At 41.4% G+C, this 144,179-nt stretch overlaps 3 protein-coding genes and 2 long non-coding RNA genes across 10 annotated transcripts in view; 4 read left to right on the top strand and 1 right to left on the bottom strand.

Annotated features, from left to right (window-relative positions):
* Window positions 1-39,858, top strand: part of LOC126401752 (fibroblast growth factor 14-like) — a 70,199-nt gene extending 30,341 nt beyond the window's left edge. The window contains exons 1-5 of one of the 2 annotated variants that reach the window (XM_050063229.1): window positions 1,075-1,740; window positions 10,646-10,756; window positions 15,795-15,898; window positions 31,629-31,827; window positions 33,174-39,858. In XM_050063229.1, the coding sequence (XP_049919186.1) occupies window positions 1,548-1,740; window positions 10,646-10,756; window positions 15,795-15,898; window positions 31,629-31,827; window positions 33,174-33,322 (756 nt within the window). In that variant the 5' untranslated portion in view covers window positions 1,075-1,547 and the 3' untranslated portion in view covers window positions 33,323-39,858. Of the gene's footprint in view, window positions 1-1,074; window positions 1,741-10,645; window positions 10,757-15,794; window positions 15,899-31,628; window positions 31,828-33,173 lie in introns of those variants that run through there. The other variant, XM_050063228.1, reaches the window with a different exon arrangement.
* Window positions 39,859-61,216: 21,358 nt separating this feature from the next.
* Window positions 61,217-73,089, bottom strand: tubgcp3 (tubulin, gamma complex associated protein 3). Its single transcript, XM_050063227.1, has 22 exons — window positions 72,905-73,089; window positions 71,681-71,788; window positions 70,975-71,042; window positions 70,724-70,801; window positions 70,412-70,620; window positions 69,611-69,777; window positions 69,325-69,437; window positions 68,180-68,305; window positions 67,991-68,059; window positions 67,592-67,891; window positions 66,607-66,717; window positions 66,388-66,496; window positions 65,615-65,804; window positions 65,371-65,506; window positions 65,220-65,288; window positions 64,997-65,132; window positions 64,776-64,864; window positions 64,221-64,352; window positions 63,980-64,120; window positions 63,768-63,884; window positions 63,569-63,663; window positions 61,217-63,463 (listed from the first exon to the last, which is right to left on the bottom strand). Exons 1-22 carry the CDS (start codon window positions 72,978-72,980, stop codon window positions 63,397-63,399), a joined length of 2,706 nt encoding a protein of 901 aa, XP_049919184.1. The 5' UTR covers window positions 72,981-73,089; the 3' UTR covers window positions 61,217-63,396.
* LOC126401754 (uncharacterized) lies at window positions 64,267-66,373 on the top strand. The gene is made up of 3 exons (XR_007571120.1): window positions 64,267-64,369; window positions 64,742-64,890; window positions 65,922-66,373. It is a non-coding gene; the product is annotated as an uncharacterized LOC126401754 (long non-coding RNA).
* Window positions 68,167-69,738, top strand: LOC126401753 (uncharacterized). Its single transcript, XR_007571119.1, has 3 exons — window positions 68,167-68,308; window positions 69,344-69,519; window positions 69,600-69,738. It is a non-coding gene; the product is annotated as an uncharacterized LOC126401753 (long non-coding RNA).
* Window positions 73,090-75,091: 2,002 nt separating the features above from the next.
* On the top strand, window positions 75,092-129,653 carry atp11a (ATPase phospholipid transporting 11A). 5 transcript variants are annotated; one of them, XM_050063513.1, is made up of 32 exons: window positions 75,092-75,465; window positions 104,742-104,864; window positions 105,357-105,446; window positions 105,874-105,954; window positions 106,098-106,205; window positions 106,686-106,814; window positions 106,903-107,006; window positions 107,105-107,152; window positions 111,860-111,924; window positions 112,441-112,522; window positions 113,001-113,151; window positions 113,240-113,437; window positions 113,522-113,635; window positions 113,735-113,794; window positions 113,873-114,039; window positions 114,168-114,239; window positions 114,652-114,725; window positions 114,850-114,953; window positions 115,945-116,126; window positions 116,505-116,756; window positions 116,850-117,027; window positions 117,121-117,223; window positions 117,308-117,453; window positions 117,745-117,804; window positions 117,905-118,032; window positions 118,936-119,071; window positions 119,931-119,954; window positions 121,753-121,818; window positions 121,972-122,075; window positions 122,197-122,362; window positions 123,777-123,880; window positions 124,917-125,055. In XM_050063513.1, the coding sequence occupies exons 1-31, from the start codon at window positions 75,421-75,423 to the stop codon at window positions 123,864-123,866; spliced, it is 3,450 nt and encodes a 1,149-aa protein (XP_049919470.1). In that variant the 5' UTR covers window positions 75,092-75,420; the 3' UTR covers window positions 123,867-123,880; window positions 124,917-125,055. The 5 variants fall into 5 exon arrangements, with proteins under 5 accessions (XP_049919470.1, XP_049919471.1, XP_049919468.1 ...); XM_050063514.1 differs by lacking the exon at window positions 123,777-123,880 and adding an exon at window positions 123,352-123,445 and having other exon boundaries at window positions 124,917-124,975; XM_050063511.1 differs by lacking the exon at window positions 123,777-123,880 and having other exon boundaries at window positions 124,917-129,653.
* The last annotated feature ends 14,526 nt before the right edge of the window (window positions 129,654-144,179 follow it).

Genomic DNA, 144,179 nt, shown 5'->3' with positions numbered 1-144,179 from the left:
GGGATGTATGGGAGGAGGAGGAGGAGGAGGAGGAGGAGGTGATGAGTGGAGCACATCTCATTGTCTGCTTGCAGTTTGAAATAAAATCAGTATGATAGGGATGAAAATGCTTCAACATTTCACTGTAGCCACATTGCATATGCTTTGCACTCATGTTAAAGGACAGAGCTGTTGCCGTGTCTCATTCCTGAACCCCACCCGGGCACCTGCTACCGGTTCCAGCCGACCGTCCGCCGGTGACGTCGCCCCCACACCCCGCACACACCCCTCCACTGGCCCGTAATGAGCATGACAGGTTGTTTTTGGGAGCGCGTGTGTGACTGCTCGCTCGGCGCGTGGCTCCAGCAACGGTGTGGTTCCAGTGAGCGCTCGCGCCTTCCAACGTCAAGCCACCTAGAATGGGCACCACGGGGACATCCGGTCATTATTTTCAAAATAATAAATAGCCTATATATAATTGATAATGTAAGATGTGCTACATAAGTTTTAATATTCCCTGTTGGCTTGGGGAAAAAATTCTATAGTGACGCTAAATAAAAGCAGACATTTTATAAAGGAGAATTAAGATAATGACACTAAATCTCCACTAAAAAAACACAAGATGACATTGTGTTAATGCAGGAGAACTATAGCCAATATTAATGATATTTAAAAGAAAATAATATTCGTATTCGTGTGGCTGATATACATTTTTTTAAATGTATGCCTGTAATAAACGGGTGTAATTGTTCTTTTCTAGAGTTTAAACTGTTAGTTGCGTTTCTAGTAAGATTAAAATAATATTTTTCCTAAATAATGTAGATTGACTGAATATTGACCACTTGATGGCAGCAACAAGTAGTGAAATGGCAGCAGATAAAAGGGGACTAATAGACTATGAATACAGTAAATTTTCATTCTGCTGAAGGTTTAAAATTCTCTTCTGTAAAGTGAGCCATTAATGTAATGGGTTTGAAAAACACAAACACCATGAAGCTTTCACTTTGAAAGCCAACCCGCCCTGTTTCCGGTGATGCTCCGGGTAACTGTCGCTAGTTTCACGCAGCTGGAGCGGCTCGCGGCAGCACGCGCGCCTCGCGCTTCTGTCAGTGGAATACAAACGGACGTTTTTCAGAGCAGAGGACAGAATTGCTTTCTGAGGCACTATTCTCCTTTTCTCCCGGTTGTGTGTGTCTCGCCTGTTGACCATGGGAACACAAAGTGACAAACGGGCTCCGGTGGTATCGGCTGGAGGAGCCGTTCAGTGACAGCTGTTGTTATCTGACTGACAGACAGACCGGTGAAACGTGACGGACAGGTAAACCGCTGTGCGTTTCAAATCAATGGCCTGGGGAATAACGGCAACAGAGGATATGCTGTAAGGCGAAGTGGTGTGTTTATCTCGGACTTTACCGCGTTGTGGCTCAAGTATGGGGTCGGTATAGCCGGTAGAGCGGAGACTGGAGGTTTGCGTCTGGTTTTGTCTGCGCTCCGTCCCCTCCGGTGGACACAGCTGAAGAGACTGGAGACACGGACGGAGACGGGGCTGGTTTTGTTTCGGCGGAGACATGGCAGCGGCCATCGCCAGCGGTTTAATCCGGCAGAAGCGACAGGCGAGAGAGCAACACGCCCACCGACCGACTACACACCGGCGGCGGAAGAGCCCCGGTAAGAAGCAGGGGCTGTGCAACGGGAACCTGGTCGACATCTTCTCCAAAGTCCGGATATTTGGCTTGAAGAAGAGGAGGCTACGGAGACAAGGTGTGGGGGGAAATGGGGGGCGTACAAACGCGCACATGCATGACCACAGACAATCACACACACGCACATAGCCTATATATTGATATGCAGATGCGCGCGCGCTTCCATACATACACACACACACACATACGCAGGAATGCACGCACGCCTATATACACTTTTTTACGCGCGGACACAATCACACACAACCACCTTCACACATGCACGCCCTGGCTGGTGCACACTCGCGCGCGCTCATACACGCACACACACCCGAATCATGCACAAACACAGAATGACAGACTCGCCCCTCTTTCTCTTTTTCCCCTCTCTCTCCTCTGTGGTCACACACACACACACACACACACACACACACACACACACACACACACACACACACACTGTCATGTCTTGTAGTGCCCTATGGTTCAGTAGTTTCCAGGTACATCCATTATTGAAGCCTCAGATTAGTCTGTCTAGCCTCTCTCTCTATCTGTCTCTCTGTGCATCTCTACCCCGCTCTCTCATTTTGGGCTCATAATTCAGAGAGCCCTGTCACCACCATGAGACTTTGCCTCAACATTAGCAGAACGTCGGACTAAAACACAAGGACAGGAACAAAACTAACACCTCTCTCTTGTTTAGAAATCACACTTTGCTTCATCTGTTCTCTCTCTCTTGGAACGAAAAACACAGACAGGTTTTTGTTGGCGTGGAGGTCAAAAAGTAAAAAAAATTCACATTTCAAGTCCCACTCAAACACCATTGTTCAATCACGGGACAGATCTCGCCGTCAACCCGCCGAAAATTGATTGGTTATGGCCATGAATGCAGATTAATGAGAATGCTGTGATTGTGTGCTATGGTGAGCGTTCAATATAGCAAAGGCGATAAGTGCTGTTGTAATCAATTGATTGTGTGAGAAACCAGCAGGTGCCGGTGTGCGGAGGGATGGATGAAGGGAGGAGAGAAGGAGGCAGGAAATGAGAGGAGGGGCAGAGGAGGAGATAGAGGAGAGGGGAACGTGAGGAGTCATGTTGACAGGAATTGTTTTTCACCAGTTTGGTCTGGTGGCTGACGGGAATATACTGGGGCGTGAGAGCTCCATCCCAGGTCCTCACTCTCCTTTCTTTCTTTCTGTCACCTCCTCTCGCTTCAGTTCCTCTGGATTTTTTTCTTCCTTTCTCCTCCTGCCACCTTTCGCCCCTGTGTTCTTTCATTTTACTTACTGTGTGTCCCTTTTTGTGCTTCCACCCTTCAACAACAGCCTCTCCTCTCCATTTTGTCCTCCCCCTTCTCACCTTTCTCCCTATCTTAGATCTTTCCATCCCTTCTTCCAGCCTCATTCTACTTTTCCACCCATGTTCCCTTCAGGAGGAAGGAGAGGAGAGGAAGGAAATGAAGGCCTCCTCTCCTCTCTCCCTCTTACGGTCCTCTTTTTGTCATATCCGTAGTTCCTCTGTTTGTTTTTTTTCATTCCTACCATCTTGTCCTTTTCCTCTGTTTGTCATCCCTTGTTTCTCCTCCTCCTGCCTCCAACTCACCTCCTTTTGACCCTTCTTCCGACTGCCCTTCTTATATCATCCAATCCTCCCTTCCTACCTTAGATCTCTTTGTCCCACCTTTTGCCTCATTCCCTTTTTACAATTTTGGGAAGAATACAACAGCATCCTCTCCTTTCCTTTCCTTTCCTTTCCTTTCCTGTCCTGTCCTTTCCTCTCCTTCATTTCTCTTTTCACCTTCCTCTTTCTCTCCTGTCTCACCGTCAGTTGCTTTGCATTTTTCTCCCCTCTCCTCCCCTTTTGGTCACCCCTCTTCCCTACTTACTTTCTTCCTCTCTTCCCTTCCTCATCTCCCTTCCTTCTCTCCATCCTAATCTTCCCTCCCTACCTTGGACCTCCCTTCTTCCAGCATCATTTTGTGTTTTATCTCTCCTCTTTCTTTTCTCCTCCTCTTCTCTTGTCTTTGCCTCAGTTCATCTGCATATTTGTTCCCCCTTCCTTGTCTCATTTCCCCTTTTTGTCACCTTTCTCCCTTACCTTCATTCCTCTCCTCACCTTCATCTCATCACCTTTCTCCTCTCCGTCCACTCCTCCCCATATAGATTTTTCCATTTTACTTTTTTCTCCCTCTTTTTCCTTCCTCCCTCCCTTCTTCCCTACCTCCTCCTTTCCCTCCTTCACCCTCTGTGTTCCCAGCTGTGAGAGCTGCTGGTGAAAGCTTGGCAACGTCCGTGTGTATGTGTGTTTGTGTGTGTGAGAGAGATTTGCCAACATCCCCTACTGTCTTCCAGAGGTTTTGTGAAGGAGAGGCAGACTAAAAATGATCCGCAGCCTTCATTACTCGATCAAAGACGTGGTTCAATACAGCTCAAATTTGCATGCTTTTATCAGCCAGAGTTAGACTGACATGGAACCAAAATTAGCTTTTTATTAAAAATGTGATATCAGTCCATTTTTGATATGACAGAGTCTCCTTCTTGTCCACAGTTCGTCTCAGCGTGTTGTTATTATTAGTAATTAGCCGTCTGAGCGGAGAGTTCACGGCACTGGTGTGGGAGGATTTTTACTCAACAGCATTCAAATCCTGCAGTGAAATCAGCCTACCCCACCTACAACCACGTCACCAGTCTGACTTTGAGTGGAGAGTTTCATTGTAACATGATGGACGGGAGATCCCCGCCGAATTAAAAGACAATCACTGCCACAAAATATTTGCTTTTCGTGGCTTCAGTCAAGAAATAAATCACGCTGCCTCAAAAAATTCCCATCAGCTGAGTCACAGCACCAGCCAGGAAAGGTGTTCTGATATGACATGCCGCTGTTGAAAAGTACCTGTAATATATCCATATCAGACAGGGTTATAAGCCAATAGAAAGACAGATGTATAAACGCAAAGCCGGGCTGGAAGGCACGCTCTCCCCTGTGCATCCAGGTCTAGATCAGTAACATTTTACATTATTTTTTTTTATAAATCACCACGTCGTAGATGAAATATAAAGGACATGACACGTTCTAGGAAAAGATAACAGACAATAAATTACATTTGCAGCAGCTTCTTCTGGTCGTGCGTCACACAAACAAGCTCAGGGAGATGGAAATGTGACTGATTTCAGTCGCTCTGCATGGGCAGCGTGTGCTGATTTCTGTTCTGCTCTGACAGACGGGTGCTGGGCAGGTAAACTTTGAATCATAAAGCAGCGAGAAAATATCAGCTGTCAGTTGCAATGATGTTTACTTAATGGATGAAAAGTGTAGACTTTGTCATCTTTATAGGAAAGAGGAAGAATGCAGTAAAATAGAGGAGTGTGTGTCTATATGGATGCATCAATGATTGTTTTCTTTATTAATTAATGTCAATAATTCTTTTGACTAATTTAGTCTATGAAACCCCTTTTCCCCACTGCCCGAGACAATATATTCAGGCATCTTGTTAGTTAGTTAAATAGTCATGTAATTTATTGTCACACTCGTAGATATTGGTTTGCTCCTTTCCTGCTCCCTGAGTGGGGACGTCTGAGCAGAGCAGAGCATGATATTTCTTGGCTTCAAATGTTCTGGCCTCTTACCTGACACCAGTTTGCCGCAGACGTCCCTAAAAGGAGCACAAGTTCTCAGAAAACATTTCTCAAAGCTCACCGAGGCTCACAAACCCCTAAACCCCAATTATGTGTCACTTCCAGGAAGCTTGTGGTGGTGGGAGGGGTGTTGGGGAGGTTAAGTGTCTCTGCGTCGTATCTTTATGTGACGCTAACAAGGAGCATGAGATTGAGTGCCGGCTGGGCGCTGCGGCCGAAGAGGGAGCCGAACCACAAAGCTCTTGATTTTCCGATTTATTGATGTTGTATCCCGCCCTCACCGTGGTCATGAACTCTGCGTAGTGACCGAGAGGATGAGATTAAGGATATGCCAAAATAGGGATTCACTGCAGAGATGAGGAGTTTAGTGATGCAGGGGGACATAAAAGTCGAGTTGCTGCTCCTCATGTTGATAGAAGCCAGTTGTGCTTTTTCAGGCACCTGGTACAGATACCCTGGTGGAACTCTGACTTAATAAAATACTTAGCTCAATACGTAGCTCTGTGGTTAACACTGTCACCTTGGTTTTTTATGTGTTATCCTTGTGATGGACTGGCTGTCTGTACAGGTTGTTTCCTTGCTTTCAATCAATTCATAATAATAAGCATGTATGGATAATCGATACCAGTATTTCCCTCAGAAATGTATTCTTGTCACGGGTGGAAAAGCCGCAACGATTATAAGTGGTGCAGACCTGTGTAAAACCTGAATATAATGTCTCATTGGCACAAATTTAGGTTAAGGATCTTTATTATTTATCAGTATAGATTTGCACAAGCTGCGTCATTGCTGCCATGTTAGAGCTGAAGTACATTTACTGGAGCTGAACCAGATCTGAATGGTCTGTGTTTTAACAAGAAATCCACGCTTTTCAGCACCCTAAGTGTTTCTCTAATCACTAATCACTCTGATGGAAATGAGGATGAAATGGCTGCATTCAGTTGCTGCCTGTGAATTTTTCACTTGGGTGCTGTTGTTTGGTGAGATGTGTGAAAAAGAGAGAGAAGGAGAGAGAAGGTCTTTAATGCATCGTTTGTATGAGACACCCATGTTGGTATTTTATACCGTGTTAAACACTGTATTCAGACTCAGACTGGGGTGAATTAACAGACAATATGACATGTCAAATCAGCGTGGCCGCCTGACGGGCTGACTGATTGAATCAGATCACATTATGATGAAAATACAGCTCTGTGTGTGTGTGTGTGTGTGTGTGTGTGTACTGTATGTGTGTGTGTGTGTCTGTGTGGATGGGGGAATACCCTTCCACTGGAACAGTCTGGAATCACGAGACTGTTGCCGTGGCAACGCGAGAATGGGAATTTCCCTAGTAACAGACAGGACGTGGAGAAAGTGGGAAGAGTGGGAATATCACCTTGACGACTGTGGGAATGTCACCGTGGCAACGGCTGGCCACGTCAGGTTGGAATATGAGTAAATGGATAACTGGATGTTAGATGGATGAATAGACACATAAATAGATGATGAGCTGATGCAGAGTGGATGCAGCAGGACAGTCCCCTGTAGAGAAGTATCGATTTTTCATCCAGTGCAGCAGGGGGTTATGCAAACACCAACAATAACGCCATTTGAGTCTGTAATTGTACTCGTAATAGGGCTGGAGGACGTAATTAAAAATCTATAGCACCATAAATGATATCACATAAGATAAATACTTCAGTGCGTTAAATTAACTTTCATGTGCTGGCTCAGTCCTAACCAATTACAGTATGGCCAGTTGAAGATACTGGAATAGACTGTGAATTGATTGGTTAAACCTCTGGTTAGTAGGGCTGCACCAAACAGTTCGAAGCTCGGAAGCTTAATGTTGACATTAGAATTATAAACCAAGCTCATTTGCTTTTCTTTTTCTGTGTATTCATCATGCTCACATCCAGTATTTCTGCACAGTTGCAGAAAAGATTACACTAATATTATTGGTATTATAACTATTAGCTTCCAGTCAGGCTGTTCCCATGCACTGTTCATATGTATACCCACAAAAAGTAAAGCACCAGTATTTGTATAACTTAAGTAATCATAGACCAGAAATCTATTTTTAATGTATTCGAGAAGGCTGCGATCATGTGGCCTGCACTCTGATGGGAGTAAATAAGGAAATAGTATAAAGAGAGAAAGTCTGTGTAAGGAGGCAGGTTGACGTGGTGGATGGGTCAAACAAATGCAGGACTTTCCCCCAGACTGGTGTTTGTGTCCTGTGTGAAAGCAAATGAACTTTGAATTATTTTAAGGTACGTCATCATCATTTTTCTTTTCCTAAACCTAACCTCAGTAACTTTACTTTCTGAAACCTAACCTATGTAACTTTATGTTAAGTACGTAAAGTGACTGCACCATCCGTGGGGCAGTGGTTTGATAGGTATCATACGAACCATTGTAACAATAGTAATAATAACTCCAGAGGACTGAGTCCAGAAGTCAAAATTTTTTGAAAAAAGATAAATGTAATAATTTCTAAAATTCACAACCTGCTTTTTTTCTAGTTCATTGCACAGTTGTTGGTTTTAAGCATTTCATAAACAATATTTTCACTGCAGTCAAAAAACAATTTGCTCCTCTGCTTGCTGCACACAAAGGGAGGCCTGCACCTGCATTAGCAAGATGGTCTCGCAGCAATCTTGACAGCACCATTTATTTATTGAGGAAAGTTGATTTAAGGAAGACACATTCATTTCATCTGATGAAGCACTTTATTCAAACTGAGGATTTAAAAAAAGAGAGAGATTAGAAACTTCATCTGAAAACATCAGTTGAAGCTTCAATTGTAAAGAATGAAATCAGAATAATAATCCAGTTTAATGCCAAGCAGGTTTCAAGGATTTGCTTTAGTGTATCAGTGCGTTACATAAACATAGTAAAAAAAAAATGAAATTAAAAAATAAATACAAGTATTGCAAAAAATTGAGGGACACAAATGTAGGGTAGAATAAAGTTGTAATAAAAGTATGAGCAAATCATAATTAAAAATAGGTACAGTATATTTGAATTGAAATACAATTTGTACAGCCCCACTTGTTTAGTCATTCTCAGTTTAATTTTATGGGTTTCAGACAAACTGTTGATTTAAATTTGAGTAAATATTGGTTGATACAAGAAGATCCTTAATATTGGTAAGTACATACATTTGGTTTATTGTCTACTCTTAAGTCAAAGTAACCAAAAAAATGTCTCTCCATGTCTAACTTTCAGAAATATAAATGTTTTTCTTCAAGCTGTTTTTGAAAAATGAATTGCCTGGGCTTGAAAATTCCCATCAGCTGAGTCATAACACCAGCCAGGAGAGGCGTTCTGATGTAACATGTCACCACTGAAATACACCTGCTGTAATATATATCCATATCAGACAGATAGAAACCAGCAGAAAGACAGATGTATAAACACAAAGCCAGGCTGTGTCTCCATGTCTAATTCAGTAACATTTAAAGATAAAGAAAACATGTTTTACATTATGGTTTTTTTTTACATTTAACATGTCACACGTTGTAGAAAAAAGATAAGAGACAATAAATTAAATTTCCAGAAGCTTCCACTGGTCGTGCGTCACAGAAACAAGCACAGAGAGATTGAAATGTGACTGATTTCAGTCGCTCTGCAGTGGGCAGCGTGTGCTGATTTCTGTTCCGCTCTGACAGATGGGTGCTGGGCAGGTAAACTTTGAATCATAAAGCAGCAAGAAAATATCACAGCTGTCAGTCGCAATGATGTTTACTTAATGCAAGAGAATACAGACTGTGCTGCACTGTATTTATAGGAAAGAGGAAAAGAAAAAGGCAGCAGGGGGAGGAGTGTGTCTGTGCAGGGCTGCAACTATCAAGTATTTTAATTATCAATTAGTGTGTGGATATATATGTGTCATAAAGAATGACAAACTGTCCAGTCCTCTTTATGGTGGTGTGAGATCCTTGCCATCAAATTTAATAGCTTTCTTTTAATATAAGTGAGATTTATCACAGGCTGCACCACACAACATGCCACAGTAAGTAGTGTGCTGGGAGTTTAGTCAGTTGGAGTGCCGGTTGCAAGCTTCACAGCTCCTCTTCCCTGCTTCTCCCCTGCTGCACAAGATGGATCCTTCACAAAGATGGAAAACACCCCTGCCTCTCTCTCTCTCACACACACACTCCTCATAAACTGGGTCAGTGTTGGCTTTTTTCTCTCTGTGCATTAGAGTATACCTTTACTCATTCCCACTCACACACACACACATGTTCAAAGGGGATTCCCACCCTGCTATAGCTGCGCCGACGAAGGCGAAGTCACTGATGTTTTGGAGAGGGAAAATGGGTGTGGTCACATGTAAGTGTGTGAGAGGAGCCATATTAAATAATCAGTGTCACCAACCAGCGAGTGTGTGTTTATGTGGAAAAACCGTGCTCTCGATCTAATGATGACAGAACGGAACAAATGCCTGTCTGTACCTGTACGACGCAGATCCAGGCAGACTTGTATTTTTCTATCCTTCTATCAGTCTCTCACGCTCCGTCTTTATCTTGTGACTCAGTCAGTCTTTGTCCCTCGGCTCCTTCACATCCCCTTTGTCACACGTAGTTGTAATCATTTTCTTTTATTATCAGTCATTTTGTATTTGTTGCTGAGATGCAAACAGTGGGAGGCAAATGTGACTGCTGTTTAATTGGAGCAATATGGATTAGCCAAGAGCACTGCATCCAGTGACTAAGAATTAGAAAATTAGCATTAGAGCAACAGTGATTTGCTTGTGTTTGCGATATTAGATCTGTAAGGATTTAAACATCTTAATTTGAAGCATCAATCAATAGTTATCTGTCTGTAACATTCTAGACAAACAGCTCAAGGTGGGGAGAAGCCATCAGAGGTATACACACTTGTATCTGAGTTTTGATAAGAGGAGTAATACATACAAACGCATATGTTGGTCTGTGGATAAACAGTAAACAGAATATGGAAGATACAAAGCCGTTATGAAGCTGCTCCACACCATCAAAGGTTCAGAAATAATTTATCAGCGTTATTCAAGTGGAACAATGACCACGAAGGAAGGATTAGTCCAAGAATCCTGTAATGGATTGGATGTGCCTGACTAGTCTCCCCACAGGAAATCCCTCAGGATGCATCGGGTCGCATGTGGTCACATTGTTCTTTAATGCCAAACTGTGGTGTATCTCAAATGTGCCCTGCAGGATTTGTGCAGAAATTGATTTGTGGGGATGAATTTGTGGATACATCATTCTGTTGAAGCAATTTTTGCCTCATTTTATTTTCATTTGCGTGTTCATGTTTAAAGGCTGTCCTGATAATAAGATCTCTCTTCTCCTCCCTGTGTCTGTGTCTGTGTCTGTGTCTGCGTAGAACCACAGCTGAAGGGCATAGTGACCAGGTTGTTCTGCAGGCAGGGCTTCTATCTCCAGATGGGCCAGGATGGAAGTCTGGACGGGACCAAAGACGACAGCACCAACTCCTGTAAGTGGACTCACTGATGGATACCATACACACAATCAGGTGTAGGGCTGCACAGTTAATCAAATATTAATCACCGTATTGGCTTCCCACAGTTAAATGAACATGATTGACTGCGATGTTGATGTATTAATCATAAAAAAAACTCCACTGCATATCAAATCAAGCGCTTCCTTAACTAACAGCAGCCACGTCATCAATTAATAATTGTGATAAATAATCTTGATTGTCATTGTGGCCATAATCATCCAGCTGTAATCAGGTGCACCAATATGTTACAGTAAATTTGGGAAAAACTGAGCGCCCTGTTGCTGCTGATTTCCTGTAATACATTTACTACAATAACTAGTCAGTTTAATTCACCAGGGCCTAAATTTCATCATCAGAAAAGCCTCGACTCTCTCTCTCTCTCTCTCTCTCTCTCTCTCTCTCTCTCTCTCTCTCTCTTTCTCTTTCTCAAGGGCAAATAGTTATTTAGAGATTACATGTCTGTCTCTTGTCCTCATCTGATTTGGTGAAGGTCGAGAGACACTTTTTTCCTCGCTGTGAAAAGGAGAGAACAGCAGGAAGGATCTAATGAATCATAGTTATTATACAAATAGTTAAAAGGTTAAAGTAGGGTCAAGTTTCCCCATTTACAAGGACATTATAAACATATTGTGCTGCGACACCATCTATCATTGGAGCATATTGATCTAAATGACTGACAGTTGTTGGCATCGATTGAAATTCACAGTATATGCAGTCAGAAAGACAGCAATGAGACAGCGATGGTGTTTTCATAGAGGGGACATTTCACGCTGTGCAGGGCAGGCTGTGTGTTTTCAGAGAGCACACCAACTGTTGGGCTGAAAGCGACAAGTGGCTGCTCAGAGGATTTAGTTTTTTAAGGCCTGGTTTATTAGACCTCTGCACCCGAATGCTTCCCTCAGGGAGGAGCTGCAGATGGATGGCTTATTGATTAATGTGGCCATTGCTATATTCTGATGTGCTGGGCTGAGAGAAAATCAAATGCTAATCAGTAATCACTACAGCAGGCAGCTCGCTGGTCCTCTCCACGTTGGCTGAGCTGGTTGCTCTCTGCCATCCGCGTGTTGCAGCAATGTCCCACTTGTTTACTATGATCCCTTTTTTCTGGCTAATGTCTTCACATCAATTTTTGGCGAACGTCTTCCCATCATCATTTTTGAAATTTCTGCCACAGCTCGGCGTGTAGATCAAACAGAATTTACTGCAGCTCTCACTTGTAGCCAAGCTTGTTTTTTTTTCATTTGTTTGTCAGTTTTCTCTGGCTGAGCCGTGTTCAGCAGAGGGGAGACATCAGTGACATTTCCTGCAGCATTTAAAAGGAGGGTCGTCACCATGGCTAATCAGCTGGGTGCATATCTTTATGTTAATGAAGGCTGTGCATGAGCGCGATGGCGGTTTGGAAAGAGTGATATTTATGGAGGATGATTACTTGCAGGTGTAGTTGCGCACATTTAAATTTCTGCTGCTCATATCTAAACACTGTAGACGTTGGTTGTTCGAGACCATTTCTATGTAACCTTGATTAATGAGGGCTCTGATATCCCAGGTGTAATCAGCCCTTGATTAGAAAGAAAACCAGCACGGCTGTTGGTCCCAAATAGCACGTCCGTTTTTACGGCCTTCATTACAGGTCATTGTTCTGTTGTGTTGTGATTTCACATCAATTACACAATAATAACTACCTGTGTATTTCCTTTTGCATCAACTGTCTCTGGAGAATCCTCTGCTGCTGTGAAATGTTGATCAGCTCGTCATACTGTACCCAGCATCCATGACAGTGTCAATAAAGTCAATTCAAAATAAATGAAAGGATGACTCTCACTATGGGTGTGGATCTCGAGTTTCATCATGAAGCTGCCACCTCTGTCTTCTTGCTTTTGGCTATCAAAGATAAAAAACAACACATAAATAATTTTAACCAGTTAAGTTGGTCAACGTCTACAGTGCCAGAAAGCCTTTTTCTGGAAGAAATCTGGAGGCCTGGAGGCAAACTTCTCCCAACAGCTATAAAACAGACTAACAACAAGCCCCAAAAATAACTGTTAAGGTTTGTAGACACAACAGTTGTGTTTTGCTAGTCACTCATTATTAGCTTAAGCACTTTTAGGTTTTAGGAGTTTTACTCTACTTATAGCTTAACAAATAACATGTATTATTTATACTTTTTCTCACTCATTTTTGGCATCAGTCACTGTGTCTCCTGACAGAACAGCACAGATTTCAGCCTGTATGCACGTTTTTTTTAGCCGAACGTTATTAAAACAGAGCAGCTCATTTTGCCATTGTGAGAAGTTAGCGGAGTGAGATGCCCAGTAAGGTAGCTATGTTGTTTCCTGAGTATTTTATCTCATAGCGGCATTGCTTACTAGGGCTGCAACTAACGATTACTTTCATTGTCGACTAATCTGTCGATTATTTCTTCGATTAGTCGACTAATCATTTTATCGAAAAATGTGTTAAAATGTTGAAAAATGTCGGTCTGTTTCTCCCAAACCACAAAATTATGTCATCTAATGTCTTGTTTCGTACTCACGCCAAAGGGTTTTAGTTCACCATCATGGGAGAGTGTGTAAAGTTGCCAATATTTGAACAAAAGAAGCTGCAATAAGAGTATTTTGGGGTACATTTATAGTACTTTTCTATGAAAAATGACTCACACCGATTAGTCGACTACTAAAATAGTCACTGATTATTTTAATAGTCGATTAGTCATCGATTAGTCGACTATTCGTTGCAGCCCTATTGCTTACATGTGGCATGTACTTTGTCTGTCATCCTATATTCGAAATCCAAAATATTCCCACACTGCTGATGAAATAATGTCATCTTCATCATCTTTCTCTTGGCTGCTTGCCCTTATCTGCCTAGAGCTGTTTGACTGTGACACAGAATTTCAAGATAAAGGCGCATCCTAAAGATGATGATATGGATCGTTGATCATTGAATTGATATATCGATCCAATATGACTGGATTTTTATTCATTAAAATCAACAGCTTCAGTCAATACTTCGCTGTCAGCTTGTGCATTTTAAAGTTTTGCAGCGGCTGCCTTCAGTTCAACATATCACAACAAACATCTTTGTTTTAATTTAGTCATGCTCTCAGAGAGGGCAACAGCCTTCAAAAAGTTTCATAGTTTAGCTTTAGAGGATTAATTGAGAGTCAAGTGTGTCAAGACTAACCCATCTTCAACACATGAATGAGTTAGCTGTGTAAGCTAATCAGACGTTATCGGACAAAATGATCTCACTGTAAAATATTCCAAATAAAACCTGTTCACTGTGAGGTCTGTGGGTTATTGAGTTTAACTTGGACTGTTTTCAAAAAGACAAACTGCAGATGAGCTCTGCAAATGTTTTGTGTTTTTTTATGTTTTGAGCAGCACAAACAAATTTCTGTTCATTTCCATTGTACGGAGGCAGTTATTTCAAAAGCCAGGCAAATGAAAGCAATGAATTCCCACACACTGTCAGCACCAAGTTTACTGACAATGCAGCAGTTCAGCTTTTTCCAGGCATCACACTCACAACATGAAACAATTAACGTCTTTATACTCGAGCCACGGGCTGCAACCACCTACCGAAAAAAGGAGTCAAACACCTGAGACAATTACACCATCAATAATTGATGAAAACATCCCTAAAATGCTTAACTAGCGTTGGCTATAAATGCTGTGGAGTGTTTTGCATTGCTTCCAAAAGAAAAACATGTTTTTATGAACTCAGAATCTACTGCACCCCATCCTCACTTCACTCCACAGGTTGATCCTGAGATTTATTTTGACCTTGTTGTATGCTGCAGCTTCAACAAAGCTGCAACTGGTAATATAAACATCTAACACATTTACCTTGGCAAATATGCTCGTTCATTGGAACATTTTTCATTAAAACATTGTGCTGGATTTTTCTAAAATTTGCACAAACATCCTGAATGTACAGACAGAGGCAGGATTCACCTTGAATTTAGTTTGACTTTGTCTCTGTCATAACAACTTGACTGTATGTTCTGTCAGCAGGCTAATCAATAAGTCTGTAATGATAAGAGGCATTCAGGTTAAAGAGGCAACATTTCAATTGACCTCAGAGGGAGACGTCTGGGAGATTGTCAACAACCTTGAAAGGTCACAGCTAATGATGGCCAATAATCAGCGTAATATTTGTCCCATTTTCACATTAGAGAGGAGACAGATACAGGCTTACATCACCGTGGCAATATTAAAATAATTTTCAAGCCTCATTAATATCTTTTTACACTTTAAAACAAAAAGGTAATTGCTATCTTGTAGCAGCTCCTCCATCATTGTGTAATGTGAATTTTGAAAGTAGTGAGGTTTTCATTGTTTGATTGGAATATTTGCTTATTTGTTAAGTTAATTTAATGTTAATTCTGACTTTTTCACATATAGGCTATTATGATAGATGTTTGTAAAGCACTCCAGCTAGGCTTCTTCACACACCTCCATTTTCAAAGTTAACACAAAACATCCATTTGGTTTCTTCTTCCAAAAATGTAATCTATTACTGTCACTAAAAATCTGACAGTCACGACCTTCAAATATTAGTAATAAAAGAAGAATAGCTAATATGTCATATAAGTGAAACAAGTCTAAAAGACACAAAACAGTAGGGGACTGCAAGAAGTGAACAAAAACAGCAGTGACACGAGCATTGTCCTTTAAAATACCTGCCCGAGGCTATAAGGGTGTGATCAGCTGTCTGTTCGGGTGCCATCACTGAATGCTGTTCTTCAAATAACACTGACCCGATGGAGCTGAGAGCATGACTGTGCCTTTGAAAACATAAACAAGAACAGGCTGATATTAAAATGTTGTGGAAAAATTACTCAGCTCAAATATAATACACAGGCCGAGCTCTTTCTTCACCTTAAGAGATATCCAAACTAAGTGAGCAACAAACCAACTGACACGTCAGTTCATAGAGCAGCGTATATCAAGATTAAAAAAGCACACACATATGCACGTAAACTCAGTTTGTCTGTTTTTTTCCTCAGCTCTGTTTAACTTAATTCCTGTGGGTCTGAGAGTCGTGGCCATCCAATCAGTCAAGACTGGCCTCTACATCGCCATGAATGGGGAGGGTCACCTCTACTCATCGGTAAGCATGCACACACACACACACACACACACACAGTAGTCAAGAACACACACAAGGATGAGAAATTCCTGATGGACAGTGTCCATAAGACGTTTTGTTCCGGTAATTTTCACGTGTCTGTTTTTGTTGGTCTTTGTTTGTGCGGTGGGCAGTCCTGCTGAGAGCTTAATGTTTGTTTCTGGAAAATTATGGGGCTTAATTACAAATCATGTGTTGCTCATCCAAGTCCCGGGTGTTTGGTTTTAAGCTGTGGTAATTCTTTGTCGGACACAAATGGAAGTATCAGCCCATTTTGGCAAATCTCTGGTCATTTATAAGACCCTACTTTATCCACAGGAGGAAGGACAAATGGCTTACAGTGATTCAGGGAGGCACATCTGTTGACTTTAGTTGTCAGAAACAAAATTAAACAGCAAAGGAGGGCTGCAACTAATAATTTTTGTCACTATGCCCATTATGTTCATGATTAATCAGTGGTCCAATAGATATATAAACTGTAAAAAGTAAATAAAATCCATCACAAGTTCCCAGAGCCCAAGGTGACCCCTTCACATAGCTTGTTTCATCCAATATGCAGTCCAAAACCAAACAATATTTGGTTTATTGTCATACAAGATGAAGAAAATGTTCCTATTAAAGAGGCTTGAAACAGTGATTTATTTTCTGTAACCCATTTCTGTTTAAATTAAAAGGCGATTACCAAAATTGATGCAGAATGATCTTCCTGTTTCAGCCCTTGTGCAAAGCGTAGCTGTCCGCACACTGAAGACAGGTTCTTAGCCGAGATAAATGGATCATTAGCCAGTTAACATGACAAACTCATCATCCCATCTCATTATGCTGCACAGAAGAACCACTGGGTGATTTTAGTACAACTCCCTTCAGTTAGCCGGTGTGCAGACCATTACATTCACTGTGTCCGGGGACCCGTCTGTCTGCAGAGCCTCTCCTGCTCCGTCTGCAGCACAATGAGGCAAAATGAATCACCTCAAAGTGCAGTTACAGACAAATTTTGCTCTAAATTATACAATAACTAACTTGCATTTAGGTTTAAACTCAAAGAATTGAAGCATGCTTGATATAATAAAAGCTTTTTTCATGTCAGGAGACAGGTGCATCAGACAGAGTGAGGGAGAGAGCTGAGAAGACAGAGATAATTGCTTTAAATGGATGATAATGAAACATATTTGTCGGATTATGTATAGGTATGTATAAAGTAAGCATGTCTAAGTGTCCGTAAATGCCATTCCAGAGGCTTTTCCTCCTTGAGTGTATGATCCAGATAATGAAAACAAAATAAGGTTGCAAATGAAAAAGGCTAAATGAATTTAAAAACTAGAGCTAAATTAGTCAAACCTTTGTCAAATCACTGACATGAGAGAAGGATGAAGGAGGTGCAAGTGGAGGGGAAGTGAGGTAGAGGAGCAGCGGCCGGCTGCTAGGAGATCTGCTTGAGCAGAATATGAATTATTTCCATGCTGACTCTTCAGAGAGTTCACACTCTTTCACTGGCGTCGCTTCTCCTTGACATCATCCCTCCTTCCTCCCCTTCATTTCTTTTTTGGGGTGGAGATGACAGGAGCCAGAGAGGAGGGGAAAGGAGGTGAAGGGAGGAGAAGACAGAAAAGGGGAGATGACGGAGCGAGGGGACAGGGGGAATAGAAATGGTTGGGAGGGGAGGAGATGAAAGGGGGGGGAATGAAAGGTAGAGGTGAATAAAGGTGAGGCCAGGGCCAATCATGAAAGAAAGAAGGAGAGGGGAGAAGAAAGGACAGACTTCATTGGGAGGCAAAGAAAGGAGGTGAGGAAGAAATAGGACACAGACAATGAGAGGAAAAACGACATAGGGGAGGAGGAAAAGACTGTAGACAGAGGGAGTTAAAAGCTAGAGAGGAAAGAGGAAAAGGTAGACAGAGGAGGACAAAGATGGAGAGAAAGGAAGGAAAGGCTGTAGACAGAGGAGGAAAAGGTGGAGAGGATGTAGGAAAAAGTTGAGGACAGAGGAGGAAAAACCGATAAAGGAAAAGGTTGTGGACAGAGGAAGAAGAAGATGGAGAAGACAGAAAAAAAGACTGTAGACAGGAGGAAAGAGATAGAGAGGAAGGATGACAAGGTTGTAGACAGGAGGAGAAAAGGTGGAGAGGATGGAGGAAAAGGTTGCAGGCAGGAGAAGAAGAGATGGAGAGGAAGGAGGAAAAGGTTGGAGACAGAGGAGGAAAAGATGTAGAGGATGGAGGGAAGTGTTGTAGACAGAGGAGAAAAAGATGGAGAGGAAGGAGGGAAGTGTTGTAGACAGAGGGGGAAAGGATGGAAAAGGTAGGAGGGATGTGTTGTAGACAGAGGAGGAAAGGATGGAGAGGAAGGAGGGATGTGTTGTAGACAGAGGAGGAAAAGATGGAGAGGAAGGAGGGAAGTGTTGTAGACAGAGGAGGAGAGGATGCAGACGGCGGAGGAAAGAGGTTACAGACGGAGCAGAATAAAAGATGGAGAAGTAGACGGAGAAATGTTGTAGACAATAGGATGGAGAGAGGAGGTGTAGAAGAGAGAGGAGTAATCGGGAGGAGAAAGACAAGAGATCTGTGCTGCTCTGCTGGGCTTTCTCAGCCTGTCGCTGAAAGTCACAGATGCATGAGGGCTTCCTGTAAATAATTGAAGAGGGGGAGTCCCCCCCTACACACACACACACACACACACACACACACACACAGTAGAAATCCCCTCTAAAGCTGCGTAGAGGGGAAAGTGAGGCTGTGTGATCATGTTCCAGCTCTGTGAGTGATGTGCAGGCAGCTACATGATAACGAATATATAAATTACATACAGCAGGTCTAATTTATCATGATGTCAGCGGCGCTTGATGTTTAATTGGCTGCTACAAAGGTCCCGGCAGGTGTAGTGTGTGTTGTAGTGTGTGGGTAAGAATGGTAGCACTGCGCCTGAAGAGATACTCATTAAACATTACGAGGGTGCTATCGCAGCTACACTTTGTTTTATCCTGGTCTGAACCACAGCGGTGACGTTTCCCTTTGTGTTTGCGTGTAATTGGTTCGGGTTCAGACTGAGAGCATCTTGTTTATCGGACACAGTCTGGATTATCTTTCATCCTGCCGGGTTAGTTATTGTGGAGGTGTCAGGAAGTCGATACAAATCAGATTATAGTTCCTGTACCTTCGACTAAACATGGTGCACTTATCAGCAGTCTTTGCTGTAACATGTTAGATCAGGCTGCATTTTGCCCTCGGAAGAATTTTTATTAACAAAAATAACTCAATACTCCTGGAACAAACACTCATCATGGAGTGAGACATCTCAGGCACACTGTGACTGCACTGCAATCATTATGATCAGAACATGATGTACTGAGTACAGCATGACAAGGTGTTTGTGGGGCAAATATGCTATTAATGCTGTTATTTTTAATTGCATTTAATATCTTTTTTATGTGTCTAAATGATGAAAGGACATGATTGTATGTAGCACAGTGCAGACAGACAGTCACGTATGTTCTGCATCCAAAACCCAGGGTAAATTTGGCTCATTGGCACCATGTGGTTACGTTTTTATTTTGAGATATTATGGCTCACATTTCTCATTACCAAAGGCAAATTAACAAGATGAACCTTACCAAAATGTGTCACAGTATATATAGAACTGCAATTATTTTTCATCATCAATTGATAATTTAGTCTGGAGGTTCCTAACTTTTTCTTTAACGCATCAGATGAGCTCATGTACCCCTTCATCAATACTATTGGTCAGGTTCCAAATGTGTTCATTACAATATATCATTAAGTGGATATTATACGGCATTATTCACAATATTTTACAATATTGTTACAGTATTTTTTTCATAAATATAAACTGTCGATGTCAAGGTTAGTTTGGTCAAGTCTACATTTGTACTACGGCTGGCAGAGGTTGGCATTTAGATATTTTAACCATTTAGCCAATACTTTTTCAACTGCATATCCATTACTTTTAGTTAACTCTTTTAGCTATTTATCCATTACTTTAAGTTAGCTATCTATTTCAACAGTACACACATTATATTTAGCTTGTATTTAAGCATTTACACATCACATTTACCTTACTGATTAGACTTCCCTGCTCGTTTGCCATCTTCTTTTCATGCACTTACAATTACAACACATTCAAGTTACAGCTGACGCCATATATGGATATATACTGCTTATTTTTTATTTTCTAATCAAACTAGATTTTTTTCCCCCCCGAATTAGTGTAGCTGCACTGCAATATCGCATGTATGCCTTGGTAACGGCAGAAGTACCCCCAAGGGTATCTCTTTCCCACACACCCCAGTATCTCTGGTTGGGTAACACTTATTCGGTCCATAAAATGTCAGAAATGACTAAAAAAGTACATCACAGTTTCCCCTAACTCATAGGAACACTGTCAAATTTATTAAAAACCCAAAGATGTTCCGTTATATAACGTAGAGCTAGAGAAGCTGGACCAGCAACTGTTTGATAAATAAATGATTAATGAGTTCTCAAAATTGTTGACAGTTCTACTTATTCCCTAATCAAATGATTTTGATTTTTGCTTTTTTCATACTTTTGTCAATATAGCAACTTATCAAGATAATTCTGAAATAATTATTGTAATACCATTTTTAGCTATATTGCCTGCCCCGTCTCAAAAATTTAAATATCCTTTTATAGTGCATTCTCCATGCGACAGAGCGAGTTGAGTCTTGTTCTTAAATTTATGCTGCTCAGCTCCCAGTGAGATTCTTTATCCTCTTATTGCAAATTGTTAATGATATGCTGAAAACTTAGTGATACATGGTAGGACTACCTTATTAGTACCAGATCCCAAGCATCTGGCAGTGTGTGGCTGTGCACATATGTGTGGTGCGCGCGTGCGTGTGTGTGTGTGTGTTTTGGGCGTGCGTGCGTGCGACTAACAGATGGCACAGTGTGCAATGAGCTGCTATGTGATAATTATGGAGCATGCTGGGGAAAGTGAGGGAAAGAAAAAGTGCTGATGAGTTTGGGACTGTGTGTGTTTGTGTGTGAATGAGACTCGGAGTGATGGGAGTGTATGCCAAAGTGTGTGTAACACATGCCTTGGTATGTATGTGTATGTGTGTGGGTGTATCAGGGTGGTTGGTGGAGGTGGAGGTGTCAGGATGTCAGCTGAAAGGTGAAAGAGAAAAGCGACACGTTTCCTGCAACTGCCACTCCTACTATCATTATTATTATCTTCTTCTACTACTTCTACATGAACACTGTGAGTGAGATGACAGACAATTAATGTGGGAGGGATAAGAGAGGATAATGTACCTAGATCATGACTGAGGCTTGTGTACACCAGTGCCCCCCGAAAATCTGCTTGTTTTTGAAATCTGAATTTTGCTGACTGTCCACCAGCCAAGATTAGAAATGGAAATGTATTCCTCCATGCCAGCTCCTGTGAGTCAGACTGTTAGAGCCCCAGTCTTTCTGCTGGAGAGGTCCTGAGAGCCTGAACACCATCAATTCAACTCCATCCTCCATCTATCTTTTTCACTCGCTTGTGTCTGTGCTAAAACTCCTCTCTCTTCCCCCTTCTCTTTCAGCCCAGGTATCCTCAGGTCATAGAAACATCTTAAAGTAAGGGACGGCAAATAGCCTGTGGTCAAATCTGGTCCTTCTCAAAAACTCTTCATCCCCCTGAAGGAAATCTGAAGGTCGGGCGCGTTTCTCGCAGTAGAAGTCCAAAGCCTGTTTAAATCCCAATAAAAATAACATGAATTTATCCTCCAATAATTAACACCCCCATGTGGAGACTTTGTCTTTGTCTGGGTCATACTGTGGACAGCTCCCGGTGCTGGAAAGACGGCTAGTACACCAGATAAATAACATAAAAAATAGAAGTACATACAACTAAACAATATGGTCACAGAATGAATAAAAGACTAAATATTTTACTTTCATGTCTGGTCATTTTTAGGACCCATCCCTCAGGGAACTAATCAGACACATGAGCCAATAACAAACTTAACATTCCAGTATATTAACTCTCTGTACTCAGACATCCCAAACATCAACCAGGCAAAATAAATGAATAAATAAACCTCCTAAAAACAGCGCTTCAGGAGATATCCCACAATGGAAAAATAAATAAATAAACTAAAATATAAAACACACAAACACAGCCCCCTGAGGACAAGACTGAATACATAGATCCAAGACAAAATCTACATTTACATGAATCAGTGCCAAACACTTTTACCATTACTAACTACACTATAAAAATAATGGTAAAATAAACTCTTACCAATACTTACACACATGGCCATTCTTCTCCACCTGTCTTAATTTCCTGCAGCCTGACATCACATCCTTAAATGTCTCATTTTATCCCACAAACAGTCTAAAACCCAAAGATTACTACGATATAACCAAAAATTCTGAGCATGAAACCAGATAACGAGGAATTTGCTTGATAAATGACTGAAACAATCAACCAGTTATTAAAATAGCTGCTGATTAGTCATCATTAATGATTAATCATTAATTATCAACTAATCAACTAACCACTTAAGCTCTGTTTTATTCATTACAACATAAAAAAACAAGATGGAGAGACCTTGCGTGCCCTTTTCTTTATCGAGGATTCATCCTTCCATTTTCATTTCACCTCATATTTTTTTCTCTCTTTTCCTGAGCTACAGCATGTTTTCTTACAACAGGATGTTTTCAACAAATGTTGGTGTGTGTGTGTGTGTTTGTGCGCTCTACGTATGTGCTTGTGTGTGTGTGTCTGCCGCACGTCTGTGTACGTGGGCGTGTACATCCATTCACAACACAGTCGGTACAGCACTCAGACAGAGTGAGTCCTGTGATGTCTACATTCAGAGAGATGAGAAGGAAGACGAGTGGCAGAGAGAATAAATGTTAGCCATGTGAGTCATCATGGCACACATACACACAGACACACACATTTTCTGGTGACTAGAGAATGAATTAGTCGCTGGCATGTCTCTTCAAAGATGTCGCTCTGTGCATCGTGGTATTGAAGCACAACAGGGCAGACATCACACTCAAATTGCAGGTTTGAACAAATCTATCGTTTGACAGTCGTTGCCGGCGTATATGTAGCCTTCCCAGCCCTTTTCTAATGAATCACAGTCTGCACCTTTTGTTTAGCTGTTCAAGGTGGTTTACTGAAACGCACACACTCAAAGACATAGTCACCTTTAATAAAAACTTAAAGGCTGGCTTATTGTTTGAAGTTTAATTCAATTCTGCAGAATTGATGAAATCTGCAGACTGAATCGCTGCCAACAAAATCCTGACGTTTCTCTGATGCTGCCATTTTATCCTGGTGCCTGTGAAAAATCTTCCCAAACCCAATGTGCACAAATAAATTTACAAAAAAAGACAGACTTGATCTGATGCAGACCCAGTCAGACCAGACCTGAACAGACCCTCACAGAGAATGAACACCAACACTAGAACCAGCAGTTAACAAGCCGCTGTGGTTAAAAGTGCAGCAATATGATAATAATCTTCTTAGAACAAATAAAAACTAATCCAAAAATAATTTGTTTATATGCTTCAAAGACTAATTTATAGAAATAATTAAAAGTTCTATTTTCACAGGTGGCAAAAAACCTTATCCGACCTGATTAGACCGAGTGTAATTTGGACCTTTCCAGAAATGTAAAATCCTTCCTCAGTGTATTTATAAGCCCCTGTGCAGCATTCTGCTGCTGATAGGCCTGTACTGATAATTATCAACGTATTGAAGTCAGCAAAAATTGTCAAGGTCATGTCAATATATCATACTGTACGGTACTGCTCTGTGTTTATGTGTGTATTTGTTTCCATAAGAATCTAACCAACATTACAGCCAACGGGATGCCAGAATAAACAGCAGGGTTTTCCCGATCATTATAAGACTTGGGCGCAGCGCCTAAGCTTTTTTTTTCACAGCACCTAATCAGAATGAACAGGAAAAAACACCTATGCTGAGTCATGTTTTGCTGTCATCTCTGGTCGCGCTCTTTCTGTCCTCTCGTCTGCTCTGTGTCGGAGTTTCACAGACAGGTGTACATGCATTATGACAGGCCTGTAAGTAAGTACTCAAACTTGTATTTTATTGTCTCACTGGTAACTGACTCAACAGGCCTCCATGTAGCCTTTGTGTGCATTTGTGAAAATCATGATATGAGATGGTGGTATTAATGTAAAACAGAGGACTCTGTAGTGGCTGTCACCTTCAAATATATTATCAGGTATGTGATGTTGAGAGCAGAACCCCGACTTGGTCACTCACTTGGTGTCATCAATATGTTAAGATTTAGAAAACAACAGATGATTTTCCAGGTGTCTAGATAAAGATTTATTTATATCCTCCTGATACTATCCACCAGCTCTGTTTCCCAACCAGTCCTTCAGGAGTGCCTGTGCTCTGAGTTGTTGCTCCAGCTTTAACACACCTGATCCAATTAGGAGCCACACATTTTCATAACAGGGTAATTGGATCAGGTGTTGCAGGTCTGGAGTGGCTGCAGAGCACGTGGCGTTCCTGACACGCCGAGATCGAGGCCGTGATTGGAGTCAGATGTGCGCTTTGATTCGGTCTGTCTGGGCTGGAGGACATCCTTTTAAGTCCCCTCTCAAAGCGCCCTCTCCACTTTTGTTTTCATACGCTGACACTTTTCTTTCCACTCCTCCTCTTCCTTCTTCTCTGTGGGCTTTCTTTTCTTTAGAATGATTTGTTTACCCACAATTCCCCTGGGTAATTAGCGCTGTGATAATAACTGGTGTTGGAAACAAACACACCCACTCACTGAGCACTGCACACAAACACACACACGCAGACACACACACATATATACATACACATTAGGATGAAAAACAACTTCCTTAAGCTTAGTCGCATTAAGTTATTTTACAAGTAGAGCAACTGCAAATCTCAACGATGCTTCCTCCAGTTTATAAAGCAGGAAAGTGCAAAGTTGTCATTTTTCATAAGTAAACACATTTTCATCAAGGTTTAAAATAAGAAACAAAGGCTGGATGATAATTCATTATTACCAATAAGTAAGCAGCTGCTGTTAAAAGGTCCCAACAAATTCACACTGACAGTGAAGCGGCTCAACTCTGTTGTCAAACCCTTTAATGACTGCTAGGTAATGTTAGCCATGTGGTGCTAACAGTTAGCCCTGTCACTGTATGTGTGCAGTTGTCCCCAACACGGTGCTCACAGCTCACACTGCACCACAGTAGGCTCCTAGTGGCACTTGATAAACAGAGAGAGAGAGATAGAGGCACAGAGGGGCTGTCAATATGCTTCATGCAGCCCTACAATTAGATAAGATTTTACTCGTTTAAATGGTGAAGGCTGTAAGTGTACAAATAGAACTACAAAGCTTGTTTAAAACAGCACATTTGGTCTTTGCAAACGGAAATGATTCGCATGTTTATTTGCATACAGAGCGGGGAACTGAGATCCGGTCACAAGTGGTCACTAGGGACACGTGGAGACGTGTTCTTCTGCCAGGTATGAATAGACAGACATAGAGCTGTCCACTTGTGATCGGATCACCCAAAACACATGATAATAACAGGTATAAACCTTTATAGACTAAACGATGAATTGTGAAAATAATTAGCAGATTAGTCGATACTAAACATAATCATTAGTTGCAGCCCTATTTAATATTCTTATGTTGATTTCAAGCAGCCTTAAAAGTTCAGTCCCAGTTCATGATTTCTTGGTTATAATGAACAGGAAATAATGACAGCCAGGCGTCTTCAAAAAACACAGGGTGCATTTAAAAAACAGCTAAACCAGAAAGCTCAGCCATAACTAGAATCATGACTCTTTGTTGCATTGCCAGCACTGAAGAAAATAAACTGCGGGGAGGTTGCTTGGTGTGACTTTCAGTCCATTTTTCATTTTTCAGCTGCAGCAGAAATTGGCAGTATTTTAGGGGGTTTTCAGCAAGAAGAAGGGAGAGACTAGACAAGCATCAGAAACAAACAAGGGACATTTGGAGTTCTCCAGACAAAAGAAACAACAACGTGTTCATGTTTACCTGACAAGGCCCTCTAGTCTGTCAGGAAAAAGGTCTGACATTATCACGGCACTGCAAAACCTCCAAGGGAGGAGATCTGGGTGGATTGATGGGTCAACAAGACTCGGACATGGCAGTCATCAGCATTGTTTTAACCATTGCTCCCTGAACTCAAACATATCATTCTTGAGCTTAAATTGAATTAACTGTAGCAACAGCAGATGAGAAAACAGAATCATTTTGATAAAGGTCTATATATGTTTGGAGGCTGTGACAAATGTATTTGTTATTTAGTTCGGAGGATTTGTGGAATGTTTGGGACCTTGTGAGGCTCACCTCTGAAAGAACACACTGTACAGGTTACGCGAGGTGGAATTACACGTGTGTATGACAGTGTACTGTAGTCCCTCCATAGTGATTGATTCACAGTTCAGCATCACATTTCACTCCTGGGCACCATCACTGTAACATTAGCTGTGTTGTGCACTGTCACTCTTTAATTATCTGTCCCTAAGTAATTGTTTACATCCTTTCATTTACTTAAAGTGGAAACAGACCAACACTTTCCACAGGTTGTTCCACTGTCCACCATTTCTGCTGCTGGGAATAGTGACTGTAAAGAACTTACATTAATGCTCATTGGTAACTGGGGATAGCCACTGAGGCGCTTTCCTCTTCCTGTTTTGGTTGTGCAGTGGTTGGTGCACTTCCTTTTGTACCATAAATTGAGCCTTAATTTTCCTGAGACTCTGGAGACAGAAACCCTGGTGGATTGGACACGAAAAGTGTCCAGATATGGACAGCTTGCATGCTCCATTAGCTTGGAGGTGTGCAAAGCTTTAAAAAATTAGAGCTGGGGTGAGCAGTTTTAAAAGTAGGCCCAGGGGTCTTCAACATTTTTCAGGCTAAGGACCCTGAGCTGAAAGCGAGACAGAGCATGGACTCCAAGTTGTCGTGTTTTCTCTGTTGCACTTGCCTGTAGCTGCTCAGTCACCTGCAGTTGAGCCAAAGGTGCATTAGCCTCACCTTCTGCACTTTTGTCGATGGTTTCTTTCTGGAGCGTCTTTTGCACGCTCAAACCCATTACTTTCAACCCAAAGTGACGCCGTAGCGGTGCGCATTCGGTGCGACGCGCTTGTTTTTTCGTCTGGCGCACAGCTCCATGACCTGCTTCTCCCTCCGGTGTTGTGTCAGATCCCGGTTCCCCCCCTGGCGGTGTCTCTCCCACTGTTTCCCATGGAGCTCTGCCCCGTTTGAAAGGCGAAGGAAGCCTGTATGTGGAAAGACGTGCCTCCGAGATGTAGAATGTGTGTTATAGAAGAGAAACACACATTTCAGGACCGCTGACTTGTATCATTAGAAGCGACATGTCCAGTGATTTTCAGCCTCCTTTCATATTAAATAGAGGGGGGACAATACCTGACAGTAATATTCTCAGCTGTCAGGATGTGCCTGCTGTAAAGGGTAAATATAATCATAGAAAGCTGAAAATCACAGGACATGTCTGTTCTGATTATGCAAGTAAGCAGTGTAAAGCTCAAGCATGTGGGGGCCTCCTTTCATATTTAATAGAGGGGGGGGAACCGTATCTAAAAGTACAGCTGTCAAGATGCCCCCCGCCACAGGCCTTTGCCACCTTGGTCTCGAAAAAACCCAGGGAAAACCCTGGTTGTGTACTGTAAATTAAATGGGTTTTATGGATAAGCCAATTTATCTTCATTGACGATATGTTAGATTCATGTTTATGTGTATTTGCAGACGCATTTTAACTTAAATTAAATTTAAATTATCAAGCAGTAATTTGGTGGCCTCCCTGCGGTAACTCTGAGGACCCCTCTCTTAGGGGTCCCGGACCCCCTGTTGAAGACACAGGAATTAGCCTGTTCCCTGACGCATGGAGCAGGTTAGGACATCTTCATTGGGAAAAACTAAACCAATCTAATGGTTGCTCATTAGTATCATGCCCCCGTTAAGAGGTGTTAAAGGGACCCCATCTTAACGCTGATGGTGTCATTACATTGTGCAATCAACCTTTACCTCATAATGATAAGTTAAAGCTAAACTTGTCTATTTCCACTTTAATGTAGAGCAATAATATAAAGGTTTGGCTTGTTTTCCTCCCGCAAAGCATCCTTTAATGGTGTTTGTTTTTCCATTCACTGGGATCAAGAAACTCAATTGCAAGATGCAAAAGGTGCAGTAGAAATGATAGATGTGTGTTACTGAATAGGCAAACACTGAGGCTTTCTGCAACCTGCTCCTGCTGGATTCATTATCAGCAATCTCTAGCTGTATCAGAAAGTTGTGGAAGAAAACACAAGCGGCCTGAGCTGACCCTGTGGACTCCACATGGTGTATTTGTAGTCATCATAAGCCTTATGGCTTCCTTAACTTGCATTTTTGAGGAGATGCAAGTTAGCTATGGTGTAGCTACATGTGTGGGCTTTGTTGTTAACTAATGATGCACAAGAATGAATCAAGCTTCAGGCTGTCAGTCAGTCTCTCTTCAGCCCAGCGAGTCAGATCTTGAAGGGAGAACTTGCCCTGGTCAGTGAGGTCACAGGCCTGATCTGTCAGTGTATTATTATGATGATGATACTCATCCTTCAATAAGACATGTTGCTGATTGTCTGTGGATTAAAGGCTTTAGTAAATTACAACAGACAGGAAATGCACTGGAACACTAATTATTAAAACGGTTTATTGTTGTATTGTGAATCTGCTTCTACTGGGGAGCTCCCAGTGGCCAGCAGTCACGCTGTGGTAGCACTGGGTAGTTCTAGTTGCCAAGTGTTGTCATTAGTGCAGCTTTGTGCCGTGCCAAGAGTGGAGATTGCTTTTCCCACTCTGGTTTTAAGTTTCTTATTTTTAGGTCGTAAATGGACAGAGAACAAAGTGCTGCCTGTATCAATTTGGTATGTTTTGGAGCACAATGTTTCACATGTTAATTGCCTCGTCTCTATCTGATCGCGGCTGCTGTTCAGGCTGCATGCACGTATGTGTGTGTAATTCAAAAGATAACAATGTGCATGCATGTGTGCAGCACGCTCTCCTCCACTAAATCTCTGCAGAGCATGGAGAAATGACAGAGGGAGGGGGAAAAAAAGAAAAGCGACGAGAGAAACACAAAGATAAGAGAAGGGAGAGAGAGAGAGAATCCCCCTGCTGTTTTTCCAATCAGGAGGCGTCGTCCTCTTCACTGGGTGATTTATTCTCCCTCCTCTCCTTCATGTCCCAATTTCCAGCCCCACCACCACCACCACCCCACCCTCCGTTTCTTTCATTCATTCTTTTCTCCCTGTCTTCTTTCTGTGGGCAGCTGGTGAACATAGCTATTTAGAAATGACGACAGAAACACATTCAGGCAGGCAGTGTTGTTAAAATGACTCACCTGTAAGGCTGTGAGGTTTTCATCTGAAGTAATTCGAACAGTTCACTTTTTCTCTCTGAATTCAGCCGGGGATAAATGTTTCTTCTTCAGACGAGACCGAGAGACGCCTCGACATCAAACACCTTTAATTTTAAAAGCAGCATTAAATGATGTATGACCTCACTGGCCAACATTAATAAGTGTCTGGCACCGCTCTGTGCACGCCAGCAAAGATCAACCTCCTTAACAACTGAATAATGAATCCGGTGTGCAGGTCAAGACTAAATATATATTATGAATTTGTTAATTTAATCCAGCAATGAAAAATGTTAAGCTCTTCAAAGAACAAAACCATGGTTACCATTTGATTTATGTGTGTCACTGACATTGCCAATAAATAGAGCATTCATTCATTATAACCTTGTCTTGTTTTGTTGCCAGCCAATCATTTAGTCACGTTTCATATCCCAACAAGCCCCCCTGCACCTCCCTCCATTCATCCCCTAGAGCCACAAATGTGTGTGTGTCTGATCCCTCGCAGCTGCGTGTCGGTGCCACCCAGCCCAGCCTTAAATAAGTGTCTTCCTATGTTAGCATGAGTGGATGTATTAGAGCATGAGTTACAGCACATTATACGTTAAATTACCAATGCAAGTGTTTGTGTGTATTTCACTCTCTCACTCTTGCAGCCCCCCCCCCCTTTCACAAGTCACCCACCCACCCACTGACCCCTCCCTCTCAGCGCTGGTTGGTTGCCACGGCTACAGTGTCGCCTCTCTTCCTCATGTTGCTATGAGACTCGGACCGACAGACCTGAGCTGAATGACAATGTGTCTGTGGCTCTGGCAAGAGGCCCACAACAACCAATAAGAGACGGTCTAGACAAACACTTCCCAATCTGGGGTCTGGGGACCTCCGGGGTGATTGTTTGGGTTGGCAGGAGCCTCCTCAGCCATATGAGACGTAGTTTATTAACACTATTTATATCCTCAGCAATTGTCTCAAAGAGGGAATATGTCAGTCATTGTTAATGATTATGAAAGTTCCTTTATGAAATGTTGCCCTAAGAGAGGAGATACCTGATTTACATGGGAGATAACTGTTATGCAATAGCACAAAGATACATTATTTTACATATTTTATATTAACAGTGGATCACTGGCTGCTGTGTGTAATGTGAAAAGTGCTTCTCGTAATAACAAACCCACAGAAAAAGGTCTGATAACCCACCTGCCTGCCAAGTAGCAAATGTCAGACAGACAAAGTAAGCTGGTGAAGGAAGTGGAAAAAGTAGCAGCTAAAAAGTGTCTTAAATTTTCACCATTTGTCATCGTGACAGAGCCAAATCCTCCAAGCCAGAGTCAGCTTGATGTGCAAATTGGCAATTCCCTGCTAACATGTGTGCCACATCAACTTAATAAGGTGATAATATGTCAGATGTTTGCAGTATGTCATGCACCTCCCAAGTCCTCTAAGAACCAGAAGATGCAGCTTTAAATGATTGTGTAGGTAATAATATCTGGTGTTGTTGAGAAGCTCTTAAACCCTGCTCAAAGACAGATCAGTTGATAATCATTAGCTGCAGCCCTAATATGGAAGTTTGCTATCCCAGCCTGATGTCATGCTGTGTTGATGTCATATAAGAAAACAGTCGAAAATCCCTACTAAAAATGACATTTCATTGACAAAGCTCCATCTTTTAGTTGTAAATACTGCTCGAGTATTTGCAATTCTTTTGATTTCTGGAGCCTGACTTCTCCGATTGCCTCGATTCTGACCTCCGCAAAAGGAGAATGTTTCATCTCAGGCTGCCTTTTGTACTTGCTGTGACTCAGTAGTGCAAGAGGACACTAGGGAGACAGGATTTTTTCTCCCAGTAAGAATAACACCTTGATTCAGAGCTGAAATATGCTCCGCTGGAGGCGCCTGCGACCATGGAAAAGAGTTCTGACACATAACAGCAGAGCTGATGTGGGCGGGAGGGTGAGATCTTTTGGGCTTTGTGTCACCAGAATCAATCCGCTTTTTTATCTGTTTAGTTTGTTGTTCATGTGTGTACAGAGAGAGAGTGTCTGGGGAGAGTAACATGGGTTAAAGCAGCACATCATTCAGTCAGTGCTGTGCTGCTCCTCCCTGTCTGTGGCTGGGCAGTGTGGTTTCATTGTTTTCTTATGTCAGATTTATTGGCACACTGACATATATATATTTTTTTTAAATCCTTGTTTGTGTAGTATTCATTTTTCCCACATACAATAATTGTTAAAATACTCCTTTTCCCAACATAATATGACCCATATCGCTTCCTGTCTGTCTGTCTGTCTCCTCAGGAACTGTTTACAGCTGAGTGTAAGTTTAAGGAGTCGGTGTTCGAGAACTACTATGTGATCTACAGCTCTATGCTCTACAGACAGAAGGAGTCGGGCCGGGCCTGGTTTCTGGGCCTCAATAAAGAGGGACAGGCCATGAAGGGCAACAGGGTCAAAAAGACCAAACCAGCTGCACACTTCCTGCCTAAACCTATAGAAGGTAACACACATTCACACACACATGATCCAGGGTTAATTCATTTAGTTTTATTTCATTTTTGGTTTTTGACCGGATTCCTTTGTTTGCTAAAATGCTTGTGGATGTTAAAGAAACATTATGCAACCTTTTCACTTAAATAACAGCTTCAACGTTGGCTGTTCTTGTACTTTGTAACTTTAATGAGCGGATAGGATCTCCCAAAGAAGAGTGGAACACTTTACAGCACGATGGCATACACCACTAGCTAGCTATAAGAAGCTAGCTCAGTTTTATCTTTCTTATTACAACCTTTAGATTCAAGTTGTCCTCACAAAGTGTTGTAAACTTTGTACTGACATCATGGCAGAGGCGAAGAGGCCTAAAAGGACATTAATAAAAGAACCATTGTTGTAAAAATCCAAACCTCATACACTGTTACGAATGCATTAATTATACTTTGTTATTGAACCAACTAATAAAAGGTTGCAAACTGTGTATACTTTCCTGACGGGAACTGGCGGGAAAACAACAATCCAGCAACAGAGTGTGCATCCCTGTCACTGTTATTTAGGAGTTTGAGTTGCAGGGTGAATGATTGATCAGTTTATGCGACCAGAGCTGATCAGATCAGTGGATGAGAGGAGCAGCTGCTGCGGAGGCAAGTGAAAGCAAACTATTCGACCTAGCATAACATACGGTTGAGTTTCACTTGCATCTGGCGCTCTGCTGCTCCGTCTGTGCTCAGAGTACAATCTGCGCTCCACGAGTGTGATGCAATTAATAACTCTGAATGAACACTACAGCTCCAGAAATATAAAATCAATATGTGGCGGCAGATGTTGGTATCGTGGCGGGCTGCCACCGATAAATAAATACGTGGGAAACCCTGCTGTCAGTTGGCATGTTCCCTTGGCTTCTGACGTCGTATTTACTGGTTCTAAATCCTTCAGCTTGTCAACACAAGGCACAAGGCTTCATGAGTAAGGGATGACATTGATGAAGTTACAGTCTTAGTTAGCAATCTTTCATGAATAATATTGGCAGGGATGTACACTCTGCTGATTGTCTTGGTTCTCCCAGTAGCTGTGAGACAGATCACTCAGGCAAATATCAATTCTTGCATAATGCTGCTTTAAGTTTTATTTTATTTTTTAGTTTTATGAGATTATAAAGACAAATCTTGTCCTCCTGCTCTTTGTTTCCTTCATTCATTCATGCTTTACTTATCTTGTCTTTTACCCCTTTTAATCCTTGTTACTCTCCTCTCTTCCCACTCCTTCTCCTGTATACTTTCTTTAATCTCTGTCCTTCCTTCCTTTCCTCACCCTCCTCCTACTTCCCCGTCCACCTTTTTCTCCCACCACTAGTTGCGATGTACCGAGAGCCTTCATTGCACGACGTAGGGGAGGCGGTGCCTAAACTCGCCGGGGGCCCGCCTTCCAAAAGCACAACCAGCGAACCGGTGGTCATGAATGGCGGCAAACCAGTCAACAAACCCGACAAAGAGGAGACATAACCCAGCCCCCCGTTTAACTCTCCCCTGGCCAACCGGAGGCCAGGAAAAGCCAGAGACTCGCCCCGCTGCTGTGCTCTCACAAAACTAAACTGCAACAAAAGGTAACCAAACAAACAACAGCTCAAGTTCTGACTGGTCAGCAGTGGGGCCGCACGTCCCGCCTCAGCTCTTCCCCTGTTGGACAGATCCGATGTTGTGGGGAAGAGCACTGCGGCTGGTGGCGGGGGGGAAGAGGAGGATGAAGACCGTAAAGTCAGGCCAATGCCAGACGGATATTTTGGAACTGGGACAGCCCTCATGTGGGACACGAAATGACTTCTTAAAGTATAAACAAAACAAAGAAAAAACGGAAAAAAATGTCGTCTTCACCGGTATTTTTCTGTGACAATCTGTAAGAATGAGGCCCCTTTTTTTCCTCTCCTGATAGTACTGTTTTCTGTTGCCAGGTATGCTTGCTTGCTGGTGGCTACACACACACACACACACACACATACACACACACACACACACACACACACACACATGCACACAACTCCTACCCAAAATCGACCACTTGGATTCGATCTTTGAGTAAATAAAGAACAGATTAAAGCAAACATCAGGCAAAGAGAATGCTTTAAATACCAAACACTGATGATTCAGAGGATGCTTAGTCATCGATCAATTAAGATTTGGCACAAGACCTTCTCTACTAAGCTTATAATGAAATGTACTTGAAAATGGCCCTCTGCATTATATACAAGGCAACCCATCGTATGACATGTCCCTGATTTTAATCACATACGATATAGCTGTTAAAAAGAGAGAGTTCTTATTTGACACCACATAGCTTAAAGCATGTTTGTCTTTTCAGTATGCCTTTGTTATCTTTTTGTTGGATGGTTTATTACTGTATTCTGCATACACAGAGCACTAGTGAATATCGAGCTACGTTGTTGTACAGACACAAAAGAGATTTTAGTGTCTACCTCTCTGTCTTTTTTTTTTTCTGTCCCCTTTTGAATTCCATAACGTCACTGACACAAGCGTAGCTCAGGAGAGGAGGAGAACAGCTGACGTGTCAAGTAAGGAGTTTTGGTATCAAGTTGCTCAAATTAGTGCGTAGCTGAAGCCAGAACGATTTCCACAAATTCCCTGTTTGTAGCAACACGGAGTGCACAGGAGGCATGCTGGCGTCCAAACAGCATGGTAGCAGTCAGTGTTTACATGGAGTAGCAGAAATTGCAGAGGGTCAAACCTCAAGAACGGTCAGTAGTATTTTTCTTTTCTGTTGCCTTCCCAAGTACTTGAAGTTAAAGGTAGGAATGAGGGTAAAAATGAACAGGGTAAATGATGTTAAAGCCACTTTGTGTTGAACTTAACTGCCCAGTGGTTCTTTCAAAAAAGACACTTAGGTAGACAGCAATACACGCCACTACCCTCCCATAATGCAACCTGCACCTGAAGATCAGAGGTCTTCACATGTCCTAATCTTCAAAGTTATTACAGCTCTCAAATAAATATTAATTTTAGAGGAGTGCAATTTTAAAGTAGCATATATACACAGTATGTGGATACTTTGCACGAGTGGATGCAGATCTGTGTGTTACTGGCTGCATTCAGACTGCAGGCAAATCAAATTTTTAAGACAGATTGTCCGCACTGTTATTTGCAAGTGATCAGATTCGAGTTGTGTGTACAGACAGCACCAACCTATCTGCATGGGTTGCTGTGTTAACAACATCTGTAACGACGTGGCTATGCTGATGACGCGGCTTTCCAACGCAGAAGCATAAGAAATGGAGGTTAGGGGTGTCCCCAACTAAGAATTTACAAAGTCGAATCTGATTCATCAAGTGTTGCCGATCATTGACTCATTGTCAAATCATGTTTTGTTTTCTTTTGCTAAATGATTCATGTTCTTAATTTTGAAATAGAACTTGTTTTATAATTGTACGTCTTCCATTCAGCCCTGTATATTGTGTGTACGGGGTGAGTGTGTACATGTGGCGCTCACCACAGTAAAAAGAGCGAACATAAGAGATCGATAGACAGACAGAACACGTCACTTAGTTTGGGTTCTGCTTGCTGTCTGTGGCTGTAAACAGAACTTTGAGACAGAAAGATGCAAGCCACTGATTCTATTGTGACAGAACCATTGAGAAGTCTAAAAAATATTTAGCGCTACCAAAACAAGCTATGATTTAACCCAAACAATTCTATGTAAAAATCAGACAGTCAGCACCACCGTGAGCTGAATGGCATGATCCTTTGTTTCATAACCACATTTTCCCGCAACTATGACGATTCCACTGTGAGATTAGCAGTCGAATCAGGCTCCTTAGATCAAATCATCAAGTCGTTGACTATCCAGCGTCGCCCCTGATGGAGGTATACCATTTTGACCACCAAACAATCACACTGTGAAGTCGTGGTGCAGAACTCCTCTGTCGTACCACACAGGCTCGTCCATAGTGCTCATCTAGAACCAGCATGGATTCTGCTCAGCACTTCTGTCCCTCTGGATTTGACGTCATCATTGTGTGACGCATTGCCAGTGATGCAAAAGATACTTTGAAATCCGATATGAGCGTCCAGGCTGAGAAATCGCATTTCAAATCACCTCCGAATGTGTTTTTTTGCTGTCCACACACTCTAAAATCAATCTGATTACAATCTGGATATAATGAAAAATGGATTTGGGATTGCAGTCTGAACAAGGCCAGTATGTCTGCGTGGATCAGAGCTGATCTGATCATATGCATTTTAATTTCAGGAGGAAATATAGTTTTTTGACAAGACAGAGGGTGTGAACTTCACATTGTGGCTCTAAATTGGCCTGCACAGCGTCCTATACCAGCAGGTTACATTACTAAAACAGTATTAGAAATGTGGTTTGTGTAACCACCAAAAACAAACAGCACACACTGATTGCAGTTTCAAATCCCACCACCGAAATGCAGCTCTGAGTGAAATGTTTCGAACTACAGGGCAGAAAATCAAATGCCTTGAAATGAAATTAAACCAAATAGATTCCCATGCTTTGCCCTCTCACTGTGACAGTCAACATGGCACCAATCTGTTCTGGACTTGAATCCTGTTCGACACCCAGGCTCTCTGTTTACTCGTCTTTCTAAGACAGCAAGACTAGACGCCAATTAACTCTTCAGAAAGTTACACCAGTAGTCCGTCATATCCCTGAGGAGACGTTAATACTGTGATCCCACACTTCATATTAGTGTCAGCGACAATGAGGCACTGATAAATGAATATATTCAGTAAGAAACACAAACTGTGCGTCTCTCTCTTTTTGAATCCTGATTTTTAAGCAAAGTAACCACTTTGCATTTTAATCAGATCCTTGAAACACTGTCATATTTACTGAAGATGAATGACCTCCACTGACGTTCCCAAAACTACAAAGAGACAAGACAAAGCGGCCGCCCTAGACACAAATCCACAAGGCTGTATGATTAATCCTCACAGTTGTTCCGACATTAAACGAGCTACCCCCAGCCTCAGCAACAGGTGTGTGTCTGTGCAGCAGGTCAAACACTGCGGCTGCTGCACACAAGCCAAGCCTCTCCGACATGTTTCATGTTGTCACGCTGTGTTGTACTGTACAGAGGATACACTCGGCTGCTGAAGAGACTGTGAAAATACAAGACAGCTCACAGTGTTTCTAATTGGCATTTCTCAGATTTGTTCCTCACATTCACCACATTTTTCTCTCCTCTGATTCTCATTAGCTGTTACTTGCCTTCAAATATGTGTGGCTGAGCAGCTCACATTGCGTAAACATATCTAGTCTCACATCCATAGCTACTGTTTGATATTAAGGTATTTTATAAAAGCCAGATGTAAGTGAAATATGTGTAAAATAAAAGAAAGATCAGAGTTTCTGTGTACCCTGGAAATCTGCAAGTGCACGTGACATGTATCATGAGAATGTTTGCTGGTTGTAGATTCTTGCTATGTGAGTGCCTCTCATCCCCAGCCAAGCTCGAGATGTGAGATCCAGGGTGGCTGCAGATTTATGCTAAACACTCGGCCGTCCTGGGCTCCAGCAGGGTTTATCCAAGATTTCCAAATTCTCAAAGTCGCTCGACTCCAGCTCTGTCGAAGTGGGATGACGGTAATGTGGAAGAAGTCTTTTAACCGGTGTTGTGCTTGTGTCACGTCAAAGAAATGTGGATGTAATGTTGTGTCACAGTAGGGGTTACTACGTAAAAAAAACAAACCCTGACAATCAGGTCTGTAAACTTTTATTTTTGAATGTGTCCTGTGTTGTCTCCGCTGCTTGTGTCTAAGAAGCCACTTTAATTACAGCATAGAGTATGATGTTTTTGTACTTGCCTGAGCAAACGTTAAGAGATACAATCCAGGACAGCAACTGCTTTCCACTGAACGATTATCAAGCAGCTAATTTGTCTGCACTGCTGGCAGAGGAAAAAGATCGACTTAGCAAAAGAACCAAATCTTCCTCCGTTCAAAGAGGCCCAGCTTGTTAGGTTAGAAGTAGGGTCCACGTCGTGTGAAAGCAGCTATTGAAGATCTGTGGCACATGCTCAAGAATTAATGATAGCTGAGGCCAGAGAAAAAGGGGCCTGGTTTCCTGGCTGCTGACCAAAGACACTGCTACAATAGTGTTTCCAGGCTGGTAATCACAGTTCCTGGTTCAAACAACGACGGCGCAATTACTGTCAGTGTCTCCTGAGAGATTTCTCTCCACTGGTGGTTCGCCAGGTACCAAGGCTACAATTATGAGATATCTAACAGCGAGCTCTGCACAGGAAAGAGAGCAGCTGATTTAATTAGAAGTGAGCAATCATGACAACCCGGGTCACTTTTAATTTCCACATACAAGTACCACTCGTGTTCTCATGGCAGGTACACATGTAGCCATCTTACTTTGTCCTGCATGAACTGTAGCTCTGAAATCAGAAAATGGACACGAGACATAATGGGACAAAAAGGCTTGTGTGACCCGACCACTGCAGTACAGGTGCACTTTAGAGACACAGGGACATGTAATGGTTCGCACTGTACTCATGATGTAGCTGGTCTCCCTCAGGTTTTCTTTTCTTTTTCCTTTTTTCTCCATTCCACTTTATTCCTCTGACAAAAGACTGCCTTATTACATCTGAATCTGAAACGAGACAGTAAACGCACTCTCCTGTTGTTGTTTTTTCTCAACACTCATCCCACACAAACACACAAAGCAGACACACACTCTTCATCTTATTTTACGTTTCAATTATCCTTTGATCCCCAATCTTCTGTTCACTGTAACTATGCTAGCTTTTGCTCTCTGCTCGTTTTGTAATCACGCAGCCAGAGAACTTCTTCCCACCTCCTCTTTTCTCCTCCTCCTCTCTCTGTTCGGACTGTTTCCCACTTGTTGCATGTTTTTTAAAAGAGGAAAGATGACTGGGGCTAATGCATGTGGTAATTTAGGAAATGTGTTATCATAAACAAAACAAACATTTACAGTGTAGCATCAGTGAAACTTTGCATCTGGCTCATTGGTTTGCTGCAGCCACTTTTGATGTTTGTGTAATTTTTACATTTTCCTGTGGCATCGGAAACAACTCACAGAGACACATTGTTTCCAAGCACAATCCATCACTGCATTAATGGAGCAAAGGAAGAATGAATCAAAATTACTTCATATCGCTAACATTGTTACACTAATGCATGTCTTGCGTGGAATATTTTCAGCAGAGCATCAATATTTAATTCTGGAGGCTGAGAGCAGGAAAATTATAAAAAACAGTAAGTAATTGTTTGATTTCCTTTGCTGCTTCATTTAACAATGATGGATTGTGCTCAGGGAGTTATTTTAGATGCTGGTAGATGTAGAAATAGATGCCCTGATTAAGGACCATCACACAACATATAGTATTACGTACTGTGACTTTTAAGGTGGGAAAAAATGGTGTTACACAGCTGTAATCTAACGAGAGATGGTTTAGGTTTTCCTCCTCAGTCAGTGCTGCCACTGGTGGTCACATGCTGTATTACAGCAACACAGAATTGATTTAACATGGTTTGTATTGACGTCAATGAAAAAAAAACATAACCCGATGCTGTTTTTTCCCACCTTCTAATCATAAAGGAGATTGTGTACCGTCGAGTGAGTCTGGGTTTTCAACATTCTCCCTGTACCCAATGTCAAGAGGAACTGTGTGACCTAAACGTCCAGGTTATATCACTGATATGTAGTGTCATAGTCCTGGATCAGGGGTTAATGGAAACTAGTGCACACATATAATTACGTGTTCAGTTTCAAAGTGAGACTGTGATTAACTGCAGGATGGAGAACACATTGAATAAAGCCGTAGATTCACAACCTTCTGTGTCTGGCTAATGCAAACCATGCTATGAGCCAGATGCAATGTGTCCCAGGTGTTTACCTTAAAGGAGATTACTCTGTCTGTCAGTAAATGTACAGTTACCTTTACATACATATTATGCAAACAGTTTGTCTGCACTGTACAGTTTGTGTCCAATCCATTGTATACACACAGAAAACAATATTGAATAAAGGATTTATAGAAAGGAAGTGTGGCTGGACTGTTTTACTGCACAGTGTGTCTCTCTCTCGTCCGTTTATTTCTGTATAAGATAAACTTTCATAGATGTCATCACTGACTTTATTCATCCATTCAACTTAAGCACTCTTCACTTATAGGTTTACTCTTCATACCATTCATGCTTTGTGTTGACTTAAGGGCAGGCTGTTTGTCGTCACCCATTTCAGCACAGAGTTTAATAGTTTTGTAATCATTAGTTCTTGTTTTTCATTCTGTTTTTAGTTTTTGTTTTCAATTCAGTTTAGTGTCAGTCAGTTTCAGTAGTAGTTTTACTGTTTTTATTATAATATGTGGGGCATTTGTTTATTCAGGGGACATATCTAAGAAGTTCAAAATAGTTATTACAATACAAACAACAACACTTTGTGAAGGCAGTTGTTGCCTCCTCATGCTTGTTGTGACCAAACTTACGAAAACACGACCTAAAGACAAGGGCTGGCACAAGAGAAGGTTTTCACCACACCACAATTGGAACCAAAAGAGTTCACAATTACAATATCATTTCGAAATTTATAGAAGAAGAGAAAGTCTGTAATGACAAAAGGAGCAATTACATTTAATGGATAGTGAAAGGGCCATCAGTTGGCGTTAGTGGAGGGAGACAAAGCAGACAGAAAGAAATGGAAATTACTTTAGAGGCGCTGGATTATTTACACAGTGTAAATATTTTATATTTAGATTACATTATGTACACAATGTAAATATATGTAAATATATGTGCAATATTAACATGACATCAATATTTCATTTTTAATTATCACAGTTATTGTCAATACCTCTATATTATGAAACCCTGAAAATATATGTTTCATATTTGTTTTGTTTTATTTTAGTTTTGAAATGCACAGTATTGATTTAGTTAGTCACAGTTTAGTAAGTTTTTAGTTTAGTTTAAGTTGACCATAATAACCTTGTTCAACGGCAATAAAGGTTCAGTAACTGGCTACATTTAAGTGCCATTGTTGGTAAGGGTGTAGCTTTGTGTTGCTGGTATACATATGTATATCATCCTACAATTAGTTTGTGGCAATTTGATGAATTTATTTTGCAATTTACACCTGTAAACAAAATCAACTGAAGTAATTAAGGTATTGACACTACATTTTGACAGCAGGCCCCTCAAAACTATAACAATGCAGCTTTTTTAAACAAGGTGTCACTATTAGCAATTCAGTTAAGATATACAAAGTACTAACAGACAAACAGAACCAATAAGAATGAAAATCCAAGACCATTTGAGGGAATCCCAAAAAGAGTAAGAAGAGAAAAAATAAATAATTAATAATGATGACAAATTAATTAGCCTGTGTTTCATTACAAGTTTTCAGCTTCTATATTTGCCACAAAAGTTGAAAATGCCAGGTGGCAAAAAAGCGTGTGGTTGATCCTTTGATAAAACAACGGATTTTCTCCGCTTGTAAATAATACATTACATCCTTAATCCAGTGTCCATATGTTGGACATGAAGAGTCCTTCCAGAAGTGAGCAAAAAGAGACAATGTCCACTTGGGCTCTACTTAAGTTAACATCTAGAGGAGTTACTGCAAATATTGCCATGGACATAGATGGGGCAACCAGCTGTCCAAACAATGTTGAAAAAGTTTTGAATAATAAATCCCAGAAATGAAATAGTTTCGGACAGGAGCTTCAATTTTGATGCAAAGTGTAAAAGATTAGTGTACCTAAATTTCACACAGGAAAAAAAGAATCCAACTAAGTAACAAATGTAATTAACTGTCGTAAACCACATTAACCAAAGACACAGAGAGAAGCAGCATCAGTCAGTTTCCACAGAGCAGAGTTTGATGGAAGCACCATTAAACAGCTCCACTATCAGGCAGACATGTATGGAGAGAGCTGTGGAGACAGCTCGGCAGACACATTCAGACAGGTTGACAGGCAGGAAGACACACACACAGACACACACACACAATCACACCGCACTGCCTGGCCTCCTTTAAATGACAGATGAACCAGCAAATACTGTAATTAGGTGGATGTCATTAAGATTTGCATATGTAAATGTAATGTAAATTAGGTGTACTTTAAAGGGCAACATGGTGTTTAATTAGCAAGATGGGGGTTATAAAGAACTGTAACTTTAATTATATCCAATGAAACACTGCATGCTTCATCTCTCGTTCAAACTGATGATCGTTGTAATGTTTTTCATCACTTGTTAAAGTATTAGGATTGTGGACTTGGTCGTAATTTCATTTCCTGCAGTAATTCTTCCTTAAAATGTTTTCCTCCTGTCACTCTCTGTCATTTTAAGTATTTAGTTTCACCATCTGTTCTGCCATCATGTGCACTGTCACATCTTTTGTAGCCTGCTGCATAAATTTAGGTTTTTACTTCCATACTTTGTCATCCTTCTGCGCTTGTGTGATTCATCTCTCTGCAAACAAATGCAATCGCTTTAATGTGAGCAATGTGATGTTAAGAATAGCTTCAGCTGCTAATTTGTAGTTCCTCCATGGTCATGTATATATCTGATACAATTTATATGCTGCAAAGGCCTTATCATGGATCTGTTATTAGTCGTTATCTTTCTCTGTGTAAACATCCATCACATACACATGCATCCTCTGCAGACCATGTAATTGATCATTGAAGGAGTCGATGACAGGATCTAGATCTGTGGAGTCCTTCTGTCAGCACAGTCTAATGTCTTTTAACCCTTTAGAGGGATACTCTGCTGATTTTCAACCAGCTTTGTATCAAAACACTGTGGGTCGTGTGTGTAAATGAACTGTGGTAAACTTCCCTCCATCTTGCCAGTGCCCAGATCTCCCTGCGAAATGCGTCATCTGGTGGATTTTTGCTGGCTCTGAGGCTTTTGCTCAAACTACAGACTGTACTTCAGCATTTTTGTACAACTGCCAAAATGGACACGCAGAGTATAGAAGCAGATCGAGAGAAAGAGAGCAGCTGATCAAATATGAACCAAGATTCTGTCACTGCATCGTGTATTTCTCACCTAAACTGTTTTCTGAAACATGTTTAAGCTCAACCTTTTTTTGTAATTTGAGATCATTTGTTACCAACTGGCCACCATATTGTTTCCTGTGTCAGAATAGACAAACTTGCATTATGTTACCTATCCGTTGGAGTGTTTATTGGTGGCACAGTGCATTCTGGTAGTTGTAGGTTTTCTACCTCTTGAGCAAAAGCGAATGCTCAGTCCTTTTTCTCATACTTCTTCTGAATTGAAGCAAAAGATGAATTATACCATCATTAGTTCTTTTAGGGCCCCATACTATAATATCAGTATTAAGATGTGTCCTACTTTTCACGAAGTCATTCTTTCTCTACGGTTATATTATATGACAAATTTCTTGACCCGACAGTGTTTCCAGTCGCCATTTCTTTGGCTTCAGCACCATAGCTACTATTGAGGACACCTAAGTTAAAGTCTTGATATAGTGTCCCGTTTGCCTCTTTACTGTGGACTGTCCAACAAGATGAAAATGGCACCATGGATGAGGTTCAGCTGGTGAAATCATCTTTGTTTAGAAAGGTTGCTAACTGAGTAAAACAAGCCAGAATTATCTACATGGCAGCCATGACAAGAGCTGGTAGAATTCTCTCTATGCTATGGAAACATGCTACAATTCATATAAATGCACTGTTGCTCATTAATTATTTTCCATCTTATGCTGTAACCTGCGAACATGCTTTTGTGTTTTGAACTTTCAACAATGTGTGAAACCAATTGGTGAATTTGGACATTGCGCTACTGTTGTAGAATAATCAAGGTGATGTGCTTTTCCATCTTCGGAACATTATAGTTTAACATACAGCTTTTGTCTTTAATAGGAAATGTTACTATTGCATTCCAGGGAGAAATAACTTTGCAGAAGTCAAAAGTTTCTCTGAACTCCATGCTGCTTTCTGGTAACTAACCTGTTTTCCAGGGTGTTCATGACGTTGAATATTCTTCTGCTGCAGAGCCCTGTACCCAGCTCTCGTCTAGTGGCAATGAGAAAGGAATCTATCGCTTATTTTTAGTGTGTTTTCCCATTTTTGCAAAACCTGCATCTGTGCGATAATTATGGTGGCCAATTCACCTTCACACCTTTCCCTGACCTCATGACGTTACCATGGAGATCAAGGTTAAGTGTTTAGGAAAAGACATAGGACATTATTTTTCTGACTATGTGACAGTCTGGGACTTTAAAATCCTGGCTACGGCCCTGTTTGGCTCCACTATGTGTGCTTTGACTCAATCAATGAGATCACTTTGGCCACCAGCAAAACTAAAACTCCATTATGCACAAAGCAAAATGGCTGAACAGTAATCTCTTATTAAAAAGCAGCCAATTATAGCCGGAAAGCAAAATGACATTTTGTTATCACATAGCACAAAATGTTTCGATTTCCCGTCTTTTTGATTAATTTCATTAAAACAGCATCGAGTTGGGATTTTTGGTCTCTTATCTGCCACAAACGTGCACTCGCATGCGAATGCACACACACATACACACACAGACAGTACCCGTGCTGAAGCAATGTGTTTGAGGTGGCATTGAGAGCTCACTTGAGAGCCTGTTTCTGTCTGCCTCATTATCATCAAAGACAACAGGCGCTCCAGTACATGCACACACAAATTTACATGCTCACACACACATGCACACGCCCTTGCATGCACATGCACACACAAGGCATGCGTCATAGATGGTTTTCATAGTAATCATGGCCACTTCAAGCCCCAGCGTCCCTCACCACTGCTGTCTCATGAAAACCTTGTATCTCCAAACAACTGTGAAACTAAAAAAGCAGTGCAGCTTGAGCCCCTTGGTTTTTTTTCTTCCCAGTTATCCAGTGGTGTTTTTAAATTATCTCATGAACCAACGTGTGATTGGAATTTTCTCGTCCCTCAAAGGAGCGTGAGATCCTTTAACTGAGGCTGAAACATGAAAATTAGCAACAATATGAGGTTTTCACACAACACTAGCATTATGTAAGGCAGTCTGCAGTTTCATGATGTCCCCATGGCAACCAGACTGCTGTCAATCACTCTGAAAAGGTTAAGATCAAACCCCCCACTCTTTTGTAATTACTGCTTCCATGTCTCATTAGCGTTATTTGATGTATGTAAAAAAAAACAAAAAAAAACTTTTTTTGCTGTTAATTTTCTTCGTTTCATGTTCTCATATAAAATCTAGATATCACGGGAAATTAAAAGTCTGCACTGAAACCAAGACTGATGATCATTAGAATGAATAACATAATGCCCTGATGCCTATTTGGATTAAATTTGACCCAAACGATTCATTAGAATTCAAAATCAGGCTCCGTTTGTCAACCTAAGCCTCCTCAGATGAAACGGTACAGGTGAAGGTCAGAGGTCAGAGTCATCATACTGTCGCTGTCACTCATTCGTCTTCATCTCTGTTCCCTGCTCGCTCCTCCCCTTTGACCCCCTCTCTTCCATTTGCACCTCTTTTCCTCCTCACATCTCCTCTCATCATCACCCTCCCCTCATTCATCACTCCTCCTCCTCTCTTCTTCTTCACAACAGCAGGAAAGGGAAGAAAAAGGTTGATGAAGAAAGAGAGGGCGGGAGGAGAGAAAGGAATAATTTATCTCTCAGGTGATAAGTGACATTTGATGGACACACACACACACACACACGCACTGGCACATACACACACACTCAGAGTAGGGCAGAGCAGCATCTAGCCAAGCAAACACGCAGTCTGAATACTGATTAACCAATCAGAGCCCATTTCTGCCTGGCACCAGAGACACTCGTTGGCTGCCATGGCAACCAAGAAAGCATCATAGCTGAAAGGAGAGGGAGGAAGTGCCTCGGTGTGTGAGTGTGCGTGTGTTAAATTGAGAAAAAGAAAAATCTATCTCCTCCATCTTGAGGAATATTCACAATATGTTTTATTGTTGAACTGATCATTTTGATGACTGGTTGCTATGGTGATTATTTTATGTTTTGCAGCCATCTTTCATGCTTTAAATCATTCAAAGTTCAGACCAATGATTCGCAATGAAACAAAACCATTTTAGAGAAAAGTTGCATTGGTGGGAACTGACCGGTCTGAGCTCGACTCAAGCCGGCTGATGATGTCGCCTGCAACTCAGCTGGTTAAATCGCCGGCAGCTGGTTTTAGAACATAACGCTTGTCACCTGTTTCGACAGCCAATTGGTTGTAGTGAAGTTGATTACTGTAACTTTAATTGTAAGTATGATATTATCACTTGTCATTTTGTTGAGGAAATGTCATCAAGCCTGTTGCTGGTTTTATTCTGGACTGTACTTTGGCAACAGCATGTCTGACACACTTTGATGACTGTGAAACATTTAATTATCTCAGAGGCCCTGAAAGAGAGGAAAGAGAGCAAAATTAAAGACAGGGAGAGCCTTTGTCTCGCTGCTTTGGCAATATTGTTCTCAACTGTTATGCAAATGAGGAGCAGTGGACTGAGAAATGCGGGGAGAGATGAGTAGCACAGACAGAGATAGTCAGTGGAAGTCGTGCTTTATTATCCCATATGGAGCCAGATGCAAGGAGTGTGCTTTAAATCCAGTGTGTCAGTGTGTGCATTAAATCTAAACTTTCTGAATTAGGTGTCATCCACACTCAGTACATCAGGAAACAATAACTTACTGTATAGCACTGCAGAGAATGTGATTATAGAGTGTATTAAAGTACAGAACTGCTGCATGTCACTACACAAACAGTCCTATTTACTCATCCAATCCCCAAGATTTAGGTTTTACCACGCACCCCTTAGCCATGCTGTTGCTGGCACACACACACACACACACACACACTCACGAAGCCATGAGTCATGGGGTGGTTTTCACAGTAATCACGTCCACTTCAAACCGCTGCGTCACTTATCGTCTCTGTGGAGCTGCGTCGTGTTTAGCTTGACCACCGCACACATTCAGTCTGTTTTGAAGTGATCGAAATGGCAGAATTCAGTCAAGTGTTGACGGTAAATCACAATTTCTAGTACCAGCTCGTAAGGATTATTACTGACAACGAGCACAGGTCAAGTGTGTTGCCGGAATAAAATAAACCTTTGGTATAAATTAACATTGGCATGAGCACTGTGTTGCACTCAGCCCCTCTGAGGCTCACTTCAGTCGTCTGTATTCACTTTCAAAGCATCAGCAGTAAGCCGGGAGGAAATTTGGGGGATTATTGAGTGCTAAAACAAAACCAGGCAGTGTTATCCCAGGTTTAACCCTTGACTGTCATATCGCTGGGTTAACATTTAACAAGTGTGGCCTTAAAAATCTGGATTAGTGATAAACCCTGGGTATTCAGAGACTGTCCTCCCCAGAAAATAGGACCCCCTTTGCCTTCAGAACTGTCTTTATTTTTCATGTCATGGATTCAACAAGATGCTGGAAACATTCTTCAGAGATTTTGGTCCATAATGACATGATAGCATCACACAGTTGTTGCAGATTTGTCGGCTGCACATCCATGATGCGAATCACCCGCTCCACTGCAAGCTCCCAAAGGTGCTCTATTGGATTGAGATCTGGTGACTGTGGAGGCCATTGGAGTACAGTGAACTCATTGTCATGTTCAAGAAACATTTGGGATGATCTGATCTCTGTGACATGGTGTAACTTTATTGCACGTATATATTAACAATAGGAAAAGTGAGGAAATGTTCCTTTAAACCACTAAACTGAGTGCGCATCTCCTTGGTGTTTGGATATCTGTGTGTAAGTAAGATATTATTAGATCGACGGATGGGGAGAACAGAGAAAAGGATGAGTGGATTATTACAAGATTTTGAAGGGCACCTCAGCAGGTTTAATATTGAAGTCAGAAAGAAGCCTTCAATATCTGAATTCATAAATATTGCATTTCATATGAATATGATTTCCCTGGCTGGCTCTCATCTGACAAACACACACCAACATCCTATTATAATTTGGGATATTCTAGTCTCCTGTTATGAAGCTGCCTCATCAGCTGTTAACCCACTAATAAGACGCTGAAACATATTCTAGTGAGAGGGCTGGGGTTTGTAAAGTCTGCTGTGTACAGTATGTGCCTCAATCTGCATTTATAGTGTGTGGAACATGTATATTTGTATCTATGCAGATAGGCTTTTACAGTTTCTGAAGGCTGAGAAAGCCAGAGCACCACTGTAAGTTAAAATGACTGCTGAAACTTGTGGAAACAGTTCATATTTTATTGGAAATAGAGGACCATGGATGTGAATGGAACAGAAGAAGAATGAGCCAGAGCTGGGTCAAAAGAGGTAGCGTTTTTTGGGCCTTACAGGTAACTCAGCATGTTGGTTCATTCACAAAACAACCCCACGACGCCGGGCAGGAGCCATATCGAGCGTTTTTTTATCCCCCCATTTTTAGAGAGTGGCTTTGAAGTCACAGCTCCATGGTTTGAGAGAGAGCAGGGGAGAGAAAGAGCACTTCCTTTTGGAGGTTTCTGAGAATAGGCCGCTTTATTTCTGTCTACCTCTTTGCGGGTACGGAAAGAGAAAAATGGACTGGAGCAGAGAGAGAAGAGAGTCAGCCAGACAGAGAGATCAATGCCTAACTGCAGCACAAAGCAAAAGAAAAAAATAAAGTGTTTTTCTTTGCTTTTAAGCAGCAGTAGGTGTGCAGGTTTGGTGACCTTGGCAACTGGCAATGGAGCAGAACATTTGATTGGAGTGTGTGCATGGGAGTGTGTGTGTCACATGCAGGGCAGGTCAAGATGTTCAAATGGAAAATCGATACCTTACTTACAAATGCACATCTAGAAAAGGCAGATTTTCTTCAGAATAAAAGCTGTTGGAGCAGTTAGTTTATTCACACAATAAACCTTTATTTGGGAAAAGCTTTTTAGCCTGATGAGTCAGACGGTTTTGTCAGTTGATCATAGTGTGAGGCACGTCTGCAATTTCACCCGTGGGTGCTGCCGCCACTCAGCCAATTCAGCCATTTCAGCATTCACAGAAGGTAATTGTCCAGGTGTGTGCCGGCAGCTGTTACGGCAATTACTCTAAATTATAGGGGGAAAAAAGAAATAAACTTAACCTGCTCTGGTTGACATTTGTCTAACCTCTCAGTTGAGTCGTCGAGATCATGAGATGAAATCGGGCTTCGGTGTGTTTCAGTCCACTAACCAGCTGGGAGGCTTTGAATTAGCAGCTACATTCATCACATTTTGTCTTTGAAATTAAAATTCTCCATTATTACAGAGTCCAAAGCTGTCACAGTGGAGCTACATGTAGTGTTTTAACACCAATAAATCACTTCCTTGTTCATTTTAAGACATTAGTGTAATTACTGTTAACAAATGAGGCCATCGGGGAGACATCCAGTGGCCTGTCTTTGTACATTTTGTGCAGTCAGATTCAACCTGAGGGCACAAAATGTTCCATCCAGTACAATTTAACTTTACACATTAACACAGTAGTGTTACCTCTGATTGAAAGGCAGCTGCTGCATATTCATGTCATTTCATAGTGTTTTACAACCTGGGTGCCTGCTGCAGTAACTCTTGGTGTTTTTGAGGTGGTTGTATCATGTCATAATTGTTCCTTTTTTGCTTTATGGTTAATAATTTGCTAACTTGCAACACTAAAGTTACAGATTTCTGGTGATCCATTTTCTCAGTCTGATGTAAATCATTTTCTCTCCAGTTTATGACTTTAAAAAAAAAAACTTTTGAAAACAGGTTAGATAGAAAGCTTCATTTAGAGCAATGATCCTGACAACAAAAAAAAAAGATTAAAATAAAGATTTTCACCTGCCCAAACTTTTTTTCCCACCTGTTTTCACAGGGTTTTTTTTTTAAAAAAGCTACTGGCAATTATACTTGCAAAACTTTTTTTAAAAATCTGTTTTAAGTAAAAAACTCAAGAGAATTTAGACAATTTAGATCAGGCCTAGAAAACAGAATTTTTTCTCTCATTTGCCTCTCAGAGCTTCTGTATAAATTAGTTGTATGTTGTGTTTCTGTAGCCCAAGTCCTATTTTTGTGGTAATTAGTTTGTCAAACATGAAAATGTAGTAAAAAAGGTAAAAACAAAAAAGCTGGAATAGTTTTTCTAAATTACCTTTTCATCTGTGAAAACAGGTGAAAAGAAATGTTCATTTAGTAAAATAATCCTCCTTAATCATTTCCCCAAACTTTTTTTGTCCCATCTGTTTTCACAGCTGAGACAAAAGAAAATAATATCCTGTTTAAACTTTTTATTTTAAACCTGGAGACTAAGAAAAAACAATTAAGATTATACTTGGATCACAAGAATTTTTTTTTCTCGCTTACCTCTCAGGGCTTCTGTACACATGACTTTGATGTTTCTTTCTTTAGGTGACGTCCTGTGTTTAGCAGTGATGTTTCCTTTCAGAAATGAGCATGTAAAAAGATACGAGACATCAAAATAGTACATATATATTCAAAACAATGCTCCATCGTGTTAAGTGTCATGCTGATGTTTTGATGATACAATAACATAATGCTCACCATCTTAATGTAGTATGCTAATATTTACTGAATAGCACTTAAGCACAGCTGGTGCTTTGATTGCTTTTTATAGTAGCCCTGCAAACTAGTGTAAAAATGACCTTATGTTGCATTACTTGTACATATATTTCACTCATACTGTAATCTGTATATAGACTACATTGGACTTGGACATTGTACCAGATAGTAGAAGAATAAAGATGACAAACACTGTCTAGTTTTCATTGCCTAAAATACGAAATCACTGCAGTATTTTCATCAAACATTAACAACACAAACACACCCACTCTGGCTCCCTCCCACGTCCCTCTGTCCGTCGATCTGGCTCTCTCTCTGTTTTTGCTGTCTGTCAATATCGGAGACGGTGGCATTTCCAGCCTGCAGACAGCTTCTCCCATCAGGCCTCATGACTGACGGCGGAACTCTTGTGCATGCGTATGAATACAAGTGGGCTAATAAACTATTCTTTGCCCGTCCCCTTAATGTGTCCATCAATCCATTTGACCATCTAAGCTGAATAAATATCTGTAAAGCGGCCACAGCTTGTAAGGCTGAAATGTCACACTCAATAACTGAAATCACACTGGCTTAATGTCCGTCAGTTGTTTGTTCATCCAGCACTTTGGTCCACTGTAAGATATCTCAACAACTACTTTACCTGATTGTCTAATGCTGACCCCTGTCAGTCAGCTCTATGTACTGATATTCATGCTCCCCAGAGGATCAACCCATTTTGGACACTTGTTTGGTGTGCTGCTGTGATTAACCAACTGCGTACAAATTCTACACACGTGACCCTGCACATGGAGACATTCAGAGGCTGAATGTGCATAAAAAGAGAGAGAATCTACATTTTCAAGTCAGCACCAGCATGACCTTTTTGAAGGTATTACACCTGGAGAGTTCAGAAGATGATTTGTCTCATGCACTTTACCCTGGAATATTTAAACAGTGAAACTGCATCGTTCCCATATGAGCACATGCACAAGGTTGATAAACCACGGGCAGGAAAAGGGCAGCTATGGGGGCAATGGCAGTGAAAATGTCACACAGTGCTGCAGCTAAAGGCAGCTCGTACGACTGTTGAGGAGGGAGAGGATCTGAAAGGAATAACAAACATGTTGCTCCAGAATGAGCTGCTGATGATGTACAGCATCTGTTTCAGACTGATCTGTCTCTTAATGTTGTTATACATGACATGTATGGAGTGTGGAGTGTGCCACTGGCGTAGGATATTTTAAATATAAATGTATGAATAATTGCTTGTTGCAAACAAGTCATTATATTTCCTGATAAAGCTTCCATGGCATCATCACTGTAAAAGATTAAATCCAACCCACAGCAACAGGAGCTCTAATTGCTCCCCCACCCCCATCCCCCTTTCTGCTGCACATAAGAACAGGTGGCAGGAGCTGGGTGTGCAATTTATGATTGGTTTTAAAATCTTTTAATTGATTACAATTAAACACTGCAAAGGCCTACAGTTAATCCAGTGGCAACCTCATGACTCCATAACTCAGACTATATGACATTTATATGTCTCTGGATGGTCACTACAGTATGTTTGACTGAGCATCATAGCAGTAACCATGCTTCCCTTTAAGAAGTGTTTTAATGATCTAAGAATCTCAGAATGATTGTAATGGAGAATAGCAGCAATTTGTAACGTAAAAAAGCGCATATAAAAACTTGTAAACACAACCTGACATGTTACAGTAGGAATATGATCCGAAATCAGGAAGCAAATAACAACACTAGCAACCAAGTTTACATGTTTCCCTGACGTTAGCATGTAGCTCGTAGTAGCGTGCCTGAGCAGATGACTATATAAGGAAGTCTGGCACAACATGACGTCATACTGTAGCCAGAGTAGAAAAAACGGTTCACAGTGGTCTACTACTTTTACTTCTGTATGTTTGCCTCATTATCTGAAAGTCTGAACACTACACGTATAAGGTTTCACACCTGCCCTGTTTGGTCGGTTCTGTTGAACTCAAGTTCGTTTGCTCCCTAAAGCCTAGTTCACATTATACGATTTTCACAGAAATTTTGACATCGCAGAGGATCTTGAGAGCCACCTTGGGTCGGAGGTGAGTCGGCAGATAATCTGCCACGACGAGTCCTCATGTGTGAACAAGCCTACGAGCAAGTCGCCCCCTCGTCTGGGACTGGGACTGGATATCTGGCATGCTAGAAAACTGGAGAAGCGTGACACGATTGAGAAAGAGCATCAGCCAATGAGAGGCGGGATACGTCCCATGTCAGCATGCAGAAGGACGGAAGAAATGTGAGGAGGACAAGCCGCCGCGTTGCCAGGTCCACTTATTAGCTGTGACTTAGGGCTTGTTTCTAAAGTGGAGCTGCTTATTTGGGCTTGCTCTCTAAACGTCACCTTCCTCTATATATATATCCGTCTAATAAGTTATTTAAATGCATGATAGTCGCTTCGTTTGGGTTTGTTTCCATAGCCCTGGTTGCTTGTTTCTCTCCCAAGATCTGGCAACACTGACAACCCGGCAAGCAACAACAACAATGGCGGTGTCCACAGGATCACAAGTTAAAAAATGTAGTTCGGTGACATCACCGCGTTATCTGGGGCTCTGTCGGCGAGGGTTCGGTGGAGAAATCTTGTGGTGTGCACACACAGGTCGTAACACAGTTGGCGAGACTCCCGCTGACAGAAACATACGTCACCAGGAATGAACACTCAAAAGATTACGATAGTCTCCGCGACACAAAATCAGGGTGAAAATCATGTAATGTGAACTAGCCTTAAGTGCGGTTGGTTTGGGCAGGTGTGAACACAATCGCACTCGGTGTGCACCAAAACAACCAGACTGAGACCTTCTTGAAGAGGTGGTCTGTGTCCGGTTATAAACGAACCCGGTTCGTTTGTGGTAAGAACGTGTTCCAACCTCGATCTGAACCAACTGCAGTCACATTACGCAAATAGAAATTCTGACCAATCAAGAGCAGCTTTCTCATGCAAGCGTTTTATCTGGTCTGCTTGTAAATGCTGCCGTGAAAACACGAACCAACTCTAGGCAAATATGCAAATTTGTAACAAATTAGTCCCCGATTCAGACCAAAGCAAGACAACGCTAGGTCTGAGAGCACCCAAAGACAAAGTACAAAAAAGCACAATAGGTCCCCTTAAATAAAACGTAACATACTGTATTAACCTGCTTACAGTAACACATCATATTGCAAAATATTAAATCCTAACTCCTGTATTGTATTGCCAGATGCTTGCCAGCACACAGCCCTGGTAGACACAGCGCACTGTAGCCAGGACCATAACAAGAGTCAAGTTCCAGCCAAAACTGCACTGTCATGTCTCTCTGCAGCATGTTGATGGGCAGCTCTGCTGTCCTCTGGACACTGAGGAGCTACAGCACCATCAACAACCAAAAATCATTTGACCAGAGTGATGGCAGCTCAGCTGGAACTGTCGACATGTCGTCTGTCCCTTGTGTTGAATACTCCCTCCTGTCTGCATGCTTGGCCGCCTGCAGAGATGGCCTGATCCCTGAGTGCTGACTTTTCCACAAAAAGCAGCAGTTGAGGAGGCAAATGAAAACTTGAAAGTGTTTGTTCTTTCTGTGTGAAAGAGGATGTTGTGCTTTGAATTGGTGTCCAGGTTTTTCCACCCAAACGTACTGACCTTTCTAGTATAATATTAACACAACATTTTTTTATATAAATACTTCAGGAACCAGGCAAAGTTTCACTGCTTCATCCAAGTGACAGAGAAGTGGCTGAGACAGCTGAGACACGAGTGTCTCAAAGAAGCCGGGACTGCCAGTGGATGGTACGGGTGTGAGGCTTGCTTAAAATTCAAAATAGAGAACTACAGAGCAAAGCTGTCAAGATGTGGATGTGCGGAGGAGTCAGGTAATGCAGAGGAGAGGAGCAGAGACGAGCCTGAACAGAGAGAAGTAACCCTGCTGCAACATCAAGAAATCCAGCCGAGCTGAAGTGAGCTCACCTGCCCGAGTTTTTGAACTCAGAAGGCAGCTGAGACGAGATGGCGTGTTAGAAGAAGAGAAGATGGAGACGAGATGTGCTGGTGAACGACTTCTTTCAGACCTGACCCTCTTTGTGAGTCGTCTCATTTTTGTTTCCCTGTTTTCTCTCGAGTCGGCCTTTCATATGTCGTCTCGCAGCGCTCTCTGATATACTTCATTCCTAATAATTTCAGCTGTCAACAAGCACACGACTTGTGTTTACCGAGAGGAAATTACTTCAGTCCTGGCTCTTCTTCGTGTATCAGGTTTTATTCTGAAGAAGTCGGTGGAGGGTTACATGTTATAGTGCAATAATTTCAAGCTTTCTTTAACCACACAGTCAATCTTTTTAATCTAAGTTCTAAAGATCAATGTTTCCAATCCAATTCCAGTATCTGAATATCTTTAGCATTAAGTTAATTGCTCTTTGAAAGGGGTTAATGTCTTTATTATGCAGTTATATTATCATTAAATCAGTGGCATAAAATGGCCTCAAAATGAAAATGATACAGTTTATCACTATTATTTCGTGGACAATATATTGTCAAACAAAAGTAGTTATTGTAAGAGGCCTAACTGTACTCCAGCCTAGTCAGCGCTTTAAACTTGAAAGCCAAAAGAGGGCCTGATATATATCAGCGACATGTTCATTGTTTCATCTCGTCTAATTTTGGAAAACCAAACTTCGCATCATAATCAAAGGAAAAACAGCAACAAAAGGTTCCCGCAGAGCGTTGTTTTGTTTCACAATTAATTAGAAGGTCACAATTAGTGAAAATCTGACCTGGGAAAGCACTTCAAAAGGTAAAAGTTTGGATGAGGGGACAATTATCCACCAGTGAGAGCACTTTTCACACCTTGTTCAGTATCTGGGCAAAACTATAAGACTTAACTACAATCTTCTGGCCTAATTAGCCTCATTAAAATCCCATAAATGCAAATGTCCAATTAATGCCGCAAATCTATCCTCAAGACTCTTGTTAAAGCAAACTGTGAACAAAGGAGGTGCAGGTCTCGGACACAATGCAAGGTTTTTCAAACTGTGGCCTTCAAGAAGCAGAAATGTAAAAGCTGTAGCTCGGTTCTGTTGTGTTACATGCACATTACAGTGTGTCTACATCAGCTTGTGCATCCTGCATTGTGTTAAACTGTGTATAAAGCAAACTGTGGATACAGCTAAACAGAGAGACAAGAGGGATGAAAAGAAGTAACAAGAATTCAGCCTTTTGATAAGATTCTCTCAAATACACCTGCTGCCAGAAATGCCATTAAAATGTCAGCTGTCTGTTCCTGGCTTGACAACACACACACACGCGTTCTTTTTCTCTGCGTCTCACCTCAGAACAGTGTTAGAAGGTCGTACAAAAGAGGATCAGGGCTCGAGTCAGTCGCAGGGAAATGAACCAGCCTTTTCTTTAATGACATTCACACAGAATATAATGGGGAACAGTGAGGGGACAGAATGGCTGGCGGACTATTCTTCGGCTCGCATTCATGCATTTTCGGCATGGCTAATGCATGATGGGATATGACAGTTGGTCATGTTGCTTTGTATCAGTGGGTCAAACAGAGATGAATAGAGCTGACTGCTGTGGAAATGTGGCATGTGTCATCCACATGGCTCTGCTGTGCAAGAACCCCAAATTTAACCAGCTGTCCTGTTTTTATTCAACAACTTTTATGATCCTTTCAGGGGATTATTAACGTCTCTAATGTAAAAAAAAAATCAGTTAATGTCTTAAATTCTGAAAGGATCGTTTAAACATGTTAATTACTGAGCTGTAGAGGAAGAGTTTGTCATCTTCAGACAAAACAAAGGTCACTGTTTCCCCTTGGTTCCAGTCTTTATGCTAAGCTAACCGTATGTTAGCTGTAACTAACACTGTGTCTCAAATCTCGTACTTCTGTACTTACACTTAACATTTCGAGTGCATAAGTGCGTTCACACTGAGAAGTATGGAAAAATGCAGTGCACTATGAGTACCCGGATGGTGCCCTCAAAGCAGTCAAGAAGTTGAGTGTGGAACTATGGACACTTCTCGCTCTCAATGGTCGCCATCTTGGCTATGTAGGGGAAGGGGAGGGACCACTTTTCAAACTGGAAATAGCGGCCGAAGAATGTGCAACCTTGAACGTCGCTGCATTATTCAAATACATGTGTTTTTGTCACTAAGCACCAGTATACTATTGTCGGGTATAAGCCACCAGTATGTTTATTGGGTTAATTTAGCAGTCTGTAATGATTTGGTACCGCGAATGCTAATGCTAGTTTGCTAACTAGCTAATTTGCGGTCGTCATTTCCGGTGAGTGCACAACGGCCGTGTTTGGTTTGAGACAAAACTACTCTGTCGAAATTCGCGCACTATGCCAATGAGTACATAGTGCACATAGTATACTACATAGAAGTGTACTAACAGAAGTATGTGATTTGAGACACACTATAAGAGTGGTATCTGTCTTCTAATTTAACTCTTATTAAGGAAGCGAATAAGCATATTTACTCAAAAAAAAAAAAAACTATTCCTTTAATGGTACCAAGAATTAGCAGTTAAAAGTGCATTATTTATTCATTTAGTTTATTTGTATAAGGACAAGTATGTAGCATAAACTAATACCACACATTACAGCATTTATAGCCAAAGCTAATTTGCAATGCCCCTCCCTATGGGCCTTTAAAATACATAAAATGCAACAAGAAAATACACAGAAGACGATACAAAACACAAAACTAAAAAAGAAATATGTACAATAAGAGAATAAAAAAGTCTGAAATCAACAAGAACAATACAAGACACAGACTATAATACAATAAAGCCCCATAAAACACAACTTACCACAACTTTGTGTCCATTTTAGTTGGAATTAATACAAGAAAATGCAATTCTTTCCAGGAAACTTTCTTGAAATGTATCAGGCGGTAACAGACCTGTAAATTAAAGTATGACTATTTTATATCACATCATAAAAATGTAAATGCTCCTTCAAAACAGTCTGCTGCGAGAAATAAAAGTCCAACAAAAAAGCACTGAATCCTTTAGTTATTTAATTAAGATTACTAAAAGATGTCAAATTCAATAAAGTAAAAGTTTATTACTGGAAAATGCAAACTCCACCAAGGTTGCTAAAATCCCTGAATTTTCAGCACTAAATACCAAACATATGCCCTCAGTGGTAGCTATGGCTGAGGCAGGAAGTCCTCGCTGTCACCTCTGTGTGACCTTGAGCCCCGAGGCTGTTCAAAGTGCAGATGTGGCAGTGAGGGGCAGCTGGATCCGTTTCTCAGGTATTAGTGAGGGTTCACTGCACAAGGGCAAAGAGGATGGAGTGCACACAGACACACATTTGAAATATATTATGAGTATCATCAGGCCAGATAAAAAGTATGTTCACAAAGAATACCAAACATTTAAGTTTGAATACTTATTTAAAGGGACAGTTCACTCCAAAATATAAAATACAGCTTACAGCGAGTGAACATGTCCAAGGCTGTCAAACGCTCCCCAAACCACTGACACATGCAGAATGAACTGATACCAGGTCAGTTTGTCGGGGAGGTATTGCTCAATATAAAGGTCAGCAGAGCAAAGCTATTTCTGTTGAGAGAAAATGACATGAGGGGCGTTGGGAATACTGGGAAAAAATGTCTTAAGTGATCAGAAACCATTTCGCTGTCACAGACAAACACCTCTACACACTTAGACACCTCACACACAGACAGAGTGCAGAGATGAAGGGAAGAAAAGGAGAGAAAAGAAAAGAAAAATGGAGATCCCCGTAGTCTGTCTGTTCCGGCTGAGCAGTCAGGACTCTCAGCCTCTCCAGCTTTCCAAATTGACAATTTTCTCCAAGTGTTATCCACAAAGACGAGAGGTTGTTATATATCGGCCTGAAGAGATGGCTCTCTGGACAAATAAACAGGTATCTACACGCACACACACACACACACACACAGAATGCACATTTGCACAATCAAACGACTGAGTGAATCGCTGAAAGAATTGCTTTTTGAGACAGAAATGAAGGCAGACAGAATAAATTTCTCCAGGAAAAAGAGGCCCTGGTGATACTGTATGTGTGTGACAGGACTTTCACACCTTCCTCTCCCTCCTGCCTCTGCATTGTGCGAACATCTTCCTCCAACGTCCAACAACAAGTGAGCGAGAGCAACGTTTTTTATCCATGACAGCGTCTGAATTACAGAGGCCCCACAGAATAACTTAATGTGAGTACAAAAGACAGTGAAATGGTCTGGTTCTGTATACTAAACAGCTTTTTGATTGCAGGGACTTCACACCAAAGAATGAAAAGCCAGGATGATTAAATGTGTGAGTGCGAGAGTGTGTGTCTTTGTGAGAAAGAGAGAGACACACACAGAGGCTGAGGGTGGAGAGAACAGAAGCTAGAAAAAGAGGAGCTGTTACTCCCTCTAGTGGTTCTTCTCTTGTGTAGTTAAGTCTAAAGTACAAACAGTACAAAAATGTCTGTCGATTATTGACTGAACTTACTTGAACCCACACCAAGAGATGCGTTTTACAGCTCCAAAACACCAGGAAGTGGACCACATACTGTCCCTCAAAGTCTATGGTGGCATTCAGGTAGCGCAAAAATGTGAAAGGCCTTCTCTAGAGCCAGTAGGTGTTTCTCAGAGTCAAGGATCCTTCCTTGGTAGGACAGGATCTTCTAAGGAAGGATCTCACAGAGGCAAGAGCCCTCCTTAGCATTCAGTGAACACACATTGGAACAGGCTAACAAGTGTCTCATCTCAAGTCATAAACCCTCAGCAGACTGAGAGGGTTCAGGATACTGTGACCATTTTGGCACTCTCTAATGCTGATGTACAGTTTGAACAAATGTAAGCAGTATTTTCAGTCACATGACACTTAGGGAGAATATATTTCTAGATTATACTTAAAAAAAAACAAAGAATGTGCAAAGAATTGTGGGTATTTTATACCTGCTGAGGTGCATCCTTGAAAATTCAATGAAGGAAGGACTCAGTCCTTAGTAGAATTTGAAGGATCCTTTACATTGGAACAGTCCTTAGGTGGGATTTAATGACGTAGCAGCCTTGAAATTCGGCCATTAAAGGATCCTTCCTTGACTTTGAGAAACACCTAGTGTTTGGTATGTCTGTTCTGGGCTTCTGTAGAAACATGGTGGACTTCGTGGAAGAGGAGCTGCTCCCTTTGTAGGTATGAAAGCCTCATTCTAAGCTAAAGAAAACATAATGATTCTCATGCTGTGTCTGAATTCAGATTCTTCAGTGTTCAAACATGGCTAGTGTGAACTTACAGAAATGACAGCTGCAACATTTGATTTGTCTACTTTTTATTGCAAATTGCAACCAGGCAGTCCAATATCACAAACATTTGACCACAATTGTCGCCTGGCAAAATATCTGCCGGCTTGTTTACTAGTTCACCAGAGTGACCGCATCTGCGACAGCTTCCTTATGAATATTATATTCCATTTATGCCAATATATCCCCTTAAATCCTACACACTGCTCCTTAAACCACTTAAATGCCAGGCATGATTGGCCATGTTGGAACCACAAGCTCACAAGTTCCATTTGAAGGCAGCATAAGCTGAGTTGCATTATGGGAAATGTAGGAACTGTTTCTAGGAACTGAAGGTCTGGATATCTCTCTGATACTTAAATTTTGACCGTTCTAGTTTAAGTCCGTCACTCACAAGTCACCCAACTTTATAAAGGTGTGATACTAAATTTCTGGTGTACCTCTTTAAGTAATGACTTTTAAAACAATTAATTTAGTGAAGGGAAGTCTTAGTAGAACTTGACGGCTCAGATGATGGGAGGAAGACCAGTTGTAGAACTAATATTTAACCTGTTGCTGATAATATTGAATTACGTTAATCATGATATTGTTTAACAAAAGAATTGAGTGTTCAGGAGAGATTTCTCTGCACTTCCCCTGGAACATGGTCATTTGTGCTAATCTCAATCCAACTCTTAAATGATGCTGCCCAAGGTAGTAAGATTGTGAAATAGCTCCATGGTGTTTCCTACATTTCTATGGGACATGTGCAATATGTTTGGGAGTGGGGGTATGTGTTATCTGATGTTATTTATAGCCTACTGTATTGCACTGGGGAGGGGGTATGTGTTATTTGTTGTTATGTTTACTGTACTGCTTCTCTGTGTTTTTATTGTATGCAGCGTTTATGAGTCCAAGACAAATTTCCCTATGGGACAATAAAGTATATTGTATCCTATCATATTGAAAGGTATTTCCCTTCTTTTTTAAAAAAAAAATAATGTGCCCCTTTGAAATATGTTATTCAGCAGAGTACCCCCTGACCAGTGCACATCATTTTTGGTGGTATCACATAGGAACGTAGAAGTGAACATGATTGTATTTGTTGTGGCAGCTGACATTTCTGGGGTTGAAAATAGGATACTTGAATACAAAATGTGGTTTATCAAACTTACATTTCCATTATTATTACATTTATTATAATATAATTATTTTAGGAATTATGCATGATTACTCCTACGCCTCCTACACCTCCTCATAACTCCACTAACACTGCCCGAGAATATGTTTGCATATTCCTGCTTAGCTCTTTTATTTTAAACAGTTACATTGCACATATTTCATTTGGATTTTTCTATTCTATATTTCTGTTGCCTGTCTATGCACCAAAGCAGTTTCCTTATGTATGATTCTGATTCTGATCTGGAAAGTGCATCTTGAAATGATGAAATATTATCTCTGATGTCTCGCCTGTAGGTGGCAGTATGCTCAAGCAAATTCACATCCACCCTGAGGCAGAGCAGCACCCCATCACCAGCACTCATGGCAGTAAGAAGTCAAACACACATTAATAAAAAACATTTTATTAAAGAAGAAGTGGGATGGTTTGTTTCCCTATATTCTATACATTATGTGCTATACAATGTCGAGGACAAACAGAGACAGACGATGCAGGAGTGCTGACCCAGGTTCAGTTAAGTGTTTCACTTCAGGAACTCATTGTCAAGGAGCAGTTAACTGGTCCAGTGACCATAAGCAGCACCAGTTTGTTTCATCGACAGTAAAAATAAAAGACAAAAATCAGAGCGGGAACATCACTGCAAACATGTGGATCGTTATGAGTCAGTCTGTGCACAGTGACTGCAGGGCTGATGTTGAGAAACATCTGCTCCTGAGCTCAGTGTGCATGCTGCTAAATGAAAACGGTTTTGTAGCTCCGGCTGAGAATTTCCCCAAACTGAAATATAGTTTGTTCATCTGCTTAAGTAAATACTCCCCCATGAAACTAACAAAACAAAAAAGTGTGAAATGCAAATACTTTTGATGCATGTTTACTCTCAGAGTTTTTAACCTTTGAATCTATGGTACTACATTAAGCGTATCAATTTTATTTCCTTGCTCTTAGAAACATGCCCTCGCTGATCCAGGATCAGAGCTCCTACAAGGTGAGATCAACGCTCACAGCTGATTGTTTAACTTGATGATTAAATTGCAACTTGACTTTTCAATACCAACAAACGTTTGGCCTTTTTTGAACAGCAAAAGCATTCGACTGTGTACTACAAAGGAAATCCAGCAAACAGTTAGGTCCGATTAACGAAATGTGAGTAACAATTTGGGCGACTGTTCAAACAGCATCTTCACCTCATACGCACAGCAAACCTCACTTACTAACACAACTACTGTTGCTTTCCTCTGGATAACGTTGACTTGTTTTCAGAAAATAAACCGCCCACATTTATAACCATTAAATTCTTTAAATATGGACTTTCATTTAGAAATATTTACATTTTTTTTAAAGACACATCTGAACATTTATAGTTCCTATTGTTGATGCGATGAGACGAAGTGAGGTTGTTGTGGTTGTTGTGAGTTTCTTTGACATGATCCATCGCTCATACAGACACAAAAGCACCAACCGTAAACTAAACAGGGAAACCACATAAACTAAACTCATAGTAACATTCTTTACATCGGTCGGTGTCAGTCGAGGTGACGCCAGATGTTTATAGCCTCACCTGTGTAACGGCAAACAGTTACAAATCTACTAAAACGAGGTGTAAACAAAGTCAGCTTTTTGTCTGTATGAGCCAGATTGTCTTCATGTCAATGGAAGCAGAATTGTCAGCAAGTGTGTGTGTGCGTAATTCTACATCCTGTGTATGATTGTGATTGGACAGCTGACACTATAAAACCCTGGATTTTAAAGAGGTGAGAGGAGAACTAGGGTTAGACCGATATACTGGTGTGCCAATACTGATCATATTCAGTATTCAGTATGCTGAAGACTGAGTCATACTGTGAATGCTGTTTGTTTCCACCTTAACGGAAACAAATCAGCAGAAACACGGCCACGTACGGATTAACTGCAATAAAAATGCTCAAATTCGATCATTTTAATAACTGCTACAAATAGAAAGTTGAAAAAATATCACACCTATATCGGTTGAACCCTAGTGCGAAGATGCAAAGCCACAAGTGTTGACGTGTAAAGATGCATTTATACACATACATTTTTGCATAAACTCTATGTACATACATTGTGAGAGTTGGGACTAGATTTGGCAACCGCGCTGAGAAAGTGTTTGTTCTCATTAATAAGGCATGCCATGTGACTCGGGGAGCTCAGTCTGACAGCTGCTTTTATTTACCTCCTCGCACTCTGTTTTCCCAAATTGACCTCATGTTTTGCAGAATACTTGCTGAATTTTCGAGCAGTCTGTTCAGGGTGTTTGCTCTGCACGTCACGACGAGCTCGGAAAGTTTTATTTACTGGACTTTATTCCTTTGTGATCCCACACGGCTGACTTCGCCAGAGCCGTCTGCTGTGATGTCATCACTTGGCGACCGCTGCGACACTGGAGCAGCGCTGGGTCGCTCCTCCAAGGCATGACATCATCACAACATGAAGCGCGTTTGAAGTCTGCTGGCTGGCCCATCTCTGTGATGTCAGGAGTGCCCACTGTGATGTCATATCCCACGCTCCAATGACTGGAAGCCTCACTTGTTGATGCCATCGCCGTTATGTCAGATATTTGACGGTCGTCGCCCCCTGGTGGCACCTAGTGAGGCTCGCAGCCTTGGCTCTCTGGCCCTGCAGAGGAAACAGAACGATAATTTCAAGCAAAATTACCTAATATACAGTATACCATTTATGATACTTTTACTTTTATCTGAAAGACTGGTGATCAAGACAAACCTGTAGTGTTCATTGAAGTCTAGTCTGAAGCTGAGGAAACGCAGACTCTCATCCAAACTGGTCATCAGCAACACCAGGAACTGCTGGACGATGGTCTGAAGAAAGGAGAGGGAGGTGAGGAGGAACAAAGACAAGAAAGATACAGTAAAACATCTGATTGCATTGAAGGATGTGCCGAATGACAAGCTCAAGCCGGTACCTGGTAGACGTGAGTGAGGAGGCGGAGCTGGGCGTGCATGTTTGGTACAGTCTTCTGGAACTTCTGAATCCTCTTCTTCTCCTCTGCTTCCTGTTCGGCTGTCACTCCCCACTGACCCTGGATCGACAGACAGGATAGTGTCACTCACGTAAACGCCATTACATTCCGAACATTCCCACTGTTCTTCTCTCTGTATTTAGCTCATCTCATACCTCCTCCTCTCTCTGTTGCTTCTTCTCTTCAAACTGCAGCCGCAGGGTGAGTTCCTCCAGTGCCGAGCGGTAGAGGGAGTCCTGCGCGTTCTGGAACTCGATGATCTGATCAAATATGGCCCTCAGCTGGGTCAAAAGAGACTGGGCGGACAGATAGAAACAGAGCTCAAGGAAGTGAGTGTGTGGAAATAAAATACAGTCTGACATTTTATCATATCGATGAGATCATCATGTGTGTTACCTTGCTGTTGTTGTCCAGCAGGCATCTTGAGATGACGCTGTCGAGGAAGACTTCATGGGCAGCGATGATGTGGTCGAGGTCCTGAGCCTGCTGCACTTTGTTCCACAGCTCGTCCCAGGAGCACTCCAGCACCTACACACACAGCACAGGTATATGGGAATGGTATTACCCTTTTATAAGAAATCAGATATGATTCAGTCCAATGGTGGCGCCTTCCTGTCCACAGTCAATATGGTTTTCTTCTAATTTCTATATATATTTAATTAGATGTCCAAGTAGAAAAATCGTTCCTGTCTTTACACAGTGTCAGTCTGCATTAAAGAATTGCTAACGCCTCTAAAAGAAGCTCTTTACTCTGACTTTCAGCATAGTTTGAACCTGCAACCTTCTAAAATTGAGTTAACCTCACTAACTTCAAGGCTGCACTCGATCCTGTAAATCAGAGTCCTGCAGCGCTGCATTTAACAGACACAGCAGATCGCCTCCTGCGGTAATTACTGCTTTTTACTGATGTTTTACAGCCTGTGATGGTAACGGCACCGCTAATGGCCTGACCTCAAAGGTGATGTAGTACTGCATTTGGTGGATGAAGTGGACCATCTCGGAGGCCAGGATGTGACATTGATGCAGCACGCCGGACAACTCTGGAGGGTAAAAAGCACAACAGCAGGTAAAAGATAAGTCTGCACTTTGAAAAAAAAAAATTACTGATGTTAAAAAAAAAAACCTAGTGTTGCAGATCTATAAAGGTACCACCAGATAGTGTGTTTACGTACCAGGCATGGTTTTGAGCAGCTTGGCATTACACATCTGTCCCTTCCAGATGTCAGTCAGTGTGTACTCCATCCTCTTGGCCCTCCACAGGAAATTGAACACACGCAGGTAGTGGCCCATACACTCCCTTGTAAACACCTGAAACACACAGATATGTAAATCTACGACACAGCACAATGCTGTATACAGACAACTGATGGGAACTGTACTAAAAGCGTGTGATACCGTAGCAATGGGTCCATCAACATGGTAGTCCAGACTGAAAACATCCCAGCCTGTATCACCAGGAGACACCTGGAGCCAACAAAAGACACATGTCAAAAGATAAGGACATGATGAATATCCTGCAGCATACACACACCCTCACACACATTACCTCTAGCAGGCGAACATCCAGTCTCTTGAGGATCTCTGCATTGTCATACTGGGCGTTCGTGGCTCTGACTGCCGTCTCTAAGATTCCAGTCAGGTTGTGTTGATACAAAGTGGTGGCAGGACGCACCAACTCTGGTCTGGGACAAAACAATCAGGACACCATTAGATGATTACTACGTCTTAATATCTAAATGCTATGATTCTGCATACAAAGTAGTAGATCACGATGAATTCAAAGTGCTAACTTTAGAAGGTCCATGAGGTGTCTGATGAAGTCTCCCTGACCCAGCAGCAGGTATCTCCTCATGGCCTGCAGATGCTCCAGCAGCAGGTAGTTGCGGTTGAGGACGTCCAGCAGGTATTTGCTGGTGTCAAAGTAGGCGGCATCAATCTTCTCCTGAAACGCCCCCTCCAGGTCTGACAGCAGCTCTGCAGCTATGAGGAGATGAGAAAGGTGTTAACTGGAGTTTCAACTTTTAATGTTGGGTTTTACAGGAAATATGGATTCTGTGCTGTTATAGTATGTGCCATGCAATGATGTTTTTCTTTTAGATTCAGGGTCAAGTATGCAAATATCCATTCCTGGTCCAACTATGCTGCTGCTGCACAGAAGAGAGCGCGATGTCCTTCAGCGACTACAGTAAAAGCTACAGATCAAACTGGTCAGATGAAGTCCTACAGACTGAATCAATAAAACACAGCTAAGTATACCTCTTTGCTCTGCATAGTCAAAAGGAGAGGAGGACAAGGCCAGTGAGCGGTAAGAGCATCGATCACGGCCCGTCCACGAGCCTATGTCAATATAACAATATCAATATGATGAGGACGAAACAAAAAAAGAGATGTCTTGTTGGTCAATGTCATTACAGTGTTTGAAAAATAAAACTATAAAAGACAGAAAAAAAGACAACAGAGAGACAAATAAAGCCAGCAGTGCCATCAACTTATAGATATGCATCATATTGCTTCTTCTTAATGTCAAAATATTTGCTTCGGAGAGAGAAACCGAGGCTCTTACCATCTTTGGGTGTGTCTGCAGACGTGGAGGCTGGTGTGATTTTCCCCGGCGGTGTTCTGTCGTGACAAACCTGATGCAGGAAGTTGATGGATTTACCAATCAGCAGAACCTAGGGGAGAGCGGGAGAGAGATAATGAGTTATTATGACTCAAAGTAAACATTCTTATCTGATCATGTATTCTGCGGCAATAAGATGCGTGATTGTGTGTGGGTGCACACCTTGCGGGCCTGATCCATGGTGATGAATGACGGGATCATTGACTTCCTGAGGGAGTACTTGTCGTGCCACAGACGATCTGTCTTCACGTTGGGATCTGATGCTACAAAGAACTAAAAAAAAAAATTACATATTTATTGACTGTAGAACTGACATTTATGGCTGAAAATGACTGCAGAAATATACAAGTTTCCCAAGATCTCGTATCTCTGCAATTGAAATCAAGTTAACAGAGACACTGAATAAACAGCTCTATGAGCGGAGTGTACGGTGCATGACAGAGGTTTTCATCCATTGTCATGTTCACTTAGATTGTCCATTTACTTCAGAGGGAACTACAGTAGCTTGAACTGGCTTTCTAATGGGCAGCGCACTCCATGTATGCGGACTCCAACTGTCAGCTTCACTATTGCAGGGAGATGTTAAAAAACATGTACTGTAAGTAAAATATAAGGCAGCTGATCTACAAAGCGTAACATCTCATATTCACTCCATACTTACAGGTGTTGTTTATTGCATGTGTTTTAACAGACTGTTTGTGTGTGATCTCCCGGGTAATTTCCCCCTTGAAAGGTGCAATAACTTTGTCCCTGTGTTCTTAAACACTGCACTTAAGCCCAGAGTCCAGTCATGACTAATGCTTAACGCTGGACACATAAATACTGTGTGTGAGAGCGAAACAAGAGGAGAGAAAAGGGCAGGAAGAAGTAAAGGAGAACCATCCATCACCGGCCTCTCCATTACACTCCTCTCATCAGTCCTCATTGAAGAAGCTGTCCTGCCTCTCCCCATTTTCTTTATCCCTCTGCCTCCCTCCTCCCTCCTCCTCTCAGTAATATTCTCTCTCATTGGGGTCAAACGTCAGAGCAGCCGAATGGAACAATGTTCCAGAAATGACCAGTAAATTCCTGCTGGACTTCTGGGAAGCACAATCTCTCATTAAGCTTCAGACACCGTATTTAGGGCTGCAGAGAAGTGTGTGTGTACCTCGTGGTAGGTATCTTCTAGCTCCCCGTCATAGATCCACCTATACAGGAAGTTGAGGATGGGGTGTGACACCAGGCTGAGGATGTGTTGAACCAGCGCTCGCATCTGCGGGTCTCCCGTTTTCCCGTAAGAATGGACGGCTGAGGCCAGCTCGCCTCCTTTCCGACCTTGGCAGAAGTCGACAAGGGCGGCCAGAGTTTTGAGTCGCACTTTGGGGTCATACATCCAGACCAGGAGCCTTCTGAGGGTGAGACTGCTCTCTGTGCACACGGTCACACCCTGCTCATCCTCCACCTGCAACTACAACACACAGACACAATCATGGCAATTTCATTATCCACTGTCTTTACTAATGTATGAACTTCCCTGTCAGCACCAGGCCCTGTTTGATCTGTGTACCTGGGAGTGGAGGACAGATAGTAGCCTGTAGTACTCCTTCAGCTCCTGGTGGAGCGACGCACAGAAGCTCTGAGTGGAGAAGAAGAGAGAGGAGGACACACAGATGTAAAGATATGAATCAGGGAATGAGATTAGATACAAAAAAAACCAAAACAAAAAAAAAAACATCCAAGGAAAACACAGACACACCTGCCCGACCAGTCCAAAGGCCCGGTCCAAGCTCCTGGCATCGGTGTACTTCCTGACTTTGTTGTGGAGCCAGCCGAGCTCGGCCAGTCTGCTGCTGGTGTCTCTCAGGGACTTGCACAGCACCACCTGGTGAGGAACAGCACACATTACAACACATACAAGACATCCACGAACAATTAACAGCTGCAACTAACAATAAGTTTCTTTATTAATTGATTAGTTGTTTAGTCTATAAAATGTCAGAAAATGGTGATCAGTTTTTCCCAAAGCCCAAGATGGCGTCCTCAAATATCTTGTTTTGTCCGCAGCTCAAATATATATAAGCTTCAGACAGAAATAATATGATGTGCAGTTTGTCGTCACAAATCTCATATTGAAAGCTCTGACGAATTTCATGGTGATTCCTGTAATTTACTGTGCTATAACCATGGTTACTGGCATGGCCGTTTCACAGCAACAGATTTGTTTTCTGGCTGAGAAAGATTTAAATTTAATGATGCATTAATTTTTTATCTCTTTAAACAAGACCTCTTATCCAGAGAGCTTTGCAAAGGGAAGTTAAGTGGCCATAGACGAGTCCCAAAATATTTCCATCCTTGACTCATTTATTTCTGGTCTCAGTGGCTCCTTCTCCATCAGGACAGTGACAGCAGATTGACCACAAGTCTATGTTTAGCACCACTGAGAGGATGCGGGACAGGTTTCATCTAAGGCCGAGAGAGGAGGATGAAAGGGGAATAAAAGAAATTGACAGGACGGACAAAGAAAAGAGAAAAGAGGGGTCGATGTGGCTCGGAGCCAAAGAGCTTCATATTGATCTGTTGAATCTTTCTTTTAAAGTCCAATCAACAACAGCAGTCTTGATATCATACTGTCTACTCTGGATATGTGGTGGCGAGTACTTCAGTCCTTATAAGAAACACTATCCAACATGAATACAAAGTCTCCTGAAAGAAGACAGTGAACAGCGAGTTTTAATGATCAGCTTCTCCGTGTTTGAAAAATTATGTTTAAAACACACGTTGTATCAGTTGTTCTTGGCTGATGCTGAGCTGCACTGTGAGGTAACTCTTGGTAATGTGTGCAGCCCACTGAACTGATCAGTCCATTATAAGCTTTATGGGGCTGGATGCAGGTTCACGTACCTTGCTGTCTATTCTGTAGCAGTTATCCTGGGCACTCATCTTGATGAACTTGCCATCGATTCCCTGGAAGACGTAGAGGATGTCCCGCACCAGCGCCGCCTCGCTCACCTCACCTGCACCCACAGAGGACGAGAGGACAGAGAATTTGCTGTACATAAGTACACAGTTTACTTCCCAAATTCAGTGTAACGCAGGGTGAGTAACTGATATACAAATGGTATTCCGTCGATGATGTTATGGTCAGCCTGTAACCCGTCGTCATTCTGGCTTTATAGATGTCACTCACCGTCGCGGCGAGGACGCACCACTCTGGAGGAGGGAACTGGAGGTCCGAGGGGTGGTCGAGTGGCGAGCGGGGCCAGAGCGGAGGAAGGGGAGCAGCTTACAGGAAGAGCCCAGGCCAGCCGAGAGCCCAGAGGCTGCCCGCCTCCTGCTGCAGACTGAGGGGGTTGACTGAAACACAAGCACACACACAGTTTTACAGTTGCTCTGAAGGTTCTAATATTTTGCACTAACATCTGGATATGACCAAAAATTAAACAGCAATACAACAATAAACAAATAAAAAACATGCCAAAGTACATCTTTGTTCATTCAAGCACCACTATCGTGTGTTTTCCGGAGTATAAATTATTATTCAATGCCTTGAGATCTTTTTCTATGTTTGAAGTAAGGATTTGCCCTTTCACGACTAAAAAGGTGAACCCGGACAGCTCGATGGTCATTTGAAGCTGAGGAACATCTGCATTATTAATAAGCATAAATGGAATTAAATGGCCTTCTGATGCCTCATAAAACAGATTTATAAGAGGTCTGGCTGAGAGGCAGGTTCATTTTCTGGTGCTAATTGATGCTTCCTTTATGTGGCGCTGGGTGTTTTTACAGGACGAGCATCAGATAAATAACCCTCTTTTCCCCCGAGCCTTCCACATGAATCTGCTTAAACACAGCTGATAAGCGTGTCTCAGTTATGAATGTGTAAGTCGGTTCTCTTCTCTAATAAAGCATTGTCTGATTACTTAATAACTTGAAAGACTACCAGTTTTGTCACTGGCAATATTGTGTCTTCAACAGGTGTTTGTCTCACCCAGCCAGCAGTGACTGAGGCGTTGGCGTGGGCCCGTTCAGCGTGTAGACTCCCAGACTGGAGATGCCGCTGGTGCCCACACTCGCCGACAGGCCGGCACTCCTCTCCCCGTAGCCCAGGGCCAGGCTCTGGGGCCGGGTGCAGTAGAAGGGGGTGGAGTGGGCGTCCCTGGGGAGAGCCTGGGCAAAGAGTGCGCCATAGTTTCCAACCTGAGAAACACACAATGAGGAGGTGAGGGGATGGAGTCAGTATCACCCATGTACTTTATTATTATACCTCTGTTATTAGTAAGTATTTAACAGTGTGTCTCACCCTGCTGGAGGGTTTGCGGGGGTCTTCAGACAGGCTGAGCAGCAAGTAGAGAACAGACCAGCGATGCTTCAGAACACTCTGTCAAACAGGAAACATGACATCTCATCAGCTAAACATCATAATTTGTTGGGGATACTGCAGAAAAACATCCAAAATTAATATCTACAACTACATTGTCATCTGAGTTGAGTAAATATCGTCTCATTATGGTTCAGAAGCTTTTCTCTTCTGAAAGAAACCCCAATACCCACCTGCGTCTGTAGTTTTCTATGCAGCTCTGAGAACAGCGCAGCGTCTGCTTCTCTCCTCTGCTTCAGCACTGCAACACAATCGAAACAAAATAATGAACCTTTCCACAAACGGCCTATTTGGGATTTGAACATGGCTAACTTAAACTGCAGTGTAAGACAGAATAGAAAGCAGCAAAATAAATTGCTGAGGAACATGAGGTCTTCCAGGCTGCACAGCTTGCTCTGTGCTGCAGCACAAAGAAACCTTTCATTACACAGTGAATGGGGAAAAGCCCGCTAATAATTCTGATGTCTTAAATTTAGAGATTAAGAGCTGGGCCATTACTTTTACGGCAGCTCCATAACCCTACAAAATCCTTTAACAAAGGTTCCCATAAGTCCACCTGCAGACCTGGGATAAATAAACGCTGTACGGTAAGTGCTGCTCTATTTTAGTTTTATTTTCTACGTCAAAGCTTTGATGAATGTTTTCCCACTAATGGTGCTACCTTGGCTGCTATGCAAGCCCACTGGAGTTTTCTATTAAGGTGAAATAAAGATTTTAACTGTTTTGTGGAGTGGCTCCAACATAAAAAGCATATATACAAAACCACCTGACAGCAATAGAGATGGGCAGATGAGGAGAAATATACTCAAGGTCGCTTATTATTGGTGCAGTATGAATGTGTGGTCATTGGGGGACAATATTTGTCCAAAGGGCACTTACGTTCTTTCTTGATCTTCTCCGACACCAGGAACTCATCCCGCTCAATAGTTGGGGCATAGTTACTGCCAATGACTCGCACTGCATACTGGAACTGGTGGGCAACTTCAGCTGGAGAAATAAATAACAGGTAATAACTTAAAGTCAAATGAGCAGCACTTTGAAGTAATATGGACATGACCAACAGTGTTGAGTTGTTGCTGCTATCACACCCCATTTTCCTACATTCATTTTGCCTCAAAAAGTTGTACATGCACAGTATAACACTTTCAACTTAAGACACTTGGACACTGGTGTGAATGGGATATTGCTTTGAGAAGGGTTGTGAATTATGGGACACAATTAGTGTGGTTTTGAATACAAAAATACAAGTAATATGTCTGTGAGCATTGCCTGCAAACCTTTAGTGTGTCTTTGATCACAGGGTTAAAGCTGCAATCGCATTAAAATCAATAAAAGCAATGATCATATTAATATTCATCCGCTATCTCTTAAAAATATGCAACTCTGAGGTGCCTGCATCCAGCAGGGGCCTGCAGCTAGCAAGACAAGTGCATCCAACAACCAGGCAAACAGTGTGTTGGTCATGGGAGCTAACTGGCTAGCAAGCTCATAAATAACTGAACAGAGCAGCTAACTTTATTAATCCAAAGCTAACAGTGCGTTATCGTGACAGCTGGAAGTATCGTGAAGCTGTTGAGCGGGATGTGCAGTATCTAGCCAAGCCCATTGGCTGACAGCTACGGGGACCTAGCCCCGCTACGTATCGCTGTTCAACACAGCTGAAGCGATACCAAACCTCAATTTATCTCTATTCATATGTGATCTGAAATGAAATTGTGTTTATTAAATCGCAACGCCGTTTAAGAAATGAGTAATACGCTCTCTTCAATTCGGCATATGTCCACAAGACCAAGCAACTTCATCTCCAGTCAAATTTCAACGGTTTTATACAACTTTCCGCCACAAAAACAGCAAGCTCGGCCGCCGCAAGCAGTTACGAAAACTTAGATTATTATCAAAATCTGAACTGCCTGGTGTAAAAATGATAAGCCGAATTTGCCAGTAGACGAAAAAGATTCAGTCGATAACTTTACTTTATGTGTAAATCACAGACGTTTGGTTATGGGAAGAGCAACGACAAAGTGCCGGTTTTTTTAATGAGGTTTGCTATGACATTTCCTGTGCTAGCGCGCAGCATGCTAGCGTTAACGTCAACTGATGTACCTTCGCTTTTCCCCGTGATTCTGCAGCAGAGGCTCTGGAGGAGCACGTTGGGAGATTTCTGATCCAGGGTTGCCATGCTGTCGCGGCCAATGTTGCGCGTGTTGCCTAATAACCGAATAAATGGCAGTGAATAATGTGAACTAACTCCAGTCTGCTACTACCAACAACGCCATTTTGACAAGTTAAGTCAAGCCAGCACGACGCAGGAAGGAAATGACGAAAACGAGTTCCACTTTTCCTTCAAAGTAAGAGCACATAATTTCCCACTTGGTTTGCAAACAACTGCATGACTATTAAAGAGGATGAATAAATGAAGGTAAACTATTAAACTAAACTTAAATTACTTTTAAATTAGACTGATTAAGCAGAAATTAGTTAATAGCGTATTATCAGATATGTGAGTCAATGATTACACCTAAATTTTACGACAAAGTCTATAAATTAAATTAAATTAATTACTGTATTTCTTTTCCAAATTTTCAACTCTTCTTACTGTCAAATTACTACTGAAGGGATCACCGATGTTTATTTGTAAATTGTGGCAATTTATATCTTGTAAATTTTAACTTTTTTGACTGATATTTAATATCCCATTGTTTTAAAAACTACTATATTTGAAGCATTCTCTGGCACAAGAATTTCCTTTGGGATAAACAAAGTTCTACTGAATTGGATTATACAACATATGAGCTGTATATTCACTAACAGTGATAACTGTCTCTAATTAATACTGACAATAGCCACTGGCATTTAGACCTGAGTGGACGATAGGCAACAGAAAGACAAACCTAATCTTAAAATCGAATCTATTTCTGTACATTAAGTAGTTGAAACAGGGCTGGAAAAAATGACTTCTTTGGAATAACTGAATTAACTTTAATGCCTCTCAAAGTGTGTTTTATTCTTTAAAAGTGCTATCTATACATTTGATTTGTGTCTCATTGTGCACACTGGTCTTTTTGAAATGGACCTCCTGTAAACTATAACACTTCATTGCGTCAATAAATGCAGGTGCAGGCTATGTGACAAGATAAATACTATCTTGTTCTCAGAGCTCATATTTGATCTATGCTGGCTTTGGCAGTACAACTGGTTTCAATTAAGCCCTTGTACATGAGTATTTTCTGCAAGGCTGGAAATGTCAACAAAGATTTTGCCAACTATAAGCCATCAAAAATACTCAAGTAGGCTAAAAGTATGACAAACTTTAAATCAATGCAAAATAGGCTATATGAAGTTATGGCAAAAATACAGTAATGACAATATGCCAGTTTAAAATAATTTAACTATTTAAAAAAATAAAAAAGAATCAGTGTCTAAATTACTCTGTACTGTTTGTGGCAAAGGTTTTTAAGGGAAAACGGTGTCTCATAGTGGGTTTTATTCTGAAGGTAAAAACCGGATATAGTGGTTGTTACTGCAGTAACCTTGACGTTGGTGTTTCAGCAGAACCCGCCGAAAAGCGTCTCCAGGAAACAGAGGATGGACAAATGAATGAAAATATTCCCCTCTGGAAACACAGCACCATGGTTTCTAGTTCTGACCCTTCTGACCTCACCAAAACAAGTCAATACTTACAAACTGATGCTTAATAATGCGCTCTGTACTTGTAAGCATATTTTCTGTTTGTGGCAATAACTTGTAAAATTTCTCTAGGATGTAGAATATTTTTTAAACCTTGCTAATTTGCCGTTCTGAGGAACTGGACTTAAGATAGCAGAGGAATGTTTAAATATATTCTTTTATTTATTTATTTCAAAATAAAAGCACAAGATAATAGTTCAAAATGTTTTTATTGGAATATGTAATAATAATAATTGAATTTAATAATAATTTTATTTATGTATTTCAGCACCATTTGGGTGGACAGCACCAATGGGGGGGGCGGGGAATACACATGTATGGATAGCCCCCCAACACACACACACACACACACACACACACACACATGTAAATTCTTTGTTCAGTTTAATTAAAGTTATTGCTAATTTCGTCTGTGGTGCACCGTGACGCCCCGTCCCGAGCAAACAAATCAATACCCTAATTAACTGAAACATCCAATCAATTACGCCCCAAAAACACTAGAGTGCGCATGCGCTCACCTCCAGCCACAGCCACCACCTGGCTCCTCGTGACGTAGATGAGAGAAAAGCTCCTTTGGCCGCGGCGCGAGACAAGAAGATTATTAGTCCACACGCAGAGAGGGGGAGAGCAAGAGAAAGGGTGCTAGTTTCGTCCCGGCCTCAGAGGAGGAGTAGCCCACTTGTCTGTGTCTGTATGAAGTGTGTTAACTGCCTGTACAGCACCCAGTAGGTGAGCTCAGGTTGTTTGGAGCTGCTCCGTCGGACCGAGCGTCTTTTTTTTTTCTTTTTAAATTCAGGAAGAAGAGAAGGGAGAGTAAGTCATGGACAACGGAGGAGCATTAAAAAGAAGTTAGCGCCTACAGTAAAGTCACCTTTAGGACAAACGCCTCGGGAAGAAGACGAAGAAGTGTCCGGAGAGGAAAGAGGGGCAGGATGGGGATGGATTTCAGCACTCTTCGGACCCTCATCAGCAGATATGTAAGTTTTTACCACACTCATTTATCCTCTGCAGACTAAAGCTCTAAACAATTCACCAAGATAAACACGAAGCGTTTTCAGCACTTTTGGTTTCAAATTGCGCCGAGGCAGCTACTCATCCGGATTAAGTTTCACTCGCGAAAGGGAGTGGAAAGAAACTCATTGGGAAATGATTGGGAAACTATGTGACGCCTGAAAACACACAACCTACTATGACTAAATCTTGCAGGAAGTTGTAGTATTGGCTTGTAATGTGATTATTCCCATATTAAACAGTAGCAATTTGGCAGATAGTCCTTCTAATAACGCAAAACGCTATCCAAATATCATTTATTGAACATTATAATGAACATCCTATCATTCATAAACTCATCTTCAATCTCAGCATACACTGTGCTGGCTTAGAAACCTATTTATAATGCTATTTTAATATTTAAAGTGCAATTTTTGATCACCAAGGATGTTAAAACTACATATTTTTGAATGAGATTTGGCACACACCAACTCTTGTAATGATAATTTGGCATCTTACGGTAGTAATTTAGGTCTTGTAGCACCTCATGTTCAGACGCACCAGCAGCAACCATAAGTCAACAAATCAGAGAGGTGCTGAAGTAAGTGAAAGGTGGAGTCACCTTGTATTATCACCAGTTGTAATGCAGCATTCTGGAGGGCAGGCAACACATCCAGTCATGACAGAACATGCCAAGAGGTGCAGGCAGACAGCAAATATCATTCATTTTAAATCATTGGACTCACGTGTGCGCTATTCACTCTGATTTATTATGTTGAACAACACTACAGTCAGTCACATGAATTATGTAATCCAGTTGTTTTCCCCCTGCTAGTGAAATCGATGGCCAGCAGTGGAGCAGCCGCTCTATATGGCTGTGAGTTGCATTAGGCTCCACAGTAATGTGTTTGACAATAATCCCGGCAGAGCAAACCCCTGCTCACATGAGAGCCAGCGAGGTTTATACCCCGGCTCCATGCTCAGCTGAGGCTTAGACACAGTCTCCCAACTGTTGCAAATGGCTGATTAGATAAAAACCCCTGCTGTGTGGAGGCTGAAATGGAGCCTCAGAGTAAGAAACGTGCAGAGACGAGTCTGTGACTGGGAGGATGTGGGATGCTGATGAGGTCTGCTGCTGTAATTGATCTGGAAAACTGCTTTAGACAAATGGATTGGGGTTAAATTGATTGTACTGCCGCTGCAAAAATCCGGATGCAAAGAGACTGCTGAATGCTTAAGATGAGGGTTAGGAACATTTATGTGGTTGTCAATACTGGGGCTTTATGAAATATCAGTCAGTACTGGGAGCCAGTGGTATGATGGAGGATCCTCCCTCTGAGTGCGTCTGTAAATGAAACTAATCAGAAATTCAGTCTTTATTTAAAACCCTAACATATTTGCTATGCTCTACAGAAAGCTCGTGAAATGTCAGTGATCTCCAGTCTTGAAAAATGCATCCAAAATCTCTGCATTTGACAAGACTTTGTTTTATGGGGCCAATTAAAGTGGCATCACTTGTCGCTTTGTGGGCTGACAGCCATTACTCTCCGGGCATGTTGAGATTTGTCTGTTATCAGTAAACAGACGGCTGTGATTCACATGAAGACCAGAATACAATCAAGGTGATTCTGTTGAAGCACCTTTGAGGACCTTTCAGCAGTTAATGTGAATTTATGTCTCTAATAACTAGTTAATGCACATTTGTTTCTGCCCAAATAACCACAATGCTCTCAGTCAGTGTATTCATGATATTTCTTTGGGTGTTGCAGTAATCTAATCTGGAATTCAGCATAAATAAATCCGCATCTTCACTGTCCGACATATCCCAAAATTTCCTTAAATGCATCTGTTTATAATAGAGCCAATAGGAAGCTCAGGGTATGTGCAAAAATAATAATTAAAAGTCACCTTGCCTACTTAGACTTTATCACCCCTGATAATAAATTTCTGCAAAAACGACATAATAGATCAAAGTAATTGGTTATTACCTGCAATTGACCATAGTTTGAAGACTACAAGACAAAAATAAGTAGTGCATCGCTGTCTGTGATGTGATGAAATGATGCTGATGAGTGCAGCGATGGCAGGAATAAAAAGCAAGATTTCTCCAACAGGCTCGCAGCATGGAGTTGACTGGAGTTGGAGTTGCTAATTTTGCCCTTATCACACACATCAGACTTCAGTCAGTCTGGATATGCTGCTGTGATGGCTATGATACAGTTGATCTCTTACATATTTAATCTGTTTTACCCTTGACTGAAACTATTTAGCTTTATTTTTCTATTGCACAAATAAAATTAAAGAATTTATGTTGGAGGTATGAAATTTTCACCAGATATTTTTCAAGTGACTTAAGTTAGTTCATAGTTAATGGCCTCAAATTTTTGATGATCGATTCATCTTTTAAATAATATTTCACGCAAAAATGTCAGATATTACCTAGTAATTTCCGCCTCTCAATTGTGAGGCCGCATACACTGAATGTCTTTGGTTTCTGGATTGTCACTATCATTATTTTCAGCAATTATCAGCAGATTAATCTACAAAAATAACTTTGAGTTGCAGCTCCAGAGCATTGCCTTTTAAATACGCATGTAATCCTGCAGTATAAATCACTGCCTAGCTCTCAAGTCAATTAAAAAATACAGCATCAATATTGTCAGATATCTGTGTAAGCGTAGCCTAATTTGCCAAAAGCACGGGTAGGCAACCTGCAGCTCCAGCGTCACATGCGGCTCTTTACCCCCTCTCTAGTGGCTCCCTGTAGCTTGGACCGAAAATTATATGGAAATGAATAATCATTATTTATTGTTGTAGGCATTAAGTGATTCTTACATTCTTCAACTATATACCAATTAAAAAAAAAAAGTTTTAACATTTCGTCACCCAGCATGTGCGTCATGTGTCTATGGCCTGGCGCCTTTTCCTCTAAAAACATCACCAGCCATGCCTACAATGGTCTTGAGTCTTCCTAGCTAGGCCAACTGCGGATTCCAAATCCAAAAAGGGAAAGTCTCAGGGGATTGTAGAGATTTTAATAGTGCGTGGACAAATTTGTTTGCTTTCATCAGCATATTAATGAATGCTTATTTAGATCTATTGGTAAAGTCGATCGGCTGAATTTGACTTAAACGACTGTGTTACCTTTATTGTGAGGCTTAAATATTTTTACGGCTCCAAACAGATTTTTTTTTTCTTTTTCTTTTTTTGGCCAAAAATGGCTCTTTTGATAGTAAGTTTGCCAACCCCTGACCTAAAGGAAAATTCACCCCCACAGTGATCGCTTTTATATCATTTACTCACAGAGTGCTGCGTTGAATTTGTGAAGAAAACTTTATTTTTCTTGCATGCCTCCTCAGTGAATGGAGAATCCAAAAACTCCCCCAATAAAGAAAATCTTTGAACTGAATGAAAAGGGTCTGCATGCGAGAAAAACGCAATTCTCTTCACAATTTTGGCAAAACACAGTGTTAGTAATTGATATACAAAACAGTCATTTTGTGGGTGAACTTTTCCTTTAATGTGACAATACTCTGATGAAAACATGTGTGACCTAAAAATTCAATTACCCGAAATAAGTTTAGCCAAGGCCACGAATTTACGACTTGGATACCAGTTGTACTGTTGCAGTTATTTGGTCTCTCCAGTCGCTGTCATCTCTGGTGAAGTAAGAGGGTAGAGGCAGTTATGTAAGCCTATAGATAGCTTTAAAAGTGTAACATGTAGAGTTTGTAGCTGTCGCCCCAGTCCAGGCTGAATGAGAACAAAATGTAATCACAGTGACAAGTCGGAGCACTGAGACCTAGTGTACTCGTACTGTACTCAGTAACTCTGCTGGCTCGCCTCACTTCTTCTCTTCTCTTCTCTTCTCTTCTCGGGGCACTTTTAGGCTCTGGAAGTTTTAGAAGTACAATTTACTGTTCTAAATTACAGACACTCTGCGGTCCTCAGTAAAATACTTAAGTGCTAAAATTAGTCCTTTTTTATTTCAACCATATCACCCACCTGTGTGTCCTGTCAGCTCTATTGTCTTGTCTAGTCATTTACAGTTAAATTCCTGTCGTTCCTTATTATTTTGCTTGTGTTCAGTCCAAAGAAACAGCTCCTTTCCTAACTGCTTTTCTATATTTTGTTTTTTAAAATAAGTTCATCATAAGATCTCATTAATTTAGCTTCTCTAACTCTTCAGATACCCCGTTACTTGTCTCTTACATTTTTACTGTTGATTATTTTGTTATAAATGAGACAAATTATGTTTACATCTCTTTATTTTAATGTCTCTTATTCTTTCTCCACTTCCACTTTCTTATTCTTGTTAAAAGAACGCACCCAGATATAGCAGATTTTGGTCCTTGTTCTAATTCATGATGGAGTCACATGATCATTTTGGGGGTGAAGTATTCCTTTAACATTTTTCTGGAGACTCTTCAACCATCAAAATAAAAAAAATAATCTGTTCTGTGCTTGTTATAATATTTTCAACCTGTTTCCCAATTTGCGACTGTCCGGACATATCTCCTTGTTCACTCTGTTCAGCACAAAAACAAAACCCATAAAAGCCTTATTTTTGTATGAAAATATAAAAGAGGATGAAATGTTTTTTGTTATCCAGATGGTGAGAATGCAGTAGTACCCAATAAACTCAGTGTCAGCGACAGTGAATGTAACCTTTTGAGCATTTATTGAAATAGTTAATGTCATTCTTTTATCAAAATTTTCAATATTGAAATGTAAAACATTCAATGCATGATAAGCAGTTGCGGTGCTAGCTTTCAGCTGTGAATAGGGCTGGATATCTTTTTAAAAAAATACAATACCAGTACCCTGAAAGCATCTCAGCACGCTGTAATGTCTCCGTCAAATACACTGTGTTCGTCTTCACCACACTACAGACTGTATGGGTTGTAGCTGCTGTTGGTTGGTCAATCACATGTTGCATTTAATCGGTGCGGTGGTTAGAGCCAGGTACGAAAAGGATTGAATGCAGGTATCGTTTGACCTGAGAAAATTTGATGGTATTGAGTATCGATGCTCAGCCGCAGCTGTGAATGAAACAAACTAGAGATGTGGTGTCGGTTTAGAGGTGAGGTAACAGCAGCAGGGCAGCATTCCTCTGCTGCTGACAAATCTGGATTCCTGGACAGGAAGTGCCTCTCTTCTGTCTCTGTCTGGCTTCCTGCCTTCACATAGTGGATTAAAGGGTTACTGGTGTTCACTATACCCTCACACACTTAATCCATTTTACAGCTATACTTTGAAATCTAAGCCTGAAATCTAAGCCAATCACTTATCAACTGCTTGTTTACCACATGCTGTATGTTCAAGTTGCTACAGAAGTTTTCCTTCAGTTTCAGTACAGCAGCAGGCTGGAGCATGAAGCATGTCAACTGATCTGTGCATATGAGACATGAACAACTGTGCAGAGTTAGTGAATAGTGGCTGGTGATCATATTGTCTCTGCAGTGTTACCGTTAAGCGGGCAGGTGGAATTCAGTAGTAGCCAGGTGACGCAGAGGGCAGCGGATCACATGAACTCCTTGGCTCTGTCTAGTTGTCAATAATTCATAAGCAGACTGGCTGACAATGTGGGCTGACGTTTGTGTCGCTTCTTATGGAGTCCTCACACAGAAGGGCTGCTCACTGTGGGGTCCAGGGATGACCAGGGGTGCTTGATGGGGATGCCATGGAGTCCCCACAAGTATTTAATCGCTAACCACAGTCAAATACAGTGTAGGTTAGTATTATTAACAATGATGTGGTGGTAGATTGAAAAAGGTCAAATAGTAAAACAAAAAAAGAGATAGCATTTCATCAAAAGTTATTGAAGTAGGTTCCTTTTTGGGACTAAGGGGAAAGATAGCCTTTTATTTTGAAGGATATCCACGTTGTTGGGAAATTGTATGATGGCATTTTGTGTGTGTGTGTGTGTGTGTGTGTGCCAACAGGTTTCCTCTCAGCCTCATGCTAATCATTTAACACCTGCCCCTCCATACTGTCCACAATCCACTAAGTGCACCAGGGTTAACCTCTTTACCTGGAGGATTTACAGGCTCTCACTAAGCCACTTGGTCTGAGGATTGTTTCACTGCTTGCTTCACTTTTCAATCACATTTAGCAGCATGCTCCTGTATTTGTTTACATAAAGACACAACAAGAATCATATTCACTGTATTCTACATATTTATTTGCACTTTGAAGGAAGATTATTATTCTAGTGCATCAAACATTAGACATCTTCTAATGAGCTGAACTACAAAAACGTCCAAGTCCATCCATCCATCAAATTTCCTTCACTTATCTGGGTACTCTAGACTCTCCCCAGCGATGTTTTCCAGCTTCTCCTGGGTTCCCGAGGCATTCCCAAGCCAAATGAGATGTATAATCCCTCCAGCATGTTCTGGGTCTGCCCAGAGGCCTCCTAGCAGTTGGACATGCCTAGAACACTTCTAACAGTAGGCAGCCAGGAGGCATCATAATCAGATGCCCGAACCACCTAGACGAGCACCTTTCGATGCAAAGGAACACCGGGTTTGCTACGAGCTCCCTCCGGATGTTTGAGCTCCTCACCCTATCTCTAAGGCTGAGCCCAACCACCCTACGGATGAAACTCATTTCAGCCACTTGTATCCATGATGTCATTCTTTTGGTCACTACCCAAAGCTCATGACCATAGGTGAGGGTTGGGACGTAGATGGACCAGTAAATTGTAAGTTTCGCCCTCCAGCTCAGCTCCCTCTTCACCACGACATCCAAGTCACGGAGGTATATTTATAATGTTCATTTGCATCTATATTCTGCAATTTTGTATGAGGTATGCCTAACAAGTTTATTAAATGTGAGGACTTACTGCTTTATGGGCTGTCGGTGTGACAAAAAGTCTTTGGTATACGTGATAGAGCTTTACGGGGCATCTCCCTCGTACATAAAGTAGTGGTTTCCAACCTTTGCTTGACTTGTGACCCCTTTACAATGAAGGAATTTCTACTTGTGATCCATTGTCACCAGTTGTGTATGTTTGTGTTATGACTAGGTCAGAGAGATGTGATTTCAGATCTTCTTATATGAATGTGGAGGCATATGCACACTTTGAAATGCTTGTAGACAGGTGCGTAGGAGGAAACTGTCCATAGATAAAGAAAAAGGAATACCCACAAACTGTCCGAATTACTTGCAATAAACTTTGTTAAACAAACAGCGTCATCAGGTGACTGACGGAGGTCTGACGATGAGAATGTTGTTTGCTTTATAAAGTTTATTGCAAGTAATGGGCTAGTATGTGGGAATTCTTTCCTGGATCTGCTTATGTAAAAGACATAAAGATTCCTGTATAACTGCTTTTTAATACCGGTTATCTCCTGCTCACATTGCCCGAACAGTACCTGCTGAAGAGTGTGCGCTCCATTAAGGGCTTGTATCAGTGTCATTGCAGTAACATTAACAGTGTATTACAGCCCATTGAACAGGGAGACAGATGATGGATAGCCCTGGGTTAATGGTGCATGCAGGGCTCTATCCAAAGAGAGAGACCGACACAGAGAGAGAAAGATGTTGTTTGAACTTGGGTCATCATAATAACATTGCTCCGGGTTGCAAGTGAAAGTGCTGAGAGGGGCAGGTACACCTTAATGTTCTCGCTATCTGAGGGAATGATAGCTGGTCGACTCGCTGCTGGAACACACCATTCCCAGCGGTCCTCATGTCAGACTGAGGGGGAGAGAGAGGAAGAAAAGTGAAGTGAGAGCCTACACCCCCTCTTTCTAAGCGCTGACGGTGCACTCTGCAGACATCAACCCCCTCGTCTGTCTTCCTTTTAGCTCCGAACATCTCCCCCTTTCCCCTCTCTTTGCTTTGTTTGCTTGAGACATTAGCAGGACAGCATTATAGAACTATTGATTATTTGGATTACTGGTTCATAGAACTCACCTCTTACTGTACGTTCACACAGGAAGTGAAGCAGAATTTTGCTTACTTGCAAGAATTGATCGCTGTTGGTTGACCTCTCCCCATTAGTCCCATTAGGAACGGTAGTTTGACGAACATCTATCCATAATATAACAGTTAGGAACAGCTGTTTTGGCTCTTGCCTTCCTCTGTCAGTGGGATATGATGAGACGCTTTTTCCAATATCTTCTGAGATATTTGTATTTTATAAACTTTTTGTGTAGATTTCAGTGGTAGGTATTGGAACGAAAGCTGTTTTCTTCCTGTAAATACACCAAAGGAGACATTTGTAGTGTTTGGAGCTGATTGGCATTTGCTTCAGTGCATCGGGCAAACTTGTGGTTCAGGTTGAACAATATTACCTTGAGAAAATGCTGTCATGCTTCAGTTGGTGCAACCTGGAGTGAAGTTGTATCCATCTTGTGCTGCCTTCTCTCCGTTTGTGTTGATCCTGATTCGAGGAGTGATGAGACTGTATACCTCTAAAAGCTGATGCCACAGTGTGATGTACCTGCATCAGCTCCTGTTAATGCAGCACTTAAGTTAAATAGTGAGAAGTTCAAATATAATTTTCCTGCTTTAATGTACAGACTTAACCTATTACAGGTCCTGCATTCAAGTGCAGGAAGGGAGTTACATCAGTATATTTCAGTATAACATGCCTCTTGAGACTATTGTTATGTCTGGGGCTGTACTGTGTGTCATTTTTGTTATATTCAAAGCTTCTATTGAGGTTTTTGAGATTTTTTTTTGATTGGCAGCTGAAGTTGTCATATTTTCTGACACCATCACTCAGACAAAATGCTTAATTTAAATTCAGTAATCATCTGATTTACTTTTGAGATGACTAACACTCCCTCATTGTGCAAAGATGGGGTTGTAACCGAGGGAATGATGTGTAAATGTTTGGAAGTCACAATCAATCCTCGCAGTCATTGCTGCCATCAAATTCTACAAATAGTATAATGTAAAAATATTCAAGCTTATCTCCTAGAAATTATGTTGTATGTAACTAAACTGTTTTCTTAATTATGTTGTTGTAGCAACATAATTGCCACCCAGATAATGTTTAGAGACGTTTCTTTTAGGTAACAAAACATCACATTCATGTACCGGGTAGGCTTTGCAACAAGGTGTTTAGGGAGGATGGCAGGTGTACAAAGTCCAGGATGTTGACACAAGAACTTGGAGTTTGTGTCCAGACTCCTGTCTCAGGTTAAGGTTAGAGGAAGTTTGTAATTTTAGTTACATTTTATTAAAAATTTTATTGAAAAATGCTGTTCTCGTTACAAGTGGATACAACTTTTGACTTGCTAGATGTGATAATTAGCAGCATTTCCTCATTACGTTGATAAAAAACGTAATTTGCTCAGCATTGTGCTGCCCTCAAAACCTATTTTCTCTTTCAAACAAGTTGTATATGAACGTACTTTCTAGGACACAAGGCTGTAATATTAGTGTAGCCTTATCTTGATCTGCAACTGTGCTGGTTTAAACAGAATTAATACATCTGGAAAACAACAGCAACAAGAACTGGGCAGCATTCATATATTGATTTAGAATTTGTATGTCAACGTTTTAATGAAGCTTCAGACTATTTGATTCGACAGTAAGGTCTCAGGTCCACATAAATAACCAAGAGGAAGGCTTTAAGCTTCCATTTTGGCTGCTGCAGAGGCATATTTTTCTGTCCTCCTTGTTGCATCTGCAAAATTTTTCCATAGTTACAATAATTTAGTGGTAGGGCTGTACTTAGTCACCGGATACATTCATCCTTGTTTTCATGCATCTTTGTTATATAAGAATAATACTGACATTTGAGTGTTTTCTTTCACAGAAGGCTGGTTTATTGTAGAATATGGAGCTCCTCAGGCTGGATTAAAAGCTTTTCGGTGGCATCCAAAGGGAGCACTAGTGAAGCCATTTTAGCAGCGAGCTGCAGTACAGCAACTAAGAAAAGATCCTCTCTCTGAAAGTGCATTTGTTGCCAGGTGACAAATTACAAACCAGTATTTTTATTATTATTATTATTATTATGATTGCCTGGAAGTGTCGATGATAGATGGCAGTGAATCGCATGAATGTTCAGTATCAAGTTGAAACTACTGAGCGCTCAAGTGATTTCCATAGCTGAACAACTCACGCACATGAAACAGCATTGATTATTCTGTCTGTAACGTTGTCAATGCACTTTGGCAGCCTCCATGAAGTAGATGGCTGTGATCTAACACACTGTCAGTGTGCCAGAGCAGAGCAACACCAAGTGATATAATACTGAGATTACACATCACTGCACTTGGAAATATCTCTGATAGAACTGAGATGGCATGTTGTCGAGTTAGAGACAAAATGGGCTTTATAGATCTATTCATTTTTGCTCGCTAGATGAAGATAAGACTAAATTTATTCAATTTAGACATCAATCTGGAAGCTTGGTTCAAATACATTGTCTGTATTCTGCAGTATATAACGCTAATGCAATGTTGAGCACTAAACCTAAGAATAGAAGCTCCTCTAAAGACGAAGTATAACGGCAGGACAATATTAATAATGGAATTATGGTCCCATAAATATGTTTTTCTCTGAGTGCAGCATTACAGAGTGAACCCAAATGACAACACTAAATCCCTTAAATGTGCTTTGTGTAGCATTTTAACATAAATAAATAATCACCACATTAATATTTGAGCATAATTGCCACAAACAAAAGAGGCCACTGCTAAATTTGCAACCCAGCAGTATTTTTTACATCGTGTGTTACCAGGTTGGATTCAGCACTAAATCGGCAGGATTGATTTGCACCACGAAAGTAGACGCAAGTGGCACAAACTCAGGAGTGAAGTGCTGTTTTTGCCATCAGAAGCAAAACTAGGGCCATGTATACATGTATACAAAAATGTACAGTTTTCCCCTCCATTTTAAAAATGATTTTGTCCACACAAACACTTGCTGTCGTTAGCTGTTTCAGCAGTCTCCCTTGTCACAAAGGAAGTATAGTGAACAAGCTAACATTACCTGTTTCAAAACTCCAACTGGAGATCTCATCACCATTGATTACTATAACTCTGCTGGTGAATGTTTCATTTACTTTAATAAAGTCTGTTATAAAGTCTGGTTTGCCATGCTTTGGTAAGTCAAGGCCACAGTGCTCACTATTCAAGGTCATTTGTTGGGGCTGTTGTGTCTGCATCTTACTCTTACTTTTAAATTTTGATCATCATGAGCATGGGTGTTACAGTGGTGCAGTAGACTAAATGTTAGATGGAATCATACAAAAATTCAAAGACTCAAACAAAAGTAATCCCTTTAAATCATCACTCATGGCCCACTCTCAGTGTGTGGCGGTGTATTTATCTGCAGAGACGCTGCCTTCTGCCTGTGTTTTGTGATTTTCTCCCTCTTGTGCTGTGTTCAGGACATTCTGGGCACAGCACACAGTTGAGACCAGGTGCCAGACGGTGAACAGTACACATCTAAGAGGAAGCTACGAAAATGCAAATATAAAGATCTAAAGTGAATCCGGAGTCGGCTTTTACTTTCACTGGCGATACAGTGTACAAATAGTAACTTCTGCCGGTGTAGAGTTTTGTGTTTTCTATATATTTAAGGGTGAAGACCTTTTGTTGCTGTAAAGTAAATTCCTCTGAAGTTTTCAGTGATTGTAAAGATTCACATACGGTAAACAAAAGTCAGCAGCTGCAGCATCTTATAAATAGTTGAGGCTAGCAATGGTGGGAGGAGTGGAGTGGATGCAGGGCTCAGCGGACTGACTGGCGCTCTTCCAGGATTTGTGCATCAAACCAGCGTGGTGCTCTGCCATCGCCTGGGGCAAAGTGCATTTGTGTATATTTTAACTGCATTCTGTTCAGTGAATCATTTCACTTTGTTTCGTGATCAATTATTTTATCCTGCAGCCGCAGCCGTATGAAACACTGATTGCGTTTAATTGCAGTGTAAATTAAATCCCACAGCCACAGACGATTAAAAGGTGTCATTGAAGTTGTGCAACTGTAATTGTGAATATGCATGAAAGCATTGCCGCACTTGGACTTCATTTAACTTCTAGGAATTCATTTCCACCATGATGCTTGGTCTAAGTCAGGTGACTGGTCTCATGAGGGCCACATGATGCCATTAGGTTCCCCTCAGCCCTCTGATTTGCCCTGTGATGTTTCCCCTCCCACTGAGATCTGATAATCATACTTGTTGCCAAGACATTTCAGGAATGGAGAATAACAAAATAGACTACAAAAAAAAAAAGTTGACTGTGTGTCCTTCCTGTCATTGCCCATAGAATATCATAGCTCTTAATCTGCCTGACAGTATTACACGTCATTCAGAGTCAGATGGAAAGGAGAAGGAGGAACAGTCGGACAAAAAAGTAATCAATGGAGGAGAGATAAAATCTACAGAGAGAAAGGACGATTCAGACAGCGAGATTAAAGTCAGCAGTAGAAGTGAGCACAGAGAGAGACACAGAGAGGGAGATTGTTAATCTCATGGTTGTCAAGGAGATAATGAAGAACAAACTGACCATATAGTAATTTTCTCCTCTCCTGCACCCTCTCGCACTCACACTCAGAGTGTGTGTGTGTGTGTGTATTTGTCTCCCCAGCTGACATGGAAGGGCAGCGGGATTCATGGGGACATGTGACAATGAAACACTAGGAACAGAACAGGAAGCAGTGAAGCTCAGCTGGGACAAAATTAAACTGAAGGGAAATAAACTGAAAAAGCACAAAGCAGAGAAAAACAGAATCATAAAATGTAAATGTCAAGCTTCAGAATAATTCTTCACCAAAAGACGTGCTGCACGTTTTGTTTCATCAGTAATATAAAGTACCCATTAGTTTGTGCTTTTGAAGTGCATTTGCTTGTTTGGTCGTCAGGAAAAAAAGAAGAGCATTAGCTGGAGCAAACATCCTTTCATTGTCTCGTGGATATTTTCTTTTACTGACAGCCTGCTATGAAACGCTAATATTTGAGCAACAGCATTTCAAAAGTGGATTTAAACTGAGCAAAGAGAGGAGGGCTGCAGAGAGAGACTTGAAGTAGGATTTGACTGCAGTTCTATATCAGTTGATCATCATGTGACCGATTTAGAGTCCCTGGAGCCAGGACCAGCTATGACCAACCAGCCACCAGTCAGTTCAGCTGGCAAACAGACAGGAAAGGAGTGCTGTAGGACTGGTAGCACTGGGGCGGCTGTGGATTAGAGGTAGAGCGTCCACCAATCGGAAGATCAGCGGTTCGATCCCTGCCTCCTCCTCTCCGCACATCGAAGTATCCTTGGGCAAGATACTGAACCTCAAATTGCTCCCGATGGCTGTTCCATTGGTGTGTGAGTGTGCATGAATGATAATTGAGTAGCAGGTGGCACTATGTATGGTGTCAATGTTAGGAACGAAACTATAGAGTGTGCCAGTAAACCCAGAACTCCGCTTTTAGCACTTCCGGTTCTCTCGTCTAAAAGTCAATACGTTTTTTTGAATGGGATTTTGGTAAAATGCCTCAAATAAGGTCTGTGGTTAACAAAAGCTTAAGCGAGTTTCAGGTTTTGTTCTACGACATAAAACACGTCAGTAAATACCCTACTTGTGAATTTTGAAGCTTTTACGTGTCGTAAAAAAGGCGGTTGCTAACAAGTTGCTCAATACAACTACAAACCCTGTCGGGGACAATAAATGTCATCACCCCCGAACAGGCGAGAGTGCTGGCAGTCCGCCATTACAGCTTCTTATTTTGCTTAAACAGTCCGATTTCCCCATTATACAATGTTTTTAAAATAAAGCGGCCAAAATCAGTTGAAAGCTTAGTGGCGGTGACGTCAAGAGTCATGCGACCGTGGAGTAGTCATGTAGTCCGTTAAAGCCTAACGTTAGCTTTTTACTTCTGGCGATCGCATTTAAGCTTCAAATGCGGTATGAAAGGTGTTCATATGTGAAGATTATCTCGCTGAACAAAACCTGTAAGTATCATAAACTTGGGTTAGCCACAGAGCTTATTTTCTGACATAATCCAAAACGCAAGGCAAAAATCACATTCACTTTCTCTTCCGGGAACCAGCGCAATGCTAAACTTCCGGGTTTTGACGTCAGCCCTGGCACACTGTATTTGGTAGAGCCCAAGTTGTTAGAGTCGTCATTTGACCTTGCGTCACTGTGGCATAGGTTTACCAGGATCACAGTAACCTAGACAGCTAATGGTATACCTCAAAGGTATCTGATCTCACACAGCTTTTGGCACGTTTACAGAAATGTTGAAGGCAGTATCAGTTGGCTGTGTGAAGCTGCAGTGTTAAGTTCTGTAATTCCTGTCCTGAGGTGCCAGTTGATTTGGTTCAGGCATCTGATCAGGATGCCTCCTGGGCGCCCCACCTTAAAGATTATCCGGGCACGTCCAACTTATAGGAGACCCCAGAGCAGAGCCACAACATGTTGGAGCGAATATATATCTTGTCTGGCCTGGGAACGCCTTGGGGTCCCCCAGGAGGACTGGAAAGCGTTACTGGGGAGAGGGATGTCTGGAGTTCTTTGCTAATGCTCTACTGCGTTATGCTTCAGTAACCTTTGATATTTTATAAATGATTAATCAGTAAATTGAATAAACAGAAATATAAGCAGAGTAGTTGATAATGAAAGGAATTGAGGTGCAGCAGTAGAAACAGCTTTGATATACTCTGTAGTGTGTGTATGTGTGTCTTCATATGTGTGTGTGTGTGTGTGTGTGTGTGTGTGAAGTGTGGGGACGATTACCGGCAACACAAACAGTGAAATAAACACCATTAAGCAGCCGTGTCCCTACAGGACAAACATTAGGGAAGACCGAGAAGTGCTCCCATTAACGAGAAGGAGAGAGGCAGAGAGAATGAAAAGTTGGGAAATAAACACATTGGAGGAAGATGAAAAGTATTGAAAGCATTTCGGTACTTTTCTCTGAGCTCCTGGGGGACGAACAGACAGCATTGCTTTACAGCAGGAAGTGAGAGCACTAACAGAGCGAGGTGAAACATATGTACAGGAGATCAGCAGCTAATGGGACTGTCGCCCTAAGGAGAATAAAAATGCTTGATGAAACGAATGGACAAACATGATGAAGCCCCGAGGGAATGCAGGCTGTTACCAATAATATACTTCAGCAGCAATAATGCTTCTACCCGAAGTGCTTTGTAGGTGATGAGTCAAGTTAGATGTCGGTAAAAACGGTCTTTGTGCCAAGCTAAGCTGTCTCCTGGCTGTAGCTTCACATTTAAAGGACAGACATGAGAGTGATATCAATCTAACTCTCAGCATCTTTCTGTGCCTGACTACGACGAGATGCTTTTTATCCTCTGCCACAACTGGAAAAAAGTCATTGTCCAGACCATATCCTGCTCAAACATTAATGTATTTTGCTGCATCCACTAAATATTTCATGTCTCTTCAACATACTAAATGCAAAAGTTGTGGACGCCTGCAAAAGCTGAGTGGGGTTACTCACCAATAAAAGCCCACTTCCCTTCAATGGCAGTGTTGAAGTTATTTAAAGCGAGCAGAGTGTCCACAGATCAATGCAGACACTCAGTGTGACCTGGCTGCTCACACAAACACACATGTTTAACTGAAGAGTGTGTCACAGATGCATTTAAGCACTACATTATTTGATTATTATAGAGTATTAACTGGAGTTAGTTGGATTCATTGTGTTTCTGTGTCCGTCAACCAAAGACAGTGTGTACTAATGTATGCTAGCTTAATGGTTTTAATGCTGGGAAGACAGAGGAAGAGTCTGAGTCAGACTGGTGATGTGTTTCATGTGATGTTTGGGAGTCGAGGTGCATTCATGGCGAGCTGAATCATTAGTGTTTTGTAATCCACTAACTGCTGAACAGCTTGCTCTGCATTTGTGTGTGCTGGAAATTATAGTAATTATTCTACAAAAAGACTGTCTGTCTCAGCTGTATAAAAGACTGCTAACAAAGAGCTTACTGAATTCTGAATTCTGAGCTGACATAAAGTGATGAACAGCAGCTAAAATACTGAAAGCCTCCAAATTGTTAACCATCAAACCTTTACATCGTTTGTTCCCATGTGTCCTGAATGCAGCATTAAGTCAAGTCATGGGGGATCATGTGACCCTCGCATACGCTCACAATGATACCAGTATGAACAGTGTAAGTTTATTCCCTTGACATCCGAAGAATGACTGTGTTTATCCACAGGAAATCCACAACAATGGTCTTCTATCGAGCTCTGAGGAGACGCACAGTGGTTAGCCTGTTAGCTGCTCTGCCTCCTGCTCTGCATCTATCCTGCATTATCCTGCATCTACTTCATTGAGTGCATCAAGCGGCTTATAACAAGTCAGTAGTAGCTATCAGTGCTGCTACAGAGGTGCTCCGACTCTGAGGCAAATACAATACCTTGGGAGAACATTGAATATTTGTAATTGTGGGTATTTTGGGTCATCAGAGTGGTGAACGTTTAATTTAGAGCCAGAAGCCGTGTGTGCAGTGTGGTAAAGCAGCCATATTATCCCAGTTCCCTACTGAGATCTGCTCTGTGGAAACCAGGCTAATGAATTTCTGTGTATAGCTGACAGAAGCAGAGAGGTTACTCCTCTCCTCTCCTCTCCTCTCCTCTCCTCTCCTCTCCTCTCCTCTCCTCTCCTCTCCTCCCAGTTTCAGTAGTTTATCAAAGAGGGGAGCAGTGATGTAGGAGGAAGGGTTTGTCTTATAGGAGTGGTGTGTGTTGTATTTCCATACATGTATCTGTGTTAGATGAAATTACACTCAATTCATGCTTTTAAAGAAGTTGTGTCATCGCACGAAGAAATAACAGAGACACAGGCTGCAGCAACCTGGTGTTATATAATTATCAACAAGTGTTCAGGTGAACAAGTGCTTGTTAGTTATAACTAATATTAGTTACATAACTGCATTCAAAAACCAAGTCACACAGTGGTTCAGACCACACAACAAGCAAGCACACACTCTCACACACACACACACACAGTCGTATGATGGTCCACTAACCTACATAGAAGGGCTGTTCGACTATGGCAAAAATCATAATCATGATTATATTGGTCACTAGGAAGTAATTATAATATATTTGAGTGTATTTCTTGCCTTTTCTCTAATTTTGTTTTGCTAGTCCCTTGTTAGAAATAAAGTCCCAAAGGGGTTCTGGAAAATCCCTAAATCTAGTTCAGAATAGTGCAAAATTGGCAACATTGAGTGTGCGGCTGCAAGGGTACGCACATGTGAGCAAAATTAACACTGCAGATTATTTGCCTCTCGTTAACTTCCATTCACTGCTAGCAGAGAACCTAATAAAACATTTTCCTCCGGTGGCAAAGCAAATTTGCGTCTTCACATCGTGTGATGTTCAACTTTAGTGAACTTTGACTGATGAAGTCATAACCTCAACCAAAAGCAAAGAAATATGTGTGGAGGAAACGCTGATTGTTGCCATGTCTAACCAGCTGATATTGTGTAATATTGGCCATGAAGAATGTAAACTGCTGCACATGAGAGATGCTGTCTGGCTTGCAGTGAGTTAGGAGACAGACATGGAACAGGAAAATGACAAGAAAATAGAAAATGCAGGGTATTTTTAGCAAGCTAGCTAACATTAGCTAGCAAACTAGCTTTCTGTCTCCGTCACATCAGGCACTGCCAAGCGACAACCTCTGGGGCTAAAAAAAAAAGGAAGCCAGAACAGAAGTGCCCTCACAGACCCCCATGTTAAAATGCCCAAATTTACAGCAGTAATAAACATGTTTACAGCCTACTAAAAAAAGTTTTGGTCTCTACAGCTAATTTCCCCATTCATGACAACTGTATGGTGGGTGAATCTTATATAACTCACCCATAAATTCTTTATTAGGGCTTAAAGTTCTGCATAGTTAAGCACAATTGCAAAACAGAATGTGGTTCAGTCATTGTTTTACTTAGTTATCTTGTCTTCATAATGATTGGAAGCCAAAATCCTAATTTTAAATTGAATTTAATTAATCGCCCAGCCCTAACACAAGGTAATGGAAGCAGGTGAATGTCTGTGAGATGATCTCCAGAGAAGCTGCAGTCCTGCTGTTTATGCTCAGATACTTTCCCAAAGGCTTCAAATCTTTACAGCCACATTGATTAGAATAGATCATTAGATCACTACATCATCATCATTACCTCACCATCTGGCACGCCGAGCAGGTGCAAAGTGACCTACATCACCTACCCAATCACTGCTGTAGTCATACCACTTTAACGACACGATCCCTCCCACTGTCACTCCCACATGTTGTTATGATTTTTTATCGGTATGATCCAGGTGTGTTGATATGTAGTGTGTATGTGTTTGGCATTCCGCAGCGAGGGTTGGATCAACCACCTGTCGCTTTGATTAATGACTGAGGGTGTTGCTCAAAGAGTTGCTGTTACATCACAGAGTTGCTGGTTGAGACAGTTACTGAGGTTTTTATTGAATGCATTTTGCTGCATGAACAAGCTGTACTTAAGATACTTTACTCAAGATAGTAAATGCAATCTGAATAAACATCAGGAGTAACAGGAGGAGCAGTTGTAGCGTTGCTGTTGTTATATTTCCAGTCGTGTTAAAAGAAGGAGGAGGAGTTGTAGTGGTCGCAGTGAAAACAGAAGTGGGATCATTATTTAAAACTTTCATCAAACAATCTGCAGGACTTTCTCTCTCTATCATCCTCCCTGTGTTTCTCTGTACTTTCCCTTTTTTTAGCTGTGTTTTTCAGGCTTGTGAGGATATGCAGGTGTAGAGTCTCACACAGAAACACATACACCAGTACAAATGCTGAATCGTAAAGTCTGACTCTGATTAATACCAGCAGTGCTCTCATGTGATCAGGCCATCAGTGCGTGTGTGTATGTGTGTATGTGTGTGTGTGTATGTGTGTGTAGATGGTTGCAAAACAGTGAGGACTTGAGGGGTCAGATCCCCCAGACACACACACACACACACACACACACACACACACACACACACACACACACAGAGACAGTTTGCTCTATAGACTGGCTCGGTTTTAACTGATTAGTATTCTCCCCTCTCATCTCTGCTAATTCCAGAGTGGCTTTCTGTGTTACCTCCACACAACAACAGTAGCACAATAACAGATTTTTCTTATCTTTTTAATGTTAGCTTCTTTTCTGAAGTTACTTTTTGAAGGTATTTAATTTAAATTCTTCTCCCCAGACTGGCCTGCATGTGATGAGTGTAGAAAGTTTCCTCTGATAGACATGGAGTCCCCAACCAGCTTGTTTTAACCTGCCAGCCAGCAGCATCACTAATAAGGTGTAACATGCTCATAACCACACCCGCGGGGTCACTGCTGGGGATTTGTTTTGCCCTGCCCCTCCCTCTGCTGACTCCATGACACTATTTTCTGGATGTTTTTGTTTGTGGTTGGTAATTAAAAGATGCAGCTTTTGTGTGATTCTGCATTTTCTTTTTTGGAACGAAAATTAGAGAGCAAGTTAAAACCAGACTGTTCATCTGCTCAGAAAGCAGCATTAAAGGAATGGCTCACCCACAGAATGATTATTTATGTATCAGTCACTCACCCTGTGTTAGGTTGAATTTGGGGAAGAAAACTTTGTTTTTCTCACATGCCTCCACAGTAAATGAAGAGTCCATAAATGATGGAAACTGTTGATGAAGTGAAGTAAATGGGGTCCGTGTCTAACAACAGCAAAACTATACCAAAACGTGTTTACAATCTCTCACACAACTCACAGTCTCATTTATCCAGTCGTTAGCTCAGTGCTTCCCAAAATTGTACTATTTAAAATACTTATGCATGTGTTTGGGATCATATGGCTGGACAAATGAGACTTGGATTATACCGCAGTAGGAGGAGCGGCATGCAAGAACAAACTTAAAAACCTCTACTACTTTGTCTCACAGAGCTCTGATTGGCTGCTGACGGTCACAAGAAGCTCCTCTGTGGGCGGCTTTTATCACCCAGACAGCTTTTAGAGCGTCCACTTATCCTTCAACTTTTCCTGGACACTCCACTCCAAACGCTCAGCTGATGACGCTTTCTGTCACAGTGTGAACACACCGTCATGGTCAAAGGTTACAGAGTGGTGCTTTGAGGTGGATGATGAGGATTTATCATTATCTTATTTGGTCTGGCCTGTTGCCCTGGGTGAGGCTGAGCGACATGGTGACAGATGGGGAGCACAGCTGGTATTTAATCTGTGACTCAGGTAACACACACGCCCAGACTGACACACACAGATATCAGGACGCCTATCAGAATATCACGTATAAAGATAACAATATACACAGCGCAGGCGGGTTGACTATAATTCTTTAATCCTCCACATTATCGCTGTGCAGTGTGGATGTAGATACTGCAGCAGTTCATCATGTTCTCACCAGCCTGCCAGCTGACGTACAGCACAAGATCTCCACGTGCATATAAAACACAAGACAGTACGTGTTCGCTGCTATTTTCAACCTGCCCCAGTGCCTTTTTTAAACTTTGAGTCCATCGGGAGCAGCCATGAAGAAAGTGGTGACTTTGGGAAATGCTGTGCTAAAGCTACTGCTCTAAAAACTGAGCAGGGGCGGATTATGAGACAGTGGGCTCCTGAGCTCGGGTATGCAAGGGGCCCCAACACCACCTCTACATAGGAACAAGACACAGAGACTTTGTGGTCATTTTGTGTCTCTTTGTAGTCATTTGTATCTCCATGTGTCTGTTTTGTGTCTCTTTGTAGTCGGTTTGTGTCTCTTTATAGTCATTTATGTCTCTTTGTAGTTGTTTTGTGTTTCTTTGTAGTTGTTTTGTGTCTCCTTGTGGTTGTTTTGTGTCTCTTTGTAGTCATTTGTGTCTCTTTGTAGTCTTTTTGTGTCTCCTTGGGTTGTTTTGTGTCTCTTTGTAGTCATTTGTGTCTCTTTGTAGTCTTTTTGTGTCTCCTTGTGGTTGTTTTGTGTCTCTTTGTAGTCATTTGTGTCTCTTTGTAGTCATTTGTGTCTCCTTGAGGTTGTTTTGTGTCTCTTTGTGGGACTTTTATGTCTTTTTTAGTTGTTTTGTGTTGCTTTGTAGTAATTTTGTGTCTCTATGTGGTCATTTTTTTGTCTCATTGAGTTCATTTTGTGTCTCTTTGAGGTAAATTCATGTCTTTTAGTTCAGCCCATTTTTGTAATTATTTTGTGTCTCTTTGCAGTTCCTTTGAGTCTCCTTGTGGTCATTTTGAGTCTCCTTGTGGTCATTGTGAGTCTCTAGTTGGTCGGTACCAATTAATTTGTGTGACATTTTACACATGAAGGCCAGAGGGCCCCTCACACTTTGGGGCCCCAGGGTCTGTGTCTGGTAGGGCCATTCAGTAATCCATTCATGATACTGAGAGTAAACAGAGGGACTGCTACCAGTCTGTACACTCCTGCATTTATTTATCCCTGTTTCCCTTTTGGCCAAAACATTTCCACCTAATCTCAAGTGCAGTAGTAAACAGGCAGACTCTCTCTCACACACACGCATGCGCGCACACACATACACACAAACACACACTATATGTCTGTATTTAATTCCTGGTGATTTAGCGAAGGGGACAGGATTTCTCTTATCTCCGTAGCTCAGTGGCAGCAGAGAGATAACACACACTCTTTCCGCGTGTTTGCACATGCAAGCCTGATATATGACACAGTATTTAGATGTGAAAGTGTGTGAGAAGTGTGTGTGGGTGTGTGTGTCCATCAGCGGTATCGCAGAGAGCAGGTTGTCGTCCGTGGCTTTTAGTTGAGACTTATTTTCAGTGCTGCCTGTTGCAGCGGGAGATAAAATACTTTGGGACTGGTCATCAGTCGAACAAAAGCTCAGCCAAACAATAGTCATTTGTGTGTGTGTGTTGCAGTGATTCATCTTTCCTGTCCTGTAAATGTTATCTTTGCTTGCCAGGCATCATACAACACTAACTACAGTATTACTGCAGAGACTGAACATCATTTTTTTTTGTTTTAAATCACATATTTCACAAAATAGTTTTGCAAATCTTAGGATGTACATATGTAATGGTTTATTTTGCTGCTCTGCAATGGTGTGTTGTTGATGTGTGTCAATCTGTGAGTCATGTGCTGGTGTAATCATGGCTTTTTAATAGATGTATCTGTGTTTGCCTGGCTGTGGCAATGAATTTCCTCCTTGAGCACAAACATAGAAGTGTACCCAATCTAACTGAAAGGGGAAATTTAAAGCATGTCTTCAAAGTTTTCTTTGATCATAACCGTATCTCTTTTGTTTGAAGTACTGGAGGCAATAACATCGGAGTAACATCAGTGCAGCTTTTCTTTTCTGGCTGCTTAACAGACACACCTCCATTTGATTCTCCACATCAAATTACTGTTCTCCTCTTGTCTTCTCTCATCCCTGAATCTTTTTCTTCTCTGTGTCTCTGGTGGGGTGGAGGGTGGAGAGGAGGGGAGGTGCCTGCTTGTTTCAGGAAGTGTGTGTGTGAGTGAGTGGGTGGGTCCAGCTCTTCCTGTTTACAATATGGTCCTCTGTTCCTGATCACAGTGGGGCTTCAGTTTCTGGCTCTGTGATGCTGTGTTCAAGTCCTGTTGGAATAATGAGTGTTCTTTTTGAAGCACCAATGTAGTGACACAGATATGATAACTCCTGTCATTCGCTGATTATCAAAAGACTGAAAAATGAGTTCTGTATTTCAAGGTATTCTGAGAATTTTGACATACAAAACACGACTCGGTTAAAAATTTGAAAATAACTTTTGATGTGTTAGTTTCACTTCTTTAAAACACACGACTGCTCCATGCACCTGTAGGTACATCCACGCTCTAATCCTTCCCCTAAACTTCCCCTAAAAAAACCTCATTCTTGCTCTAAAAATTCCCCGACTGTATTGTTGTCACTTTGGATGAATTTCCATGTCTTTCTGTCTCAGTAAAGTCACTGAGAAAAACACACACACCACATAACTGACAAGAAGAATAGGAGTCTGCTAAATATATCCCGTGGACCAGTGACTACAGAGGTAACATTGTGTGTCATTGTTCGTGTAGACCTGCTCTCATACATGTTTGATGTTGCTGGATGCATTTGCCTGTGTGTGTGTGTGTGTGTGTGTGTGTGTGTGTGTGTGTGTGTGTGTGTGTGNATTTGCCTGTGTGTGTGTGTGTGTGTGTGTGTGTGTGTGTGTGTGTGATCTCTGAAAGGCTCCCTGCGCTTTCTACTAATATGGCTTTAAGGAAAATGGATGTGGGCGCTGAGTGAGACAGACCGAAACAAAGCCTGTGAGCTCTCTCCATCCCTCTCTCCTGACCACAAATGTTTCCCTCCCAACTATAAATACACCCCTGAAACCTGCCGCGTCCTGTAACATGAAACGCCGCTAAAAGTGATTATCAAGGTCCAGAATAGCCCAAAGTCTCCCATTACATCTAAAGGCTGAAGGCCCGAGCCAATACAGGGCAGTTTTATTTTATAAGCCCAGCTTTTATTTTGTGAAGATGCTATTTTATTTGATTAAACACAGACAGGCTTTCATGTAAAAAGCTTGAATCCGGATGAAAGCTAAACGTAATCGATAGCAGAGAGATTGTCTGCTTAGAGGCCATCCAGGTTGTGGTGAGAGATGGAGAGGAAAGAGGTGAGAAAACCAATAAAGCTGCATTAAGGGCAAAATGGAAGAGAAGACAGTTAGAGAGGAGGCCTGCTGATTCGCAGTCGGTGCCATCTGTCTCCATTCACTCTGATCAACACAGATACATGTAATAATCATAATGATGTCACTGCTCATATGTGATACAGAGGTTCTGGAGGGCCGGAGCCTATCCCAGCTGACACTGGGTGAGAGGCAGGGTGCACCCTGGACAGGTCACCAGACTATCAGGGCTGACACATAGAGACAGACAACCATTCACACTCACATTCACATCTACGGACAATTTAGAGTCAATAATTAACCTGCTTGTCTTTGGACTGTGGGAGGAAGCCGGAGTAATTGACACACATCAGGTCAGGCCCCCATTTGATAAGATTTTACTTTGGGGACCTCAATCTAAAAAGATTTTGGTTGTGATTAAGACCAGAATTCTATAGTTGTCAACTACAGCTGGGGAGTTCATCACGTAGGAAGTGAAACCTATAATCAGAATAGTTTCTTACTCACATTAGGGGAGTGGATTAAAGTGCAAGTTTCAGTAAGTTAAATAGTGAAAATAATCCCCCAAGGACCCAGGGGGTGTACCTGGACCCTTGGATGCAAACCACTGCACTTGCTGATGTTAAAATGATTGACAGAAGACCATTTTTTAGAACTGGTAATGATAATATTTGCCTTTGTGATACATTCCTCATCACTATTATCAGTGACATTTACAACAACACTAGGGCTGCAACCATTATTGTTATTATCAATTAACCTGTTGATAGGGCTACACAATATATTGTTATTTTTTTATCGTCATCTCAATGTCAACTTGATTTTTTGAGTTAGTTGGTACTCCTTTCATTTTTTAATCAACATGGAATATATTGTGTTTTAGCAGATTACTGAAAGTAGCAGAAAGGCAGAACTGTGAATACACTTTACTATCTATTATTTATCGCAAATAAGTTTCTTACCGATGTTGAATGTCACATTTTCCAGGATGGTGTCAAACATAATAAATTTACAGTGACCTCAAACGAAGAAAAGCAGCAAAATCTCACATTTGAGAAGTTGGAATCAGCAAGTTGAGCAATTTTGCCTTGATAAGTGAGTTAAACAATTATTAAAATAGTTGGGGCTGGACAATATTTTGCTATTATATTGATATGGTGATATGAGGCTAGATATCGTCTTAGATATTGGATTTCGTAACATTGTAATTGTTGTCGTTCCCTTGTTTTAAAGGCTGCATTACAGTAAAGTGATGTAATTTTCTGAACTTACCAGACTGCTGTAGCCCACTTAGTCATCATATTAGGGATGCACAGAATATTCGATAACTGAATATATTCAGCCGAATATTGCAAAAAAAACCACATTCGGTATTCGGTGGAATAAGTGAAAAGCAAGGCCGAATAATAGTGGCGTGCTTTGATAACGCAGTCAAACAGTGTGCGGTGACGGACGGAGTAAAATGTCGGCAGTTTGGCGATATTTTACTCCGTCCGTCACCGCACTCGCATTTGCGACTAAAAATAGTTTTGTGCGAGCAAAATAAATCATTCAGCACGCTGTGCAGTACAGATTTCAACCAGCAGCAGAAACGAAAGGCGAATCCTGCCGGTTGTGGGTTGAACGGGGGTCACAGACACGGACAGGAATACGTTTTCCTGTCAAATACGGCAGCCATAGTGCTCCGCGGCACAAGATAACGGCTTACCGGCGATGGAGAAGTCCGGCTCCAATAATGTCCTCTTCTTGGCGTCTTGACTGCCCAGTAGTACCTGGACAGCCGAGCCGTGGCAGCACACAGGTATGTGACGTGTCAGAGGAGAAACGAGCCGTTCACATTTCTCTCTTTGTGGCAGGTAACGGCCCACAAACCTCACCGCACTTTAGGGACTGTTCTTTACTCATGAAGGGACTTGTCAGGGGAGGAGGGTGGCTGGTTGATTTTTATTTTTTTTATTTCGATCCCCGCTATGTTAATCACTTATTGATGCCGAAGTATGAATAAGTCAAGTAATTTATTCCATTGAAATATCATTGATATATTATAGAGAAGTGATTTATCTTTTTATAAATGACAAAAGGCACATCTGCCTCATTTTTGCTGTGGTATCCTGATAGTACTCAGAACCATGATATTTTCACTGGTATCGTACCGTGGGTCCCAATTTTGGGAACCATGATATTTTCACTGGTATCGTACCGTGGGTCCCAATTTTGGTGCCCTGACAACACTAATCTGGAGGAGGTTCATCTGCAAAAACTAATGAAAAACTAAACAACGGTATTCTGTAATTTTATTCGGCTTCGGCCACAAATTTTCATTTCAGTGCATCCCTACATTATATCCACATGAATGATGAGTATACATCAAAAATGTCATGACGTAAATATTTTGAGAAGACACCAATAGGCAACCCTACAGTATCGTCGATTTTCTTCGTATCGTTCGGCATTAGTTAATTTTGTTTCAATCAACTAATCATTGCAGCTCATTACTAAACAAAATGCATTGTGCAGCTTTTGTGCTTACAACACCAAGAGTCAGATGCTTCTGTACTGTGGCAACAGACGGTTGTCAAGCTAAAATACTACTGCAGGTTGACTTCATTCTACAGAAATGTAATCAAATATGTCAACACGAGGTTCTCACGGGCCCACATCCCTCATTTGTTCAGCGATTCCGATAAAAGAAGTAAAACAAAAACGGCCAATTATCTAACAAGCAACCACCAGTTAGTAGCGTCTCCATAATGGACAGTATGTTTATGTAACACTGTGTATGCATGGCTCTGTTCCATGAGCCGACGATCAACAGGAAGTGTGTAAGAAACGTGTTAGGTGAAGCAGACGGAGCAGGCAGGTGGGAGAGAAGAGGAGGAACAGCAACACTGTGTGGGCGACAGAGTTGGCAAGCTGTCTGCGTTATCTGGTTTTCATCTCCTCCTTCACTGTAAATCAGGTATCAGTCAGTTAGTGCGCTCCCTCGCTGATGTGATGGATGCGATGTTGGTGCGGTCTCAATAACGCATCAATACTGGCCTTCAGAAAGGTAACGAAGAGGGCAGAGAAGACAGGGAAGTAGGGATGATGAACTGCATGTATGTCTTGAAGATACTGATTTCTATCTGTACGTGAGGTTTCCCTACATTTCCATCCTTTGCTTTTCTATAAATAGTTGGAGGTCACAGGATATAAATAGCTCTCCATCTTCAACAAGGTAATCTTAGAGCAGTGAGTTAAACGGTTACTGTGTGTGTGTGTAATGTGCATGTGTGTGTTACTGTGTGAGGCAGACAGAGACAGAGAGAGTGTAGAAACTGGGCCATGCAGCCTCTTGACACTCAATCTCATTCACCTGCCACAGATTACTGTCACCTCTTGTTAGCCTGTGTGTGTGTGTGTGTGTGTGTTTGAAGATGGAAATGGGTCTATTTCTTTGTGATTGACAGCCGCCATCAGACATATATAGAAAATGTTTCATGCCTGAAAGAGTGAGAGGCGGTGAGCTGTCTGCCCTTCATCCTGGTCACTGCAGTTCAACAGGACCAGGTGCTTAGAGATGGCTGAGGCTTGCTAGAACATGAAAGCCCTCTGGACGAGGTTCAGTCTGTTGTTTGACTGATGACTGCTCTCATTTCTAAACATTGCAACCATTGTTTGTATGTACATTTTAAATTTGGACATACAAAAACGTATAAATCAAAAGAGTTGAGCTGTTAAGGATGTAAGTAAATGCAATCCATAATTAATTAAAAAGTAAAATAATCATTAGTTGCAGCCCTTGTGTTTTCTTAGGATTAATGGACCACAGGGAGATAATACACTTGTGTGTGTGTGTGTGTGTGTGTGTGTGCGTGCGTTTCCCAGAACCAGCAGGCCATAAAGCATGTGTGTATTTCCAGTGCAAGCCCAGTCTTGCCTGTCCTGAATACTTTCAGCTCAAAGATCCTACTTGCATGTTTCAGGTTTAACTGGAGTATTGGGATATCACACCAGTAACCTCTTCAGTCTAATATCTATTAGTTCTTTAAATAGCTGTCTCCTGGGATTAGTCGCTATAAGACATATGACATTCTTTATTAGGAAAGTAAATTCTTGGAATTGTGGAGATCCTTACCATCAGGAGCAGGAAAATGAGTGTGAAGAGATGTCAGAAGAACAAAAGCTTTCAGGTGTCTTATCAGTCTGTATACATGTGTGTGTGAGGGGGAGTGAGTGTGTGTGTGTGTGTGTATTCGGCATTCCAGTCTGAGTCACATGCAGGTCCGTGTATCCGTGGTAACAAAAGCTCTCATTCATGGGGGAGAAACTACTCATTCATTCTGACTCTCTGCAATCTGTTTCACCGTGTCACTGTGTTCTGTTATCAGTGTGTTGGAGTGTATTGATAGGGTGTGTGTATATGTGAACACATTGGATCATCATACATTTATTTATCTCCCATGAAAACTTTTTGTGTCTAAGTGACTAATGAAAACAACAGTGTTTTTTTAAACAGTGCTGCAGCAGGTTGCAGTGTAACCACTCGCTGCATGTTTGTTCAATTCGTATCCACTAAAAGTGTTTGTTTTTGCCACTGACAGGCTCAGATTGCTATTGTAAGTGTCTGAAAACGTTGTTGAAATGATCCCTACAGAGAAAGACCTTTGTGCGAAAGAATAAGATCCTTTTTTGTTCAGTTAGAAACAGACCTAAAATCACCATCACCAAACCCACCAGACTCCATTTAAAAAAACAGTGATTTTATCATAGTATAACACACTTTATTTTAAGACAACAGAAACAAAATAAAACTCACAAAAGTCATCTTGGGTTGTCTCTTCACTGTTCCAACAATCATCAGCTCCAGTTTGGTTGAAATAAACCCTTAATTCACCCGGTAAGATGTGGAAATATTCTGGATCTTTACAGGCTTAAATGGCTGTTTTTTTTAATGGAGTCTGGTGGGTTTGATGATTGCGATTTTGGGTCTGTTTCTAGTAAAACAAAAAGAATCTTACTCTTCAACAAAAACGTTTATCTCCGGGGCGCTGGTGGCTTAGTGGATAGAGCAGGCACCCCATGTACAAGGCTGTTGCTGCAGCGGCCCAGGTTCGACTCCAGCCTGTGGCCCTTTGCTGCATGTCATTCCCTCTCTCTCTCTCTCCCCCTTCACACTAGACTTTCCTATCAATTAAAGGCAAAACTGCCCAAAAAATATCTTTTAAAAAAAAAAGAAAAAGGTTTATCTCCATAACGATCCTTTCCATAATGTTGCCAGACACTCCTAATAACAATCTGAGCCTGTCAGTGGCAAAAACAAACAATTTATTCGTGAACATAAACTGATTTCATTGCAGCCTGATTTGCTGCTACTTGCTGCAGCACTCTTACTTGATGCTGGACCAAAAACACTGGGTAAAAAAATGTTTTGTTCCCATTCCTTACTTTGAAACAAAGACATGGGAAGATAGGGTTCAGGTTGGAAAATACCAAAGTTACCGTTTTAAATGTAGGAGTCCAATAAAAATGTCAAATTAGGTTTGTTTGTACAAATGTTTGATGTTTTATTTAGCTCTGTAGAGCTCTGTATCATCAATGCGAAGCTTCAAAACACAAGTTAAAATAAAAACTGACATTAAATGAAATGCACAAACATATGTATGCTCCAGCACACACTCAAACATGTCTTTTTTCCCTCTGCAGTGTGTTGGTGAGGAGAACTGGGTGGACAGCAGGACGATTTACATTGGACATAAGGAGCCTCCTCCAGGAACGGAGGCCTTTATACAACAAAGATTCCCCGACAACAGAATAGTCTCCTCCAAGGTCAGCGAAAACACCCACGCACACACACAGATCAAAACACACAGCATAGATACTAGAAGAAAAACACACTACAGGAAACAACAGTTTTTACTGTAGCACTATCCGGGCTTATGCTGTGTGAGTGAGTTATTCTTGGTAAGAACACACACTGTGAGGAAGATTTTGGAAGAGCCGTTATTGTATTTTAAAGATGGGACTCTCAGTATTTAAATTATTAAATTCAATCTGTTCTGCCATTTTAGACAGTGGTTTATTGATGATTTTAATGTCTTTTTAGTTTTGTAAAATGTTTTTTATGGCTGTGGTTAATGTTAGATTTACATTTCTTCCGTTATACTGGATTATATTGAAGCCCTTATTGAAATATCCTAGTCCTACTTATGGTAAAATCAATGAAAAAGCATCTTATCATCTACTTTGTTCAGACCCTTCATGCATTTGGATTTTAACACTATCGCTCAATGTATCATTTGAACTGTCTCATGTCTCCAGTACACATTTTGGAACTTCATCCCAAAGAATATGTTCGAGCAGTTTAGGAGAGTCGCCAACTTCTACTTTCTCATCATATTTCTGGTTCAGGTAAAACCCTTTTCTGTTTACTTTTACGTTAATTACAGATATTTAAAGTGTATTTTCCTGTCTTTTCACTAGTTTTGTTCCTGCAAAGCTGCTACTACTGTATGCTGGAATTAAATGGTTTCTGGGAGAACGTGCAACACCATAAATAATAATAATAACAACAATAATAACCCTTTCACATAAACCAAGGACAACTAACATGAAGAAAACAAGCCAAAAAAAGAACTGCGGCTGTTTGTGGGTGTGAGATGGGTGGTGATTAAGTCCATCAATACTTTGCTACTTCTTATTACCTCCCCGTAGAGGCCGGTAAAGGTCAGATATTACTTTGCGTCTCTTTTTAAAGCTGTCTGTCATTTTGATGTAGTATTCTGCCCTAAATCTATGCCGGCCATTTAATTCTGTCAGTCTGTGTGTGTCACTGTAGTTGATCATCGACACTCCCACCAGTCCGATCACCAGCGGGCTGCCACTCTTCTTTGTCATCACAGTCACCGCCATCAAACAGGTGAGACCCAGAGGTTTTAATTTCACTTTGCTTTACTTTGTGGGATATTGACATTAAACACCACACCACAAGCAAAACCTACACACTCCTCATCACAGCACCTTTACATCCCGCCCTCCTCTGTCTCTGTCTCTCTCTGTAAGGGTTATGAGGACTGGTTGAGACACAAAGCAGACAACTCTGTCAACCAGTGTCCCGTCCACGTGGTGCAGCACGGGAAAGTGGTCCGCAAACAAAGCCGCAAGCTCAGGGTACGTGTGTATGTCACAAGATAAATCACTCTCACCCCATATAACACGAACAGACCTTTGGTGCATTTGTTTTATTGGCTCATGCCGAGGGATTTTCCTGCCACTGAGCTGTGTGTGCGTGTGTGTATGTGTGTGTGTGTGTGTGTGTGTGTGTGTAGGCCTATATTTGAGAGCAGTTGAGCTTTTAAAGTGTGTTATATTAATGTACGTTATGTAATGTATTCAGAGAGTGAAATTGCAGCTGAAATACCAGATGTAGAGGATCTGTTACAGGATCAAATGTCCCGTGAGAGAACAAATGTTGGTGACTGTTGGCTGAACTTGAGCGGTTTACAGGTGGTAAAGCAGAAGGTTAGCTTGTTAGGCAAACTGCATTAGCATAAAGTGCATTAGCAATACTAAAAGGATGATTGGAGACACTGCATCTGCAAGTGCCAGACACGGTGCATTTTTAAAATAAAAACAAGTTGTCTGTCTCAGGTTGGAGATGTCGTCTTGGTGAAAGAAGATGAGTCTTTTCCCTGCGACCTCATCCTTCTCTCCACATCTCGAGATGATGGGACCTGCTATGTGACCACAGCCAGTCTGGACGGAGAGAGCAGCCACAAGGTGTGTACAGTATTTGTGCGCAGTTTTCATGCCAGCCTCTTATTTAGGCTCTTTTATTCACCCATACTGTACCTTCTCTCCTCTCTAGACGTACTATGCAGTTCAGGACACCAAAGCTTACATCACAGAGAAGGAGGTGGACTCCATCCATGCTACTATAGAATGTGAACAACCACAGCCGGACCTGTACAAGTCAGTGCAACACACATACACACACATTGAAAAAACACAATCCTGGCAAATGAATGTTTGAAACGTGTCTTGTTTCCTTTTACATCTGTCCGACACAGATTTGTGGGTCGCGTCAACTTCTACATGGACAATGAGCCAGTTGCAAGGTAACTCAAAGCTCTAATATACCACAGGAGTATGATCATTTTTCCCCAGTAAAGATCAGTTAATCAGTTTAAGCTGAGTTTTCCAAAAATCACTAAACTCCATATTAGTCCTCCAGATATGTTCAGTCATATTTAGTGGCAGCACTCTCACCCTGATGCTGAAAACACACCAAACAGCATTGCAAAATGTGTCCCTTAATTGAGTTTGTTTCTTGTTAGGGGCCAGGCAGCCTAAGCTGCCAGGACCCTATTGTTTTTGCTGCATGTTCTTCTTCATCTTCTTCCGAGGAAATCATACATCCCATGCGCGAAAAATCACCAAACTTTGCGCAAAGTAGAGCCCTGCGCTGGAGCCCGAGGCCCGAGGGGCCCGACAGCCCGAGGGCCGGGCTTTGGGCCAATTACCATATCATTACCTCAGACACGGGCCGGGCTCTGGCTTTTTTTTTAACCTGCCAATTAGAGAAGTGTGTGTTTGTGTTTAACCGATTTAAACGGCAACACTTGAACGCAGCAGCCGCTGTGCCTCTCCCTCTCCGCTGCACATCACTCATCATATTGTAGCGTCTGCCAGGACATGTGGAAGGATGACGCGGTTATTCGGCAAACCACCGTTTGTTACTGAACAGTACAGGTTACTGTTGGCCGTAACCACGCCAAAACAACCACAAAACAAGGACTTAGCTGTAACGTTAACTCGAACCATGCACTGCTGCTCTCTCCTCCAGCTCGCTCCACACACACAAGCACGCGCACTCACACAGCCCTCATCCTCGTCACTCTCGCACCCCGCTCACAGAACATTGACGTTACAACAGAACATTCACTGCAGGGTCGCTACAATATTTTACTGATCCCATTCATAAACACTGTGATAAGGTTTGTTTTGTTCGTGTTTGTAGCTTAGGCTTGGATAGACGTGTTTATTTGTTAATAGACCTGCCACCTACAATTTGCAATATCAGGCGCTGCAGTTGCATCGCGCACAGTCACTTCAAAAAACAAAATAATCAATTAAACAGCCCCGAAAATGCTTCAAACACTTTTCTAAATAATCTTAATATTGAAAGGAAATGAAATATACCCACTTATGCCATTAAAAGTGCTTAGATAAGGTCGGAGGTCTATAACTGCACATATAGACCTCCGACCTTATCTGGGTATATTTCGTTTCCTTTCAATATTAAGATTATTTAGAAAAGTGTTTGAAGCATTTTGGGGGTTGTTTAATTGATTATTTTGTTTTTTGAAGTGACTGTGCGCGATGCAACTGCAGCAGTGCGCAGCAACAGTTGACAATTCTCGCTAAATAGGAGAATACAGTCATTAAGTTAAATAAATTCAAATTTAACTTTATCCTTTCAATCAAAATATAATGAATATAGCTTAATACCATGCTAGAAAACCCAATTAAACTATTTTAATGTCTGCAACATTAACAGCCTACATGTTTTTATGGGAGGTTTTAAAAAAAAAAAAGTCTGGCTTTTTTTCGGGTTCGGGCATGAGAATTCTGAAAACCTGTCGGGCCGGGCTGGGGCTCCACCCCCTCGGGCCAGGGCCGTAGCACAAAGGTCCAGTCCCATACCAGAGTGCCTCAGCTGCAAAAACAGGCCAATAGTCCTGTTGGTGGCGCTACAGCAAGCCTCTAAAGTTCAAAATTTTGAAAGTTCACAACAAATCAACCATATGTGCTACAGCTGTGCAACTTTCACCAAAATGTAGCCCAAATACTGAAGAAACTTTTGTACATTTAAACCTATTGCAAATTATGAAGTCCATCACTCTGTTTTTTTCAAAAACTGTAAAACTTATTCAACCTATCTCCTCCCACAATTTTTGCTCAATTGACACCAGACTTGCTACAGAGCATCTTCAGATTGTCCTACACAAATGATCCACACAGATTTTTGATTTATCGAAAATTGAGCCTACAGTGCATCAAACTGTTTGACTGTAAACGGTATTGTAAACATATACTTGCAAATTCTTGCTAAATACATTTTCAGTGTTCATTAAAAAAAAATGACAAAATTTTGGAGTCATGGTAGATGATGTTTGGAAAATATCAGAATTTTATCCCAAAACTGAATTTTTTACAGCATTTTGAATTTCGCTCTCATGTGAACAATTGGAGTCAATGCAAAAATGGCATTTTTAAACGTCAGTTTTTAACTTATGGAGCCAATAAATCATTGTTAAAAACAAATTACCAACATCTCCATGCTGTCTAGATGCAATTTGTGTATTTTCGGATTTTTGTCTTAATCCCTGAATTTTTGACAGCCGTTTGAAATCTGCCTTTACACACTAACAGCTGCTGTCTTGCAAACAGGTCCTTTACACACTAACAGCTGCTGTCTTGCAAACAGGTGACTGGCTTCGTCAATTTGTGAAGCTACATGTGACATTTCTGTTTGCCAATTAGCTCAGTGAGATAGAGGATGGTTCTTGATGTTGAAGATTATGAGTTCAAGCCTCAGCTCGTGCAACATTTCCATATGGGAAATCTACCCAAACTTTTCATAAAGGTCCAGTCTCATGCCAGATGTCCTCAACTGGAAACACAAGACAATAGTCTTGTGTTTCCACAGAGACATATTCTCTAATTTAATGAAATTAAATTTCTGGGAGTAATTATAGATGACAGAATTAGCTGGAAATCACATATCAAACATGTACAGACTAAAGTCGCAAGAAGCATTGCAATAATAAACAAAGCAAAGATGGTTTTAGATCAGAAATCACTCCACACCTTATACTGTTCTTTAGTCTCACCTTACTTACAGTACTGTGCTGAGGTTTGGGGCAACAACTATAAAACCACGCTATCTCCTCTAACTATTCTTCAAAAAAGAGCTATACGAATTATTCACAAAGTTGGTTACCAGGAACACACGAAGGCATTATTCATACAGTCAAAATTACTAAAGTTTACAGACATTGTTGAATATCAAACGGCACAAATAATGTTCAAAGCTAAAAATAATTTACTACCAAAAAATGTACAGAAATTATTCAGTGACCAGGAGGAGGGTTATAATTTAAGGGGAAAATTCAATTTTAAAATTAACTTAATTCGAACCACCAGGAAAAGTTTTTGCATCTCAGTCAGAGGGGTGAGACTATGGAATGGGTTTACTATGGAACTTAAGCAGTGTTCAAGCATTAAACAGTTTAAAATAATGTACAAAAACATCATTTTCAAGAGGTACAGGGAAGAGGGAGGTGTTGGAAATCACCAGGTGTTATAGGGGTATTGTTTATTCACGTAGTTATTCTCGGGTCTCTGTTCTTTTTTTTGTGCATGTGTGCATGTATATGTGAATGCATGTACATGTATCTATGGTCTATGTGTTATGTATGTCTGCATGTATGCAGTGCATATGGGTATGTGTATGTTGGTGTACGTGTATGTACATGTATGTATATATGTGTATATACAGGTGTATGTCTATATGTGTATTATATATAATATGTTCTTGCTGTACATATTAAAACAGGACATTAATGGATACTTTGGTTTAGACTAGGTAGGGAGGTTGTTATTGTTATTGTTATTGTTGTTTATTATGTTAGGGAGAATGGGTGGGAGTAATTAAGTTTTACTTCTTCTCACTTCTTTTCGGATATGCGTATTGTTTGATTTATGTTACTTCTTATTGGATTCAATATGTTTTTAAATTTTATTTATTTTTTTTCTCTTCTTTCTTTCTTTTTCATATTGTTTATTATTATTTTCCTTTTATTATTGCATCATATTCGAAATAAACATCTCAATCAATCAATCAATCAATAGTCCTGATGGTGGCGCAACAGCAAGCCTCTAAATTTCAAAACTTTGAAAATTCATAACAAATCAACCATATGTGCCACAGCTTTGGAACTTTCACTTTGAAATTTGCTTTTCCATGGCATGGATGGCTACTGTCTGGCACCCTGATGCTTGGCTTAGTCAATTTGTGAAGCCACACATGAACTATCACTTGCCAATTAGCTCAGTGAGATAGACGACGGACCTCAGTCTCAGAAGTTGTGAGTTCCAGCCTCAGCTAAGGCAGAACGGACATTCTAATGTGAAAGTCCTATGTTCCGGCATCATGCTATGTGGATTAGAGACTACCAAGGTTAAAATAGTTATGATCCAGGCAGTTTTGCGGAGAGACAAATACTCTTTATCAACACTTTTCCCTGTTATCCCTTGTCTCTTTTCCCTGTTTATTTGGCTTACCTATCAGTCAATATGCAGAGTCTATCCAATAGCTACTTTTACATTTTAAAAAATGTTTTCATCTTTGTCACCATGGATAATGTTTAGCTTTAAGCTAGATCAGGCCAGTTTGTTCATAATTGCTAGCAGTTAATGTTATTCTTACTTTCTTGTTCTTGAGTTTTTTCTTTCCTTTGTATATTATGAGTCTGATCACTTCAGCCACTCATTTGAAGGGCATGCCATAATTATATGACGTAACTTCTATGTTGTGATATGCTTTGTTTTAGTGTGTGTGTTGCTCAGAATTGCCTAATTTTGCCTAAAATTGCCCTGCGCAGCAGCTAGAATTACTTTTGTTTCTGAGCAGAGGCTTACTTTCAAAATAAGGTCTTTGTTAGCAGGTGTAACAGAACATGTGTACAAGGATAAATGAATACAGCAGAACTTTCACAATTGATGAAACAGCCAGAAAATGATTTGTTGTCTCTTTGCAGGCCGTTAGGAGCAGAGAACCTGCTGCTCCGAGGAGCCACACTCAAGAACACGGAGTACATCTATGGTAATGTCCCCTGAAATACACTAATATGCTTGGAAAAGGTGTTTGTTAAGATTTTTTGTCAAACAAAGTACGTGTATAAGCTTTTTCCAGAGCTATTAACTCTTTTCAGTTGGTGCAAGTATAAAACTTAAGTCATAAAAAGTTTATAAGGTTGCATATATGGCCATGACTACTTTGCAAACTTTATCCACTGACAAAAACTATGAGATGTGATTAAAAGGCTCTGGGAAAAGCTACTAAATGGACCTTGAGTTAAAGGTCCAGTGTTGTATTTAGGGGGATATACTGGCGAAATGGGAGTGGTATAATTAGTATGTTTTCCTCTGCGTATAATCACCTGAAAATAAAAAATGTTGCTAATGTTGTTTTCGTTACCTTAGAATGATCCGTTTATATCTGCATATGGCGCTAGATACCACTAGATAATACACACTAGACCTTTGGGGTGTGGCTTTGTCAAACTATTGGTCAAAAATAAACTATTGTGTTCAACGTTCACCTCTGCCTCCTTTTTAGCGGTTGCCATCTACACAGGCATGGAAACCAAGATGGCTCTCAACTACCAGTCCAAGTCTCAGAAACGGTCTGCAGTGGAAAAGTAAGTTTGCTGATATAAATATTCTAAGTTGTTTGTGGAGGAGAAGCTATGAGCATTGATTGACACCCACACGCAGACATTACAGTCTTTGGCAGCATCAATTAAAGCGAGCTTAGATAATATTTCTATTTTTTACCCATCCATCTATGAGCTAACTGAGCGGCCTTGTGTCTCTCTGGCTCGCTGCTCTGACTGGATCACTTTCTTTCCATCTGGCATTGACATGCGTCTTGTATCCAGATGGCTTGTAGATATAACTGTCTGTAGGTGGATTACATTTACACTTGGCAACAGCGTCGCCTCATTAAGTCATTGAAATTGCATTTGTCTTCCTTTTGCCAAAATGAACTTGGCTAGGTGTAAATGTCTTAGCCGTTCTCTTAACACAAGTATCTGTTAAGTACAGTGTGTTACAGTCCAAACTGCCTCCTTTCGAAATCCATGTACTTTTGTTTCCTTTCATTGTCTCCCCCTGCAGGTCAATGAATGCCTACCTGGTGGTCTACCTGTGCATCCTCATCAGCAAGGCCCTCATCAACACGGTGCTGAAATATGTGTGGCAGGCCGACTCCAAGAGAGACGAGCCGTGGTACAACGAGAGGACAGAGACAGAGAGACAGAGACACATCGTGAGTCGGTCACACTCCCTCAATCAGGAGGTAAAATGATTTCTTCATCCTCTCTCCTCCCTCTCATCCTCCTCCTCTTCCTACTCAGGTGATCAGGGCATTCACAGACTTCTTGGCCTTCATGGTTCTTTTCAACTACATCATCCCTGTCTCCATGTACGTCACTGTGGAGATGCAGAAGTTTCTGGGCTCCTATTTCATCATGTGGGACGATGAGATGTTTGACGAGGAGCTGGGAGAGAGAGCTGTGGTCAACACGTCGGACCTGAACGAGGAGCTGGGACAGGTAACAAACGACACTTGAAACAAGCTAAATGTTACTGTACCATAAAGAGAAGTCATGCAGAGGCTTTTCCTGCTCTGTTTCCAGGTGGAGTACGTGTTTACAGACAAGACAGGGACTCTGACGGAGAACAACATGGAGTTCATCGAGTGCTGCGTGGACGGACATGTTTACGTACCTCATGCTATCTGTAACGGACAGGTACATTTTTAGCTTTGTATGTTCTTACTCAGATTACTCTCGTGTTGTACTTGGGACTGTGCCATATATCTTAATGTACTTAATTTGTGTTGTTGCTAGGTGATGCCTGGTGCAGCAGGTATGGACATGATCGACACATCGCCAGGTCCCGGGGCCAGGGTGAGCATAGCCTCAGTTTGAATGTGTGTGTGTGTTTATGTGTGTCGAGGGGCTAACACTGCTGGCTGTCCACAACAGGAACACGAGGAGCTGTTTTTCCGGGCGCTATGTTTGTGCCACACAGTGCAGGTGAAGGAGGAGGAGACGGTGGACGGGATCAAGCACGGCATCCACCAGGGCAAGTCCACCTCCTTCTACATCTCCTCATCTCCGGACGAGGTGGCGCTGGTGGAGGGCATGAAGAGGTAGACCACACACACACTCAAAGCATTTAGAAGCATTTTACTTTTTCTTTTTCTATTTTGTCACTCACATACACACATTCAGTTTGTTCACTCCATTTCCAGTAACAGTGCTTTGCTCTGTGCCGCAGGCTCGGTTTCACCTATCTGAGACTCAAGGACAGTCACATGGAGATCTTGAACAGGGAGGATGAGATTGAGAGGTCAGTGTGCCCCATATAATATGTTGTTTATCTCTTTAATCCTCTGCCACAAGTATCCTGTCAGCTTTTGATTTATAACTATAACTCACACCTCTGATTAGATTATCCATGTTGGTCATTTCTCAATTGTTTTGTTGGTCATTTTGGACTCACAAGCTTAGTTTCAGTTTCAGTGTGCAATGATACATAACTTACATAGTTTTATTAGCAACATTATGGCCAGTGTATGAATATAGAGCAGTGATAAGAGCTGATCTGATCTGCATGTGCATTATTGTAATGGCACTGCAATAAGTTGGAGCAGCCTAGTAACTGCCGAAACCAGCAGCCTTCCAGCTATGAGTATAAATATAATATATAATATATTGAATGTAGCAAGATAACTTAAATGTTTGTGTCTTGTTTTTATCAGGTTTGAGCTGCTGGAGGTTTTGACATTTGACTCAGTCAGACGGAGGATGAGCGTCATTGTCAGGTCCAACACTGGTAATAGACCTCATACTGTTAATATGCATGTATATGGTTAGGTTGTAGGTGTATGGCGTCACTCTTCTCTTACACTGTTTCCCCTCTCTTTTTTGCCTCTGTGTGTGTGTGTGTGTGAGAGCAGGTGAGCTTTATCTGTTCTGTAAAGGTGCAGACTCCTCCATCTTCCCCAGGGTTATATCAGGCAAGGTGGAACAGGTCAGAGCTCGGGTGGAGCACAACGCAGTGGTGAGAGCACACGCGCGCACACACACACACACACACACACACACACACAATTCTTCTCTTACTATAGATTCATAAAATGACAAAAACAATTTTTCCGTTGCAGCATTATTCACACGATTCACCTTGTGAGAGTTTCAAAGGTTGTGTGACTTCAATGGTTTAAATAGTTGGAGCACATGACCACCGTGGTTTCTATGGTTACTACCAAAGTAGATCAGTGGAACATGGCCCACTTCATTTAAGCAGTTGTTTTGTATTTAAGGTTCAGTGTGGCGAGCCAGAAGACAAAACTTGCCCTTCCAGTTTTTCTCATCAGCTGTGAGATAACATGTATTTTATGATCTCATTTCTCCACTCCTTCTGTCTGTTGTTGTTGTGACTAACCAGGTTATACATAATCAAAAGAGAGAAAGAATAGACAGGACAGAAAGCCGTGCCGCCGCAGTATGTGTTTCAGTGGCCTATTCATCAACTGATTGTCAAAAAGTCTCCTGGGAAATGAAGGAAATAACCGGCTGATGTAGAGGGAGGCAGGCGGAGGGAAAGCTCATACAATAACTGCAAACTGCAACACCCAATTTCAAAATAGTTCCCAAAATGGACGACAAATATAATGAGTTGATTGTGAAAGTATCTGTAAGAACTTTTTTAGTTCTCTTCACCCATAAAGATGAACTAAATAAAGTGAGATGAAGCTGTAGTGGAAACCAGGTCAGTGAGACTTGTGGTTGCTGCTGCAGATGAATCGTAGCTGTTTAGTCCAAACAGAAAGATCTGTGGTGGGCGTTGTACTGGAGAGGTTCGACTAGAAAGAGCATTTTCTTCCCACTCACCACACACTCACATCCAAAGCCCAAACTCAAACAAATATCTCTGTTTTGTTGTTTGTTCAGAATTTAAAAACACACATTTTAGACAGAACATGTAAAAAGAAGCCCACTGTCCCTTGATGCACCAGTCTAACCTAGTCTGAATCTCTCCTCTCCTCCAGGAGGGTCTGAGGACACTTTGTGTTGCCTATCGTCCCCTGAGCCCTGAACAGTACCAGGAGGTTTGCCACCTGCTGAACGGGGCCAAGTTGGCACTTCAGGACCGAGACAAACGCCTGGCCGAGGCCTACGACCTCATTGAGAAAGACCTGATACTGCTGGGAGCCACTGCTGTGGAGGACAGGTCGAGGATCTCTTTCAATTTCTTTCAGAAATCTAGTCCTTTGGTCTTTTATTACCATTTTGGTGTTGGGCCTGCACTTTTTGGATCTGTGCTTCAAAACAATAACTCTTTATTCTATGCGAGCTGCTACCATGACAAGTGCTGCCCCACTTCTTAGTGAGCGTAACTGGGCGCCGGCAAGAGGCAGCTCAACCCTCTGATAGCACACTCGCTACTAAAGCAATTACAGCGCAGGCTTTAAAGGGATTGTCAACCCAGAGGGCATTGCAAGTCAACTCATGCTGCAGAAAGAGGCAGAGTGAAAATGATTCACTGTATAGCTCTGTCCTGCCCCTAATGAATACTTTTTGTCTTTTCTCCCACTTCCTTTCATGACAGGCTCCAGGAAAAAGCGGCAGACACCATTGAGTCTCTCCACAAGGCAGGTATGAAGGTGTGGGTGCTGACGGGGGATAAGATGGAGACGGCAGCTGCGACCTGCTACGCCAGCAAGCTGTTTCACCGCAACACCCAGATCTTGGAGCTGACCACCAAACGCACTGAGGAGCAGAGTCTTCATGATGTCCTGTTTGACCTGAGCAGGACTGTGCTGCGGCAGCATGGAGGCATGACCAGGGACACCTTCTCTGGGTGCGTGTGTTTACGTGATTACACCCCCAGCTTGTTAAAACTCGTAGCAAGTTGAGCACCAGACAGACTTGTATTGACAGGTCTTGTGTTCAGTTTATCAGGTGACTGTACGGACTACGGTCTGATCATCGATGGAGCTACGCTCTCTGCGGTGATGAGGCCCGCCCAGGAGGACTCCAACTCAGGGAACTACAAAGAGATCTTCCTAGAAATCTGCCGCAACTGCAGCGCCGTGCTCTGCTGTCGAATGGCACCGCTCCAGAAAGCACAGGTAGACTGATTTGAAATATGAGTCACGCCCTGGAGTGATGCTTCGTTCCAATCCATTAAAGGTGTGACATCATCACTTCTCTCTTATTTCTAGATTGTGAAGCTGATCAAAGCCTCCGAGGAGCATCCAATCACGCTGGCCATTGGAGATGGAGCTAATGATGTTAGCATGATCCTAGAGGCCCATGTTGGCATTGGTTAGTACTCCATCCTGCAGTATGAAACTTAGGTGTTAAAATTATGTTAAATTACAATGAGAAACTTTCGTCTGCCTCTCCCAGGTATCATGGGTAAGGAGGGTCGACAGGCAGTGAGGAACAGTGACTACGCCATCCCAAAGTTCAAACACCTCAAGAAGATGCTGCTTGTCCACGGACACTATTACTACATACGCATCTCTGAACTCGTGCAATACTTCTTCTACAAGGTAGTGTGTCTGCTTATTACATGAACTGTGTTTGTTTAAGGCATGCAGCTTGAATGTATATTTTATCTACATTTTTAATTTTATTTCTTCAGGGTTGTTTTTATTGTGAGAACGTTGCCAAGTTACAGCCTAGTTACTGAATATTTAGTTTCTAGTTGTTTTTTTGAGAAAGGTGGTACGCCCCACTTTTGGACTCCGACCCAGCAGTTGGAAATGGGAACCACTGCTTTTCATCATTTTTACACCTACTGACCTGCTGCCTGCTTTTCTCCTCTCATTTTTTATCCCCAGAATGTCTGTTTCATCTTCCCCCAGTTCCTGTACCAGTTCTTCTGTGGCTTCTCACAACAAGTAGGTACACACACACATATACACACACCAAACAAACAAAGAAAATAAAAGAATAAAGGAAAGACTAAGACACTTAAATGCTGTGTGCCCGTCTCCCCAGCCGCTGTATGACACAGCCTACTTGACTCTGTACAACATCAGCTTCACCTCGCTGCCCATTCTGCTCTACAGTCTCATAGAGCAGCACATTAACATGGACATCCTGAAGAAGGACCCAACTCTCTACAGGTTTGTGTCGATATCTGGTAATGTGCAAACACAAAATCTACAACTATTACCTGACACTCTTTTCTTATTATGTAAGCTTCGTGCATACAGTGATACAACGTCGTGTTATGTAATTTTAATGGTGGAAATGAAGAGTTTCCAACAGTAAACAACAGCTTGGTGTTTAACCTCCTGGAACAGGTCGAGCACAAGATCAATATGACTCCCAGCACATGATGTAATATAATGTTTTGTGTTTGATTGGATTTTTTCAGAGACAGTGTTTACTTCAGCCTCTTGAGCAAAAGAAACACATACATATTTCAATTTCGATAATAACGTCCCTTGGATATTGATAATGAACAAAGAGGTTCCAGACTAACCAGGCTATATTTCCACTCATAATACCCTCCACCTGATTGTTTATGTACAAAGTAATGGCAGAAGATTTAATATTTTCCTAAGCAAAAGAGTACACTAACTCAATATGACTCCAATAAACTGCAGACATAAACAGTTTTTATTGATTTTTGGTCCATGCAAAGGAGACGTTTGCTCAGTGCGTTCAGATCAGGCCTCAGAGGGCAGAGCACTCCCACTTTAATAACTCAGTTTGATTGAGTTTGGTCAGAGCTCAATTTTTCACATGACTGGAGGAGGATGAATTCTCCTTTTCTTGTGGGATGACCCTCAAAACTCCCACTCTCGACTTCTGAGGGCACATAAAAGGTCTCAGGTCATTCAGTATGTTAGTGTTTATACGGCGCCTGTATCAGTGATGTATTTGAGAATATTTGTATATGAATGCTAAATCAAATTAGAATGTCTCATTGCAGTCAGCTAATGTAATATTGATCAGGAACTGTGATCGCTCGTATGAGAGGTGGTCATTCATACTGTTTACCGTCATCTTGTGTTTCACAGAGATATTGCGAAGAACTCTCTGCTGCGGTGGCCCATCTTCATATATTGGACCATCCTGGGTGTGTATGACGCCATTGTGATGTTCTTCGGTGCTTATTTCCTGTTTGACAACACCACCTTCACCAGCAACGGACAGGTAACGTCCACGTGTCAAAGACAGCTCCTGTAATTCAGTCCTTTAAAGTCAAAATATTCACAGGCTGCCTCATGACGACATTTAAATTTATATTAGATTGGAGGCTGCATACGTCAGTCAGACACATTTTGTGTTTTTATAATTTGTCAGTTTGCATATTCTCTGCAGGCTCCGGCCTGTTGTGACGCAGTTCTCTAAAACATATCTATAATTTGCTGCTTGTCATTTGTCTCCTTCTGTCTTTTTGGGTTGTTTTAAGTTTTTTAATGTACATAGATGTAGGAAAGTTTTCGCTGTGGTTTGAATTTCAGCTTATTCCACCACTTTTTTTTAATCCTCCAGGTTTAATTTGTGTTAACTGCAGCCCAGAGTTTTTTTTGTAGGTTAGTAAATTAGATTAACAGTGAAAATAAACCCCAAACTTCAGTTTAAGATCAGTTAACAATAAAAGGAAGAGAGTTTCAGTGGTCATACACCTGTTCGTATTGTCTGTACTTTAAAAGCCGATAGATGTTCCCCTTTTCACATTCAAGACGTAAAAGCCGATAGATGTTCCCCTTTTCACATTCAAGACGCAACAGCATGGCGGGTTTCCACCATCTTCCTCTGTGTTTCTCTTTTTGTTTCCTTTCGTTTCCAAGCAGCGTAACTCTCCCAGAGACCTCTCAGACTGCTTTGAGTTGCTCAACTTCACTTTTATTTATGCATTGGGTTTTTATTCTTCTCCAGCCACAAAACAGTTGTTTATTTTGTTATGATTTTCTTTTTCTGGCCTTCTCCTCTTCTTCTTCTTCTTCTTCTTCCTCTCTCCCTTACCTTTGTGTTGCTTTTTCTTTTTGCTTCTCTTTCCTCCTCCCAGCTAATGACAACCAACACACAGATGGTAAGCCTGTCCCTGTCTCTCTGTCATCTCTCCCTAGTTTCCAATTTCCTGTCTGGTCCCGTCACACAGCCTGATACCAAACCACTCATCATCACCATTCATCTCATGTCCAGCCCCTTAGTGCTTGCTGTAGACATCAACTGTAGGCTTCTGTGTAGTGACCTATGCTCATGTGTCCAGGTGTTAACGTAGTGATTTAACACCTTGACTTTACATTCTGTGTGCATTGTGTGTGTGTGTGTGTGTGTGTGTGTGTGTGTGTGTGTGTGTGTGTGGCAGATGCCAGGGGATAAATAATGACAGAAAATAGTTGCACTCTAATTTCCATTATATGACATTCGAGACATTTAGCCATCTTTCTAATCTAATTCTCCCTCAGCTGATGGAGCTTCTTTCAGAGCAGAAGAACATTGTCACATTTGCGGTCAATCTCTGAACCATCAGGACTATTTAAAGGCTTATTTGTAAAGAACTAACAGAGGTGAAGCACCAGCAGGACCAAGGAAATTGGGAGTGATGTTCTGAAGCTTCTTATACGTGTAGAGAAAGTAAAATGTGAATTAAGTGCATTGAAAACTGTCTTTCAGTCAGAGATCAGTGCTGTGGAATTTGTTCTGTGGCACCAAGTGATTGTGTGAAGACCCGAAACACTTAAATGTGTCCAGTGAATGTCAATATACAGGAGACACTGGTGACAAATTTTTCGGAGGGGTCCTGGTAAATGGTGCAGTTCACAATATTATCCCGATAATCATCAATATATGCTTAAAACTCTTTACTTTACCTTACATTTTGTGAAGAAGAAAACAAGCAACGAACTAGCTAATATATACAGGCACTTGGCACTTGGATAATGTATAATAAGACAACAGTTTGGGGTAAATAGTATGTCTGTTGTAACTCATTACTGTCATGCTTCATTTGTCATGTCAACATCACAACCACCACATATTCAGGTGGCCTATAAAAAGCTTCATTTTTAACTTATCATGCTTGTCTTTATATTCTTTTTTTAAATTCTCTCTCGTGGATGAGGCACATTTAAGGAAATGATAGCAAAAATTAAAATGTTTGAAAGTTTCTTGCATGTGAGGGTACGAGGTTAAGCCAGGGTGAAAGTTTCAATGAACGTTTAGGATTAGCATTTGACTCTGTGGCAGTCATCATCTTAATATCATTATGGTTATTTCACTAACACACGTTGGTATATTTACTGTAAAGATGACTAAGCAGTAAGATCTGTCTTATGTCACCAGTATTTTGAGGTATGTTGTTAATAAGACCTTAAGTAAGACCACATTTCCCTTAAATCCCGTTGCCGTGAAGAGTAGAGGGCCTTTTACATAATTTCTCCTCAGCTGAAATAGATTTTTATATTTCTATTACACTCTCTGCCATTCCCAGGAATTAAGTTTTTCAGAGCAGGTTAAATTGCAGTTCACTTTTGTGATGTCAAGCAATACAAAAATAGTTATGTTATGTTTCTGTGTCAGGTTGACATGCACATCACTTCCTCTGGTTGTATTTAAGCCACCTCACCCCACCTGTTTCCCACCCATCAGTCACCTGATAGTCTGTCCTTCACCTGAGCACCCTGCCATCTGTTTGATTGATTGATTCGTTATTGAATATGTGCACTTAAGTTTATCTCTGTGTACCATATCAACACCAGGCCTGTAGGCTGCTCTCAAACCGCATGAGTGCATTTAGTTGAGAAATGAACAGGTTTCAAATTGGATTTTGTTTAACAAAACCAAAAATCTCACTGACGGCATCTGTTGTCACATTGCCTCCGCAGATGTTTGGAAACTGGACATTTGGCACGCTGGTCTTCACTGTGCTCGTCTTCACTGTTACATTCAAGGTAACCACACATACAGACACACGGTCTGCAGAGTATCTGCACTCACAGGAGCACCAGAGCAAGGTCGGATTAAACCTCAGCTGTATCATTAAAGTGAGCTATGACATTTGACAGGTCGAAGGTTTCCCCTCTCATCTCTCTCCTCTCTCGTAGCTGGCTCTAGATACTCATTACTGGACCTGGATCAACCATTTTGTCATCTGGGGCTCGCTGATCTTCTTTGTGGTCTTCTCTCTGCTGTGGGGAGGAATCATCTGGTAAGCTTTGGAGAAATATATATCTTTAAATTTCAGTTTTATGTCAAAGCCTGAAACCTAGAGAGCTAATGAGAGAAATATTTTGTGATTTTGCTGTATCCTCTCCTCTTCTCTCTTCCAGGCCCTTCCTCAACTACCAGAGGATGTATTATGTGTTCATGCAGATGTTGTCCAGTGGTCCGGCCTGGCTCAGTATAATCCTTCTGATAACAGCCAGTCTGCTGCCAGATGTGTTAAAGAAGGTCATCTGGAGGGCGCTGTGGCCCACCACAACCGAACGCATACAGGTGGGTCTATACACATATTTAGCAGGTATTTACCACCAGATAACTGACAATGAATTGCACTCTTGACTTTTAAAACCAAATAACATATTTGCCAAAATAATTTCATTGTTTTGGAAGATGTTCTAGGTCACACAGGGAGAACAGCGCCCTCTGCTGTTGTGTTTTCTATAACCAGTTTAGGAGATTTACCTGCTTATGACTTTTACCTTGTAAAGAACAAGATATTTTTGAGTAATATTGACTGTAAATCATCTGTTTAAAGCTTTCTAGACTAACATATAATACTGCTTATGAACTGTGATGATGCAGTGTGTGAAATATCTAACTGATGGCTGTGGGTCAGCAGATGTACGCTGGCTTTGGCTACGTCCCGACTCTGTTGGATGTAAGTCAGTAAGCCTCTCTGTCTGTGTGCAGTGCTTCTTTATTTCTAAATCAGAGATGCAGCCATCATAGCTGTTATTCACTCGTCTGCAGAGGCTGGGAGTGGCTGCTGGCCCTGGCTCTGGAGTCAAGTCACAGGGGAACTACTGAAAAGCACAGCACTAATGTTATTTTAGGTGCAGGTGCAGGACAGTTGCCACCATGCTGCGCTATTATTATATTGAGTTTTGATGGTTGGATCAGTTGTTGAAGTGACATCAACCTTTTTAGGGTGTTGTAGATGTGTAGCCTGTTACATGTGTTTGTTTGCAGTGAGGTTTGAACTTTCTTAATTCCTTCCTACATGCCTTAAACTGCTCCTTTCCTTTAACCTTCCTAATAACTGTGGTTGTGGAGAGCTAATAACCGACCTCCTGAAACCTGTCGAGATATTTCTGATCCTGGAAGACAGACTTTATGTTCTTATCTCTGTAAATATGAACTTTTGCATAAATTAATCATGTGGCATTTGGAAAGGTCTCACTGATTTCCAGAGCTTTAACTCTTCCCTCTCCTTATTCACTCCTCCCTCTGAACTCCTGGCTCTTCCTCCTCCTCCGCGGCAGACTAAGCGTCGGTGCCTTGCCTCCGAGCCCTCCACCATCTTTATGCTGTCTCAGACTTCCAGCAGAATCAGTTTCTAACCCTGCCCTCCTAGAGGTGACCCTCTGCCTTTCCTCCTGTTTCTGTTTTGTGCAGAATCCCTCTCTCTCTCTCTCTCTGTTTTCCTTTTTTGCGTCCTGTTGCTTCTTCCTGCCAGTGTTTTGCATGAATGGACTCTTCTTGCATGCCAGTGCGTCAACATCTGGATTTACCCTGTAGTGTACTGTAAATGTGGCATGTGATGTGTGGCCTTCATGACTCCTTGTTTAAGTCATCTATTTTCTTTTGCAACACTGAGGTTAGGCTGTGTATGTTTTCATGTATGTGGTAGACCCTTAATGTGTTTGTCTATATGTGTGTGTGTGTGTTTGCGTGTGTGTGTCCACAGCGTGTGCGGGGTAATAGAGGGTCTGAGAGGACCCTGACCTACCACAGTTCTGACTCCTTACTAGATGGATTAGCTGTCACAGAAGCCTAGAGGGCTTCAGCACGGTAAAACACACACCCCGCCACTCTCTGTGTGTGTTTAATGGTATTGGTGGGTGGTGTTAACATCCTGCTGTGGTGTGTGGCTACACAGGTTTGAGAGTTGTATCTCACTAACACATGGGTATAGTGTGAGTGTTTGTAAGAGTCATAAAAGTCTGATGACCCCAAAAGCCTCCAGGTATGTATATATATAACACTTGAATCCTGTTGGGTGATTCTGTACATGGAGCTGTGGCGCCCTCTAGTGACGTATTTCAGCCTCGCTGCAGAGTTGGAAGACTTTACACACACTGGGGCTGAACATTCATGCATGTTTTTAAGTTATGTTTCCATTTGCATGTTATGGTTTGGTTCTGTTATGGTGTTGTATGGTGCTGCAGTATTTATTTCTTGTATATGTACTTCATTTGCTCGGGTTGTGTCGCCTGTGTCTGCACAGGATGGACAGGATGCTTTCATCACAGCTGGCCAATTAGATTAAAGGCAATGCAATACTTTATTAATTAAATCATATAAATAATTGAATTGTCTGCTGAGGCAGATTTGTGTTTAGGCTCAGGTTACTGGCAGAGGAAAGTGTCTTGTTTGTTGCAGTGGATCATTTGGCCTTTATCCCTGCAGCTGTAACCTCCTGATGCTCATGCATTAAAGGGGAAAACCGGCTAAATTAAGACATACAGCATGTTGTTTTCATGGTCTAGGAAAGTTTAATTAATATTCATGAATATGAGCTACTCTGTCAAAACAAGAAACCAGAGAAGTGTCAAACTTATGATGTCATAGAGTATAAAGTCTCATTCTGTATTGTAGGACTAAGATTTCCATTCACTGGAACTAAGGCTTAACCCAAACCATAAAAACTAGAAGACTAAAAGTACACAAATATATCCACAGTTTGATTTTTGGCCAGCTGGGATAGAAATGTCTCCTCCACCTTCTCTCAGAGAGCCCTCTACAGTACAGTAACCATCTTCTCTGTCGCTTTATATCTCCTCTCTTCCCCTCTGCCTCCTCTTCCTCCCTCTTTACACCCTCACAGAATGCTGATAAACTCTACAAGGGCCAGCTGTCCGAGTTCACCCCCCTGGCGTCTCTCCACGCCCCATCCAAAGCTGGCAGCCACCGGCGAGGCTCGGGCAACCAAAGGAACGGCCCGAACCCACGAAGGTCTGCACCCTTTACCAAGAAAATCATGTTCACGCGCTGGCAAAAAACGCCAGACTACAGCACCTTCACCCCTCTCCTCCGATTCGCCGATGGCTCCCGTCACACAAAGTGGGGACACACCTACAGCGGGGCAGGGCCTGAGACCTCAGTTTAATTCATTTCTGTCGGGTGTTTTTCTAGTCTTATAATTCTGATATCAGATAGAACAGCATCAATAAACTGGTCCAGAAGCTGATCAGGTCACTGGAAAGTAAAGTTGCCCAAAAGTAACTGGTGTAGTTACGTTACTGGAGTCAAATAACTGACTATGTTGCTAATAGCAGGTAATCCAGCTGTAAGGGATTACAATGAAAGTGACCTTTACAACTGCTCCCAAGTCAGCAGCCAAGTACGGCACAAAGCACTATGGGACGGCTCTGGAAAGGACTCCATCCAAAGGGCCTCGCTCGCCGCCACAATGTGCAAAGGGCTCAGCGTATCGATGTCACAACAAACAAACAAACAAACAAGAATCAAGAGCTTTGATTTCTTAAATCACTGAAAATGTGTGCACTGGCCCTTTAAGGCTGCCCGCCTTCGACAGCTGGCAGCTGAAGTGTACTTGACGAGTGTACTTTTTAAAAAACGGTTATGATGTGTTGTGATTGTGCTGCTGCTGCTGCTGATGATGATGATGATGAGGACAGTAACAGTGCTTAAGCCAGCTCCAGCTTTCTCTGACCAAACATTTTCTTTTCTTCATTCCTACCATCTCTCTTTATCTCTCTCTGTCTGTCTGTCCTCCCTCTTTTCAGGTGTAACTGGTGTTGCCTGTGTGCAAACATATTATCCCGAAATACTCCCTAGGACTCTACAACATTGTAAGGAGGGGTGTAGTAGAGCAGTAAAGCCTAAGTGTTGGAGAGGTGGATCTGAGTCGGCCTTTTTCCTGATTCATAAGTCAGTGTATGTTATGTCCTAACGAAAGAAAGACCGACTTTAGCTGCACATCCAACACTTAAGCTTTCACCTGTAGGTAGTCTGGAGTAATTGAAACAGATGTGTGTGTATATGTGCTGATAGCTAGCAGTCATGTCACTGTGTATGTCGCGTTTATCTCGGCAGGATCCCCGTCTTTCTTATTGTCTTTAAAGCACTTTAACTCTCAACCTTCTTCTTATATGTGTCTGTAACGCTATATACAGAGACTAATCTAAGTTTTTATGGCTTTGAAATGACAGAAATAGAACAAATGGCTACATGATGGCTTCCCAGCTGTTTCTCAATGCCTTAAATCACCTTGTAAATACCACATTGTCCTCCACAGAGACCTTTTACCAAAGAAACAGAAAGACAATGTGACAACTGATGGATATAGTGTAGTGCTGGGGAAAGTGTGTGACCTGTACGTCAATGTACACACTCATGGTTCTGTAAAACACTTTAAATGAGAGTGGCCACCACAAATAATATTACATTTAGTAAACGCCATTAACCCTTTCACGCATGAATTATTCAATCAAGTAAGTATAATTAATGCATGAAATGGTTTTTAGTATGGTGATAGAAAAATACAGTCTAAATCTGATGTTTGAAATGTGGGGTGCATGTCAGCTGTCGAGCTTTGGGGGCTAAATTGCATACTGTTTTACCTTACTTATGTTTACTTTCCTCAAAGCACCTTAAAAGATAGCACGTTCTTACTGAGATAATCACAACACAACAGAAGGATTCTATCAAGTGCCCCAAACTACTTGTCGCCTTAAATCGATATGCAGTTACTGGGAGATTCGATCAATTTGACATGCAGCCATTTGTTGATGAGAACACAGTGTGAAGTTGGAGATCTCAGCCTCTTAGCTTAGCTTAGCTTAGCTTAGCTTAGCTTATCATAAAGACTGGAAGCAGGTCCACTTAGCAGCACCTCTATAGCTGGTAATTTCCCAAATGTCAAACTATTTCTAGAGGTATGCATTGATAAGCTAGATGATACCCATTCATTTATTTTAGTATTTTAGTTTACAGCATCTAATAGCTCTATGTTAATGCTCTTACAAGCCTTATGATGTTGTTAAAAGACTCTAATGTGATTCTCTACCTTGAAAAGAGCCTTTGCAGTGCATTGAATTCTGTCTGCTTCATCTTTTATCCTCTCTCTTTCTTTCTAGCCGTCTCTCTCTTTCTCTCTTTCTTTTATTCTTTCTCTGGTGAAGTAGAAGTTTTCCTACCTCTGTGAGAGCCACCCGTCTGATCATCATCATCCTAACGTGTCGCCCCTTCTGCATCTTCTTCATTCATCCATCCATCATTGTAAGACAGAGTAGAAATGATGTTTTTTACTTTACTTTTAGTACTTCTATGAACCAAAGCCTTGTTGCTGCTAGAGATACTTTTAGCTGCTTTAATATTAGGTGCCTTGTTGTAGTTTCTTTGTCTCTGCTGAACTGTCTTTGCTCGCTTTGTGGTAACTTTACACCTAATATTAGACTTCTGGATCGTGTAAAAGCACCGCAGATGATGTATGAACGGATACGTGACTGAGAGAATGGATATGTGAGTGAAAAGGTGAATGTAAAAAATCAGTTTTACACAGGTTATCCTGTCCAAGGAACAAACACAGCACTAAAATATTACAAATGATGCACAATCAGTGAACAAATAATTACTTATTGCACCAAAACATTCAAGTTATGTTTAATATCTGTTTTTTATTGTTTATATTCCAAATGTTTTATATATGTCCAAGAGGGCATCTGTCTCAAAATGTTATTTTTATTGTTTTCTATTGCGTGCAATGTGTAAAATTCCCCTTTACCACATTAGTGAGTGAAGGTCTCACTGAGCGGTCAGAGCACACTGGAAATATCTCAGTCTGATGTGATGTTAATCTTTACTTTAATAAGACCTCTGATCTATCAATGTTACAAACTGAGATTTTTTTTTACTAAGTATTCATTGTATTTTTCCTTTTAATTTAACATCTCTGACTTCTCAGAATTCTGGTTTTCTATTTCAATGTTTATGTAAAAATAATGGTAAAGCAAAGGGGTTCTTATACTGTTGTGGTAGAATGCACAGAATTTCATCTTCCAATTTGAATATTAAAGGGTCATTTCACCCAAATTACACAAGAAAAAAAGCACATTTTCTCACCTGTCGTGGTATCTGGCCTTGCAGATTGGAAATTGTTTCTACTAAAGAAGTGGTCCCTATGAAAACTTTTCACAGTAAAAGTCTGTGGATTATCCAGAGTAGCATGGATGCTGTTTTCGGGTGGAGACAGACATCCCAGAGTGATAGCGCACAACAAGAAAAACAAAACTAAAACAAAAGTATCTGCATGGATAGACAGCTCAAGTTGAAATATTGCCTTGGATGTAAATGACCTATTGCAACCAACCTGACCTCAGAGCACTAGCCATGTGGTAGTGGATGACAGAGTGCCGACCTAAGTCCAAAAGAGTTGGAGCCTAGCCTGACCCGAGCATTAGAGAGTAGTAACCCAGCCCGATTCAAACCCAACAGGCATTCTGTTTTGTTAACGTCCAAACCCGACCTCAGCCCGAGAGTAGTAACCGAGTCGGACCCAGACCCATCAGACATTCTGTTTTTTAATGTCCAACCCTAGTCCTACACAGTTAAGGCAAGCACTGTCCTCCGATATTGCTTGAGGCAAAATATGAAGGACCAAGTCAAGTAGGCCGAACCCGAACATTATTTGTGAATATTTGTCCAGCCCAGGCTTGGCCCATCAGGTCCCATCAAGCTCGGGTCAGGCATCCACACTCCAGTGGATATGTATTACAATTGTCTTGGTCTTGCATTCAGAAATCATGTATGATCCCTCCGTCACAATCGGGAATCTCTTATTGGACATTAAAGTTTCTACCTCTCTATTCACGAACAAATCCACTAAATCCTTTATCATGAGATACAATAGGATCAGTTCTAATTATTGGACCATGAACATAAATTACTGAATGAATGAATGACTCGCAAAGAATACCCACTGTTACTGTAGTGCGTTTTTGTACGTCAGAGATCATGCTACCTTTTTTTACGTTCTGGAGACAGTATTTGATGTGTGTCTTATTTATGTAGAAGAGTACTGAAACAACCAAACTGAGTTGTGTGACAAAACAACACTGGACATGTATGTATGCATAGCTTTAATGCTTCAAAAAAGATTTCTGTGGTGTTAGCTCAGATACAGCCCTGCACTGAACCGTCTTGTCTGATGATTGACACTTTGCTGTAGAAACTTTCAAAGCCATTAATGGTGGATTTAAGGTCTTACTGTACCAATCGCTCCTGTCCTAACTGTCCTGATCTTTCAAGACCACCTAAACTGACAGCCTTCGAACAGAATGTTATCTTTCTCTTTTACGATGTATTGTTGTATAGTGTTCTCATAACCAACAGTATCTATAAATGACTGTATACTCAGATACAGTACATACAGTATATAAATGTAGTTATGTTAATTGATGTACAGTTTTGGGGTCTTTTTATATACAGTTTTTAACAGAGTCATATCAAGATTTACTTGTGGATTTTTGCCAACCTTTCTGTAGCTATCAATGGCAAACAAACTGTACATTTGCTTGAAAATAAAAGCCAGAAGTGGAAATATGACAACCTGAAATAATGTGGTTATTTGCAGCTGCACTTCATGCATCAGCCACAGGGCTGCAGTAGAGTATTTCTGAAGTGTCAGACCCTTTTGAGGCCTTTTAAAGATCTAAGTTGACAAAATCGACCGCACCTGGGGAGTTTCTAAATATCTGAAGCTGATAAGATACAACCAAAAGGATATTTCATGATAAAAGTTCAGAGCATCTAACCAACCTTTTCCTTTATATGCTGCTCAATCTAAACTACCAGTTGTGTTGAAAATGACAGGAAATGGAAAAAAAAGAAAAAAAAGAAAGGGAGACAATTTTTAGATTTAATGTGTTCCCCAAAGTTGCTCCAGGGCTGCTGTCTGCACCATCTGAAGACGTCAACAAGATTAGGATGGAGGTTTTGGATCGATTGGATTCTCTTCATCCTTTTCACTTCTCATCTGCGCTGATCTCCACGTCCTCTCCTCCACAGCTGGCAGCCGATGAGACCTGCTAGTGTGTCTGACAAGGATGGAGAAATATCTAGGGCAAGACTGTCAGAGGTGAAATCTGGTGAAGAGGGAGAAATATGAAAAGTAGATGGTGAAAAGTGGCTGTGTGTTTTCATTGTGGTTGCACAGACCTCTTTTTCCCCGAGATGGCTTTTTTTTTTTCAGGTAGCTAAATTGCAATGACTCATTCAATCATTTTAAAACTGAAAGCAGAACGACCAAAGTCTTAATGTTTTACCACCTGTTTCATCAAACACTGCTAAAAACTTAAACTATAAATATGCAACGTGTTTACCTGTAATTTCATGTTTATGGTGTATTACTTAGTATAGATTCTAAAATATATAGAGAGGTGGGAGGTGTAATTCAAGGTGTAACCAAGTCCTTTACAACCTCTTCCCTACCAATTTAGGCATCTTAAACTGCTTGAGGTTAGATTGCTTGAGGCCCAATAGACATGATAACACTTTTTAAGGTAGGTGTTTGTGAGGATGTACTAAAGTATGTTAGATTAAGATGCATTTACACCCCCAATCATATGAAAATAGTCAACATATCGAGAAGACATGATGAAACGGTGGAGACAGAAATGGGACTGGCAGAGAAATCAAAGGCAAGTAGATATCGGTTCATTTTCCATCATGTTAAGAGTCAGACTTATCTGTCTGAAGCTGCAATAAGTAACAAACAGGTGACTGTTAAAAATAGAGAGTTCAATAGTAATCCTGTAAAGTGCCATGCACAAAATCCTCTTCTGTTGAGAGGTGGGGGTTAAGAGAAAAGTTCGACATTTTGAGAAGCTTATTTGCTCTTGTGAAGTCTTAGATGGACCACTTATATGTCCATATTCTACAGTAGGAAGCTACAGCTGGCAGAAGGCTAACTTAGCTTTGCACAAAGACTGCACATGCTGAAATGGCTAGCCTGGCTCTGCCCAAAGATTTCTTCTGGCAGGCAACCTGCAAAGACTCCAAGGAGGGTTTTACTAGTCCTGGTGAAAAAATTCTGGACTTGTTGCCAGCTGTTTCCCCCTTTTTCCAATCTTTATACAAAGCTAAGCTAACCGGTGCTGTTGCTTCACACTCAACAAACCAATATTAAGGGTTAGACCCTCTGCACACTTGTCCTACCACGTGACATGAAAAAGGTCTGTCTGAACCATGCTGCATGCAAAAAGGGGCTGCACAGGGCTCCATCCTAGGCTCCCTCCTTTTCTTACTCTACTCTGTAGATAGTCCAGAATGCTTCATTTCAGTGGCTCTTCTTTGCTTCTCTCATCCAGTTCAAAACTTTCTATTACTTTATGTCATGTAATGTAGCCACTCACCTCGTTTTGGAATCACTCATTCTCTTCTTTTATCTTCTGCAGCAACTTTCAGGTTGTACTGAAGTCAAAACTTTTTCAATAGATCCTCAAGCACTCCACCTGTACTCAAAGTGTTCTGGGTAGGACTGAAATATATTTTTAATTATCATGAATAAAGGGAAGAGTTTAAGTATCTCTTTACAGAGAATTAAAGGAAAAACTGTTTTGAACATTTAGATTTATGACCCTTCTTTATGTCTGGGGTGAAATATAAAGCTGCAAATATCAAGGTTTTCATGATTTCATGTGAGCTGTGTATTATATTATGATTATGCACTCAGGATAAGCTAATAATCTAAAGAATCAAAGGGGATTGATATGTGTGGGTTTTATTTGATTACCAATTAACAGTCTCCTCTCCACTACAGTCATTTTTACACCTGTTGTAACAACAAAGTGTGTGTGTTCCTGCACGTCTGAGCCCAGCAGCAGCTCTGACACTCAAACTAGACTTAAATAATTAGACCTAAGACCTCCACTCACCACACAAACACACACGCACTGTAGCTCGCCTCGTGTTGTAATGTCAGCGTGTGTCTCTATTCACAACATTAAATGGAGGGAGGTGATGGAGGCATCCACACGTGAAATCTACGAATTAGCTGTGAAATTGCTGTTATTTGCCACCAATTGTTTATGACTCAGTACACATTGTTTTTTGGGAGAGGGGCGGGGGCTCCTCTTTTGTCCGTACAAAGGGCTGTCTCATTAATATGGCCTGGCTTTTAAAGGGAGATGCTTTGAGGATGGATGCACACACACTCACCAAGAGGGAGGCTTATGAATTAATTTGATAGTGTTTAGTAAGCATTAACACAAACATGAAATTTTAAGGAAGATCTCACGTTTTAAATATATTTTCTGTTGTCATAGCTCCTCGCATCTCTGCCTCTTCACCTCCAGTCTACATCTTCTCCAAATGAGGGAAATTGTGCAGAAACTTTATTCCATCTGTTCTCCAGTCTTGTCACTTCTTTGTCACTCACATCAATGTCTTGACACACAATAGAAACAAATAAAACACAATACAAGACAATCTAAGCCTAAAAGACTTGTAGTTAGCTGAAAGCTTTAGGGGCTGTAGGCGTCATCTGGAGCACACAGGAACATTATACTGTGTGCATATAGTTTTTTCTCTTCACTCAAGGCCACAGCTGAATTCTCCATTTCAGGTGGGGGCCGCAAATGATTTCATAGGCTACACATTTTAAGGAATAGGCAGTTAATACTGGAGTTTACATCCTCGAGTTTAAAGTAACACTGCAGGCTGGATAGTCACAACACAGATTACTCGCATTCAATTAGAATCTAAAATGGTTTTTTTTCTGTTTCCTGTTGTTTACTATATAATGTTACACAAATACATGTAACAATATACAGAAAATGTGCGTAAAATTAAGACATACTGGGGACATGACAATATCCTGTGACTTCAGAATTGTCCCTAGTGATAATTTTGATTAAAAAGAATCATAAATTGATTATGAAAAGGTTCAAATTGGTGCTTAAAATGAAACCAGAATACAAGAAATGAAGTGGTGCTCAAAAATTCCTTCAAGAAGACCCCCTGACCCCTGAAATGTTTCCCTGTCAATGTTGAAATGACACCTATGCCTTTGCATACACATATTTAAAAACTGTCGGTCTTTATTATCAGTGCTATGATTTACCATTCAGTTTCCAGCACTGTTCATTTTTTTAATGGGAAGAAAACTATAGGAGATGCTGTTCGGTGTGGTTTTACTGTTGTGTTGTTTCTTGTTGTTCGTACAGTATGTTTAAATAGGACAGCTGGGGGTTTTCTCTCCCTCACTATTCAGTATCGCTTTAATTTTACAAAAAAGATAATTAATTTTGACGTAACAGACACTTCTATTATTTTTCTTCTGAAGTTATTTTTAAGTTTTAATTTTTTTAAGTTTCTTAAAAAACGGTGAAACAGCGCCCCCCTTGGCTTATATTAAGTCCATGTGGTCAGGAAGAGTATTGCAGCTTAATAAGGTCTACCTGAGGTTGCTGCCAGGTGAAAGTCGTCATCCGTTGATTAAAAAATAGTGAAGTATCAAACAATTCAAAGCGGCCTCTGTAAAGACACCACGAAACTATAAACGGGCACGTTGCTGTCTGTGGTCTGTCACTCTGTGGTGAGTTATGAAGCCTGTCGCAGTACAAATAGGAGAAGGTTAATAACTTAATTGTAATGAAACAACCGTTAGCTTTCCAGTGGCAGTTACCCGTTAGCTAGCTAGTTTTCCAGTGTTGCTAATGATATCGGCTAACCGCGGCTAGCATGCTAAGCTAGCGGCAAAAGAGAGAGGAAACGAAGACTGTCAACAAACAAATAATGACTGTCAAAGAGGAAGACGACTTGTGGAAGACGACTGTCAACAGACAACCAAAAAAAAACCGAACAGAATTGCTGTCAACGGAGAGGAGGAGGACTTTGTCAACAAAGAAAATGACTGTCAAAGACATCAGTGGACATCTCCAACTGACTTCAATGAAACGTGAGTCAGACATATTCTCTGTCTATCTGTTTTGTCTGTCAAAGAGACAAACAGATAGATAAGCTGTTTGTCTCTTTGCTCGCTGGTTTATTTCCTGCAGAGGGTCTTTTAGGCTGTACTCTGTTTACTATCATGGGCGGATTAAGAGACAGTGGGCCCCTGGGCATGGCTATGCAAGAGGCCCCACCACCTCTGTTACATAGGAGTGAGACACACAGACTTTGTGGTGGTTTTGCCTCTTTTTTGTTATTGTCGTCGTTGTTGTTTTGTGCCTCTTTGTAGTCATGCCTCTTGCAGTTCCTTACTATCTTTTGTTGTCTTTTGTGTCTCTTTGTAGTCACTCAGAGTCTCTAACTGGTAGGTTAAGTCGTAAATTTTGTGTGACATATTGCAAGAGGTCAGTGGGGACCCTGACACTTTGGGGCTCTGGGTGTGTGCTTGGTTGGCCCATTCAGTAATCCACCCTTGTTATTAGGAAAGAGTGTGTAAGTCATGTATTTGGTACATGCATTGATTTGTTTTGATGTGAAGGAAAAGTTTGAGATCTGTGAATGTTTTCTCAGTTTTCAGTGCTCATCTGCTTCTGTAGTATGAATTGACACTGAGAATATACATACGTGCATTATCGTTATGTGAACACAAACCTGTAAACATGTGTTTGGTTTCAGATTTAATTTAGCAGCTGGCCCCAGTCTGGCCCCTGTGGTTTAAATGGGCCAGAGCTGTCACAGAACAGACGAGAGGTGATAGCCTGTTTCATGTTGGCGGAGGCTAAATATGGGACACAGACTGCATCACACTGCTGACTGTCTCCTTTTACAAGTGCAGAAACAAACTAATCTGATTAGCGTGTATCCCCCTTCTCAGTGCTGAATGGAGTCCAAGTGCCAGTGGCAGAAAGCTGACATTTTTCTGCTGTTCTTCCAAGCAGTGCTGTTAGCTACAAACTCATTCCCCCTTTTTTTCACCAATAACTGAATCATACTGAATTATGTTTTGAAGTGTTTGTAAAATACCACAGGGTAACAGCTTCTTCCGACTCCCCCTTTTCTGATAAATCTTTCTAATCATCTCATATTATTCTCTCCAGTATTTTATAAAAAAAAAAAAAATCAAAGATTAGAGCAAAGTCTGAAAAATGAATTTAGATTTATTTATCAGAACATATTTTTTTCCGTCTCTCCCCTCGTTTTTATCACCTGATGACCCCTCAGATTTACCTTGTGGCCCTTTGGAGGGGCCCAGGTTTGGTACCGCTGATTTTGTGCAAAGCAAGTACTTTAACTTTTACTACTTTAAGTAAATTTAGTTGACAGCATTCCTGTACTTTTACTCAATTAGGATTTAAAAACAGGACTTTTACTTGTATCAGAGTATTATTACACAGTGGTATTCCTACTTTTACTTAAAGGGAGTATGTGAATTCTTCCTCCTCCGCTGTTTATTCTTGATATTAAGCCCTCTTTTTGTGCTGCAGGACTTCCTCTCCAGCCCTCTGTAGTCTCATCCTCCCTCCCTCTTGTCCACCAATCAGGTTGATTGATTTCATGCCCCTTCTTATCGAGCGGAGCAGCCTTTGTCAATAAATGTCGGCTGTCCTCTGTCCCTGCTCAGACACACACACGCACGCACGCACATGCACACATATACAGCAGAGTGAGCAGTAGAATTCAGTCTTAGTTTTTCACACTTCATGAGGAGTCCACATGGTTTCCTTTTGGTATTATTGTTTTTATACGCAGCTACAGCTTTATCCTTATATTCTGTGTATCTGGGTTAATGCCATCGTTACGTTACATAACCGATGTTGTTGCCGTGGTCGTGACTTGTCAACAGACAGCACCCACCCGTCACTCAAAGTGGCTATGCCCTTAATTATGAGTAGCTTTAAGCCTTGTTAAAAAATGTAAACGGGTGAGTTATATAAAAATATGCCTTCGTTCATAAAGGAGCAAATGCTCATCAGCCATCTAACACTTACTTCAACCAAGTCATAAAGTTGGCAGTTTAGTATTCACTTTCTTTGTTGTGTCTCCTGGTTAATATCATCAATAGTTAGTGACTTCTGCTGATTGAAACTGATACTGTAACAATTATGCTACGAAGCTGTATACAGTTAACCCCTTGTTGATATGTCGGTAAAGGATATAAACAAGACATAGCCACATGCTGAGATAATATTTTAAATCACCCAATAAATCCAGTTGCTGAATTGCACCTGAAGCGGCGCACATCTTTAGAAAATCCAGTTAAGGCCATTTTTGCTCTGTTTCAGCGTTACTGTCATTTAAATGAGTTCAGATATTTTACCATTTGACAGTGTGCCAAACTGTTTCTCCTGCCAGTGTCTTTGCCTCAATTTCACAGACAGAAAAAAACAACATCATTCAGTCTTTGTGGATTGCTTTCCTCGTGGTAGCTTCTCAAAAGGTAAAACAGCATTTTTAAAAAACATTTGACAAAGAAAAATTCTAGTGGCATGCTGAGAGTAACCCATGATGCTTCAGAAAATAAACAAAGAACACACCTGTTGGTAATTTTACTTCCTAAAGTGCCCTTTGTCTGTTTTATGAAGCTAGATATTTTTTATGGCTCACATATTGTTAGGGATCACAAAAGTTTCCTGACCATGACCTTTTACCACAACTGCTTTACAAACTGGATTCACTAACCTTAGCTGCTGTGTCACCACACAGTTACTGTCAAACATACCAGTGATGAATAGACCAAGACACTTGAGTAAGACACATGAGATACACTGTCTCTAACCATGAGCACTCTGTCAGTCTCTCTCTGATGTCCCACTCTGTATGTGTGTGTGCGTTTAAGTGTAGCTGCTATCGATCTCATATAATTGCTCTGACCTGCCTCACTGTTCAAAAGCCTGAGCTGTCAGAGGCATGCTGATGGATGTGTGTGTTCTGTAGTAAAAAAAAAAAAAAGTACTTCAGCTGCTGTGCCAAATGTACGGTATCACAGTGTTCTGTGTTTTTCATGGTTATTTATTTTAATTAATTGGTTCTAGTTTCAAATGTGTAGCAACACAATATAACTCTTGCGTCGACTACAACACAAAAGGGAAAAATAAAGTATTTGAGTATGTTGGCGTTTGCTTCAGGTATCAATGAGAATGAATGCGATCCATGAAGTGACCTGTGAGGTCCAGAGTATCCTGTTTATTTGTTTAAGCATGTAAACACCATTTTCCATTTATGGGAAACCCGATTATGCTAGCTGAGCACTCTGAAAGAAACCAGGATATATACGGGGAATATGAATAACCCAATTTCCCGAGTTCGAGCTTATGTGTTTAATGTTGACATTTTAGCTCAGGCAAAACCACCCCGCCTACTAAAAAATCACATTAGATACATGCATGGAACAAGTTGAAAAATTGGTGCATCAATGAAGCCAAAGTTTTGAAGGTCCACGTTTGTCCATCGTATCTCAACAGGCTGTTTCTGGTGTTGAGGTCTCTGCCCGTTTATCTGGTTGTTCTCGATTTACTGCAGTATCATTGTCAACTCTGTAAAGGATTTATTGCATATAAAAGTAGTTATGCACATATGAAGTCCTTTTTTGGATGGACCGTACCTTTCCTTCTCTGCGATATTGTGTTCTCATGGCCAGGTTGTTTCTTCGCTGTGAATAAGAGGCAGGGTCGAGTCTAATTAGCGGGTGAAATTCGTTCCCTGCCTTCGCTTCTTTCAGCAGGAGGCTTTTGGTTTTCTGTGGGAATGGGCAGCCCGGTTTATTTGTCTGTATGTGTGTGTGCGTGTGTGTGCGCGTCTGAGAGACAGAGGGAGATCCCCTTTCCCCCCAGGGTTATATCATTACATGGATAATTAGGCCAGGTCAACCAGAGAAAGAAGAAAGCAAGAAGGCAATTCCAATGAATTCAAGAGGACCTCTGTCTGAATCATACTGGGTTTGAAAAATGTATACAGCATGCGTTCGTGCGCACACACACACACACACACACACACACACACACACACACACACAGGCTGAATAAATGAAAGAGATGAGTGTCTTTCTGTTTTGTCCAATGTCACTCTCTTTGTTCATGAATGAAGAGCTACCCAAAAACACTTAAAAAAAAGTCCTCTTTAACACAGAATACAATTAAAGTATTAAACTCATTCTGACACACTCAGGCTTCCTCACTGAAAATCATTTGCCACAAAAACCTTCCAAACTCATTAAAACATAATTTAACACATTATTGTCAGTGTGACAAATATACTGTATGTCAAAAAGACATTACTGGTCCCAAATGATCTCCACACTTTCAAATAGTTTTCTGTCAGTGGTTACATGATGAAAACCACACAATCAAAGTTATAGGCTGGTGATGTCACTGCTGTATGGCAGATTAGTGAGTTCGGCGATCGGGAAACGATTTATGTGTCCTGAACGGAAAACACTTGAATAGCCGGAAGCACTCATTGTTTTTGGTGCCCTCATTCCTCTGTCAGTGAAGTGGTCTGAACCAGTGCATCCAACTAACAAAAAGTAACAACTGTCTTTGTTATTCCTAATCTGTCCTTTATTTTTTCCATGCATTGAGTAATCTTTTAGTCTAGAAAATGTCAAAACGTCTGTCTAGCAACACAAAAGATACACAGTAATGTAAAATAGAAAGAAGCTGCAAAACCTCCTCATTGAAAACCTTGAACAAAAAAATGTTTTTATAGAAAAAAATGTTCACAAGTATGTTTACAGTCAGGATGTTTATTATATATACAGTATATTCAAAAAGTCATCTTTCTTAATTTGCAGTCCTCGTCTTAATCATCTCTTTTGGTGCATTGCTACACTTTTCTTGGCATGTTTCTGCCGCCTGGTATTGATCAGCCGAGTTCCTGTATTTACCAACATGACAAACTATTCCTTTAAGAGAAAAAAAATATAGAAAAGATCTGGAAGTGAGGCGGAGAAAGTAAAAAAGTAAAAAAAAAAGTAAAAGCCGTTTTACTGATGAAAGGCCTCTGGTTTTTGGTCCAGTTCAAGTGGCTGAACCTGACCCTAACATTCAGATGTTGGAAAGGATTGATAGTCTCCTTAAATTTTGAGAAGGAGAGGACTGTGTTTTTGGTCATGTGTGGACAGCCTGTTATAGTGCATGTGGCCTTGACATGGAGGCTAGTCTCTCAGGAAAATGTTTTTGAAATGGGATCTACTAACTTAAGTCAAAAGTCAAACTTTACTGGGGATAGCTACTGATAGTTTCTCTCTGTTGTAGTTGGGCAGTGGTTGATGCGCTTACTTTGTGCCGCAAATTGAGCCTTCATCTTCTCAGGAGATCGTTTAGTGGCGGACAGCATTAAAGGGTCGAGTCAAGGTTCAAAGAGTCAAGTTTCTAGATTGTCCTATACCACAAAAGCACCTAATTGAATGATAAAATAGGTTTCATGATTTTATTTTATGGGAGAAGATCCTGTGAATTAGTAGGATTTCTTGACCTCTTTATACACAGTGATCCAAGACTGAAGCATAAAAGAAAATATTGTGAAAGACATAGAGAAGCGATGAGGGAGCAAGGAGGCACGACCTGAGAACACAGGCTCTTGATATCATTGTTAGTCTTGCCAGTCTGTCTGCCTATCTTAGGTAATATTTCACCGTTACAGTAGCTAACCTTGTATGTAATCAATTGGTTTGGACTGAGGATATATAATGCTCCTCGTCCTTGCATTTAACAGGGTTCACTCGAAGACAAAGACCTCACTGACTGAATTCAAACTCCTCCACACACACACACACACACACACACACACCATCTAACATATTTACCTCTCTTCACAGTCCTCAGTCACCGCTGAATTGATCCAATCTGAGCAGCCTTGGAAAACTGTATTCACTTTTGTTAGCATTCATTCTCATCTTTCTTCCTCATCTCTCTCTTTTTCTTCGCTCGCTGCCTCTCCAGCTCCGTTTTTTTTCTTCTCCTCCAACCTTGGATGCTTCTGAGAGGCGCTATTCTGTTGACAATAGGCCGTGTCTGGGAGGCTGTGGTACTGTGGTGAAGTTTTCTAACCTCGGGGAGTTTTCAAGGATTATAGAGATTAAAACAGTGTCAATTGGGGCTGAACAAATAATCAAATTCATATCGATATTATGAAGGGGGTTAGCCCTGAAGTGTGCATGTACGTCCCGACCACAGTCAATAAATCACAACGAGGCTTTGAGTTATCCAAATATTGTAGAGTGGTAGAGCCATAGACAGTATGTGCTTTAGTTTGTGTGACTTGTTACGCCAGTGTTACTTTCAGGGAGTTTGTTGCCTTGGTGCAGCCTAGCCTGAGCCTATCTGAAATAACTGTATCCCACCAAGTGTTTTATTTTACGTTGTTTGTACATCTTTTGCATGGATTTATTTTTTCCCGTGGGGCCTTTGTTGCACTTGCACTGGCATGGTGTGTGTGGTTGTGTCACGCCAATTGGTGTCATCCACTTTGTTATTGCAAGACTTCTTCCTTGACCACAGCAGTCAGTTTGACATCAAGGTATACACATTTATTGTAAGGTTAAACTGAAGTGAGAGCAGTAATAGTTATAACTTAAATGATTTGGTATAAGCTCCTAAAAAACATCTTTTATGTCCCTATGTGCCTTTTCTTTACATGTTTGATTGTCCACTGATGCTCAAGGTTAAAATATACACTGAACAAAAATATAAACGCAACACTTTTGTTTTTGCTCCCATTTTTCATGAGCTGAACTCAAAGATCTAAAACATTTTCTATACACACAAAAGACCATTTCCCTCAAATACTGTTTACAGATCTGTCTAAATCTGTGTTAGTGAGCACTTCTCCTTTGCCGAGATAATCCATCCCACCTCACAGGTGTGGCATATCAAGATGCTAATTGGACAGCATGATTATTGCACAGGTGTGCCTTAGGCTGGCCACAATAAAAGGCCACTCTGAAATGTTCAGTTTTATCACACAGCACAATGCCACAGATGTCTCAAGTTTTGAGGGAGCGTGCAATTGGCATGCTGACTGCAGGAATGTCCACCAGAGCTGTTGCCCGTGAATTAAATGTTCATTTCTCTACCATAAGCCGTCTCCAAAGGCGTTTCAGACAATTTGGCAGTAATTCCAACCGGCCCCACAACCGCAGACCACGTGTAACCACACCAGCCCAGGACCTCCACATCCAGCATGATCACCTCCAAGATCGTCTGAGACCAGCCACCCGGACAGCTGCTGCAACAATCGGTTTGTATAACCAAAGAATTTCTGCACAAACTGTCAAAAACCGTCTCAGGGAAGCTCATCTGCATGCTCATCGGGGTCTCGACCTGACTGCAGTTCGTCATCGTAACCAACTTGAGTGGGCAAATGCTCACATTCAATGGCGTCTGGCACGTTGGAGAGGTGTTCTCTTCACGGATGAATCCCGGTTTTCACTGTTCAGGGCAGATGGCAGACAGCGTGTGTGGCGTCGTGTGGGTGAGCGGTTTGCTGATGTCAACGTTGTGGATCGAGTGGCCCATGGTGGCGGTGGGGTTATGGTATGGGCAGGCGTATGTTATGGACAACGAACACAGGTGCATTTTATTGATGGCATTTTGAATGCACAGAGATACCGTGACGAGATCCTGAGGCCCATTGTTGTGCCATTCATCCACGACCATCACCTCATGTTGCAGCATGATAATGCACGGCCCCATGTTGCAAGGATCTGTACACAATTCCTGGAAGCTGAAAACATCCCAGTTCTTGCATGGCCAGCATACTCACCGGACATGTCACCCATTGAGCATGTTTGGGATGCTCTGGATCGGCGTATACGACAGTGTGTTCCAGTTCCTGCCAATATCCAGCAACTTCGCACAGCCGTTGAAGAAGAGTGGACCAACATTCCACAGGCCATAATCAACAACCTGATCAACTCTATGCGAAGGAGATGTGTTGCACTGCGTGAGGCAAATGGTGGTCACACCAGATACTGACTGGTTTTCTGACACCCCAAGACCCCCCCAATAAAGCAAAACTGCACATTTCAGGGTGGCCTTTTATTGTGGCCAGCCTAAGGCACATCTGTGCAATATTCATGCTGTCTAATCAGCATCTTGATATGCCACACCTGTAAGGTGGGATGGATTATCTCGGCAAAGGAGAAGTGCTCACTAACACAGATTGAGACAGATTTGTGAACAGTATTTGAGGGAAATGGTCTTTTGTGTGTATAGAAAATGTTTTAGATCTTTGAGTTCAGCTCATGAAAAATGGGAGCAAAAACAAAAGTGTTGCGTTTATATTTTTGTTCAGTGTATATAATGCACCGAAGATCAAATAAAACTCAAGAGATGTATAATTCAATAAACCTCAGAGTCTTTGCTATATAGTCATGGTTAAAAGGAGAGACTACACAATTCTGCTCAGCCTTCAACTATGTAATGCACAGAAGCTAGTTTTGAGCAGAAAAGGTAGTTTTTGCACACAATGTATGTTTTGTCAGAATATCACCTGTGTGAACAATACAGCAACGTGATGTGCAAGGCAACAAACCTCGTCCACACTGCCAAAGTTGTTCCTTCCTCCTCCACCGCAGATCCAGCTGCAATGATTGTCTTGTTCTCAGCCATCTGTGTTGCTGCTGTGTTGCTGCTATAATGAGAAATATCGTATGCCGTATAGAAATGCAACGTGCTTAAAAGTTTCAACCCACAATATTGTATTTGTTGGCATTTATTGTTTTTATTCCATTTCCATCTGCAAGGGTAATTAAATTAAGTCCAAAACAAAATACTCCCCTTGACCTATACTCCCTTCTCTACTCCCAGCAGTCATCTGATAGGAGTTAAAAGTTTCCTCGTTGATTTGGCATTCAGTCAGGTTCTGATTGATAGGCCTGTATTATGGAGACAATAAAGGTAAATCATTAGAGCGTTAAACTCAGGACATTCATATGGCACCACGCCCTACACACACACACACACACACACACACACACACACACACACACACACACACACACACACACACACAAGTTGTAAGATGAAGGTTAAGCCAACCAGCCTTTGTTCAGGTTGACATTGTCTTGTTTTTGGCATCATTCCAGTTATAACATGTGGTGCATGAAAACTCAATGGAAATGGTTAAAGTTTCAGATAGAACTCTAAGCTATTTCCTGTCATTTTGAACCTTTATTTTCAGTTGAATGTGGTTAGATCTTTCTGTAGCCTTTCACAGTGGCAATCTGAGAAAGAATTGACACCAAAGATAGGCCTTCCTCCTTCACAACATGTAACAAAGGGTGCTCATATCCACACAGTGTGCTTACATGCTCTGGGGCCAGTTGCACCAACTGGTCTTTACGCCTGGTCGTAACTCTCAAGACGGTCTTTGTTAAGACCAGTCTTAAGGAGTTCTGTAAAAGGTTCATATACACTATGTGCAGCAGTTCAGTGATATAATTTCTTCCCTATCCCCAACTGTATGTTGAAGCATACAGGCTGCTTTGGTACAAGCTGCTTAAGTTGCTCAGTTGGCTCGGTGTTTGAGTTCTCCTCCATATTGCTTCCAGGTTGTGGACTGGACGGGGTGGAGTCACCTGACTACACACTCAGTAGTACGTTTTTAAGGGGTCAGTACATGAACACACACAGTGGGGAAGGTAATAACAGAATGTAAAAAAAACGGAAATTAGTGACATGGGCAAGATTACATCGGTTAAAGGTTCTGAAAGTCGGTTTTTGGAGAGGATGTCCCTCAGGAATCCCAGCTATGCACATACCTTGCCAAGAAATAATCTTTCTCCAGCTGGAAACACTGTGTTTCTCTAATCCTGTGTTCTAATTTTGAAAACCAGGTTTCTCGTTTACATCACTACTAGAAATTAGAACAGACATGTGAGTGCAGCACCTTATAAGATGTCCCATCTGACTGTTTTTAAAGCGACTTATGCATGATTTTACTGATTTATTGTCCCCTATAATTACATTTACGTAATGAAAATGACTCCAGGTTAAGTCCACCTTGAGTTGGACTCAAGTTCAGAAAGAGATTGTTTAAAAGAAACATTTTACTGTTGGTAGGAGACAGAATGTGAACCACAGTTTACGGTGTAGAAGTCGCATAATTGCTGTACACAGTTATCCACCACAAACACAGACCTTTAGTGGTATGAAACTTTTACACTACTTTAAGT

The sequence above is a fragment of the Epinephelus moara genome, chromosome 15, assembly GCF_006386435.1.
Source record: "Epinephelus moara isolate mb chromosome 15, YSFRI_EMoa_1.0, whole genome shotgun sequence".
Classification (NCBI taxonomy): Eukaryota; Metazoa; Chordata; class Actinopteri; order Perciformes; family Serranidae; genus Epinephelus; species Epinephelus moara.
Note: the sequence above shows the minus strand (reverse complement) of the source record. Positions and strands in the feature narration are given on the sequence as shown.

Excerpts from the sequence above, each read along its gene's own strand:
- tubgcp3 (XM_050063227.1), bottom strand. The coding sequence starts at position 72,980 with ATGGCAACCCTGGATCAGAAATCTCCCAACGTGCTCCTCCAGAGCCTC. Across the intron at positions 66,718-67,591 it reads TAGAAGATACCTACCACGAG|TTCTTTGTAGCATCAGATCC; the intron begins GTACACACACAC and ends TTTTTTTTTTAG. Across the intron at positions 66,497-66,606 it reads CCATGGATCAGGCCCGCAAG|GTTCTGCTGATTGGTAAATC; the intron begins GTGTGCACCCAC and ends GCTCTCCCCTAG.
- atp11a (XM_050063511.1), top strand. The coding sequence starts at position 75,421 with ATGGGGATGGATTTCAGCACTCTTCGGACCCTCATCAGCAGATAT. Across the intron at positions 105,447-105,873 it reads TCATCATATTTCTGGTTCAG|TTGATCATCGACACTCCCAC; the intron begins GTAAAACCCTTT and ends GTGTCACTGTAG. Across the intron at positions 113,795-113,872 it reads CGCCAGGTCCCGGGGCCAGG|GAACACGAGGAGCTGTTTTT; the intron begins GTGAGCATAGCC and ends TGTCCACAACAG.